At 47.2% G+C, this 144,179-nt stretch overlaps 4 protein-coding genes across 9 annotated transcripts; 1 reads left to right on the top strand and 3 right to left on the bottom strand.

The window, feature by feature from the left end:
• Positions 1-20,971: 20,971 nt before the first annotated feature.
• LOC140106135 (neuropeptide Y receptor type 4-2-like) lies at positions 20,972-39,531 on the bottom strand. 2 transcript variants are annotated; one of them, XM_072130391.1, is made up of 2 exons: positions 39,265-39,531; positions 20,972-23,771 (listed from the first exon to the last, which is right to left on the bottom strand). In XM_072130391.1, exon 2 carries the CDS (start codon positions 23,761-23,763, stop codon positions 22,684-22,686), a length of 1,080 nt encoding a protein of 359 aa, XP_071986492.1. In that variant the 5' UTR covers positions 23,764-23,771; positions 39,265-39,531; the 3' UTR covers positions 20,972-22,683. The 2 variants fall into 2 exon arrangements, with proteins under 2 accessions (XP_071986492.1, XP_071986491.1); XM_072130390.1 differs by lacking the exon at positions 39,265-39,531 and adding an exon at positions 37,079-37,163.
• A 19,053-nt stretch (positions 39,532-58,584) lies between these two features.
• CARNS1 (carnosine synthase 1) lies at positions 58,585-88,362 on the bottom strand. 3 transcript variants are annotated; one of them, XM_072130198.1, is made up of 11 exons: positions 88,233-88,356; positions 87,793-88,060; positions 86,341-86,356; positions 85,846-86,107; positions 84,527-84,616; positions 83,974-84,440; positions 83,661-83,865; positions 82,936-83,021; positions 82,479-82,710; positions 62,525-62,808; positions 58,585-61,655 (listed from the first exon to the last, which is right to left on the bottom strand). In XM_072130198.1, the coding sequence occupies exons 3-11, from the start codon at positions 86,341-86,343 to the stop codon at positions 60,273-60,275; spliced, it is 3,012 nt and encodes a 1,003-aa protein (XP_071986299.1). In that variant the 5' UTR covers positions 86,344-86,356; positions 87,793-88,060; positions 88,233-88,356; the 3' UTR covers positions 58,585-60,272. The 3 variants fall into 3 exon arrangements, with proteins under 3 accessions (XP_071986299.1, XP_071986297.1, XP_071986298.1); XM_072130196.1 differs by lacking the exon at positions 87,793-88,060 and having other exon boundaries at positions 88,233-88,362; XM_072130197.1 differs by lacking the exon at positions 88,233-88,356 and having other exon boundaries at positions 87,793-88,095.
• Positions 88,363-120,127: 31,765 nt separating this feature from the next.
• RAD9A (RAD9 checkpoint clamp component A) lies at positions 120,128-132,986 on the bottom strand. Of its 3 annotated transcripts, none has more exons than XM_072130366.1 (12): positions 132,880-132,986; positions 127,306-127,376; positions 127,018-127,137; positions 126,786-126,900; positions 125,991-126,090; positions 125,727-125,836; positions 123,880-123,986; positions 123,135-123,199; positions 122,461-122,559; positions 121,087-121,288; positions 120,728-120,840; positions 120,128-120,428 (listed from the first exon to the last, which is right to left on the bottom strand). In XM_072130366.1, the coding sequence occupies exons 1-11, from the start codon at positions 132,935-132,937 to the stop codon at positions 120,757-120,759; spliced, it is 1,131 nt and encodes a 376-aa protein (XP_071986467.1). In that variant the 5' UTR covers positions 132,938-132,986; the 3' UTR covers positions 120,128-120,428; positions 120,728-120,756. The 3 variants fall into 3 exon arrangements, with proteins under 3 accessions (XP_071986467.1, XP_071986466.1, XP_071986468.1); XM_072130365.1 differs by having other exon boundaries at positions 120,128-120,595; XM_072130367.1 differs by having other exon boundaries at positions 120,128-120,840; positions 132,746-132,885.
• Positions 132,987-134,213: 1,227 nt separating this feature from the next.
• Positions 134,214-140,593, top strand: RPS6KB2 (ribosomal protein S6 kinase B2). Its single transcript, XM_072130898.1, has 13 exons — positions 134,214-134,444; positions 136,774-136,842; positions 137,325-137,472; positions 137,546-137,603; positions 137,689-137,789; positions 137,880-137,970; positions 138,137-138,227; positions 138,699-138,806; positions 138,899-138,961; positions 139,057-139,134; positions 140,136-140,240; positions 140,322-140,416; positions 140,506-140,593. The coding sequence occupies exons 1-13, from the start codon at positions 134,214-134,216 to the stop codon at positions 140,591-140,593; spliced, it is 1,326 nt and encodes a 441-aa protein (XP_071986999.1).
• The last annotated feature ends 3,586 nt before the right edge of the window (positions 140,594-144,179 follow it).

Here is a 144,179-nt window from a genome sequence, read left to right on the forward strand (position 1 = left end):
TGCCCTCCACCATTAATTATTTGATATGCTGATTATTTAATTATTTAATATGCTGATTTCTGTTTCCTAGTCTTGATTGGCAATCGAACTCTGGAAAGTTGTATAAAAAGCGCCAGTCGTGTCCATTTCCCGTACGTAGGCTGAGGCCGTTAGATATTTGTAAGAGACTACTAGATACAGTGTTAGCCGCGGCAAAGTTTTAGTTCAGGAATGTGCGTTCAGGACATTAACAAATTGGACAAGGTTATCAGAAGGGTCGGGGGTGTAGTTCATGTGTACCGGAGAGAAGGGTTTTGATGAAATTCAAGGCAATTATTACATCAGGATTCAGGGTTTGTGAACCACCGCGTGAGATGGAACTAGCCGCCACCTGGGACCGGAGTCTAAGTGGCACCTGGTTCACCAGAGCCCGCTGCAAAGCGGGTTGGACTTGCTGCGGCAGGATACGACCAGCATGCGGTTCCGAGGCCGAGGTACCTTAACGGAAGACAGTCTCGTGGTCGGGTCCAGGCAGAGGGTCAGGGCAGGCGGCAGAGATGCAGGGTCAAGTCCAATCCGGGGTCAGCAACAGGAGGTCCAGGCAGAGGGTCAGGGCAGGCGGCAGAGATGCAGGGTCAAGTCCAATCCGGGGTCAGCAACAGGAGGTCCAGGCAGGTGGGAACGGGAACACAGGCACACAGGACACAGGAACACAGTAACCCGGAGGAACACTGGTAACACAGCAACACAGGAACGCAGGAATACACAGGAACGCAGGAATACACAGGAACGCAGGAATACACAGGAACGCAGGAATACACAGGAACGCAGGAATACACAGGAACGCAGGAACACACAGGAACGCAGGAACACACAGGAATGCAGGAATACACAGGAACGCAGGAATACACAGGAACGCAGGAATACACAGGAATGCAGGAATACACAGGAACGCAGGAATACACAGGAACGCAGGAATACACAGGAACGCAGGAATACACAGGAACGCAGGAATACACAGGAACGCAGGAATACACAGGAACGCAGGAACACACAGGAATGCAGGAATACACAGGAACGCAGGAATACACAGGAACGCAGGAATACACAGGAACGCAGGAATACACAGGAACGCAGGAATACACAGGAACGCAGGAATACACGCTAGGAAGATTTCTCTCGGGCTGTGAGGCACAAAGATCCGGCAGAGCAGGAAGGGAGGTGCCGGATTATATGGTGGAGGTTTTCAGCCAGCGCACCAATCAGCGGTGCACTGGCCCTTTAAATTTTCGGCAGCCGGCGCGCGCGCCCTAGGAGGCGGGCATGCGCGCGCACAGCACTCCGGAGGATAGCAGGAGCCGAAAGAGGCACAGGGGCTGCAGCAGGGGCACACGGAGGACCACATATTAATGAGACCTTCAATGGTAGGAGAAGCGCCTATAGTGGTCGATATCTTCAGAAGAAAAGTGATATTGTAGCTAGAGATGAGCGAGCACTAAAATGCTCGGGTACTCATTATTCGAGACGAACTTTTCCGGATGCTCGAGTGCTCGTCTCGAATAACGAGCCCCATTGAAGTCAATGGGAGACTCGAGCATTTTTCAAGGGGACCAAGGCTCTGCACAGGGAAGCTTGGCCAAACACCTGGGAACCTCAGAAAAGGATGGAAACACCACGGAAATGGACAGGAAGCAGCAGGGGCAGCATGCATGGATGCCTCTGAGGCTGCTTAATCGCACCATTATGCCAAGACTATGGGTAACAGCATGGCCATGACAGAGTGACAGAATGAGGCTAGATAGCATCTAAAACATCCAATAATTGACCCTGACACTATAGGGGACGGCATGCAGAGGCAGCGGCAGCAGCGGCAGGCTAGAGAGTGGCATGGCGACATACCCTAAATGGACTCAGGCTTCAAACCAATGGGTGGCAGAGAGGAACCAAAGGAGGTGAGCAAGAAGCGCTGAAATAATATCGGTACATGATAAAAGTTTGCCAGTATATTTTGTGGATTACACAGCAGGGTGGCGACAAAGTTAACATGGAAGCCATGAAAACAACCCAAAATTCTGCCTGACACAGCTCGTTTGATAAGGGGACCATGTATGGAGGCAGTGAACTAGTAGTAGATTAAAGGTGCTGCAGTTAAAACTATGTTAGTTGGATCTTGGCATGGAGCTGGCGCTCCGCTGCCAGGCGAGCTTTCGCCAATCCAAGCCCCTGTCTCTAGGCTACTCCCCAAACAGCACTTCTAAGAACCTTTTGTATAAGATCAAGTGTAGTAGCGTTCTTATAAGTTTAGGATATGGCGGGTGAGGGGAATGTAAACAGATGCGCAAGAAGCGCTGAAATAATATCGGTAAATGATAAAAGTTTGCCAGTATATTTTGTGGATAACACAGCAGGGTGGCGACAAAGTTAACAAGTTTGATGTGGAATGCCCTGTAATAGCTCTTGGGCGGTGTGCCTTTTATCGCCTAGGCTCAGCAGTTTGAGCACCGCCTGCTGTCGCTAAGCGACGGCACTGCTGCTGTGCCTAGAGCTAGCGACTGATGGAGCCATGCCCACGGATGGTAGTTCGGAGGAGGAGGTGGAGGAGGGGTGGGAGGAGGAGGAGGTATAGTAGGCCTTTGAGACCTGGACCGAGGTAGGCCCCGCAATCCTCGGCGTCGGCAGTATATGACCAGCCCCAGGGTCAGACTCGGTCCCAGCCTCCACCAAGTTAACCCAATGTGCCGTCAGCGATATATAGTGGCCCTGCCCGGCAGCACTCGTCCACGTGTCCGTGGTCAGGTGGACCTTGTCAGAAACGGCGTTGGTCAGGGCACGGATGATGTTGTCTGACACGTGCTGGTGCAGGGCTGGGACGGCACATCGGGAAAAGTAGTGGCGGCTGGGGACCGAATACCGAGGGGCGGCCGCCGCCATGAGGTTGCGAAAGGCCTCGGTCTCTACTAGCCTATAGGGCAGCATCTCCAGGCTAAGCAATCTGGAGATGTGGACATTAAGGGCTTGGGCGTGCGGGTGGGTTGCACTATATTTTCTTTTCCGCTCCAGCGTCTGGGGTATGGAGAGCTGAACGCTGGTGGATGCTGTGGAGGATCGTGGAGGCGACGATGGGGTTTTTGTGCCAGGGTCCTGGGCAGGGGGCTGACTATCAGCTGACACAGGGGAAGGAGCAGTGGTGTGCACGGCCGGAGGTGAACGGGCTTGGTGCCACTGATTCGGGTGTTTAGCATTCATATGCCTGCGCATACTGGTGGTAGTTAAGCTAGTAGTGGTGGAACCCCTGCTGAGCCTGGTTTGGCAAAGGTTGCACACCACAGTCGGTCATCCGGTGTTTCCTTAAAGAACCTCCAGACTTCTGAAAATCTAGCCCTCGCCGCAGGAGCCCTCGCCACGGGAGCTTCACTAGTTGACACATTTGGCGCTGATGCACCTGCTCTGGCCCTGCCTCTCCGTCTGGCCCCACCACTGCCTCTTCCAACCTGTTCAGGTCGAGGACTCTCCTCCGTCTCAGAAGCACTGTGTTCACCCGGCCTCTCAACCCAGCTTGGGTCTGTCACCTCATCATCCTCCGATCCCTCATTCTGCTCCCCCCCTCGGACTTCCTGCCCTGACAACAACTTCACCACTGTCTGACAACCGAGTCTCCTCATCGTCCGACACCTCTTTACACACTTCTTCCACTACGTCAAGAAGGTCATCATCACCCACAGACTGCGACTGGTGGAAAACCTGGGCATCGGAAAATTGCTCAGCAGCAACCGGACAAGTGGTTTGTGACTGTGGGAAGGGTCCAGAAAACAGTTCCTCAGAGTATGCCGGTTCAAATGGCAAATTTTGCTGGGAGGGGGCAGACTGGGGGGGAGGAGGCTGAGGTGCAGGAGCTGGAGGAGTGGCGATTTCGGTGACATGGGTGGACTGCGTGGACAAATTGCTCGAAGCATTGTCAGCAATCCACGACATCACCTGTTCACACTGTTCTGGCCTCAACAGTGCTCTACCACGAGTCCCAGTAACTTCAGACATGAACCTAGGGAGTGTAGCTCTGCGGCGTTCCCCTGCTCCCTCATCAGCAGGTGGTGTCTCACCCCGCCCAGGACCACGGCCTCTGACCCCTGCAGTAGATGGACGCCCACGTCCCCGCCCTCGTCCTAGTCCTCTACCCCTAGCCCTCGGGTTAAACATTTTGAAAATGAAAGTTATATAACTTTAATTTTTTTTTTTACTTTTTTTTGTGTTTTTTTGTGTTTTTTAGGTTTTTTTTGTGTTTTTTAGTTTTTAAAACCAAACAATGCTATCCTATTGCTATGGCTATTTTCTAGCCAAGTATGAAAGCACACTACTATGCCAGATGAGATGACGCTGAGTTATGAAAAAATAAAAGGAAAATAAAAAGGAAATGGCAGACTGTGCCTAATTGAAATCCAACCCCTAATAAATTATCCCACTTCGGTCTTTGCGATGGATATGTGCCTCACTAAGCGCTAAACACAGCGGTCGCAAGTCTCACTCCAAATTGCTCACAATTGGCTAGTATATGCACTGCAGCAAGGACAGCCACCAGCAGATCAACCAGAAATAAAATATATATAACGCTACTGTAGGCGTAAGTAAGCCGTTTGGATTCTCCTTTGGGGTGGATATGTGTGTCACTAAGAGCTAAACACAACGGTAGCAAGTCCCCCTGCAAATTCCTCACAATATGGTACTAGCTGCACTACTAGTGCCAGCAAGCCCAGCCACAAGCAAACAAAAAAAAAAAAGTATAACGTTATTGTAGCCCTAAGAAGGGCTGTTGGGTTCTTGGAGAATCACTCCTGCCTAACAGTAATCTACCTGCACCCTAACGCTGTCCCTGACCAGCAGCAGCTCTCTCCCTAGCGGCATCCAGACACAGAATGATCCGAGCAGCGCAGGCAGGGGCTAGTCTATCCCAGGGTCACCTGATCTGGCCAGCCAACCACTGCTATCGACGTGTAAGGGTACCACGTCATGCTGGGTGGAGTGCAGAGTCTCCTGGCTTGTGATTGGCTCTGTTTCTGGCCGCCAAAAAGCAAAACGGCGGGAGCTGCCATTTTCTCGAGCTGGCGAAGTATTCGTCCGAGCAACGAGCAGTTTCGAGTACCCTAATGCTCGACCGAGCATCAAGCTCGGACGAGTATGTTCGCTCATCTCTAATTGTAGCTCATTCATCCCGTTCGCTCTTTCACCTTATAACAAGGAACCTCCCGGCTGGTGAACATCACAGAATACCATCTCGAGATTGATATGTTTTTTATGTTGTGTTGTTGTTTTTTTTTTTGTTCTTTTTGTATGTCTTATGTTTTATCTGGTGCATATAACTGAAGCAAAATAATCTCCCCTTGGGGATTAATAGAGTTTTATCTAATCTCATGTCATCTATATTTATATTTCCTGTACATTCTGCCCTTTGCAATCGATCCAAAACGATTTTGCTGACACAAGCATGGAATCTGCAGCAGTGATACCTGGATCTCTGTACAGGGGTCGAAGGGTAAATACTTGTGGTCTTTGGGTCTCAGGGTGCGGTCACACGTGGCAGTTAAAACTGCATCGCAATTAGTTTTGGGCTGGTTTTAGGTGAAATTACTTATTTTAACAAGTGAAAGACGTCAAATCAACAGGTGAAAGACATTTGTGGAACAGCTTTCTCCTTCAAAATCTCAGGGTGCGTTCACACGTTGCAGTTAAAACTGCATCGCAATCAGCTTTGAGGTGGTTTTAGGTGCAGTTTTGTCAATTGAACAGGTGAATTTGATTTTGAAGGGGAAACCTGCTCCACAAATGTCATTCACTCATTCAGTTCAAGTCTTTCACCTGTTCAATTGACAAAACTGCACCTAAAACCACCTCAAAGCTGATTGCGATGCAGTTTTTACTGCAACGTGTGAACGCACTCTAATTCACAGATTCAGTTCATGTCTTTCACCTGTGAAATTGACAAAAATGCACCTAAATCCACCTCAAAGCTGATTGCGATGCAACGTGTGACCAGACACTGAGGGCGCGGTCCCACGTTGCGTTTGCAAACGCAGACGCAGACCAAACCGCGCCCACCGGGCGGTCCGCGGTCCAATCGCATCGGCGTTTCTCTATGTTTCTATTGAAAACGCCGATGCGATTGGACCGCGGACCGCCCGGTGGGCGCGGTTTGGTCTGCGTCTGCGTTTGCAAACGCAACGTGGGACCGCGCCCTTAGGGTGCGGTCACACGTCGCGTTTACTGCATGCGTTTAAAAACGCATTGCTACAGCGGAAGGGAGATTTGCCTAATTAAACAGCTGTTAACATCTGCGTTTACAAAACGCATGCGTTAACCGCGATGTCAACGCATGTGTTAACAATGCGTTAACAACAGCATGTGTTAACCGCGATGTTAACGCATGCGTTAACACCTGCGTTTTGTAAACGCAAGCGTTAACAGCTGTTTAATTAGGCAAACATCCCTTCAGCTGTAGCAATGCGTTTTTAAACGCATGCGGTAAACGTGACGTGTGACCGCACCCTTAGGCTTCACCGAGGGAACCCTATGAGAGGCGAGGGCTCAGGTAGCCGTTATGATACACGAGGGGCCCCTTGTATATAGAAATTCATCATATCTTCTTGTAACATCATTGCACATTTTCCGGATATTATTTAGAGGAACTTTTCCTGTTGTCCACTCAACAGAACTGCAATCTTGCGACTCCAATGAGTCTTCCTCAGGAAGGAGTCTCCAGGATTGGGACGGGATTATCCGGTTGCGTGCACCTATATTATTACAGTAGCAGCATGCTAGTCTTAGGCTACATTCACACTGCCGTATTGAGGACGTATATACGGCCGATGTACGTCCTTCATATACGCACGGCGCCCTACGGGAACGGTACGGTGCCGCACACGTGCGGCACCGTACCGCTCCGTACCCGGAAAAAGATAGGACATGTCCTATCTTTCACCGTAATACGGCGCCGTGCGCCATTACTTCCTATGGAGAGGGGCGGGGGTGAGCTGCGCTCACCTCCTCCTCCTCCTCTCCCCGTGCACTGCCATTGCCCGCTACGGTACGGTACGGGCGGGCAACGGCAGTGTGAATATAGCCTTATATAGAGTACGATCCGGCCTAAGATGGGAGAAATCTCAGGAGAAGTCGTCATAGTCTGGATGGATGGAGAGGAAAAGGAAAAAAAGAATGACTACAGTTACAGAACACATTGGGCCACATTTATTGACCCCTTCAGAACTGGGCCAGTTTATAGCTTAAAGGGGGATAACAAGCCCCAAAGCAAATAGCGAAGGGGCTGAGGACTGTAGGGGGTGGTTTCAAGCCTTCTGGTAGGCTGGTGGGGCTTGCCCCTTTACTCCTCCCGTGTGAGGTCACAGGAGGTGGTGTTTGGGGGCGGGTAAGGACCCGCCCGGTGGTTTTATAAAGTCCGAGAGCACGTGGGGGGGGGCCTCTTTCCTTCTGCCCCCTGGACCGAAGAGGCGAGAAGTCAGAGACACCTCTGCAAATACCCAGCATGGCTTCCCTAGAAGAACAGGTACTCCAGCAAGTGGCCCTGGATGGTTCAGCCTGGCTGGATACCCTCCTGCAGCGCCTTGCTGCGGGGTCGGTTCAAGAAGCGGACGTCCCTGAAGAGGACACCCATCTCCTAGGACCGAATCCTCCTGCAGTGGCTTCCACCCTGGAGGGTACAGCCACCATCCCCTGCCCGGCGGCCCGCCACCCTGTCACCACCACCCACCCAGTGCTCCTCACCTCCTCCACGTGTGCAGCGTCTCCAGTGCAGTGCCCGAGGAGCAGCTGGCAGAAGATAGAGGAAGGCCCATCCGGAAGATCAGGCCTCCCGTCAGTTTGAGCCCTGGATCGCCTGCACCAACCAGGTAGCGCGGCCCGGGCCAGAAAAAGATGGCGTCGCCCAGACCACGTGGGACCCATGCTGCAGCCAGTGCAGCGGATCGTCGGGGGACTGATCGGAAGGAGGTCTCAAAGGGTAAGTGTTGCCTCCTGCGCGCTCCCCCACCCGGCATCCAAGCGCTGTGCCCCGCACCCCCCTTGTGTTCACCCAGCAGGCCGCGTCCCCCTGCCTGTCACCGCCTCCACTCTCCACCGCTCCTGCGAAGCACCCAGCCGGTGCCAGCGCTGCGGCCTGTGCCTCCCTGCGCTCCCCAAGCAGGCCGCGCTCCTCTGCCAGCCAGCCCGCACCCCCCCGTTCACCCGCCCCCCGCGCTCACCTCCGCTCCGGCGTGTCCCCCAGCCGGTGCCCGCTTCCAGCCCTGCGGCCATGCCTCCCAGCGCCATCTATGCAGGCCGCGATCCCCAGCCACCCCGCGCCCCCCCCCCCCCCGCGCTCACCTCCGCTCCGGCGTGGTTTTCAGCCGGGAGCAGCATCCAGCGCTGCGGCCCGGCCCACCCGGCAGCCAGCAGGGGACACAAGGCCTTCCCCCTCTGCGGCATGGCTCCCCCTCATCCCGTCGTGCGGTGCCTCCGCATCCCACCGGCAGCCACAGGCTCTCCTCCTCTCTACGTCACCCCCTCCCCCAGCACTCTCCTCGGCGTGGCAGGCTTCAGGCCTATGCCGCTTACAGCACCGGGCCTTAATCTAGGCTTGAGGCCTATTCCCCCACATGCAGCCCCAGGCTCAACAATAGGCCTCTGGCCTACCCCCCATGCAGCCCCAGGCCCCATACAAGGCCTCAGGCCTGCTTCTCACCCAAGCCCTACATCAGGACTCGGGCCTACTCCCCAGCCAGCCCCGGGCCCTCCCTGTCACATACCCCCCCCCACCACCAACACAGCCGCCAGCAGTGCTATCACCAGCCTGCGTCCCGGCCCTCTCCCCCCCCCCCCAACCATGCCCCCCCCGGCCCAGCCAACACCACAGCCCTGGATCCCTGGGCAGCTACCCTTCCCTTCTCCTATTCCCCTGAGTCCTCTCTGCATACCCTTGATGCGGTAGAGACCTCTATGCCCACGGTGCACCACAGACACAGGAGCTACAGATCCCCGTCCAACGAGCAGCAACGGCACAGCAGAATGGTCTCCCAGACATCACGGAGGACGTCGCAGACACTACAGCAGCCCATCGTCACCGGGTTCCAGTGGCCGCGAGGCGGCGCACTCACACACCCGCACCCGTCACCAAGACTCCCCTCACCGCCTGACCATGCGCTCCAAGCGGACATCAGAGCATCCTACAACTCGCCAGGAATCCGAAAACAGATCCTCAGCTCATCTACAGCCACCGCAGTCCGAGAGGTCATCCCGTCATGGCAGCCAAGGTTCTCAAGCTCCACCTCGCAGCTCTGACATCATCAAGGAACCACCTCAACGCATCACTTCAGCTTCCGAACATCACCAACCATCTGAACAGGACAAAGCACAGTCTTCACATCAGGACACGTCAGCTCCACCAGCGAAGACTTCATCCGGTGAGTTCAGTGGCCTCCCCTCGTGGTCGGCCATTACCTCATCACACAAGGACAGAGAGGTCATCACGTCCATTACATCATCACACAAGGACAGAGAGGTCATCACGTCCATTACATCATCACACAAGAACACAGAGGTCATCACATCCATTACATCATCACACAAGAACACAGAGGTCATCACATCCATTAGATCGCTATTCACACAATTACAAGCCAGTCAGGATACACCTGTGGGCTTAGGGAATTTAGCTAACGCAGGACAGGGTAACACATTTAGGGATCGCAGCCCAGGGACTGCCAGTGCCCGGGGCTGCGCGATCCTCCTTCCGGGAGTTGGGTCCGTGCCTTCTGGCAGGACCCGACTGTAACACTGAGCATGCGTAGCACACTGAGCATTACACAGTATAATACATCTGTATTACACTGTGTAAGGTGTAGAATATCTTGAACAGGCAATAACTTAGAAACATTATTGGACCCGCTTGCTGATCGCTGTAAAAACAAACCCGGAAAACTCAAAAAAAAAAAAAAAAAAAATGAGCGCCAAAATGGTATCAATTGGAAAGACAACTCAACATGTAAAAAATAAGCCCTAAACTAGCTCTGTCCCTCCAAAAAAAAAAAAAAAAAAAAAACACAAAGAAAGGAACCAAAATTGACAATTTTCCTTTCACCCAAAGATTCAAGAGTTAATAAAATCCCATCAATAAGCCAATGACCCACTAAAATGAAGCACGGAAGTTATAGCTCAGTTGGTTGAGGCGCTGTGTCATTATTGTTCATGGACACTGCGGGTTCTAGGTTCAAATACCAGTCAGAATAATTTTTTATTTGTAAAGTGCATCGCATGTCGCAATAAATAAGCCCTTATATGTCCAAATGTCCAAAAAATAAATAAATGAAAATAAAGATTGTACAGCCAATAAAAAGTGACAATGCATAATCTGCTGTGAATGGCGCAGCTCCCCCCCCATGCCCTGGCGTGTGCCCGTACAGCAGTCACCACCACATATCGGGGATCGCTATACGCGGGAGGGATTGGGGATCAAACTTTGTGGAGCGTTTTGGTATTTTATCCACTGAGAATTTGTACAATTTTGAAAGACACATTAATTTAGCCAAAAATATGTACTTTCATAATTGCATCCGATTTGGTTTTAACCCCCGTAAAACAATTAAAGGGTTAACAAACTTCATAAAGTTGTTTCACATACACTGTGGGGTGTAGTTTCTATAATGGGGTAATTTATGGGGTTTTCCTTTATTTAGTGATTTGAAACCAGAGCAGGTCCCTCAGGATTTTGCGGTTTTTATGAAAATGTGAAAAATCGCACCTAACTTTCTAAGGCCCATAACATCCTACAAAAATCAGAGTATGCATAAAAAACCACGGAGTCATAAAGTATACATTCGGTTATGTTAGTTACTAAGTTTGTTTTGCGGTTATGACTAGGTATGGAAAAAGTAGAACATTTTGAAGTTCGAAAATCGAGAATTTTTCCAAATTTCACCAAATATCTGATTTTCTCATAAATAAATGCAAAGCATACCACCAAAATTATTCAACTAACATGAAGTACAAAGTGTCACGAGAAAACAATTTTAAAATCCCTTGGATATGTTAAAGCGTTCCGGAGTTATAACCACTTATAGTGACACAGGGCAGATTTGAAAATCTGGCCCGTGTCAGTAAGGGGAAAAAGTGGCTTCGGCGTTAAGGGGTTAATGTCGGTGAAGGATAATCCTGGGCAGCACAAATGGCACTTCTCACCCCATCCGCTGCATCAGGATAGCCTCCAGCCCACCGCAATGTTGGTTAAATGCGGCAGTTTAATTTCATTCAATCCAGTATTGGCACTGGAGAAGGTCGGGAAGAGGTTTCCCCAGGTAGGATGGCCGGTCCCTTATAGAACCGCCAGGCTTAGGTTTCCCCGGGTAGGACGGCCGGTCCCTTATAGAACCGCCAGGCTTAGGTTTCCCCGGGTAGGACGGCCGGTCCCTTATAGAACCGCCAGGCTTAGGTTTCCCCGGGTAGGACGGCCGGTCCCTTATAGAACCGCCAGGCTTAGTTCCCAATAGGAGCCCGGAAAGTTCAGATTAATTGACCACCTGTCTTTTCCCAAGGGTCCCTCGGTCAATGACGCTATATAGGAGGCTGTGGCGGTTACGTACGTCTCCTTCGATTGGGCGGATGTCTTAGTGCAGAGAAAGATGGAAGTGTCAAACTCTCCATAACTAGTTGCGAGCTTTTGCGGTTTCGGTCCCTGGTTTTGGGTAAATGCAGTAACTTAAAGTCGGTAAAGGATAATCCTGGGTTGCATAAAAAGACACATCTCACCCCGGATAACTAGTCCCTTGAATGAAGTCTTGTGGGTTTTGCAGGCATGTCTTCGAGCAGTTAATGGGTCAGGCATCCTATTCACAGCTGCTACAAAGAGAGCAAGGAAAGTCCTGATTATCAAAAATACATGGTGTCCCTGGGAGGATAGGCGTATAGGATAACCGCCATCTCTTATTATGCGACGGGGTCCATCTCAGTTCCATTGAGGTGAATATTTTCGAATATTTTCCTTCTCGGCCTGCAGGAGCTGGCTGAGAAGGCCATGGCCTTGGTCCGTGTGGGGGGTCGCAGCCGGTGGTAGGAGGGAGGAGGCTGCTCCGTGGCGGAAGTTACACAGGCCCTAAGGCGCTGGAAGATGCCCACATGCCGGCTGCAGGGCCGCAGCCGCCATTTCGGGCGAAGTTGGTTCTCAAGATTTTGAAGATGCCAAGCGGGCCTAGCAAGTTGGGAAATGTTTTTTAATTTATAACGTTATTTAATAATTTATCTTAGTTGTTAATAAACGCTGTGGCCTTCCCACATTACCCAAACATTTAGTTTCCCGGTCTGTTGAGGGGTGGTTAGTCTATGTACACGGTCAAGTACCAGACGGTTGGGTGGTTAGTCTAGGTACACGGTCAAGTACCAGACGGTTGGGTGGTTAGTCTAGGTACACGGTCAAGTACCAGACGGTTGGGTGGTTAGTCTAGGTACACGGTCAAGTACCAGACGGTTGGGTGGTTAGTCTAGGTACACGGTCAAGTACCAGACGGATGGATGATTTATCAAAGTACAAGGTCAAGTACCAGACGGATGGATGATTTATCAAAGTACAAGTTCAAGTACCAGATGGTTGGATGGTTTATCAAGGTACACGGTCAAGTACCAAACGGTTGGATGGTTTATCAAAGTACAAGGCCAAGTACCAAACGGTTGGATGGTTTATCAAAGTACAAGGTCAAGTTCCAAACGGTTGGATGGTTTATCAAGGTACAGGGGCAAGTACCAAATTTAAGGTTTGGGTTTGTTAATCCCTGCAGTCTAACAAGCCCCAAAGCAAATAGCGAAGGGGCTGAGGACTGTAGGGGGTGGTTTCAAGCCTTCTGGTAGGCTGGTGGGGCTTGCCCCTTTACTCCTCCCGTGTGAGGTCACAGGAGGTGGTGTTTGGGGGCGGGTAAGGACCCGCCCGGTGGTTTTATAAAGTCCAAGAGCACGTGGGGGGGGCCTCTTTCCTTCTGCCCCCTGGACCGAAGAGGCGAGAAGTCTCCCTCCCACCCTGCCCTCTGAATTATTTCTTTTCAGCTCTTCTTTCCTCGGTTCTGGCTGTTTCCTTCTGTTTTCCTACAGTTGTCACAGCGAAGGCGGAAGTTACACAGGCCCTAAGGCGCTGGAAGATGCCCACATGCCGGCTGCAGGGCCGCAGCCGCCATTTCGGGCGAAGTTGGTTCTCAAGATTTTGAAGATGCCAAGCGGGCCTAGCAAGTTGGGAAATGTTTTTTAATTTATAACGTTATTTAATAATTTATCTTAGTTGTTAATAAACGCTGTGGCCTTCCCACATTACCCAAACATTTAGTTTCCCGGTCTGTTGAGGGGTGGTTAGTCCAGGTACACGGTCAAGTACCAGACGGTTGGGTGGTTAGTCTAGGTACACGGTCAAGTACCAGACGGTTGGGTGGTTAGTCTAGGTACACGGTCAAGTACCAGACGGTTGGGTGGTTAGTCTAGGTACACGGTCAAGTACCAGACGGTTGGGTGGTTAGTCTAGGTACACGGTCAAGTACCAGACGGTTGGGTGGTTAGTCTAGGTACACGGTCAAGTACCAGACGGATGGATGATTTATCAAAGTACAAGTTCAAGTACCAGATGGTTGGATGGTTTATCAAGGTACACGGTCAAGTACCAAACGGTTGGATGGTTTATCAAAGTACAAGGCCAAGTACCAAACGGTTGGATGGTTTTTCAAAGTACAAGGTCAAGTTCCAAACGGTTGGATGGTTTATCAAGGTACAGGGGCAAGTACCAAATTTAAGGTTTGGGTTTGTTAATCCCTGCAGTCTTCCCATTTCAGCTAATAAATGTTTATTGTTTGAAAAAAGAAAAGTTACACAATTTTCCCATTTTCTTTCTGTATCAATTCCTCACAGTTTTCTAGATCTCTGCTTGCTGTCCTTCTATAGAAAGCTTCAATGACTACCTTTAGAGTGATGCTATACGTGGATTTTTCTGTCCGTTTTAAACACATCAGTTTTTGATAGTTTACCGTGCGTTTTGCTGCTTAGAACCTGTTTATCTATTAAGATAATCAGGGAAAACGGTCAAAAATGGACCAAAAACGCCACGTGTGGCATCACCCTTAGTGGATAGAAATCTGACCACAGTCACACAGGTGCACGGCTCGTTATATCACACGGCTCTGATTACTGTCTTTGATATAACGAGCCGTGCACCTGTGTGACCAGCGTCAGATTTCTATCCACTAAGGGTGATGCCACACGTGGCGTTTTTGGTCCGTTTTTAAGCATGCATTATCAGTCCGTTTACAAAAACGCATCCGTTTCTGTCCACTGGAAGTAAATAATGAAGCTTTCTATAGAAGGACAGCAAGCAGAGATCTAGAAAACCAGGAGGAATTGATACAGGAAGTATATTGGAAAGTTGTAGAACTTTTCATCATACAAACAATAACATAAACTCGCCAAAATGGAAACACCCCTTTAAGGCTCAGCTGCATTTTTTGTATTATTACTTGCGACGCTTCATACGGTTATAACTTTTGAACACTTTTACTTATCAAGCGATTTTTTTCGTCACGTGTTGTACTTTTAAGTGGTAAATTTTGGCTAAGTTTTGTTTTTTCTATGTCTAAAAAAAAAATAATAAAAATGGATTTTTTCTAAATTCTCTTGTTGTCAGGCAGATAGATTTACCACCTAAATAAGTTGCGGAATAACGTTTCCCATATGTCTACTTCACGTTATTATAATTTTTGCAAATGTCTGGATAATTTATTTTGATTTCGAGCGGCTACAAATCCAACATCGGTTTTCCAAGAGATTTCAGAATTGACTTTTTTGGGGATGATTATTTTTTTTAAATTGAATTTGAAATACAGGCGGTCCCCTACTTAAGGACACCCGACTTACAGACGACCCATAGTTACAGACGGACCCCTCTGACCTCTGGTGACCTCTCTGGATGTTACTATAGTCCCAGGCTGCACTGATCAGCTGTAAGGTGTCTGTAATGAAGCTTTATTGATAATCCTTGGTCCCATTACAGCAAAAAATGTTTAAACTCCAATTGTCACTGAGGCCAAAAAATTTTACTTCTGGATCTACAATTATAAAATATACAGTTTCGACTTACATACAAATTCAACTTAAGAACAAAAGTACGGACCCTATCTTGTACCCCTTGAGATCTTCATAATAATTAAATCCAATGGAGATGAAATTTAGAATGGTCAAATTTTGTCGGTCATAAATTTATTTAGCCCTTAAATTTACAAACGATAAAAAAAAAATCTTAAAATTTGTTATGCAATTTCTCCCGAGTACTAAGACCCCCCCCCCCCCCCACATGTGGCCGTTATTTGTTTTATGGCCGCACGGCGAGGTGCAGAAGGGAAGGAGGGACCTGCAGCTCCCAGTTTTGTTCTATAGACACTGCTGCCCTTATGTAGGCTAAAAATTTTAGTTTTTCCGTTATTGGGGCCATGTGTGGGCAGTATTTTTGCGGGATGAGATGTATTTTCCAGTGTTACCATTTTGGGGTTGGTCTCGCCTATTGTTGTAAAACTTTTTAGGGGGGGTGGAAGAGTAGAAAAGCATCAATTATGTAATTATGTAATTTGGTACTTAATTTTTTTTGGTGTTCACCGTATAGCCTAATAAACACCTTATTTTTATTCTATGGGTCCATATGATGACGTGGATACCAGACTTTACAACATTTCTCAAAATGAAACCTAATATGGGGGAAAAAATCTATCAATTATGCATTTTTCCAAATGGCATAACACTTTTATTTTTTTGGCTACAGAGCTGGTTGATGGCTTGTTTTTTGCGGGACATGTTGTACTTTGCACCAGTATCATTCTAAGGTAGATTTTTTTTTTTGTTCACTTTTTATTGCATTTTTTGTGGGATGAAATAGGTAAAAATCCTAATTTTTGGTGGGTATTTAACAGTTTTTTTTTACGGCGTTCATTGTGCGGGCTCAATAATGATTCATTTTTATTCTACAGGTTGTTACGGACGCGATGATACTATATGAGTGGGGATTGTGTATTGGTTTTAAACTTTATTTCAAATTATATGTCATTTTATGTACTAACTGGGATTTTGGTCATTATTATTAATTTATTCATTAATTTTTTTTATTTAATAACATTTAAAAAAAAAAATTATTAGTTCCATCATGGCAATCCTCTGACAGGATCTTACAGGCACTGCCTTCAGACAGCCCTAGGGTCCTGACTGGATGCAGAGCACCAAGAAGTTAAAGCCTTTGCACCAGTTTTCTAATGGACTTTGTACTAGAAAGAACTTTCAAACTGCGTGAACATATACACTCACCGGCCACTTTATTAGGTACACCTGTCCAACTGCTCGTTAACACTTAATTTCTAATCAGCCAATCACATGGCGGCAACTCAGTGCATTTAGGCATGTAGACATGGTCAAGACAATCTCCTGCAGTTCTCCCGAGCATCAGTATGGGGAAGAAAGGTGATTTGTGGCCTGTGAACGTGGCATGGTTGTTGGTGCCAGAAGGGCTGGTCTGAGTATTTCAGAAACTGCTGATCTACTGGGATTTTCACGCACAACCAGCTCTAGGGTTTACAGAGAATGGTCCGAAAAAGAAAAAACATCCAGTGAGCGGCAGTTCTGTGGGCGGAAATGCCTTGTTGATGCCTGAGGTCAGAGGAGAATGGGCAGACTGGTTCGAGCTGATAGAAAGGCAACAGTGACTCAAATCGCCACCCGTTACAACCAAGGTAGGCAGAAGAGCATCTCTGAACGCACAGTACGTCCAACTTTGAGGCAGATGGGCTACAGCAGCAGAAGACCACACCGGGTGCCACTCCTTTCAGCTAAGAACAGGAAACTGAGGCTACAATTTGCACAAGCTCATCGAAATTGGACAGTAGAAGATTGGAAAAACGTTGCCTGGTCTGATGAGTCTCGATTTCTGCTGCGACATTCGGATGGTAGGGTCAGAATTTGGCGTCAACAACATGAAACCAATGATCCATCCTGCCTTGTATCAACGGTTCAGGCTGGTGGTGGTGTCATGGTGTGGGGAATATTTTCTTGGCACTCTTTGGGCCCCTTGGTACAACGCCACAGCCTACCTGAGTATTGTTGCTGACCATGTCCATCCCTTTATGAGCACAATGTACCCTGTAACATCTGATGGCTACTTTCAGCAGGATAATGCGCCATGTCATAAAGCTGGAAGCATCTCAGACTGGTTTCTTGAACATGACAATGAGGTCACTGGACACAAATGGCCTCCACAGTCACCAGATCTCAATCCAATAGCGCATCTTTGGGATGTGGTGGAACGGGAGATTCGCATCATGGATGTGCAGCCGACAAATCTGCGGCAACTGTGTGATGCCATCATGTCAATATGGACCAAAATCTCTGAGGAGCTTCCAGCACCTTGTTGTATTTATGCCACGAAGAATTGAGGCAGTTCTGAAGGGAAAAGGGGGTCCAACCCGTTACTAGCATGGTGTACCTAATAAAGTGGCCGGTGAGTGTATATAAGTGTCATGGCTGCACTATACCCACATATTTCTGCACATAAAGGGGGGTTCCAGTGCAGGGTCTGACCATGCACCACGTTTATTATACAGAGTCTGACGGAACTGTGTCACATGCTCTATGTTAAAGGTGCACCAAAAAAGTTGGTGCACTCCGTTGGAGCAGTGCCCTTTATCCAATATGGTCTCTTTCAAGACATAGCCTAAAAGATAGACCTCCTCTTCCGTTACTTGCTGGGGTATCAGATATGTAATTTCCCTTTTGTTTCTCACATATAAGAGTCTGACATATAAGAGTCTGACATATAAGCGCCTATCTTCAGTGCTATAGAATCTTTTGGTGTCATATTAAAGGTAAGAATCTCATCTTTTAGATGACATCAGGCTTATGGTTCTGTGAGCTACTCATCCAGGCGCAATTCTATGCCGGACCTGGCGCTGAAGCCCCCGCTGGTGCAGTACATGACAGATGCCCTCCAGGATACACGAGGCAGCTGGAGCTTCCAGATAGATTTGCCACGTTCCAGGGGCACTAGTGTAACATAAATTTGCCCCTATTTCTTTACCACCTGTATGTTCAGTTCTGTAGCTCACAGAACCACAAGACTGATGTGATCTGAAAGGTGACATTCTTATCTTTAGTATAACACCAAAAGCCAATTGTTACAGTAAAAGTGAAGATGGGGGGCATCTAAAGTGACGCTACCCCTGCAGCCTCTATAAGTGACTGTTCTGAGCTTGTTTTCACGAGACTTTGGAGAAGATTTTTCTCATCTGTAAGTTTGTGAGATTTCACATAAATAAGGGAATTTTAGACAGGACATTCAATCCCTGACCTGATGGACATAATAGTTTACGCCCCCCGATTTCCGTCGCATGCAACCCGGCGCCGATGCGCCACAATCCGATCGCGTGCACCAAAATCCCGGCGGAATTCGGTCCAAATCGGAAATCATCGGCATACCCGGCAGAATCGCGTGATTCGGGCCCCTAGTAACTGACCGCTAATGTCTATATAGCTCGGGGTCCATGGTAGCCTTAGTCTACCACAGGGCATAAACTAAGGCAACAAATATGATGACTACAGTTGGACTGGACAGTATAAAATTGTCATTTAAAATGAGCCACAAATCCGGTGAAAACACACAATAATAAATAGGAGTAAAATACATGCCTGCTATATAAAAAACAAGCCCCCGTGACAAATAGGTTCCTTGTGGGCACTGCATTAAGTGTTCCCCTCACCCAGAAAATCACATTAATGGTTCTCCATAAGGTCTTGTTCGTTATCAGACATTTGCGCACTACCCGCATAGCCATGGGCTCGGGCTGTCACCCCAGGTGATTTATGGCATCCAATGGCTATAACCGCAGTGATAAATTACAATATGTCTGAACATTTACCCTCCCCTCCATGTTCAGACTAAACGCCTCTTTAATCATTGACCAGGAGTTCACACGTAAAGAAACTTTAGTTTAGGATGTTTGGAGAGGACGGAATTCTGAGAATACGGATGTTACAACAATAGATATCGCCTGCAGGAACCGCTGCCACTCCAATAAAAAACCTAGAGTGGACATCTCACACATTGCTGGTTTCATGGCATCTGCTGCTAAACTTTGAGATGTGCCGGATCTGCCATAGCATTTCCATGTGAGTTACTTACAAGCTCCAGGCTCTCAGATATATATATCCATGGCTTGGTAAACAAGAGCCTTCTACAACGTGACAATCTGCAGAGCTTTATTCAGATATTGGACATCAAAGATTTCCCATTCAGAGAGGCTTCTCTGACATAGAGACCACGGCCATGGAATATGGACCCAGTGCTCCACAAGTTGAGGCACGATTGGACTTCTCTGGTCTAAACGTCTCATAGGCATTAAAAATTATCTGAATCTGTCGATAACGTTGGGTATGACCAACTATCTCACTCTTATAGGGTCTCCAACTCTCCCTCAACAGATGAAGGTCCAACTTCAACGTTCATCCTTTTGTTCTGAGCGGAGATAGGCTTCCTACAAAGTCTGGCAATTACTTACTCTGCATTCACACCTAGTTTGGTTGAGGGTGGACCGGGGGAGGTAGATGGCCACCTCTATATTAAAAGGGTTTTCTGACTCTTTTGAAAATCCTGCAGACTGGGGAGGTAAGTTTTAAAAAAAGAAAGCTGTACTCACCTCCTCCATCACTCCCGTGCTGCCGTCTCACTGGTTCATGCCCCTGTTTGTTCAGCTTCCGGTTGGCCAAGGTGGTCGGCCATGCCCACCAGTCCCCATATCACAGCGCTTGATACATCACTAAGCAGTGGGCATACCTGGGCAAGTGCTAAGGCCCACATAAGGCTGTACATAAGGTGAGGGGGCCTGTATCTAATGAATCCATAGGTGGTGAGGGGGATTTATATAAAATAACCATAAGGGGGCTGCATAAAAAATAACCATGAGGGGACTGTTTGGGACGATAAACTAGGGAATATTTTAGGGAACAAAAATGCCGTCTCGTTAGTTCACTGTAAAGAGGCCACTGAGGTTCTGTCACCCAGAGGCCTACTGAAACCAGGAGCCGACCCTGGCTGGGAATAGGGACGGGTGGGCGTGGCCGTCCAGAAGCCGAACTCAGTGGAGCTTCTGTGCAGGTTACACTACGTGCAGTTTGCCTGTGTAATATGTAGGGGGCACCAGGAATTGTGGAACATGTTCTTCATAATTTTGCCGCTCCCTGCATTGCCTCAGTAGAGTGCGCTACTTTTTTTTTCGGTGCACCTTTAACATGGTGGTATTTTGCATGATAAATATGTCGCATGGACCAACTAAGCCCCGGAACGCACCGTTAAGTGAAGAAAGAAATGAATAGCGCAGCTGCGATGCCGAAAGGGTCGCGTGCGTTACATATGTGGTGCGGAAACTTTTTAAATGCATATAAAAGCAGTTTATACATAAAAGAACATGAAAAGTCCGACAGAAAACTGGCGCATGTACAACCACAACCTTGGTCTTTCCAGGTTTTTTTCTTCTCAAAAACATGAGTCATCCGGTCAGTTGAAAAACTAATCCTAAACCCTAAAATAACTTTGTGATATCTTCGTTTCAGAGATCACTAGTCATGAATGAAAAGTGTTGTAGACTCATTGATATTACGGGGGCCGACTCAAAGTCGGTGAAAAAAAAGATCCATCCTCCAGTGTGAATAAATCAGATAATTGCCAGGTCTTCAACCATCATAATCCATTGACCATCCAAGGGATAGCTCTTCCTATGGCAGCAGACATGCATGGTTGGCCACCAGAATACTTCAGTCCTTTGAGGGAACTGGATGGACAACTGTCCTTTTTGCCCGTCCTAGAAGCCATCAGCTGGCATTAGTGCAGTAAGCCTTTATCTATAGCGTTGTTATTTCTGACTAGTATAGATTGCCTTTTTATGAAAGGCACTAAAAATATTATTCCATGTTTACTTATCTTGAACTTCCTCTTTATACTCCAAACATGACCGTCATGCGATCCGGCAGCCTGACCTCTTCAGTGTATACAGTTATGTGCGTGTGAACCTCGTCTGGAAGCAATTTATAAAATGACTCGAACGCCTAATTACATGGCATCTGTGCCTCTTCCCATGGATTCGAAAGGCCGGAGGCAAACTATCCCTAAATTTAGACAAAAAACTAAACTCAAGTGTCACAAGAGCAGTTTATTGTCCCAGACAGAACTACAGAGACGAGCAATGAATGGACCACACGGATTGACGTCTGTAACAGAATGAAGAAGATCTATTGCCATTGTTCCTCTCACACATCTTCTGAATCATTTATTCTCCCTCTTATCATTACTTCAATAGCCACCACTTTGGGACTAAATGGAAAATGTGGTTTAGGTAGTAAATTGTCACGAAATCAAGTTAAGAACATGACCATGGATGGAGGAGCCACAACTAATCTTCACATTTCCCACTTCTATGAAGATCTTCAAGGTATTTGGGGTCACCGAAAGCCAACCATCATTGTACATCTCTTTGGGAACACTCAAGATCTCAACTCCATGTAGAGCTATTACATTATGTATGTGAAAGATGGGAGACAGGAAAATGAAGGGAAACCGACACCTACTGCCAACATGTGGCCACATACTGAGTGCCTCCTAATCCTTCTACCCAGAAATGATGTATATAGTGAAACTTCTATCTACTCTCACATAATGCAACACATCAGGAACTGAACATCCCATAAATATCAATTATATACATACAATCCATTGTCCATTTTGATTAAAATTGAAATTTTACATATTAAGAGTGTACATTGTGTAGTGACATATACAACATCTTCATCGTCCTAAGTGCTCTAGAGTTCAGGCGATGTTACTGACTTCCAGCGCCACATACTTCTTTACGTTCCCATAGCTCAATGGAAAAACGTCAATTGTTTGTCTTCACGCATGATGAGGAAACAAGATTCAAGTTCTTTCCACTCGTCGCTGGGACAACATGAGGGTTTTCTAGATGTTTCAGTTTACTGCACCAGGTCCTACCAGTTTTATGACCCAGTGTCCTCTACAGGATGTCAACAACAAGTCTACTGTAACCGCAGAGTCCGTGGCCTCCATAAATTGTCTTGAGGAGAAGGCTTTTTCTTCTCTCCTTCGTAGATTGGGTTCACACTTGTATTTTCCTCGCCATTTTACTAGGTGCAATTAAAAGTTAGGGGGGACACGTTGTCATAGAGCGCTCTCAGCCTCCCCAATCTTCTGTTTCTAACCTTTGTTTAAACTGGCCTCCATAAATTGTCTTATGGAGAAGGTTCTCAAGGAATCCACTTTGGTTTTTGGATTTTGCAAGAGAAAGCCTCGAGCTTACCTAGGGGTTATGTTTTGGAGCTGTGTTGTAACCTCTGAGGCTTGTTATCTCCTCTATGTCCACTGCCTCACGTCATTGTATGGAAACGAGAAGCTTCCTTAAAAAATTATCTGACCTATGCAAGATCTCACAACTTAGCAAAAGGGACACAACAAGGTCTCCATGCCAACTGAGTCGTCTTCCCTCAAGTCATGAACAATCTTGATTTACAACTAGATTTTACATGACAACAAAGCACGAGTCTTGTATCCACTGTGCTATGCCGGAAAGGTTTAAAAAATGATGGATGTGCATATCACTGGACTTTTATGTTTCAACATGTGCCCTGTTCAGGTTCTGTACATGGTGACCCTGGCAAAATGGTCTCAGCTGAAAAGTGCTTGATGGATAATGGATGTTTTTCAAACTCATCCAATGTATCTGGCGCTTTCTGTCTCTGGCCTTTGCATCTCCGGACCAAGATCTTTACCTCCTGTTTGACATTGCTGTTCAGTAGACCATATATGATGGGATTGATGCAGGTGGAGATCATGCCAAGCAAGTGACACATTGAGAAGATCAGATTATGGTAGCAAACAGAAACCAATTGATGGTTCCATTCTACAATGATGTTAAAAATTTGGAGTGGCAAGTAGCAGACTGCAAATGCTCCGAGCATTGATGCCAACATGAGGTTCACTCTTCTCATATGATTGTAACTTCTTCCAAAGAGACCCTCCCTACGACGAAGGTGAACAGATATACGAAGGTAGCAACAGAATATGAAACAGAGGGGAATAACATATTGCAATAGTAGCAGGGTCACAGTGTAAGCTCTCCTCTGTTGTCCTGATGTCCAGTTCTCGACACATACAGACTTGTCAGCAAGAAAGTCTAAGACCTTCAGGTCTACGGCATAGACCAACGGCAGAGCGAGAAGAGAGGCAAGTCCCCAGACAAGAAGGACTGCAGTGTAAGCTTGGGGGGCGTTGGGCTTCCAACCAGTAGGGTGTAGAATAAGTTGGTGTCTCTCTAAGGCAATGAGTACCAAGATCATGACCGAGACACTAACTGACGCGCAGCCAATAAAATTGGTAATCTTACACAGGCACCGACCGAACACCCAATAATCCATAATGGTGTAGACCACTGAGAAGGGCAAGCAGAATATTCCGACCAGTATGTCCGAGAAGGCCAAGTTGGCAATAAGAATGTGGGTGACGTTCCCCTTCTCCTTCCTCCGGCAGATGACACATATCAGAGAACTGTTCCCAAGCAGACAGAAAAGTATCAGCAGACTGTAAGACGTCCCGAGGAACGGCGTCACGTCTGGCACGTTCCTGCAGTTGTTCATCATGGAGGTCTGGTAGAACAGAGCGTTAGATGATGTGTTGAGTAAACCGCTGCTGTTCATCTTTAGGGCTGTCCAAAAGAAAGAAAAAGGTGTTAGTTTTGAGGCCATAAACCAGTTTTTAACATTTTCTTACTGACAATGGGGCTCATTTACTAAGGGTCCGTGGTCCGTACTATGGTCGGAAAACCTGATGAATTCTGATGTGCGCCGCATTTAGAAAGGGTTTTTGGCGCACGCGCACGCAAACTCACATACACCGGGAAGAAGAAGGTGAACTCTGGCGGACCTCAGCGGGGGAAGCGACACATGCAGGAACTCAGGCGCACGATCTTCATGAATTCCGGCAGATGTGGATTCCGGCAGACAACGCACCTCGGGGATCGCGCAGGGACCAGGTAAGTAAATGGAGCAGATTTACTTACCCGGTCCATTCTCAATCCAGCGGCGTGTTCTGTGTGAAGGATTCGGGTCTTCCGGCGTATCATTAAAGTAGTTCCTCCGACGTCCACCAGGTGTCGCTGCTGCGCTGAAGTTCCTCGGAATGCACTGAAGTCCACCAAGCCTGGCCGAGTGCAGATAAGCGCTTGTCCAGCGACACTTTTTTTTAAAAAAATGCGGTGGTTTTTCCGAATCCGTCGGGTTTTCGTACGACCACGCCCCCCAATTTCTGTTGGGGCAATACAGGGAAAATCGGCGCAAAACGGAAAAATTTGCTCAACCCGCCAGAAAAACGCGAATCGGGCCCTTAGTAAATGACCCCCATTGTGTTACAATTAACCAACCCACCAGGTCGTTTGCCTTGTTAAAGGGATGTGTTCCCGCAATGTCTTATACTGTTAGCGCTCAGTAGACAGTATGATAAGACCAACTTCAAGTTACACATTTCTTAAAGGTGGTCCCAAAGTGATATTTCATAGGGGGTGACACAAGAGAAGTTTTAGGAAGCCACGAAATCTTACTGTGAGGTCAAAGGTCACATCTAGCAGTGGATAATACTAGCATTCGGAAAATTGGACAGAATCTAGTAAGTAGTGGTGAAGGGTCCAGTGAGTTCCGCTAAGTAGCTATAAAATGGTCCTGGTTTTTCCGAGGGAGGTTTCCCTATGGAGACACTTTCAGGGCCCTCAGATCAAGAGCATGAAGAAGACAGCACAAGTCTCTCCCTCATGTGGAGGGATATGGGGGTTATGATACATGGACAAAGTGACCATGATGAATATTTTGGATGTGCTCCAGCACACACAAGGTCTGTAATATGAAATCATGTTCCACTAGTGGTGAGCCATGGTGTGGAGGATTGTCTACTTCGGTCGTGACCTTCTCTGTCTAGGACTTACTTTAGCTGTGATTGACCAGATCCGTTCATACTGGGCTATCACTATGGGACTAAGAGACATTTATAGTATCTGTGCCCCGGTGAGGAATAAAGGGATAGTTGGTGTATAAATTGGAGAAGCTCCGGTAACGGTGCGGTCACAACCGGGACATACATGTGCACAGTACAGGGATAACACACACAGTGATGTCACAGTACAGGGATAACACACACAGTGATGTCACAGTACATGGGATAATACACACAGTGATGTCACAGTACAGGGATAATACGCACAGTGATGTCTCAGTACAGGGATAACACACACAGTGATGTCACAGTACAGGGATAATACACACAGTGATGTCACAGTACAGGGATAATACACACAGTGATGTCACAGTACAGGGATAATGCACACTGCGATGTCACAGTACAGGGGATAATACACACAGTGATGTCACAGTACAGGGATAATACACACAGTTATGTCACAGTACAGGGATAATACACACAGTGATGTCACAGTACAGGGATAATACACACAGTGATGTCACAGTACAGGGATAATACACACAGTGATGTCACAGTACAGGGATAATACACACAGTGATGTCACAGTACAGGGATAATACACACAGTGATGTCACAGTACAGGGATAATACACACAGTGATGTCACAGTACAGAGATAATACACACAGTGATGTCACAGTACAGATATAATTCCCCTGTGTTCTCCTGTAGCCCTGGTGTTTGGATGTGTCCTTCTGCCAGGGTTTCCTTCCAATAAAGCAGCGATAGCTCCACTATCAGCCATTGTGTAATTGATTGTTGACCCTGTAATCTGCTCCTATTAATTGTGTTGTGCTGTTATCATCCTGCAGGATGTGTTCCCATGCGTTCAGAACATTACATCGCAGCAGCCGCATGTGACAGCGTCCTCCATGTGACTCATCTCATCCTCCAATGTCCCCGCATTATTCATCATCTCCTCGTGGAACATTCAGAACTCGCAACTGATATCACGAAGAGCAACATATTATATAATTACATGTCATCTCCACTATGAACCCCCGAGGCATCACTCATACTATAATACATAGCCGCATAATACTGCTACACACATCCCATGTAACACCATTATACAGATTACATAATACTACAATACATAGCCACATAATACTGCTACACACATCCCATGTAACACCGTTATACAGATTACATAATACTACAATACATAGCCACATAATACTGCTACACACATCCCATGTAACACCGTTATACAGATGACATAATACTGCAATACACAGCCACATAATACTGCTACACACATCCCATGTAACACCGTTATACAGATGACATAATACTGCAATACATAGCCACATAATACTGCTACACACATCCCATGTAACACCGTTATACAGATGACATAATACTGCAATACATAACCACATAATACTGCTACACACATCCCATGTAACACCATTATACAGATTACATAATACTACAATACATAGCCACATAATACTGCTACACACATCCCATGTAACACCGTTATACAGATAACATAATACTGCAATACATAGCCACATAATACTGCTACACACATCCCATGTAACACCGTTATACAGATTACATAATACTACAATACATAGCCACATAATACTGCTACACACATCCCATGTAACACCGTTATACAGATAACACAATACTATAATACATAGCCACATAATACTGCTACACACATCCCATGTAACACCGTTATACAGATAACACAATACTATAATACATAGCCACATAATACTGATACACACATCCCATGTAACACCGTTATACAGATAACATAATACTGCAATACATAGCCACATAATACTGCTACACACATCCCATGTAACACCGTTATACAGATAACATAATACTGCAATACATAGCCACATAATACTGCTACACACATCCCATGTAACACCGTTATACAGATAACATAATACTGCCATACATAGCCACATAATACTGCTACACACATCCCATGTAACACCGTTATGCAGATTACATAATACTATAATACATAGCCACATAATACTGCTACACACATCCCATGTAACACCGTTATACAGATAACATAATACTGCAATACACAGCCACATAATACTGCTACACACATCCCATGTAACACCGTTATACAGATAACATAATACTGCAATACATAGCCACATAATACTGCTACACACATCCCATGTAACACCGTTATACAGATAACATAATACTGCAATACATAGCCACATAATACTGCTACACACATCCCATGTAACACCGTTATACAGATTACATAATACTATAATACATAGCCACATAATACTGCTACACACATCCCATGTAACACCCTTATGCAGATTACATAATACTATAATACATAGCCACATAATACTGCTACACACATCCCATGTAACACCGTTATACAGATAACATAATACTGCAATACATAACCACATAATACTGCTACACACATCCCATGTAACAACATCATACAGATAACATAATACTGCAATACATAGCCACATAATACTGCTACACACATCCCATGTAACACCGTTATACAGATAACATAATACTGCAATACACAGCCACATAATACTGCTACACACATCCCATGTAACACCGTTATGCAGATTACATAATACTATAATACATAGCCACATAATACTGCTACACACATCCCATGTAACACCGTTATACAGATAACATAATACTGCAATACATAGCCGCATAATACTGCTACACACATCCCATGTAACACCGTTATACAGATAACATAATACTGCAATACATAGCCGCATAATACTGCTACACACATCCCATGTAACACCGTTATACAGATAACATAATACTATAATACATAACCACATAATACTGCTACACACATCCCATGTAACAACATTATACAGATGACATAATACTGCAATACATAGCCGCATAATACTGCTACACACATCCCATGTATCATCTCAGACTGGTTTCTTGAACATGACAATGAGGTCACTGGACACAAATGGCCTCCACCGTCACCAGATCTCAATCCAATAGAGCATCTTTGGGATGTGGTGGAACGGGAGATTCGCATCATGGATGTGCAGCCGACAAATCTGCGGCAACTGTGTGATGCCATCATGTCACTATGGAGCAAAATCTCTGAGGAGCTTCCAGCACCTTGTTGTATCTATGCCACGAAGAATTGAGGCAGTTCTGAAGGCAAAAGGGGGTCCAACCCGTTACTAGCATGGTGTACCTAATAAAGTGGCCGCTGAGTGTACATCTAACAGAGGGGGCACAGTACATTTTGCACAGTATATAGCTAAGACAGGGTACACAGTATATAGCTAATGAAGGGGTCACAGTATCCATCTATATTTATTACAGGGGCACAGTATAAATCTAATGCTGCAGGAACAGTATATAGCTAATGTAGGGAGCACATTATGTCTATTTATTACAGGGGCACAGTATGAATGAAAAGCGGGGCCTGCATGTATTCATTATAGGGTAGTGTATACATGTAAATTGGAGGGCTCGGTACATATGTAAAATCATTTGGGATACTGTATATATGTATATAGGGACCAGGAATTGGTCCTGGTGCTGTGTTTCTGTATGAGCTTAGTTCTAGTCCTGTATTTATGTACTAAGCTTTGTTCTGGAGAAGTTTATATGTAAATAACAATTATAATAATTCATGAGAGGCACAATATTATAATTTGGGAGACACTGTACATTTTAATTAGAGGGGGGGCACTGAATATGTTAGAATTAATTTGAGGGGCAGGAATGTGTGAGCTAATTTAGTGAGATAGTATATGTATAGTGCAGTGATGGCAAACCTTTTAGAGACCGAGTGCCCAAACTACAACAGAGACCCGCTTATTTATCGCAAAGTGCCAACAGAAATTTAATTTGTGATTTATACTCCCTTCTCTGTCGGTTTTCATTGATACCAGCCCCTGAGGACACCAATAAAGCAGAAAATAGTCCCAGGTACAGCTGTCACTTTAAAATAGCTCTGTGCACAGCAAGTCCTGGGCTGTCTGGGACTGCAGGAAGATACCTGGAGTCCTCTCTGGTGATGGCCTGAGTGCCCACAGAAAGGGCTCTGAGTGCCACCTCTGGCACCCGTGCCATAGGTTAGCCATCACTGGTATAGTGTATACTGCACTAAGTTACGTTATGTATATATACATAGATCCATCCATGTCCATACAAAACAAAATAGGATTGGCGCATTGACTGGGAGATCTATGAGGAAAATAGTTAGTGCCACTGGTTAAAAGTTTGTGACCTGCACCCAAACTATACATCAATGGATACCTATAGACCTATACCTATATAGTCTATACTTCCATCTGCGCTCCAATCCAGAGACTAAAAAGTTAACTTCTATATTGTTTGCCCAGATGTAAATCTGTGTGTTCACCTATAGGCGTGCATATGTATCCCCTGTATAATAGCTGTGTGTTCACCTATAGGCGTGCATATGTACCCCTGTATAATAGCTGTGTGTTCACCTATAGGCGTGCATATGTACCCTTGTATAATAGCTGTGTATTCACCTATAGGCGTGCATATGTACCCCTGTATAATAGCTGTGTGTTCGCCTATAGGCGTGCATATGAACCCCTGTATAATAGCTGTGTGTTCACCTATAGGCGTACATATGTATCCCTGTATAATAGCTGTGTGTTCACCTACAGGCGTGCATATGTACCCCTGTATAATAGCTTTGTGTTCACCTATATGCATGCACATGTATCCCTGTATAATAACTGTGTTCACCTATAGGCGTGCATATGTACCCCTGTATAATAGCTGTGTGTTCGCCTATAGGCATGCATATGTACCCCTGTATAATAGCTGTCTGTTCACCTATAGGCGTGCATATGTACCCCTGTATAATAGCTGTGTGTTCACCTATAGGCGAGCATATGTACCCCTGTATAACAGCTGCGTGTTCGCCTATAGGCGTGCATATGTATCCCCTGTATAATAGCTGTGTGTTCACCTATAGGCGTGCATATGTAACCCTGTATAATAGCTGTGTGTTCACCTATAGGCATGCATATGTACCCCTGTATGAGAGTTGTGTGTTCGCCTATAGGCATGCATATGTACCCTTGTATAGAAGCTGTGTATTCACCTATAGGCGTGCATATGTACCCTGTATAATAGCTGTGTGTTCGCCTATAGGCGTGCATATGTACCCCTGTATAATAGCTGTGTGTTCACCTATAGGCGTGCATATGTACCCCTGTATAATAGCTGTGTGTTCGCCTATAGGCATACATATGTACCCCTGTATAATAGCTGTGTGTTCACCTTTAGGCGTGCATATGTATCCCCTGTATAATAGCTGTGTGTTCACCTTTAGGCGTGCATATGTATCCCCTGTATAATAGCTGTGTGTTCACCTATAGGCGTGCATATGTAACCCTGTATAATAGCTGTGTGTTCGCCTATAGGCATGCATATGTACCCCTGTATGAGAGTTGTGTGTTCGCCTATAGGCATGCATATGTACCCTTGTATAATAGCTGTGTATTCACCTATAGGCGTGCATATGTACCCTGTATAATAGCTGTGTGTTCGCCTATAGGCGTGCATATGTACCCCTGTATAATAGCTGTGTGTTCACCTATAGGCGTGCATATGAACCCCTGTATAATAGCTGTGTGTTCGCCTATAGGCCTGCATATGTACCCCTGTATAATAGCTGTGTGTTCACCTTTAGGCGTGCATATGTACCCCTGTATAATAGCTGTGTGTTCACCTTTAGGCGTGCATATGTATCCCCTGTATAATAGCTGTGTGTTCACCTATAGGCATGCATATGTACCCCTGTATGAGAGTTGTGTGTTCGCCTATAGGCATGCATATGTATCCTTGTATAATAGCTGTGTATTCACCTATAGGTGTGCATATGTACCCTGTATAATAGCTGTGTGTTCGCCTATAGGCGTGCATATGTACCCCTGTATAATAGCTGTGTGTTCACCTATAGGCATGCATATGAACCCCTGTATAATAGCTGTGTGTTCACCTTTAGGCGTGCATATGTATCCCCTGTATAATAGCTGTGTGTTCACCTATAGGCATGCATATGTACCCCTGTATGAGAGTTGTGTGTTCGCCTATAGGCATGCATATGTACCCTTGTATAATAGCTGTGTATTCACCTATAGGCGTGCATATGTACCCTGTATAATAGCTGTGTGTTCGCCTATAGGCGTGCATATGTACCCCTGTATAATCGCTGTGTGTTCACCTATAGGCGTGCATATGTACCCCTGTATAATAGCTGTCTGTTCACCTATAGGCGTGCATATGTACCCCTGTATAATAGCTGTGTGTTCACCTATAGGCGTGCATATGTACCCCTGTATAACAGCTGTGTGTTCGCCTATAGGCGTACATATGTACCCCTGTATAATAGCTGTGTGTTCACCTTTAGGCGTGCATATGTATCCCCTGTATAATACCTGTGTGTTCACCTTTAGGCGTGCATATGTATCCCCTGTACAATAGCTGTGTGTTCACCTATAGGCGTGCATATGTAACCCTGTATAATAGCTGTGTGTTCACCTATAGGCATGCATATGTACCCCTGTATGAGAGTTGTGTGTTCGCCTATAGGCATGCATATGTACCCTTGTATAATAGCTGTGTATTCACCTATAGGCGTGCATATGTACCCTGTATAATAGCTGTGTGTTCGCCTATAGGCGTGCATATGTACCCCTGTATAATAGCTGTGTGTTCACCTATAGGCGTGCATATGTACCCCTGTATAATAGCTGTGTGTTCGCCTATAGGCGTACATATGTACCCCTGTATAATAGCTGTGTGTTCACCTTTAGGCGTGCATATGTATCCCCTGTATAATAGCTGTGTGTTCACCTTTAGGCGTGCATATGTATCCCCTGTATAATAGCTGTGTGTTCACCTATAGGCGTGCATATGTAACCCTGTATAATAGCTGTGTGTTCGCCTATAGGCATGCATATGTACCCCTGTATGAGAGTTGTGTGTTCGCCTATAGGCATGCATATGTACCCTTGTATAATAGCTGTGTATTCACCTATAGGCGTGCATATGTACCCTGTATAATAGCTGTGTGTTCGCCTATAGGCGTGCATATGTACCCCTGTATAATAGCTGTGTGTTCGCCTATAGGCGTGCATATGAACCCCTGTATAATAGCTGTGTGTTCACCTATAGGCGTACATATGTATCCCTGTATAATAGCTGTGTGTTCACCTACAGGCGTGCATATGTACCCCTGTATAATAGCTTTGTGTTCACCTATATGCATGCACATGTATCCCTGTATAATAACTGTGTTCGCCTATAGGCGTGCATATGTACCCCTGTATAATAGCTGTGTGTTCACCTATAGGCGTACATATGTACCCCTGTATAATAGCTGTGTGTTCGCCTATAGGCGTACATATGTACCCCTGTATAATAGCTGTGTGTTCACCTTTAGGCGTGCATATGTATCCCCTGTATAATAGCTGTGTGTTCACCTTTAGGCGTGCATATGTATCCCCTGTATAATAGCTGTGTGTTCACCTATAGGCGTGCATATGTAACCCTGTATAATAGCTGTGTGTTCGCCTATAGGCATGCATATGTACCCCTGTATGAGAGTTGTGTGTTCGCCTATAGGCATGCATATGTACCCTTGTATAATAGCTGTGTATTCACCTATAGGCGTGCATATGTACCCTGTATAATAGCTGTGTGTTCGCCTATAGGCGTGCATATGTACCCCTGTATAATAGCTGTGTGTTCGCCTATAGGCGTGCATATGTACCCCTGTATAATAGCTGTGTGTTCACCTATAGGCGTACATATGAACCCCTGTATAATAGCTGTGTGTTCACCTATAGGCGTGCATATGTACCCCTGTATAATAGCTGTGTATTCACCTATAGGCGTGCATATGAACCCCTGTATAATAGCTGTGTGTTCACCTATAGGCGTACATATGTATCCCTGTATAATAGCTGTGTGTTCACCTACAGGCGTGCATATGTACCCCTGTATAATAGCTTTGTGTTCACCTATATGCATGCACATGTATCCCTGTATAATAACTGTGTTCACCTATAGGCGTGCATATGTACCCCTGTATGATAGCTGTGTGTTCGCCTATAGGCATGCATATGTACCCTTGTATAATAGCTGTGTATTCACCTATAGGCGTGCATATGTATCCTGTATAATAGCTGTGTGTTCGCCTATAGGCGTGCATATGTATCCCCTGTATAATAGCTGTGTGTTCACCTATAGGCGTGCATGTGAACCCCTGTATAATAGCTGTGTGTTCGCCTATAGGCGTGCATATGAACCCCTGTATAATAGCTGTGTGTTCACCTATAGGCGTACATATGTATCCCTGTATAATAGCTGTGTGTTCACCTATATGCATGCACATGTATCCCTGTATAATAACTGTGTTCACCTATAGGCGTGCATATGTACCCCTGTATAATAGCTGTGTGTTCGCCTATATGCATGCATATGTACCCTTGTATAATAGCTGTGTATTCACCTATAGGCGTGCATATGTATCCTGTATAATAGCTGTGTGTTCGCCTATAGGCGTGCATATGAACCCCTGTATAATAGCTGTGTGTTCACCTATAGGCGTGCATATGAACCCCTGTATAATAGCTGTGTGTTCACCTATAGGTGTGCATATGTACCCCTGTATAATAGCTGTGTGTTCACCTACAGGTGTGCATATGTACCCCTGTATAATAGCTGTGTGTTCACCTATATGCATGCACATGTATCCCTGTATAATAACTGTGTGCATCTATAGGAGTGCATATGTATCCCTGTATAATAGCTGTGTGTTCACCTATAGGCGTGCATATGTACCCCTGTATAATAGCTGTGTGTTCACCTATAGGCGTGCATATGTACCCCTGTATAATAGCTGTGTGTTCACCTATAGGCGTGCATATGTACCCCTGTATAATAGCTGTAGTAAACTCCTCATCCGATGCAGACCTGAGTGCCCAGAATCCCAGTATTTATATTTCTCTGTAGATCCACAATAAAGTCCTTTAAAATTCCAGCATAAAATGATCCTCTCGGGATGTATAGACAAGCTCCAGGACGTTCTTGTACGTGGAGCGAAGCCCCGGCCGGCGGCCATCACTCCCTACACTCTGGACTTACGTCACCGTATGGATCTTACAGGATTGTGTAAGTTGCTGTATATTTCATTGTTTATCTCACAATATACTGGTTGGTGCAGAGACTGCCCTGCCTGCCGGTAACTGCTGCACATAGCATAAAAAACATTTTAAAAAACGTAAAAACAAACACAAAAAAACAGGAACAATTCTAATCTCCCCACTTTTTCCCAGAATGCGTATCAAAATAAATGAGAAATGAAAATCATAAACATATCAGATATCCCAATGTCCCAAAATATCCGATCAAAATGTAACAATGATTATTCACAACCACTATTTTTGGGCATTTTGCCACCCGTAATAAAAAAGTTTTGGAAATAGTCATCAGAAGGAAGTGCAGCTATCCAAATGGTATAACTGGAAACATCATCCCATCCCACAAGCAACGAATAAAGGGGCACATTTACTAAGGGTCCGCAGAACGCATTTCCTTCGGGTTTCCTGAATGTTTCCGTTTTGCGCTGTATTTAACTGGGGTTTTTTGCGCACGCGATCAGATTTTGGCGCATCAGCGCCGATTTTCACGCAACACAAATCGGGGGGGGGGGGAGGGGGTGGCCATCGGACGATCCGATGGATTCGGACAACGCGCGGGATTTAACATCGGACCGTCCGGATCGCGGCATGACCGGGTAAGTAAATGTGCCCCAAAGTTTTTAAATTTTTGTAGTAACTAAGACATTCAAAAGACGATATAAATCGGGTATCTCTGTGATAGGACTCATCCATCAAATAGATGGGAGGCGTCGTCTGGACCGCACAGCGACAACTGTAAGAACATCAGAATATGGCGCTTTATTTGCCAATTCCACCACATATGGACTTATTTTCCAGCTTCCCAGTACATGGCACAGAATATCACATGGAGACAGTAGAAAGTACAATGTATCCGGCACATAACAAGCCCTCGCACGGCTCTGCACATAGAAACATCAAACACTTAGGACGTGTGGAAAGACCCGAGTGAAAAGCCATAATAAAAAAACATGAAAAACCCTGAGCCTCAAGGGGTTAAGGAGAAGACTACAAGACTGGAGTAATGTCCAGCGGCTGCAGGGAAGGGTTCAGGTAATGGCACGGAGATACATGGACAGAAATGGATCCTCATGAACCCAACTATGCAGAATGAAAACGTTGTCATCCATGACAGAATCCGTGTGAAAATGTGAACATATGAAATGGAAAAATATCAGAGGTGATAGATATGACATCAGTGGATAGATACATAGATGTGAATGAGATGCATAGATAATTATATGGATAAATAGATAGAAAATGAATTATACCCAGGATTTTATCATCAACAGAAAGAAGTAAAGGGGAACAAGCCAGAAAGAAAGACAGAATGACAGGTGCGGAAAATGATATATAGAAAGATAGATAGATAGGAGATAGATAGATAGATAGATAGATAGATAGATAGATAGATAGATAGATAGATAGATAGATATGAGATAGATAGATAGATAGATAGGAGATAGATAGATAGGAGATAGATAGATAGATAGATAGATAGGAGATAGATAGATAGGAGATAGATATGGGATCGATAGATAGATAGATAGATAGATATATAGATAGATAGATAGATAGATAGATAGGAGATAGATAGATAGATAGATAGGAGATAGATAGATAGATATTAGATAGATAGGAGATAGATAGATGATAGATAGATAGATAGATAGATAGATAGATAGGAGATAGATAGATAGATAGATAGATAGATATATAGATAGATAGATAGATAGGAGATAGATAGATAGATAGATAGGAGATAGATAGATAGATATTAGATAGATAGATAGATAGATAGATAGGAGATAGATAGATAGATAGATAGATAGGAGATAGATAGATAGATAGATAGATAGATAGATAGATAGATAGGAGATAGATATGGGATCGATAGATAGATAGATAGATAGATAGATAGATAGATAGATAGGAGATAGATAGATAGATAGATATGAGATAGATAGATAGATATGAGATAGATAGATAGATATGAGATAGATAGATAGATAGATAGATATGAGATAGATAGATAGATAGATAGATATGAGATAGATAGATAGATAGATATGAGATAGATAGATAGATATGAGATAGATAGATAGGAGATAGATAGGAGATAGATATGAGATAGATAGATAGATAGATAGATAGATATGAGATGGATAGATAGATAGATAGATAGATAGATAGATATGAGATAGATAGATATGAGATGGATAGATAAACAATGGAAAGTCCTGAGATGATTTCTTGGCGAAGAATCACAAATATCTAAGTGAAGAGGCAGCACTCCAAAGTGTGTTGAAAGGGGGTGAACCTTTATTCCATAAACCGCATAAGCAATCCATAAGCGGTTTATGGAATAAAGGTTCACCCCCTTTCAACACACTTTGGAGTGCTGCCTCTTCACTTAGATATTTATGAGATAGATAGATGATAGATATGAGATAGATAGATGATAGATATGAGAAAGATAGATATATAGATAGATAGATAGGAGATAGATAGATAGATAGATACATAGATAGAAATATTGATTGATTGCTAGATATATTTATCTATCTAAGACAGAAAGAAGATAAACAAATAAATATAAGATAGATATAAAAATGAAAATGTTATAGATAAATATGAGCTGATAGATAATAGATGAAGATGAATTATACACAGAATTATAGATAGAAATACTGAGAGCGATTAAGGATACAGGATAAATATTGTATATAGATATTTAACCCTTTGGTATACTACATAGCAGCAGGTGAGTGGTGTCCCGGTGTACTTACCTTCCTGTAGAGTCCAGCAGTAGCTCTCCCCCAGGCGAGTGCAGTGTGAGTGCTGCCTCTGTGCTTGTGCGATTGTTTATAGGGTGGATGTGGGCGTAGAGTCGTGCGCCCTGCGTCCTGGTCTTCTCCTGTGCGGTCTCACAGCTCTCTCTATTGGTGGAGACTGATAGTACATACAGTGCAGGTAGGTGAAGCAGCATCCCGGCTGCTGTGTGTGGGTGGCTGGCACTACCTCTCCCGGGAGCATCCACAATATTGATCCACAGGATGAAGGTATAGAATATTCTATACTAGGGACAAGTTAAACAATAGCAACCCATTGTTAACCCATTAAGTCCCTGATAAAAATGTGTCGGTTTTTATAGAATTCTGTAGCTCTGCCACATTCCCCCTCTAGAGCCCCACGTTTACAAAGCGCTAGAAACACTTTACCAAAATTCCCAGGATAGTGAGAGGATAGCCCTTAACGCCGAGGCTCTTTTTCATTTTTGTGTTTCCATTTTTCACTCCCCGCCTTCAAAAATCCATAACTTTTTTTGATTTTTCCATGTTTACTGCGTAACAAATTGCACTTCATAGTGACGGTATTTATTATTCCATGTCATGTACTGGGAAGCCGGAGAAAAATTCGGAATGCAGTAAATTTGACAAAAAGATGCATTTGTGCCGTTTTCTTGTGGGCTTGGATTTTACGGCATTGACTGCCATATATACGTGCTGTATACTGAAACAGTGGGAGGGGCATTCTGTCAGCCAGCCAATAGTCAGCCATCATCATCAGCCAATCCCCCGTATTTTATACGGATACAGTCCAAAACAATACCATAGTGTTGCAATATGTCCCGCATTTACGGCCAGAATACAGCCATATATACAGAGCAGAAAAGACCACAGGGTGCACGAGGACATTATGAAAGTGATCACAATCTTTAAAGGGGTTATCCGAGGGGTGATCCCTGCCCCTGCGCTCCGGAGCTTTCAGCGGCCGGTCATCTGCCACCATATCCCAGCGCTTACAATGCGGAGAGATGGGGACACATGGGATGCCGGACAAAAGTTCCCTGAGAGCAGCTTCCATGCCTCTGTTTGTTTTCAGACGGACCGCGGCGCAGGACATGAACATTGACGCAGGAGGTGAGTACACATTTTCTTTTAAAAAAAAAAGCGCGCCCCCAGCCTGTCACTAATTTATTACTAATCTCGGATAACCCCCTAAATGGTTATGGGGGGCCATTGATCATAATTTGTTAGACAGTTTTTGGCGTTTTTTTTGGCGCAAAAAACATGGCGCAGTTTTTTAATTTGGCACATTTTTGCGCCATTTTTTAGGCGCACGTCAAAGTTCGGCACTTAGTGGTTTTCAGTCCCTGCGCCTTATCTGACATAGTGAGCGGCTGCTATACAGATGTTTGCACGGGATCTATCACTAATTTGCGCCTAAAAAGGCACAAAAATGCTCCTACTCAGCAGCTGCACTTCAAAAAACTTCACTTTTCATTACTAAAAACAAAGATTTTTGTTTGCCAAAATGAAGAATCACCTCTATGCAACATGGAAAATACTTCTGCTCAGTTTTAAAATGTAAAATTTCCCCAGTAACGACTTCATCACTGTCTATAGGATCATCTCTGGGAGTGATTATTGTCTTATTGTACAGATCTGAGAATATTATCCGTCTCCATTTACTGTAAATTATAATAAAAAAGGAAAAGACTCATTTCAGCCAGAATTTTTTTTTTTCCATCTCTGTAACTTTTAGTCCCTGCAGTTACATCACAATGTGGTCTGGACATTGTAGAGATGACGCCCTGTATGTTCTGTCACCTTTTTAAAATCTCGTTACATTATTAGTCTCAATTGAGATTTACTTTGTAGGGTAAAAAATAGAGACAAATTTGGCGCAAATGAATGGGACATGCGACAATTCCAAAGTGCATTTACTAAGGCAGAACCAGATCCATCATAGATCAGGAGCCAAAAAATAGAACAAACAAGGCGCAAAAATAGGCGAACCTGAGACCCCCTATGATTAATGTCCCCCATGGAGTTTGTTACAGTGTACGTTGAGGTTTCCTCTAGGTGGCGCCATATGAATGTTCTACGAAATAGCCTGAACAGTGTTTAATGTAGTCCAATCCTCTAGTATAGGGCTAGTGGTGTAGTAAAATAAAACCAAAGATACTTACCGCTGCTCCACTAATGTTGAGATGTCCTCGACCACTGGGTGCTGCCGCAGGGTGATGGAGAAGGTGTTAGGTGATTTGGTGCCTTAGGAATGTCTTGATGACATCATTGTGTTTGAGAAGACCTTGGAAGAACATGACAAGTGACTCACGAGAGTATTTCAATGTTAAAAAGAGGGGCTGAAGCTTATAAATGCTAATTTTGCAGATCATCGGTCACTTATGTCGGTCACATTGTTTCTGCTGAAGGAGTTGCCCCTGACCCTAATAAGATTGAAGCTGTGGTGAATTGGCTCAGACCACAAAATATTACAGAGCTACAAGGGACTCTATCACTATAGACAGGGGGCATCCTCTACACCTAGAGGAGAGGAGGTTCTACCATCACCATAGACAGGGGGCATCCTCTACAGCTAGAGGAGAGGAGGTTCTACCATCACCATAGACAGGAGGCATCCTCTACACCTAGAGGAGAGGAGGTTCTACCATCACCATAGGCAGGGGGCATCCTCTACACCTAGAGGAGAGGAGGTTCTACCATCACCATAGACAGGAGGCATCCTCTACACCTTGAGGAGAGGAGGTTCTACCATCACCATAGACAGGGGACATCCTCTACACCTAGAGGAGAGGAAGTTCTACCATCACCATAGGCAGGGGGCATCCTCTACACCTAGAGGAGAGGAGGTTCTACCATCACCATAGACAGGGGACATCCTCTACACCTAGAGGAGAGGAGGTTCTACCATCACCATAGACAGGGGGCATCCTCTACACCTAGAGGAGGTTCTACCATCACCATAGACAGGGGGCATCCTCTACACCTAGAGGAGAGGAGGTTCTACCATCACCATAGACAGGGGGCATCCTCTACACCTAGAGGAGAGGAGGTTCTACCATCACCATAGACAGGGGGCATCCTCTACACCTAGAGGAGAGGAGGTTCTACCATCACCATAGACAGGGGGCATCCTCTACACCTAGAGGAGAGGAGGTTCTACCATCACCATAGACAGGAGGCATCCTCTACACCTAGAGGAGAGGAGGCTCTACCATCACCATAGACAGGGGACATCCTCTACACCTAGAGGAGAGGAGGTTCTACCATCACCATAGACAGGAGGCATCCTCTACGCCTAGAGGAGAGGAGGTTCTACCATCACCATAGACAGGGGACATCCTCTACACCTAGAGGAGAGGAGGTTCTACCATCACTATAGACAGGGGACATCCTCTACACCTAGAGGAGAGGAGGTTCTACCATCACCATAGACAGGGGGCATCCTCTACACCTAGAGGAGAGGAGGTTCTACCATCACCATAGACAGGGGGCATCCTCTACACCTAGAGGAGAGGAGGTTCTACCATCACCATAGACAGGAGGCATCCTCTACACCTAGAGGAGAGGAGGTTCTACCATCACCATAGACAGGGGGCATCCTCTACACCTAGAGGAGAGGAGGTTCTACCATCACCATAGACAGGGGGCATCCTCTACACCTAGAGGAGAGGAGGTTCTACCATCACCATAGACAGGGGGCATCCTCTACACCTAGAGGAGAGGAGGCTCTACCATCACCATAGACAGGAGGCATCCTCTACACCAGGGGTCCCCAAACTACGGCCCGCGGGCCACATGCGGCCCGCAGGCCGTTTCTATGCGGCCCCCGGCAGCCCTCCAGCAGTCAGGCAGGGGCTTCCGTCCGTCCGGACAGGAAGCTCCTGCCCGTCACATTATAGTGCTCGATGCGGCCTGAAACGGCCGCTCGAGCACTATTATTGCAGGTGGAGCGATGTGGCCGGAAAACCACCCCGGCGCACATCGCTCTTTGAACCTGCATGCGCGGCCGCGTGATGACGTCATCACGCGGCCGCGCACCTTTTCCTGTCCGGCAGCCGCAAGAAGAAAGAAGACGCGGGAGCCAGAGGTGAGTATAGGATTTTAAATTTTTTTTTAAACAGCAGTAAAAACATTGTACCAGCGGGGGGCCCTAATATATTAAATAATTCATTATGGGAGCATCATATAAAATAACTAATGGTGGGGGGACATATAAAATAACTAATGGTGGGGGGACATATAAAATAACTAATGGTGGGGGGACATATAAAATAACTTATGGTGGGGGGGGACATATAAAATAACTAATGGTGGGGGCAAATAAAAAAAATAACTAATGGTTGGGGCAAATAAAATAACTAATGGTGGGGGCAAATAAAAAAAATAATAACTAATGGTGGGGGCAAATAAAAAAAATAATAACTAATGGTGGGGGGCATATAAAATAACTAATGGTGCGGGGGGCATATAAAATAACTAATGGTGCAGTGGGGGGACATATAAAATAACTAATGGTGGGGGGCATATAAAATAACTAATGGTGGGGGGGGGAACATATAAAATAACTAATGGTGGGGGGCATATAAAATAACTAATGGTGGGGGGGGGACATATAAAATAACTAATGGTGGGGGGCATATAAAATAACTAATGGTGGGGGGGTATATAAAATAACTAATGGTGCAGTGGGGGGGACATATAAAATAACTAATGGTGGGGGGCATATAAAATAACTAATGGTGGAGGGGCAGCATAGGAAATAATTAATGGTGGGGGTATAGATAATAATTAATTATGAGGGACAGTCTAGTAATTAATAGGGGGGCAGCATATTCAATAATTAATGGAGAGGGGTCCCAGTATATGAATAATTAATTGACTTAATTAATTAATTCATTGGGCCAGTATATAAAATAGTTCACAAGGGGGTGCAGTATATGAAATAATTAATTGGGAGGGGGGGGCAGTGTATTACAGAAGCGGTCATATGTACTGCTATTTATCCGGCCCTCCAACGGTCTGAGAGGGACAATGAACGGCCCCCTATGTAAAAAGTTTGGGGACCCCTGCTCTACACCTAGAGGAGAGGAGGATCTACCATCACCATAGACAGGGGGCATCCTCTACACCTAGAGGAGAGGAGATTCTACCATCACCATAGACAGGGGGCATCCTCTACACCTAGAGGAGAGGAGGTTCTACCATCACCATAGACAGGAGGCATCCTCTACACCTAGAGGAGAGGAGGTTCTACCATCACCATAGACAGGGGGCATCCTCTACATCTAGAGGAGAGGAGGTTCTACCATCACCATAGACAGGGGGCATCCTCTACACCTAGAGGAGAGGGGGTTCTACCATCACCATAGACAGGGGGCATCCTCTACACCTAGAGGAGAGGGGGTTCTACCATCACCATAGCCAGGAGGCATCCTCTACACCTAGAGGAGAGGAGGTTCTACCATCACCATAGACAGGGGGCATCCTCTACACCTAGAGGAGAGGAGATTCTACCATCACCATAGACAGGGGGCATCCTCTACACCTAGAGGAGAGGAGGTTCTACCATCACCATAGACAGGAGGCATCCTCTACACCTAGAGGAGAGGAGGTTCTACCATCACCATAGACAGGGGGCATCCTCTACATCTAGAGGAGAGGAGGTTCTACCATCACCATAGACAGGGGGCATCCTCTACACCTAGAGGAGAGGGGGTTCTACCATCACCATAGACAGGGGGCATCCTCTACACCTAGAGGAGAGGGGGTTCTACCATCACCATAGCCAGGAGGCATCCTCTACACCTAGAGGAGAGGGGGTTCTACCATCACCATAGACAGGGGCATCCTCTACACCTAGAGGAGAGGAGGTTCTACCATCACCATAGACAGGGGCATCCTCTACACCTAGAGGAGAGGGGGTTCTACCATCACCATAGACAGGGGGCATCCTCTACACCTAGAGGAGAGGTGAACCTACCATCACCATAGACAGGGGGCATCCTCTACACCTAGAGGAGAGGGGGTTCTACCATCACCATAGCCAGGAGGCATCCTCTACACCTAGAGGAGAGGTGAACCTACCATCACCATAGACAGGGGGCATCCTCTACACCTAGAGGAGAGGGGGTTCTACCATCACCATAGCCAGGAGGCATCCTCTACACCTAGAGGAGAGGGGGTTCTACCATCACCATAGACAGGGGCATCCTCTACACCTAGAGGAGAGGAGGTTCTACCATCACCATAGACAGGGGCATCCTCTACACCTAGAGGAGAGGAGGTTCTACCATCACCATAGACAGGGGCATCCTCTACACCTAGAGGAGAGGGGGTTCTACCATCACCATAGACAGGGGGCATCCTCTACACCTAGAGGAGAGGTGATCCTACCATCACCATAGACAGGGGACATCCTCTACACCTAGAGGAGAGGTGATCCTACCATCACCATAGACAGGGGACATCCTCTACACCTAGAGGAGAGGCGGTTCTACCATCACCATAGACAGGGGGCATCCTCTACACCTAGAGGAGAGGAGGTTCTATCATCACCATAGACAGGGGGCATCCTCTACACCTAGAGGAGAGGAGGCTCCACCATCACCATAGACAGGGGGCATCCTCTACACCTACAGGAGAGGAGGTTCTTCCATCACCATAGAGAGGGGGCATCCTCTACACCTAGAGGAGAGGAGGCTCTACCATCACCATAGATAGGGGGCATCCTCTACACGTAGAGGAGAGGAGGCTCTACCATCACCATAGCCAGGGGGCATCCTCTACACCTAGAGGAGAGGAGGTTCTATCATCACCATAGACAGGGGGCATCCTCTACACCTAGAGGAAAGGTGGTTCTATCATCACCATAGACAGGGGGCATCCTCTACACCTAGAGGAGAGGTGGTTCTACCATCACCATAGACAGGGGGCATCCTCTACAGCTAGAGGAGAGGTGGTTCTACCATCACCATAGACAGGGGGCATCCTCTACACCTAGAGGAGAGGAGGTTCTACCATCACCATAGACAGGAGGCATCCTCTACACCTAGAGGAGAGGAGGTTCTACCATCACCATAGACAGGGGGCATCCTCTACACCTAGAGGAGAGGAGGTTCTACCATCACTATAGACAGGGGGCATCCTCTACACCTAGAGGAGAGGTGGTTCTACCATCACCATAGACAGGGGGCATCCTCTACACCTAGAGGAGAGGAGGTTCTACCATCACCATAGACAGGAGGCATCCTCTACACCTAGAGGAGAGGAGGTTCTACCATCACCATAGACAGGGGGCATCCTCTACACCTAGAGGAGAGGAGGTTCTACCATCACCATAGACAGGGGGCATCCTCTACACCTAGAGGAGAGGAGGTTCTACCATCACCATAGACTGGGGGCACCTCTACACCTAGAGGAGAGGAGGTTCTACCATCACCATAGACAGGGGCATCCTCTACACCTAGAGGAGAGGAGGTTCTACCATCACCATAGAGAGGGGACATCCTCTACACCTAGAGGAGAGGAGGTTCTACCATCACCATAGACAGGGGGCATCCTCTACACCTAGAGGAACAGAGGTTCTACCATCACCATAGACAGGGAACATCCTCTACACCTAGAGGAGAGGAGGTTCTACCATTACGATAGACAGGGGGCATCCTCTACACCTAGAGTAGAGGGCGGTTCTACCATCACCATAGGCAGGGGGCATCCTCTACACCTAGAGGAGAGGCGGTTCTACCATCACCATAGACAGGGGGCATCCTCTACACCTAGAGGAGAGGAGGTTCTACCATCACCATAGACAGGGGCATCCTTTACACCTAGAGGAGAGGAGGTTCTACATCACCATAGACAGGGGCATCCTCTACACCTAGAGGAGAGGAGGTTCTACCATCACCATAGACAGGGGCATCCTCTACACCTAGAGGAGAGGAGGTTCTACCATCACCATAGACAGGGGGCATCCTCTACACCTAGAGGAGAGGAGATTCTACCATCACCATAGACAGGGGGCATCCTCTACACCTAGAGGAGAGGAGGTTCTACCATCACCATAGACAGGAGGCATCCTCTACACCTAGAGGAGAGGAGGTTCTACCATCACCATAGACAGGGGGCATCCTCTACATCTAGAGGAGAGGAGGTTCTACCATCACCATAGACAGGGGGCATCCTCTACACCTAGAGGAGAGGGGGTTCTACCATCACCATAGACAGGGGGCATCCTCTACACCTAGAGGAGAGGGGGTTCTACCATCACCATAGCCAGGAGGCATCCTCTACACCTAGAGGAGAGGGGGTTCTACCATCACCATAGACAGGGGCAATCTCTACACCTAGAGGAGAGGAGGTTCTACCATCACCATAGACAGGGGGCATCCTCTACACCTAGAGGAGAGGGGGTTCTACCATCACCATAGCCAGGAGGCATCCTCTACACCTAGAGGAGAGGGGGTTCTACCATCACCATAGACAGGGGCATCCTCTACACCTAGAGAAGAGGAGGTTCTACCATCACCATAGACAGGGGCATCCTCTACACCTAGAGGAGAGGGGGTTCTACCATCACCATAGACAGGGGGCATCCTCTACACCTAGAGGAGAGGTGAACCTACCATCACCATAGACAGGGGGCATCCTCTACACCTAGAGGAGAGGGGGTTCTACCATCACCATAGCCAGGAGGCATCCTCTACACCTAGAGGAGAGGGGGTTCTACCATCACCATAGACAGGGGCATCCTCTACACCTAGAGGAGAGGAGGTTCTACCATCACCATAGACAGGGGCATCCTCTACACCTAGAGGAGAGGAGGTTCTACCATCACCATAGACAGGGGCATCCTCTACACCTAGAGGAGAGGGGGTTCTACCATCACCATAGACAGGGGGCATCCTCTACACCTAGAGGAGAGGTGATCCTACCATCACCATAGACAGCGGGCATCCTCTACACCTAGAGGAGAGGCAGTTCTACCATCACCATAGACAGGAGACATCCTCTACACCTAGAGGAGAGGAGGTTCTATCATCACCATAGACGGGGGGCATCCTCTACACCTAGAGGAGAGGAGGTTCTACCATCACCATAGACAGGGGCATCCTCTACACCTAGAGGAGAGGGGGTTCTACCATCACCATAGACAGGGGGCATCCTCTACACCTAGAGGAGAGGTGATCCTACCATCACCATAGACAGGGGACATCCTCTACACCTAGAGGAGAGGTGATCCTACCATCACCATAGACAGGGGACATCCTCTACACCTAGAGGAGAGGCGGTTCCACCATCACCATAGACAGGGGGCATCCTCTACACCTAGAGGAGAGGAGGTTCTACCATCACCATAGACAGGGGCATCCTCTACACCTAGAGGAGAGGAGGTTCTACCATCACCATAGACAGGGGACATCCTCTACACCTAGAGGAGAGGAGGTTCTACCATCACCATAGACAGGGGGCATCCTCTACACCAAGAGGAGAGGAGGTTCTACCATCACCATAGACAGGGGACATCCTCTACACCTAGAGGAGAGGAGGTCCAACCATCACCATAGACAGGGGGCATCCTCTACACCTAGAGGAGAGGCGGTTCTACCATCACCATAGACAGGGGACATCCTCTACACCTAGAGGAGAGGAGGTTCTATCATCACCATAGACAGGGGGCATCCTCTACACCTAGAGGAGAGGAGGCTCCACCATCACCATAGACAGGGGGCATCCTCTACACCTACAGGAGAGGAGGTTCTTCCATCACCATAGACAGGGGGCATCCTCTACACCTAGAGGAGAGGAGGCTCTACCATCACCATAGATAGGGGGCATCCTCTACACGTAGAGGAGAGGAGGCTCTACCATCACCATAGCCAGGGGGCATCCTCTACACCTAGAGGAGAGGAGGTTCTATCATCACCATAGACAGGGGGCATCCTCTACACCTAGAGGAAAGGTGGTTCTATCATCACCATAGACAGGGGGCATCCTCTACACCTAGAGGAGAGGTGGTTCTACCATCACCATAGACAGGGGGCATCCTCTACACCTAGAGGAGAGGTGGTTCTACCATCACCATAGACAGGGGGCATCCTCTACACCTAGAGGAGAGGAGGTTCTACCATCACCATAGACAGGAGGCATCCTCTACACCTAGAGGAGAGGCCGCTCTACCATCACCATAGACAGGGGACATCCTCTACACCTAGAGGAGAGGAGGTTCTACCATCACCATAGACAGGGGACATCCTCTACACCTAGAGGAGAGGAGGTTCTACCATCACCATAGACAGGGGGCATACTCTACACCAAGAGGAGAGGAGGTTCTACCATCACCATAGACAGGGGACATCCTCTACACCTAGAGGAGAGGAGGTTCTACCATCACCATAGACAGGAGGCATCCTCTACACCTAGAGGAGAGGAGGTTCTACCATCACCATAGACAGGGGGCATCCTCTACACCTAGAGGAGAGGAGGTTCTATCATCACCATAGACAGGGGGCATCCTCTACACCTAGAGGAGAGGAGGCTCCACCATCACCATAGACAGGGGGCATCCTCTACACCTACAGGAGAGGAGGTTCTTCCATCACCATAGACAGGGGGCATCCTCTACACCTAGAGGAGAGGAGGCTCTACCATCACCATAGATAGGGGGCATCCTCTACACGTAGAGGAGAGGAGGCTCTACCATCACCATAGCCAGGGGGCATCCTCTACACCTAGAGGAGAGGAGGTTCTATCATCACCATAGACAGGGGGCATCCTCTACACCTAGAGGAAAGGTGGTTCTATCATCACCATAGACAGGGGGCATCCTCTACACCTAGAGCAGAGGTGGTTCTACCATCACCATAGACAGGGGGCATCCTCTACACCTAGAGGAGAGGTGGTTCTACCATCACCATAGACAGGGGGCATCCTCTACACCTAGAGGAGAGGAGGTTCTACCATCACCATAGACAGGAGGCATCCTCTACACCTAGAGAGGAGGTTCTACCATCACCATAGACAGGGGGCATCCTCTACACCTAGAGGAGAGGAGGTTCTACCATCACTATAGACAGGGGGCATCCTCTACACCTAGAGGAGAGGTGGTTCTACCATCACCATAGACAGGGGGCATCCTCTACACCTAGAGGAGAGGAGGTTCTACCATCACCATAGACAGGAGGCATCCTCTACACCTAGAGGAGAGGAGGTTCTACCATCACCATAGACAGGGGGCATCCTCTACACCTAGAGGAGAGGAGGTTCTACCATCACCATAGACAGAGGGCATCCTCTACACCTAAAGGAGAGGAGGTTCTACCATCACCATAGACAGGGGGCATCCTCTACACCTAGAGGAGAGGAGGTTCTACCATCACTATAGACAGGGGGCATCCTCTACACCTAGAGGAGAGGAGGTTCTACCATCACCATAGACTGGGGGCACCTCTACACCTAGAGGAGAGGAGGTTCTACCATCACCATAGACAGGGGCATCCTCTACACCTAGAGGAGAGGAGGTTCTACCATCACCATAGAGAGGGGACATCCTCTACACCTAGAGGAGAGGAGGTTCTACCATCACCATAGACAGGGGGCATCCTCTACACCTAGAGGAACAGAGGTTCTACCATCACCATAGACAGGGAACATCCTCTACACCTAGAGGAGAGGAGGTTCTACCATTACGATAGACAGGGGGCATCCTCTACACCTAGAGTAGAGGGCGGTTCTACCATCACCATAGGCAGGGGGCATCCTCTACACCTAGAGGAGAGGCGGTTCTACCATCACCATAGACAGGGGGCATCCTCTACACCTAGATGAGAGGAGGTTCTACCATCACCATAGACAGGGGCATCCTTTACACCTAGAGGAGAGGAGGTTCTACATCACCATAGACAGGGGCATCCTCTACACCTAGAGGAGAGGAGGTTCTACCATCACCATAGACAGGGGCATCCTCTACACCTAGAGGAGAGGAGGTTCTACCATCACCATAGACAGGGGGCATCCTCTACACCTAGAGCAGAGGAGGTTCTACATCACCATAGACAGGGGGCATCCTCTACACCTAGAGGAGAGGGCGGTTCTACCATCACCATAGGCAGGGGGCATCCTCTACACCTAGAGGAGAGGCGGTTCTACCATCACCATAGACAGGGGGCATCCTCTACACCTAGAGGAGAGGAGGTTCTACCATCACCATAGACAGGGTCATCGTCTACACCTAGAGGAGAGGAGGTTCTACCATTACCATAGACAGGGGGCACCCTCTACACCTACAGGAGAGGGGGTTCCACCATCACCATAGACAGGGGGCATCCTCTACACCTAGAGGAGAGGAGGTTCTACCATCACCATAGACAGGGGGAATCCTCTACACCTAGAGGAGAGGAGGTTCTACCATCACCATAGACAGGGGGCATCCTCTACACCTAGAGGAGAGGAGGTTCTACCATCACCATAGACAGGGGGCATCCTCTACACCTAGAGGAGAGGAGGGTCTACCATCACCATAGACAGGGACATCCTCTACACCTAGAGGAGAGGAGGTTCTACCATCACCATAGACAGGGGGCATCCTCTACACCTAGAGGAGAGGAGCTTCTACCATCACCATAGACAGGGGGCATCCTCTACACCTAGAGGACAGGAGGTTCTACTATCACCATAGGCAGGGGGCATCCTCTACACCTAGAGGAGAGGAGGTTCTACCATCACCATAGACAGGGGGCATCCTCTCCACCTAGAGGAGAGGAGGTTCTACCATCACCATAGACAGGGGGCATCCTCTACACCTAGAGGAGAGGAGGTTCTATCATCACCATAGACAGGGTGCATCCTCTACACCAAGAGGAGAGGCGGTTCTACCATCACTATAGACAGGGGGCATCCTCTACACAGTGAGGAGAGGAGGTTCTACCATCACCATAGACAGGAGGCATCCTCTACACCTAGAGGAGAGGGGGTTCTACCATCACCATAGACAGGGGACATCCTCTACACCTAGAGGAGAGGAGGATCTACCATCACCATAGACAGGGGGCATCCTCTACACCTAGAGGAGAGGAGGTTCTACCATCACCATAGACAGGGGGCATCCTCTACACCTAGAGGAGAGGAGGTTCTACCATCACCATAAACAGGGGGCATCCTCTACACCTAGAGGAGAGGAGGTTCTACCATCACCATAGACAGGGGGCATCCTCTACACCTAGAGGAGAGGAGGTTCTACCATCACCATAGGCGGGGGGCATCCTCTACACCTAAAGGAGAAGAGGTTCTATCATCACCATAGACGGGGGGCATCCTCTACACCTAGAGGAGAGGAGGTTCTATCATCACCATTGACGGGGGGCATCCTCTACACCTAGAGGAGAGGAGGTTCTACCATCGCCATAGACGGGGGGCATCCTCTACACCTAGAGGAGAGAATGTTCTACCATCAACATAGACAGGGGGTATCCTCTACACCTAGAGGAGAGGAGGTTCTACAATCACCATAGACAGGGGGCATCCTCTACACCTAGAGGAGAGGAGGTTCTACCATCACCATAGACAGGGGGCATCCTCTACACCTAGAGGAGAGGAGGTTCTACCATCACCATAGACAGGGGGCATCCTCTACACCTAGAGGAGAGGAGGTTCTACCATCACCATAGACAGCGGGCATCCTCTACACCTAGAGGAGAGGCAGTTCTACCATCACCATAGACAGGAGACATCCTCTACACCTAGAGGAGAGGAGGTTCTATCATCACCATAGACGGGGGGCATCCTCTACACCTAGAGGAGAGGAGGTTCTACTATCACCATAGACAGGGGGCATCCTCTACACCTAGAGGAGAGGAGGTTCTACCATCACCATAGACAGGGGGCATTCTCTACACCTAGAGGAGAGGAGGTTCTACCATCACCATAGACAGGGGGCATCCTCTACACCTAGAGGAGAGGAGGTTCTACCATCACCATAGACGGGGGGCATCCTCTACACCTAGAGGAGAGGAGGTTTTACCATCACCATAGACAGGGGGCATCCTCTACACCTAGAGGAGAGGAGGTTCTACCATCACCATAGACAGGGGGCATCCTCTACACCTAGAGGAGAGGCAGTTCAACCATCACCATAGACAGGGGACATCCTCTACACCTAGAGGAGAGGAGGTTATATCATCACCATAGACAGGGGGCATCCTCTCCACCTAGAGGAGAGGAGGTTCTACCATCACCATAGACGGGGGACATCCTCTACACCTAGAGGAGAGGAGGTTCTACCATCACCATAGACAGGGGGCATCCTCTACACCTAGAGGAGAGGAGGTTCTACCATCACCATAGACAGGGGGCATTCTCTACACCTAGAGGAGAGGAGGTTTTACCATCACCATAGACAGGGGGCATCCTCTACACCTAGAGGAGAGGAGGTTCTACCATCACCATAGACAGGAGGCATCCTCTACACCTAGAGGAGAGGATGTTCTACCATCGCCATAGACGGGGGGCATCCTCTACACCTAGAGGAGAGAAGGTTCTACCATCACCATAGACAGGGGGCATCCTCTACACCTAGAGGAGAGGAGATTCTACCATGGCCATAGACTGGGGGCATCCTCTACACCTAGAGGAGAGAAGGTTCTACCATCACCATAGACAGGAGGCATCCTCTACACCTAGAGGAGAGGATGTTCTACCATCACCATAGACAGGGGGCATACTCTACACCTAGAGGAGAGGAGGTTCTACCATCACCATAGACAGGGGGCATCCTCTACACCTAGAGGAGAGGAGGTTCTACCATCGCCATAGACAGGAGGCATCCTCAACACCTAGAGGAGAGGAGGTTACACCATCACCATAGACAGGGGGCATCCTCTACACCTAGAGGAGAGGAGGTTCTACCATCACCATAGACAGGGGCATTCTCTACACCTAGAGGAGAGGAGGTCCTACCATCACCATAGACAGGGGGACATCCTCTACACCTAGAGGAGAGGAGGTTCTACCATCACCATAGACAGGGGGCATACTCTACACCTAGAGGAGAGGAGGTTCTACCATCACCATAGACAGGGGACATCCTCTACACCTAGAGGAGAGGAGGTTCTACCATCGCCATAGACGGGGGGCATCCTCTACACCTAGAGGAGAGAAGGTTCTACCATCACCATAGACAGGAGGCATCCTCTACACCTAGAGCAGAGGAGGTTTTACCATCACCATAGACAGGGGGCATCCTCTACACCTAGAGGAGAGGAGGTTCTACCATCACCATAGACAGGGGCATCCTCTACACCTAGAAGAGAGGAGGTTCTACCTTCACCATAGACAGGGGGACATCCTCTACACCTAGAGGAGAGGAGGTTCTACCATGACCATAGACAGGGGACATCCTCTACACCTAGAGGAGAGAAGGTTCTACCATCACCATAGACAGGGGGCATCCTCTACACCTAGAGGAGAGGAGGTTCTACCATCACCATAGACAGGGGGCATCCTCTACACCTAGAGGAGATAAGGTTCTTAGACAGGGGACATCCTCTACACCTAGAGGAGAGGCGGTTCTACCATCACCATAGACAGGGGACATCCTCTACACCTAGAGGAGAGGAGGTTCTACCATCACCATAGACAGGGGACATTCTCTACACCTAGAGGAGAGAAGGTTCTACCATCACCATAGACAGGGGGCATCCTCTACACCTAGAGGAGAGAAGGTTCTACCATCACCATACACAGGGGGCATCCTCTACACCTAGAGGAGAGAAGGTTCTACCATCACCATAGACAGGGGACATCCTCTACACCTAGAGGAGAGAAGGTTCTACCATCACCGTAGCCAGGGGGCATCTTCTACACCTAGAGGAGAGGAGGTTCTACCATCACCATAGACAGGGGGCATCCTCTACACCTAGAGGAGAGAAGGTTCTACCATCACCGTAGCCAGGGGGCATCTTCTACACCTAGAGGAGAGGAGGTTCTACCATCACCATAGACAGGGGGCATTCTCTACACCTAGAGGAGAGGAGGTACTACCATCACCATAGACAGGGGACATCCTCTACACCTAGAGGAGAGGAGGTTCTACCATCACCATAGACAGGGGGCATCCTCTACACCTAGAGGAGAGGAGGTTCTACCATCACCATAGACAGGGGGCATCCTCTACACCTAGAGGAGAGGAGGTTCTACCATCACCATAGACAGGGGGCATCCTCTACACCTAGAGGAGAGGAGGTTCTACCATCACCATAGACAGGGGTCATCCTCTACACCTAGAGGAGAGGAGGTTCTACCATCACCATAGACAGGGGGCATCCTCTACTCCTAGAGGAGAGGAGGTTCTACCATCACCATAGACAGGGGACATCCTCTACTCCTAGAGGAGAGGAGGTTCTACCATCACCATAGACAGGGGGCATCCTCTACACCTAGAGGAGAGGAGGTTCTACCATCACCATAGACAGGGGACATCCTCTACACCTAGAGGAGAGGAGGTTCTACCATCGCCATAGACGGGGGGCATCCTCTACACCTAGAGGAGAGAAGGTTCTACCATCACCATAGACAGGAGGCATCCTCTACACCTAGAGCAGAGGAGGTTTTACCATCACCATAGACAGGGGGCATCCTCTACACCTAGAGGAGAGGAGGTTCTACCATCACCATAGACAGGGGCATCCTCTACACCTAGAAGAGAGGAGGTTCTACCTTCACCATAGACAGGGGGACATCCTCTACACCTAGAGGAGAGGAGGTTCTACCATGACCATAGACAGGGGACATCCTCTACACCTAGAGGAGAGAAGGTTCTACCATCACCATAGACAGGGGGCATCCTCTACACCTAGAGGAGAGGAGGTTCTACCATCACCATAGACAGGGGGCATCCTCTACACCTAGAGGAGATAAGGTTCTTAGACAGGGGACATCCTCTACACCTAGAGGAGAGGCGGTTCTACCATCACCATAGACAGGGGACATCCTCTACACCTAGAGGAGAGGAGGTTCTACCATCACCATAGACAGGGGACATCCTCTACACCTAGAGGAGAGGAGGTTCTATCATCACCATAGACAGGGTACATCCTCTACACCTAGAGGAGAGGAGGTTCTACCATCACCATAGACAGGGGACATTCTCTACACCTAGAGGAGAGAACGTTCTACCATCACCATAGACAGGGGGCATCCTCTACACCTAGAGGAGAGAAGGTTCTACCATCACCATACACAGGGGGCATCCTCTACACCTAGAGGAGAGAAGGTTCTACCATCACCATAGACAGGGGACATCCTCTACACCTAGAGGAGAGAAGGTTCTACCATCACCGTAGCCAGGGGGCATCTTCTACACCTAGAGGAGAGGAGGTTCTACCATCACCATAGACAGGGGGCATCCTCTACACCTAGAGGAGAGAAGGTTCTACCATCACCGTAGCCAGGGGGCATCTTCTACACCTAGAGGAGAGGAGGTTCTACCATCACCATAGACAGGGGGCATCCTCTACACCTAGAGGAGAGGAGGTACTACCATCACCATAGACAGGGGACATCCTCTACACCTAGAGGAGAGAAGGTTCTACCATCACCATACACAGGGGGCATCCTCTACACCTAGAGGAGAGAAGGTTCTACCATCACCATAGACAGGGGACATCCTCTACACCTAGAGGAGAGAAGGTTCTACCATCACCGTAGCCAGGGGGCATCTTCTACACCTAGAGGAGAGGAGGTTCTACCATCACCATAGACAGGGGGCATCCTCTACACCTAGAGGAGAGAAGGTTCTACCATCACCGTAGCCAGGGGGCATCTTCTACACCTAGAGGAGAGGAGGTTCTACCATCACCATAGACAGGGGGCATCCTCTACACCTAGAGGAGAGGAGGTACTACCATCACCATAGACAGGGGACATCCTCTACACCTAGAGGAGAGGAGGTTCTACCATCACCATAGACAGGGGGCATCCTCTACACCTAGAGGAGAGGAGGTTCTACCATCACCATAGACAGGGGGCATCCTCTACACCTAGAGGAGAGGAGGTTCTACCATCACCATAGACAGGGGGCATCCTCTACACCTAGAGGAGAGGAGGTTCTACCATCACCATAGACAGGGGTCATCCTCTACACCTAGAGGAGAGGAGGTTCTACCATCACCATAGACAGGGGGCATCCTCTACTCCTAGAGGAGAGGAGGTTCTACCATCACCATAGACAGGGGACATCCTCTACTCCTAGAGGAGAGGAGGTTCTACCATCACCATAGACAGGGGGCATCCTCTACACCTAGAGGAGAGGAGGTTCTACCATCACCATAGACAGGGGGCATCCTCTACACCTAGAGGAGAGGAGGTTCTACTATCACCATAGGCAGGGGGCATCCTCTACACCTAGAGGAGAGGAGGTTCTACCATCACCATAGACAGGGGGCATCCTCTACACCTAGAGGAGAGGAGGTTCTATCATCACCATAGACAGGGGGGATCCTCTACACCTAGAGGAGAGGAGGTTCTACCATCACCATAGACAGGGGACATCCTCTACACCTAGAGGAGAGGAGGTTCTACCATCACCATAGACAGGGGCATCCTCTACACCTAGAGGAGAGGAGGTTCTACCATCACCATAGACAGGGGCATCCTCTACACCTAGAGGAGAGGAGGTTCTACCATCACCATAGACAGGGGGCATCCTCTACACCTAGAGGAGAGGAGGTTCTATCATCACCATAGACAGGGGGGATCCTCTACACCTAGAGGAGAGGAGGTTCTACCATCACCATAGACAGGGGACATCCTCTACACCTAGAGGAGAGGAGGTTCTACCATCACCATAGACAGGGGGTATCCTCTACACCTAGAGCAGAGGAGGTTCTATCATCACCATAGACAGGGGGTATCCTCTACACCTAGAGCAGAGGAGGTTCTATCATCACCATAGACAGGGGGCATCCTCTACATCTACAGTAGATAAGATATTACATACAACTCAGTAAATATCTCGGCTCCATCACGCCATTTCAGAGATATACATAAAAAAAATTGTACACATTTATCATGGAGGGGCATAGAAAAGGTGTTTCGACCTGTGAGAGGGGGTGACATGAAAAGAAAATTATTTAACAGGGAGACATTTTGGATTTTTACTTTGGGGAGTAAAGCTCCACAAGGTCTGAACAAACACCTAGATTTGATACTTATCTTAAAAAAAAATCTTTTGTTCATTGTGGGCGGGTGTAACTTCATCATCATGGGTATGTTGTCACATTATTAAAATCTGAATAGTAATGTTACTTTGTGCATTGAAGGCAGCAAGATTACTATTAGATTTGCACTTTAATGCAGCTTCTTGCACATAAAAACTTCCTTGTATCTTGAATACGTGACCTCCTTTTAAAATCACTCACATTTCATATCCCCGTGAATTTTATGTATTTAATGTGATATCCTCATCTACCCATTTGTGAAAACTATTTCATTGCATACTGTTTTGTATAAACTGAGTGTTTAATAAAAGAAAGATATTGGGGGTCATTTACTAAGGGCCCGATTCGCGTTTTCCCGATGTGTTACCCGAATATTTCCGATTTGCGCCGATTTCCCCTGTATTGCCCCAGGATTTTGGCGCACGCGATCGGATTGTGGCGCATTGGCACCGGCATGCACGCGACGGAAATCGGGGGGCGTGGCCGAACGAAAACCCGACGGATTCGGAAAAACCGCCGCATTTAAAAAAAGAAATGTGTCGCTTCGGACGCGCTCACCTTCACTTGGTCCAGCCCGGTGAATTCCGGCGCGTTCAGATGCTTTTCAGCGCAGCAGCGCCACCTGGTGGACGGCGGAGGAACTACCTTGATGAATCCCGGCCGGACCCGAATCCAACGCAGAGAACGCGCCGCTGGATCGCGAACGGACCGGGTAAGTAAATCTGCCCCAGTTTGTTCAAAATTGGCTTAATGTTCTGTTTCTAGGTGTTTACATTCTCAGAAAACAGAAAACATTTCTAAGAAATCTTTCTGAGAAAGTACCCTAGGTGGTCTTTCAAAAATGCACTTTTTTGCCATTGTGCAACATATAATTTTTTTCTTAAAAGGTGATCAAAAGGCCGCACAGTCCTTAAAATGGTAGCAGCGACAACATCATCTCATCCCGCAAAAAATGACACCACTCACAGCTCTGTACGTCAAAGTATGAATGAGTTATTAGCGCCGAAATACGGCAAAATGACACATTTTTTTTGTAAAAGAGGTTTCAGATTTTGTAAATGTATGAAAACACTAAACCTATACAAATGTGTGATCCCTGTGATCGCACCGACCCGAAGAATAAAGTGGACATGTCATTGGGGGCGCACAGTGAAAGCCGTAAAATCCAAGCCCACAAGAAAATGGTGGAAATGCATTTTTTCACCAATTTAACTGCAATTGGAATTTTTTTTCCCGCTTCCCAGTACATGGCATGGAATATTAAATACCATGAAGTGCAGAAAAGCCATCGCACAGCACTTTAGATTTTTGAAAGTGGGGAGTAAAAAATGGAAAGGCAAAAAACGAAAAAGGGGCCCGGACATTAAGGGGTTACGGAGTCTGAATCCTTTCTGTACCCGTGATTTTGATGTTATTTTCTATGATTATGAGCAGTTAGCGTGAAACGTGTCAGTCTGTTATGTGACTGGTGGATTTTATGCTCCAATTTGAACTGAATTTTCTTGGATGAGACCCGATGCTGGAGGATTTTTCCTGTTCTCCGGCTCTCCATCCGTGCACGTGTCTAGGGTTTGCTGACGAGCTGGAGCCGGTTCTGGAGGTTTTTCTCTGTGCTGGTTTCTCGTGTCTTGTGGAATCATGCTTATTGAAGGCTCCTGAGTTCATCATTGGTTATTACCATGTGTCAATTAGATGTCTTTATTAATGAGGGGGGGCTCTAATGGTAATAATATTCACCCCCTTGTGATATCACTAATGTGGGGAATTCTACGCTACTTCTAATATATTTAAGGTGTTGTCTCTATGATTTCCAATATGATATGTTAAAAGGGTTTTCCCAGTGCTGAGACCCCCATAGATCGCGAGAACGAGGGGTCCGATGGGGTCCCTGTTACCTCCGTCGGACCCCTCATTGCTCCATCAGACTAATGGAGCAGACGGCCGCGCACATGACCGTTCTGCTCCATGAAGGTGTTTTATGGGTCCGGTGTGCTTGACACTTTCCCCTGTATGAATGTATCTATAGAGATGCTGTTTATCATTGATAAGACCGCCCACTGGACTCCTAAGACCTGAATAAGCAGAAGTTTAGATAATGACACAGAAACATTATATCATTCCCGGACACCTGATAAGACTATTTTTTCAATGTGTTGGGTTCCTTTATCCCATTATGAGATAATATAATGAAATCATAATAACACCTTTCACATTGGGACATAATAAGACAATCTTCACTCAGTCTTTTATTGTTGTAGAATATTCTGTACAAGATTTTACGTTTTATCAATTTTATTTCTTTCTTTTTTTTTTTTTACAGAATTTGTCCTTAAAATGACTTTCCAGGAAAAACCATGGAGGACCTTTCCTTGGGGTTGGTGACCTATCAGTAGAGGTCCTGTGCCTAGGACCCCACAATCAGAGCTATAGAGGATCACAGAGTACCCCCCTTTTTAGACGGACGCTGGTTTTTACGACTTGTAAATTTTATCCTCAATGGGACACTGGATGAAGGGTGCACGTTGAGTCAGAAATGTGGAAAAATCTAATTTTTTTTTAGATCAGATGTGAGCCCATGTATCTTCCATGGACACACACTGTACAGGCTGAAATACGCATCTCTATGGGAGGGAGGAGCTTGAGGAGTTATGAAAGTAAAGGGGTTAATCTTCCCATCTCAGAGCTGTGTAACCAAACACAGTAAGATTAGATGTGAGCTTATGCATCCTCTATAGACACACACTGTACAGGGTGCAATACACATCTCTATGGGAGGGAGGAGCATGAGGATTTATGAAAGTAAAGGGGTTTATCCTCCCTTCTAGGAGCTGTGTAAACAAACACAGGAAGATAAGATGAGAGATCATGCAGCCTCCATAGTCACACACTGTACAGGCTGGAATACACATCTCTATGGGGAGGAGGAGCTTTATTTTTTTACAAACTAAGCAGAATTTGTTAATGAAGTATATCATTTTATCTGGGATTAAGGTATAGATTAACTACAGGGTAGACCCATGATGGGTTATCAGTAGTCATAGGGGACCAAAACCCAACATTCTCATTAAAAAGCTCAGTGTAAGGAAGTACAAACACATAGCTCAATATACTGCATAGTGGACGTTTTGGGGTACTGCGGATCAGTTATTCTTCTGCTGCTCGAGATGGGTGCCAATGGACAGAGTTAAGGACAGGTCGTCAATGTTTCCTGGAAAACACCTTCTAGTTTGTTCTTCCGGTCAGTAAGGACAACATCCTAAATTTTCTATATCAAATTAAAGATAATTTATTACAGTAAGAACTTACAGACTTGACTTGATCCTTAATTAGATGTCCCCGATCATCTGGATCATATTGAAAAGATTTCTTCAAAAGTTACAAAGACATTTAATACATGTGAGATAACACCTGGAAAGAGACAACTAGACTAGTGGGAAGAAGGATTCATTTCTGTTCTGTACATTAAGTTCTGTACTCTACCTCTAAGAAGTGAGACTTGCTATCCTTAGAGGGGTTTTCCCATCCATCCATTATGCAATATTCCACTTACAGAGAGTAAGAGGGTTTCCCTGACTGGCAATGGCCGATGGTGATGGCAATGGCCGATGGTGATGGCAATGGCCGATGGTGATGGCAATGGCCGATGCTCCTCTCACAACTCCCATAGTCTCATTGGTTTGTGGACTTAATGGAGTCAGGGCATCAAGAATTGGCAGACCGTGGTCAGGGACCCCGTTACTCCCGTAGGTCCCAGAAGCCGTCATGTCTTCATGTCCATGGAATGAGGTGGGAAAACCCCTTCACTGCATTAGGTATCCAGAGTGTTGTTCACATGGTCATAAGAATATGTGCAAAATATGTTAGAATAAGGAAAGATAAACCCGTATACTTTGTTCTTTTTTGCTCTCCATTGTTGATCCCACTGTTCCTGGCCCCTTCTACATCACAGACTAGCATATCGCTCACTGGAACTCTCCAGTCAGATAACTCAATGGATATCCTGGAGAGTCCAGCCCAAGCGCGGAGCACACCCCTAGAAGTCTTTCCCTGGCCTCCTTTTGGCTTTGTCCCTGACATGCCACATTGCCATATGGCTCCTGATCCGGACGGTAGACTGGACTACCCTCCAGACGGTTGAATCGGATGTACATAGCATTATGCAGCTCGGACAATCTCTGTGGATTGGCTGTGCCGGCCAGAGCCTTCTCGTGAGATTCTCCGGTGCACATTACACCCACCAGAACGGCGCTGTCTTGTGCCCCCCTCTCTGGCAATGCTGGCTCCATCCCACAAGACAGTGCCAGGGCAACAAGCACAAGGTCAGTGCCATAGATATGACGAATCCAATCCCGCAGATAAAATCCACCCATCCGAGGGTTGATTTCTAGCAAGCGTGGCCCACAGTCCGTCATTTTGAGTTCTACATTGAAAACCCCGGGGTACAGGCCCAGCGCTTTACAACTGCGCATAGCGGCTTGCACCAGCTGACAGCGGCGTTCTGGACTAAGACGTGATGGAAGTGCTGCTGCGGTTTCAGTGAAACCAGGAAGTAGAGTGGGCCCATTGTCTGATACATATGCAGCCAAGAGGCGCCCATTAAAACCCAGGACCAAGTCCACATCGTGCTCAGAGCCTGTGATGTACTCGGCCAGCAATGGGGGAGGCGTCTGAACTGGTACGTTTTTCGGCTCAGAACGTTCCGCACTAGTCACTCCATTAGATAACCCATCTCCAGGGACACTTAGGTTGCACACACCCCCAATTTTTGGCTTCAAACTTTGTTCTTTAAGATAGACTTCACCTGTATCTATGGTGGAATCATTTCTCACCAACTTACAGGTATCAGGTTCTACCCCCATTTGTTTAACTAACTTTCTACACTCTATTGCATCCTGGACCAGTCGCACACCAACAGCTCCTGCTCCAGATTCTGGCTTCAATACCAATGGGTAGGAGAGGACCGACTCTGCTGCCTCTACACCCCCTGTACCGGGACCTAAAGGAAAGCAGGGTACAGCAAACGCCCCAGCATAAGGGAATGGTGGAGACGGAGACGTCATGTGGAGGAGACGCAAATGGGTTTGAGTTTTGCGCTTGGCGAGCCTCACTGCACTTGGAGGTGTTCCAGGAAGACCTAACATACGACATAAGATGGCAGCCAAGATAGTGCACTCATCCCAAAAAGCCATGCAACCAGAGAGATGGAGGCCTTTCTCCCTGACCATAGACAAGATGTTCTGTGCATGTTCCTCATCGCCACAAGAGTTATCGTCATAATCGTAATGGATGAAGGAGGTGACAAGCGATGAGGCAAAATGCCCTGGATCCGACTCCACCAAATGGATCTGTTGAGAGAAATCAAAAAATGGGAACGTTACATATATGTGGTGTTATCCCTCTACTAAAATCAGTAAAGAGGCCCAAAATATCATGCATCAGTTATAGCAGTTATGGGGTCCTCATAGCTAGACTCTCCATTACTATGGGCAAGAACTTAGTATCGACGTACCCAAGATCCTGGAATTTTTTGTTGCCCTTTCCTGGAACCAGAACTGCTGGACTATTTACTACCCAACCCTAGTCCCTACATACCCGAGGGCAAACACAAGACACATGGGGCGAATCCAGCCAACAACTTTATTTTATGTGGCCTCTTGTGGGTCCTCTGCCAAGGTCTGGGTTTGGCTTCAGAAAGCATATTACCACCCTGGATGGAGAGGTTGGTGTTTGAGAGTAGAATGTCTCACTGTAAGGCTAGAAAGATGGACACTGAACTCTAAACCATCTTACTATATTAGTTATATTGTATACAGTATTGTTGGTGACAATCTGGCATCAGGGCATGGGCCATGCTTCACCCAGCTCACTGACTGGCCTTGTATCTATGTACCCGAGGCCAATGCATTTGATGCACCTTTTGGCAACTTACGCCAAGGCCATAGGCTTCCAGCACCTAGTTATACCTCACTCAGGGCAAATATTGTATAAACTACCCGAACCCGCTATACAACTACCCCAGGCCCTGGCTATTGCTGTCCCCTCTTTCATCATCCATTCCCCAGACCTATTATCTGGTTTGTCGGCCTCCCCCAACCATAAAGCCCAGAATCCAAGTACCGTGCACCACATGTTCCCTCCTACATCCTATACAGTAGGATTTTAAGGATCTGTATCCAGCCTTCGAGTCAATGGTTTAAATGAGACCACATGTTACCTTGATCCCATAACTCTGAGCAGCCAGCCAGATGAATTTTTTGCTAATGCCACCAGCGCCGATAACCAGAACCTCTTTTCCCTCCATTACATAAGTCATAGAGCGCCGCAGCATCGTCTCGATAAGAGGTCCTGATGCTGAGTCCACAATGGTGGATCTTCCCGCTGCCAGACTTCCCAGTACACACTCATGTACCCCACAGCTCTCCAGACACAGGTCAGTGGTGACACCCAGAATAACCGGGGATACCATGTAGTCAACACAGGTAAGCAGCATGTCCACACCTTGAATTTAAGAGAGAAAAACAGAAATAAAATTCATATGTAAAGTTTGTCATCCACCACTAGAAAATAGAGAACTACATGCAGATAATACACCACCACTAGGGGGAGCTCCTCACATACAGATTATACACCACCACTAGGGGGAGCTCCTCACATACAGATTATACACCACCACTAGGGGGAGCTCCTCACATACAGATTATGCACCCACTATTAGGGGGAGATCTCTACATACAGATTGTACAGCCACCACTAGGGGGAGCTCACTACATACAGATTATACACCACCACTAGGGGGAGCTCACTACATACAGATTATACACCACCACTAGGAGGAGCTCACTACATACAGATTATACATCACCACTAGGGGGAGCTCACTACATACAGATTATACCCCACCACTAGGGGGAGCTCATTACAAACAGATTATACCCCACCACTAGGGGGAGCTCACTACATACAGATTATACACCATCACTAGGGGGAGATCACTACATACAGATTATACACCCCCACTAGGGGGAGATCACTACATACAGATTACACACCACCACTAGGGGGAGCTCACTACATACAGATTATAGACCACCACTAGGGGGAGCTCACTACATACAGTTTATACACCACCACTAGGGGGAGCTCACTACATACAGATTATACACCACCACTAGGGGGAGATCACTACATACAGATTATACACCACCACTAGGGGGCGATCACTACATACAGATTATACACCACCACTAGGGGGAGATCACTACATACAGATTATACACCACCACTAGGGGGAGCTCACTACATACAGATTATACACCACCACTAGGAGGAGCTCACTACATACAGATTATACACCACCACTAGGGGGAGATCACTACATACAGATTATACACCACCACTAGGGGGAGCTCGCTACATACAGATAATACACCACCACTAGGGGGAGCTCACTACATACAGATTATACACCACCACTAGGGGGAGCTCACTACATACAGATTATACACCACCACTAGGGGGAGATCACTACATACAGGTTATACACCACCACTAGGGGGAGATCACTACATACAGATTATACACCATCACTAGGGGGAGCTCATTACATACAGATTATATACCACCACTAGGGGGAGCTCACTACATACAGATTATACACCACCACTCGGAGGAGATCACTACATACAGATTATACACCACCACTAGGGGGAGATCACTACATACAGATTATACACCATCACTAGGGGGAGCTCATTACATACAGATTATATACCACCACTAGGGGGAGCTCACTACATACAGATTATACACCACCACTAGGGGGGGATTACTGCATACAGATTATACACCACCACTAGGAGGAGATCACTACATACAGATTATACACCACCACTAGGAGGAGATCACTACATACAGATTATACAGCCAACACTAGGGGGAGGTCACTACATACATATTATACATCACCACTAGGGGGAGCTCACTACATACAGATTATACGCCACCACTAGGGGGAGATCACTACATACAGATTATACACCACCACTAGGGGGAGATCACTACATACAGATTATACATCACCACTAGGGGGAGCTCACTACATACAGATTATACACCACCACTAGGAGGAGATCACTACATACAGATTATACACCACCACTAGGGGGAGATCACTACATACAGATTATACACCACCACTAGGAGGAGATCACTACATACAGATTATACACCACCACTAGGGGGAGCTCACTACATACAGATTATAGACCACCACTAGGAAGAGCTCACTACATACAGATTATACATCACCACTAGGGGGAGCTCACTACATACAGATTATACACCACCACTAGGAGGAGATCACTACATACAGATTATACACCACCACTAGGGGGAGCTCACTACATACACATTATACACCACCACTAGGGGGAGATCACTACATACAGATTATACACCACCACTAGGAGGAGATCACTACATACACATTATACACCACCACTAGGGGGAGATCACTACATACAGATTATACACCACCACTAGGAGGAGATCACTACATACAGATTACACACCACCACTAGGGGGAGCTCACTACATACAGATTATAGACCACCACTAGGGGGAGCTCACTACATACAGTTTATACACCACCACTAGGGGGAGCTCACTACATACAGATTATACACCACCACTAGGAGGAGATCACTACATACAGATTATACACCACCACTAGGGGGAGATCACTACATACAGATTATACACCACCACTAGGGGGAGGTCACTACATACAGATTATACACCACCACTAGGGGGAGGTCACTACATACACATTATACACCACCACTAGGGGGAGCTCACTACATACAGATTATACACCACCAATAGGAGGAGCTGACAATATAAATATTATCCATGTGAGATATTTATGTGTGATTGAAGCCCCTGACAAGGAGGAGGAAGTATTTATAGAGAGTACCAGCTCATGTCCCAAAAGAACAGCAGCCGTTAGGACAGCCTCGCTGTCTCTAGACATTCAGTACATCTTTTGGGGATAATCCTCGGTGGGTGCTGTGATGGTGTAATCTTGTAGATGTGCTAAGGAGTAAGAAACTGAGGTAGGTAGCTCGCCCCCTCTGGAGGTCCTGTTCCCTCATAAAAATGTATGAACTTCCTGCACAACTTTTAGTGGACCTTTTTATTGCTTCTGTTATTTACTCGGGTTTACTCATAGGGGTTTATTCAGTAAAGAAATATTGTTTAGTTGGAAAGCACAATGGGTTTCATCCTTGGTGTGGTATTAGTGGGAAGAAGGTACCGAGTGTGCTGCTTCCTTTGGAGACCCCAAGATTGTCTCATCAGATGGTACCTCATCAGGAATCTGCACGACTTCATTAGAGAGCTGATGTAAAGGACTGGGTCAGGCTGGTTTTATCTAGTCTTATCTAGGAGAGGCTATATGGTGCTAGTCTTATCTAGGAGAGGCTATATGATGCTAGACTTATCTAGGAGAGGCTATATGGTGCTAGTCTTATCTAGGAGAGACTATATGGTGCTAGACTTATCTAGGAGAGGCTATATGGTGCTAGTCTTATCTAGGAGAGGCTATATGATGCTAGACTTATCTAGGAGAGGCTATATGGTGCTAGACTTATCTAGGAGAGACTATATGGTGCTAGACTTATCTAGGAGAGGCTATATGGTGCTAGACTTATCTAGAAGAGGCTATATGGTGCTAGACTTATCTAGGAGAGGCTATATGGTGCTAGTCTTATCTAGAAGAGGCTATATGGTGCTAGTCTTATCTAGAAGAGGCTATATGGTGCTAGACTTATCTAGGAGAGACTATATGGTGCTAGACTTATCTAGGAGAGGCTATATGGTGCTAGACTTATCTAGGAGAGACTATATGGTGCTAGTCTTATCTAGGAGAGGCTATATGGTGCTAGTCTTATCTAGGAGAGACTATATGGTGCTAGACTTATCTAGGAGAGACTATATGGTGCTAGACTTATCTAGGAGAGGCTATATGGTGCTAGACTTATCTAGGAGAGGCTATATGGTGCTAGTCTTATCTAGGAGAGGCTGTACGGTGCTAGACTTATCTAGGAGAGGCTATATGGTGCTAGACTTATCTAGGAGAGGCTATATGGTGATAGTCTTATCTAGGAGAGGCTATATGATGCTAGACTTATCTAGGAGAGACTATATGGTGCTAGTCTTATCTAGGAGAGGCTATATGATGCTAGTCTTATCTAGGAGAGACTATATGGTGCTAGACTTATCTAGGAGAGACTATATGGTGCTAGTCTTATCTAGGAGAGGCTATATGATGCTAGACTTATCTAGGAGAGACTATATGGTGCTAGTCTTATCTAGGAGAGGCTATATGATGCTAGACTTATCTAGAAGAGGCTATATGGTGTTAGACTTATCTAGGAGAGGCTATATGGTGCTAGACTTATCTAGAAGAGGCTATATGGTGCTAGACTTATCTAGGAGAGGCTATATGGTGCTAGTCTTATCTAGAAGAGGCTATATGGTGCTAGACTTATCTAGGAGAGACTATATGGTGCTAGACTTATCTAGGAGAGGCTATATGGTGCTAGACTTATCTAGGAGAGGCTATATGGTGCTAGACTTATCGAGGAGAGGCTATATGGTGCTAGTCTTATCTAGGAGAGGCTATATGATGCTAGACTTATCTAGGAGAGGCTATATGGTGCTAGACTTATCTAGGAGAGGCTATATGGTGCTAGTCTTATCTAGGAGAGGCTATATGGTGCTAGTCTTATCTAGAAGAGGCTATATGGTGTTAGACTTATCTAGGAGAGGCTATATGGTGCTAGACTTATCTAGGAGAGGCTATATGGTGCTAGACTTATCTAGGAGAGGCTATATGGTGCTAGTCTTATCTAGGAGAGGCTATATGGTGCTAGTCTTATCTAGGAGAGGCTATATGGTGCTAGACTTATCTAGGAGAGGCTATATGGTGCTAGTCTTATCTAGGAGAGGCTATATGGTGCTAGACTTATCTAGGAGAGGCTATATGGTGCTAGACTTATCTAGGAGAGGCTATATGGTGCTAGACTTATCTAGGAGAGGCTATATGGTGCTAGACTTATCTAGGAGAGGCTATTTGGTGCTAGTCTTATCTAGGAGAGGCTATATGGTGCTAGTCTTATCTAGAAGAGGCTATATGGTGTTAGACTTATCTAGGAGAGGCTATATGGTGCTAGTCTTATCTAGAAGAGGCTATATGGTGTTAGACTTATCTAGGAGAGGCTATATGGTGCTAGACTTATCTAGGAGAGGCTATATGGTGCTAGACTTATCTAGGAGAGGCTATATGGTGCTAGTCTTATCTAGAAGAGGCTATATGGTGTTAGACTTATCTAGGAGAGACTATATAGTGCTAGACTTATCTAGGAGAGGCTATATGGTGCTAGACTTATCTAGGAGAGGCTATATGGTGCTAGACTTATCTAGGAGAGACTATATGGTGCTAGACTTATCTAGGAGAGGCTATATGGTGCTAGACTTATCTAGGAGAGGCTATATGGTGCTAGACTTATCGAGGAGAGGCTATATGGTGCTAGTCTTATCTAGGAGAGGCTATATGATGCTAGACTTATCTAGGAGAGGCTATATGGTGCTAGACTTATCTAGGAGAGGCTATATGGTGCTAGTCTTATCTAGGAGAGGCTATATGGTGCTAGTCTTATCTAGAAGAGGCTATATGGTGTTAGACTTATCTAGGAGAGGCTATATGGTGCTAGACTTATCTAGGAGAGGCTATATGGTGCTAGACTTATCTAGGAGAGGCTATATGGTGCTAGTCTTATCTAGGAGAGGCTATATGGTGCTAGTCTTATCTAGGAGAGGCTATATGGTGCTAGACTTATCTAGGAGAGGCTATATGGTGCTAGTCTTATCTAGGAGAGGCTATATGGTGCTAGACTTATCTAGGAGAGGCTATATGGTGCTAGACTTATCTAGGAGAGGCTATATGGTGCTAGACTTATCTAGGAGAGGCTATATGGTGCTAGACTTATCTAGGAGAGGCTATTTGGTGCTAGTCTTATCTAGGAGAGGCTATATGGTGCTAGTCTTATCTAGAAGAGGCTATATGGTGTTAGACTTATCTAGGAGAGGCTATATGGTGCTAGTCTTATCTAGAAGAGGCTATATGGTGTTAGACTTATCTAGGAGAGGCTATATGGTGCTAGACTTATCTAGGAGAGGCTATATGGTGCTAGACTTATCTAGGAGAGGCTATATGGTGCTAGTCTTATCTAGAAGAGGCTATATGGTGTTAGACTTATCTAGGAGAGACTATATAGTGCTAGACTTATCTAGGAGAGGCTATATGGTGCTAGACTTATCTAGGAGAGGCTATATGGTGCTAGACTTATCTAGGAGAGGCTATATGGTGCTAGACTTATCTAGGAGAGGCTATATGGTGCTAGTCTTATCTAGGAGAGGCTTTATGGTGTTAGACTTATCTAGGAGAGGCTATATGGTGCTAGACTTATCTAGGAGAGGCTATATGGTGCTAGACTTATCTAGGAGAGACTATATGGTGCTAGACTTATCTAGGAGAGGCTATATGGTGCTAGTCTTATCTAGGAGAGGTAATATGGTGCTCAGGGGCGGACTGGCCATTGTACTCACCGGGAATTCTCCCGGTGGGCCGGTCGGTTTCTGGCTGGACAGGGCCGATCTCCTCTGTCTGGGGCCGGTCTCCTCTCCCCCTCCTCGGACTTCCTACAACTTTAATCAATAGTACCCACATCCTATAACTGATGCGGGTACTAGTAACAAGCAGAGGCAGTGAAGCGCCGTTACCTGTGAGCTGAGGGTCCGGAGCGCACAGGTATATGCAGTACAGCGCGCAGGCCGGCACCGCTCAGCTCACACCACATCTTACTGGAGCTGCTCCGTGCAGCAGTGATGTCACGGGAGGGGGCGGAGCCTCCGGGAAAGGGGCGTGGCTTTATACACAGTCTCCTCACAGTGCAGGAAGTGGAGCTGTAATGGCTGCCTGCAAGAAGAACTGGTAGGGGGACTGTGTGCAAATATGTGTATGGAGATGAGGGGGCTTCACAGGAGGAGATAGGATGGCTGTAGTAAGGTCAGGGAACACCTGTATCTGACATGGGACTGCATGTCTGGTGGGTGCTCAGGTGGCATTAGGTGTGTGTTACGTGGGGCTGCATGTCTGGCAGGTGCTCAGGTGGCATGAGGTGTGTGTTACGTGGGGCTGCATGTCTGGCAGGTGCTCAGGTGGCATGAGGTGTGTGTTACGTAGGGCTGCATGTCTGGCAGTTGCTGAGTTGGCATGAGGTGTGTGTTACGTGGGGCTGCATGTCTGGCAGGGGCTGAGTTGGCATGAGGTGTGTGTTACGTGGGGCTGCATGTCTGGCAGTTGCTGAGGTGGCATTAGGTGTGTGTTACGTGGGGCTGCATGTCTGGCAGGGGCTGAGTTGGCATGAGGTGTGTGTTACGTGGGGCTGCATGTCTGGCGGGTGCTCAGGTGGCATTAGGTGTGTGTTACGTGGGGCTGCATGTCTGGCGGGTGCTGAGGTGGCATGAGGTGTGTGTTACGTGGGGCTGCATGTCTGGCAGGGGCTGAGTTGGCATGAGGTGTGTGTTACGTGGGGCTGCATGTCTGGCGGGTGCTCAGGTGGCATGAGGTGCGTGTTACGTAGGGCTGCATGTCTGGCAGTTGCTGAGGTGGCATTAGGTGTGTGTTACGTGGGGCTGCATGTCTGGCAGGGGCTGAGTTGGCATGAGGTGTGTGTTACGTGGGGCTGCATGTCTGGCGGGTGCTGAGGTGGCATGAGGTGTGTGTTACGTGGGGTTGCATGTCTGGCGGGTGCTCAGGTGGCATGAGGTGTGTGTTACGTGGGGCTGCATGTCTGGCGGGTGCTGAGGTGGCATGAGGTGTGTGTTACGTGGGGCTGCATGTCTGGCGGGTGCTCAGGTGGCATGAGGTGTGTGTTACGTAGGGCTGCATGTCTGGCGGGTGCTCAGGTGGCATGAGGTGTGTGTTACGTGGGCTGCATGTCTGGCAGGGGCTGAGGTGGCATTAGGTGTGTGTTACGTGGGGCTGCATGTCTGGCAGGTGCTGAGGTGGCATGAGGTGTGTGTTACGTACGGCTGCATGTCTGGCGGGTGCTGAGGTGGCATTAGGTGTGTGTTATGTGGGGCTGCATGTCTGGCGGGTGCTGAGGTGGCATGAGGTGTGTGTTACGTGGGGCTGCATGTCTGGCGGTTGCTCAGGTGGCATGAGGTGTGTGTTACGTGGGCTGCATGTCTGGCAGGGGCTGAGGTGGCATGAGGTGTGTGTTACGTAGGGCTGCATGTCTGGCGGGTGCTCAGGTGGCATGAGGTGTGTGTTACGTGGGCTGCATGTCTGGCAGGGGCTGAGGTGGCATTAGGTGTGTGTTACGTGGGGCTGCATGTCTGGCGGGTGCTGAGGTGGCATGAGGTGTGTGTTACGTGGGGCTGCATGTCTGGCGGGTGCTGAGGTGGCATTAGGTGTGTGTTACGTGGGGCTGCATGTCTGGCGGGTGCTGAGGTGGCATGAGGTGTGTGTTACGTGGGGCTGCATGTCTGGCGGGTGATGAGGTGGCATGAGGTGTGTGTTACGTACGGCTGCATGTCTGGCGGGTGCTGAGGTGGCATTAGGTGTGTGTTACGTGGGGCTGCATGTCTGGCGGGTGCTGAGGTGGCATGAGGTGTGTGTTACGTGGGGCTGCATGTCTGGCGGGTGCTCAGGTGGCATGAGGTGTGTGTTACGTAGGGCTGCATGTCTGGCGGGTGCTCAGGTGGCATGAGGTGTGTGTTACGTGGGCTGCATGTCTGGCAGGGGCTGAGGTGGCATTAGGTGTGTGTTACGTGGGGCTGCATGTCTGGCGGGTGCTGAGGTGGCATGAGGTGTGTGTTACGTGGGGCTGCATGTCTGGCGGGTGCTGAGGTGGCATTAGGTGTGTGTTACGTGGGGCTGCATGTCTGGCGGGTGCTGAGGTGGCATGAGGTGTGTGTTACGTGGGGCTGCATGTCTGGCGGGTGATGAGGTGGCATGAGGTGTGTGTTACGTACGGCTGCATGTCTGGCGGGTGCTGAGGTGGCATTAGGTGTGTGTTACGTGGGGCTGCATGTCTGGCGGGTGCTGAGGTGGCATGAGGTGTGTGTTACGTGGGGCTGCATGTCTGGCGGGTGCTCAGGTGGCATGAGGTGTGTGTTACGTAGGGCTGCATGTCTGGCGGGTGCTCAGGTGGCATGAGGTGTGTGTTACGTGGGCTGCATGTCTGGCAGGGGCTGAGGTGGCATTAGGTGTGTGTTACGTGGGGCTGCATGTCTGGCGGGTGCTGAGGTGGCATGAGGTGTGTGTTACGTGGGGCTGCATGTCTGGCGGGTGATGAGGTGGCATGAGGTGTGTGTTACGTGGGGCTGCATGTCTGGCGGGTGCTGAGGTGGCATTAGGTGTGTGTTACGTGGGGCTGCATGTCTGGCGGGTGCTGAGGTGGCATGAGGTGTGTGTTACGTGGGGCTGCATGTCTGGCGGGTGATGAGGTGGCATGAGGTGTGTGTTACGTGGGGCTGCATGTCTGGCGGGTGCTGAGGTGGCATTAGGTGTGTGTTACGTGGGGCTGCATGTCTGGCGGGTGCACAGGTGGCAAAAAATGACAATAATGAAAAAACGCCCCCCCCACACACAAAAAAAAATGAAATAAAATTTCTTTAAAAAAAAAAAAAAAAGCTTTTACAAGGCAAGCATCATGGATGTGCAGTATCAGCTGCAGTCTGGCCACTGGGGTTCGGCGGCGTCGGCTGCAGTCTTGGTGTTTGGTGTCAGTGGCGTTAGCCACAGTTTGGTGGTGGGAGGTTTTGGTGGCTGCAGCCACAGGTTGGTGGTGGGAGGTTTCGGTGGCTGCAGTCGCAGTCTGGTTGGGGGGTTGGTGGTGTCAGCTCCAGTCTGGGCAATGCATAATGTAACATCACTACAACTGCCTCAATTTAATCACAGAAGACACTGACACATGATTATATAAATAGCGTCTATCACCATTCTATACCGCCATGAGTTATATATATATGTATTACTGAAAATTTCATACTCCTCCCCGGCCAAATATACTCCTCAAAAGTAGTAAGATGAGTAATATTACCCTTCTAGAAATATCTTAGTGCGACCTCTGGGTGTACGGGACTGTTTAAAGATGTGAATTTGTGCGGGATGAGCTGATGTTTTCTTTGCTACCTTTTTGAAATCTGTACGGCCTTTGATCACTTGCATTACTGGGTTCATAATTTATCCTAGGGCACAGTGTGGTCAGTTGTGGTGTGAGGGGTATATATGATATATGTGGGGGCACAGTGTGGTCAGTTGTTGTGTGAGGGGTATATATGATATATGTGGGGGCACAGTGTGGTCAGTTGTGGTGTGAGGGGTACATATGATATATGTGGGGGCACAGTGTGGTCAGTTGTGATGTGAGGGGTACATATGATATATATTTGGGCACAGTGTGGTCAGTTGTGGTGTGAGGGGTATTTATGATATATGTGGGGGCACAGTGTGGTCAGTTGTGGTGTGAGGGGTATATATGATATATGTGGGGACACAGTGTGGTCAGTTTTGGTGTGAGGAGTGTATATGATATATGTGGGGCACAGTGTGGTCAGTTGTTGTGTGAGGGGTATATATGATATATGTGGGGCACAGTGTGGTCAGTTGTGGTGTGAGGGGTACATATGATATATGTGGGGGCACAGTGTGGTCAGTTGTGGTGTGAGGGGTACATATGATATATATTTGGGCACAGTGTGGTCAGTTGTGGTGTGAGGGGTATTTATGATATATGTGGGGGCACAGTGTGGTCAGTTGTGGTGTGAGGGGTATATATGATATATGTGGGGACACAGTGTGGTCAGTTTTGGTGTGAGGAGTGTATATGATATATGTGGGGCACAGTGTGGTCAGTTGTTGTGTGAGGGGTATATATGATATATGTGGGGCACAGTGTGGTCAGTTGTGGTGTGAGGGGTACATATGATATATGTGGGGGCACAGTGTGGTCAGTTGTGGTGTGAGGGGTACATATGATATATATTTGGGCACAGTGTGGTCAGTTGTGGTGTGAGGGGTATTTATGATATATGTGGGGGCACAGTGTGGTCAGTTGTGGTGTGAGGGGTATTTATGATATATGTGGGGGCACAGTGTGGTCAGTTGTGGTGTGAGGGGTATATATGATATATGTGGGGACACAGTGTGGGCAGTTGTGGTGCGAGGAGTCTATATGATATATGTGGGGCACAGTGTGTTCAGTTGTTGTGTGAGGGGTATATATGATATATGTGGGGACACAGTGTGGTCAGTTTTGGTGTGAGGAGTGTATATGATATATGTGGGGCACAGTGTGGTCAGTTGTGGTGTGAGGGGTATATATGATATATGTGGGGCACAGTGTGGGCAGTTGTGGTGTGAGGAGTGTATATGATATATGTGGGGCACAGTGTGGGCAGTTGTGGTGTGAGGGGTATATATGATATATGTGGTGGCACAGTGTGGTCAGTTGTGGTGTGAGGGGTATATATGATATATGTGGAGGCACAGTGTGGTCAGTTGTGGTGTGAGGGGTATATATGATATATGTGGGGACACAGTGTGTACAGTTGTGGTGTGAGGGGTATATATGATATATGTGGGGACACAGTGTGCACAGTTGTGGTGTGAGGGGTATATATGATATATGTGGGGCACAGTGTGGTCAGTTGTGGTGTGAGGGGTATATATCATATATGTGGGGACACAGTGTGTACAGTTGTGGTGTGAGGGGTATATATGATATATGTGGGGACACAGTGTGTACAGTTGTGGTGTGAGGGGTATATATGATATATGTGGGGCACAGTGTGGTCAGTTGTGGTGTGAGGGGTATATATGATATATGTGGGGCACAGTGTGGGCAGTTGTGGTGTGAGGAGTGTATATGATATATGTGGGGCACAGTGTGGGCAGTTGTGGTGTGAGGAGTGTATATGATATATGTGGGGCACAGTGTGGTCAGTTGTGGTGTGAGGGGTATATATGATATATGTGGTGGCACAGTGTGGTCAGTTGTGGTGTGAGGGGTATATATGATATATGTGGGGGCACAGTGTGGTCAGTTGTGGTGTGAGGGGTACATATGATATATATTTGGGCACAGTGTGGTCAGTTGTGGTGTGAGGGGTATATATGATATATGTGGGGACACAGTGTGGGCAGTTGTGGTGTGAGGAGTCTATATGATATATGTGGGGCACAGTGTGGTCAGTTGTTGTGTGAGGGGTATATATCATATATGTGGGGACACAGTGTGGTCAGTTTTGGCGTGAGGAGTGTATATGATATATGTGGGGCACAGTGTGGTCAGTTGTGGTGTGAGGGGTATATATGATATATGTGGGGACACAGTGTGGGCAGTTGTGGTGTGAGGAGTGTATATGATATATGTGGGGCACAGTGTGGGCAGTTGTGGTGTGAGGAGTGTATATGATATATGTGGGGGTACAGTGTGGTCAGTTGTGGTGTGGGGGGTATATATGATATATGTGGGGGCACAGTGTGGTCAGTTGTGGTGTGAGGGGTATATATGATATATGTGGGGGTACAGTGTGGTCAGTTGTGGTGTGAGGGGTATATATGATATATGTGGGGCACAGTGTGGTCAGTTGTGGTGTGAGGGGTATATATCATATATGTGGGGACACAGTGTGTACAGTTGTGGTGTGAGGGGTATATATGATATATGTGGGGACACAGTGTGTACAGTTGTGGTGTGAGGGGTATATATGATATATGTGGGGCACAGTGTGGTCAGTTGTGGTGTGAGGGGTATATATGATATATGTGGGGCACAGTGTGGGCAGTTGTGGTGTGAGGAGTGTATATGATATATGTGGGGCACAGTGTGGGCAGTTGTGGTGTGAGGAGTGTATATGATATATGTGGGGCACAGTGTGGTCAGTTGTGGTGTGAGGGGTATATATGATATATGTGGTGGCACAGTGTGGTCAGTTGTGGTGTGAGGGGTATATATGATATATGTGGGGGCACAGTGTGGTCAGTTGTGGTGTGAGGGGTACATATGATATATATTTGGGCACAGTGTGGTCAGTTGTGGTGTGAGGGGTATATATGATATATGTGGGGACACAGTGTGGGCAGTTGTGGTGTGAGGAGTCTATATGATATATGTGGGGCACAGTGTGGTCAGTTGTTGTGTGAGGGGTATATATCATATATGTGGGGACACAGTGTGGTCAGTTTTGGCGTGAGGAGTGTATATGATATATGTGGGGCACAGTGTGGTCAGTTGTGGTGTGAGGGGTATATATGATATATGTGGGGACACAGTGTGGGCAGTTGTGGTGTGAGGAGTGTATATGATATATGTGGGGCACAGTGTGGGCAGTTGTGGTGTGAGGAGTGTATATGATATATGTGGGGGTACAGTGTGGTCAGTTGTGGTGTGGGGGGTATATATGATATATGTGGGGGCACAGTGTGGTCAGTTGTGGTGTGAGGGGTATATATGATATATGTGGGGGTACAGTGTGGTCAGTTGTGGTGTGAGGGGTATATATGATATATGTGGGGGCACAGTGTGGTCAGTTGTGGTGTGAGGGTGGTCAGATGTGGTGTGAGGGATATATATGATATATGTGGGGGCACAGTGTGGTCAGTTGTGGTGTGAGGGGTACATATGATATATGTGGGGACACAGTGTGTACAGTTGTGGTGTGAGGGGTATATATGATATATGTGGGGGCACAGTGTGTACAGTTGTGGTGTGAGGGGTAAATATGATATATGTGGGGGCACAGTGTGGTCAGTTGTGGTGTGAGGGGTATATATATATTACTTAGGAGCACAGTGTTATTCAGGTGACACTATAGTGTAAGTGACTGTAGTGTCTTTAGGCTCACAGAGGAGCTGCAAGGAAGCAACTAAACGTGAGCGTGAATTCTTTATCGACAAGTGATGGCCTGGAGAATCAGTGCACTTTTATACCTGATGGAGATGATCATCACCTGTGAGTAGCTAAATGTCACTTCTGACAATCCTGTACAAAGTGTGACACTTTGTTTTACACGAGGTAGAAACAGAAGTCCTGTGGAAGGAAAGATATGGAGGCCTGGCGCAGCATTCCTGCATATAATATGCTGCCATGGGGTGCAGCAGCCATGTGGATAAATTACACAGGTCTGCTGCACCCCATAGGTCCATATTTTACGATGGCCTGCTGCAGCCTGACCACCTTTGTTTTCTTACACAGGACTGCTGCCATCCCCTCTCTGTAAAGTGCTCATGTACATAGGAGGCAGTTATATTCCTGTACATAGGGGGCAGTATTATAGTAGTTCTATTCTTGTACATAGGGGGCAGTATTATAGTAGTTCTATTCTTGTACATAGGGGGCAGTATTATAGTAGTTATATTCCTGTACATAGGGGGCAGTATTATAGTAGTTCTATTCTTGTACATAGGGGGCAGTATTATAGTAGCTATATTCCTGTACATAGAGGGCAGTATTATAGTAGTTATATTCCTGTACATAGGGGGAAGTATTATAGTAGTTATATCCCTGTACATAGGGGGCAGTATTATAGTAGTTATATCCCTGTACATAGAGGGCAGTATTATAGTAGTTATATTCTTGTACATAGGGGGCAGTATTATAGTAGTTATATTCCTGTACATAGGGGGAAGTATTATAGTAGTTATATTCCTGTACATAGGGGGCAGTATTATAGTAGTTATATTCTTATACATAGGGGGCAGTATTATAGTAGTTATATTCCTGTACATAGGGGCAGTATTATAGTAGTTCTATTCTTGTACATAGGGGGCAGTATTATAGTATGTATATTCCTGTACATAGGGGCAGTATTATAGTAGTTATATTCTTGTACATAGGGGGCAGTATTATAGTAGTTATATTCTTGTACATAGGGGGCAGTATTATAGTAGTTATATTCCTGTACATAGTGGGCAGTATTATAGTAGTTATATACTTGTACATAGGGGGCAGTATTATAGTAGTTATATTCTTATACATAGGGGGCAGTATTATAGTAGTTCTATTCTTGTACATAGGGGGCAGTATTATAGTAGTTATATTCCTGTACATAGGGGGCAGTATTATAGTAGTTCTATTCTTGTACATAGGGGGCAGTATTATAGTAGTTATATTCCTGTACATAGGGGGCAGTATTATAGTAGTTCTATTCTTGTACATAGGGGGCAGTATTATAGTACGTATATTCCTGTACATAGGGGGCAGTATTATAGTAGTTATATTCTTGTACATAGGGGCAGTATTATAGTATGTATATTCCTGTACATAGTGGGCAGTATTATAGTAGTTATATACTTGTACACAGGGGGCAGTATTATAGTATGTATATTCCTGTACATAGTGGGCAGTATTATAGTAGTTATATACTTGTACACAGGGGGCAGTATTATAGTAGTTCTATTCTTGTACATAGGGGGCAGTATTATAGTAGTTCTATTCTTGTACATAGGGGGCAGTATTATAGTAGTTATATTCTTGTACATAGGGGGCAGTATTATAGTAGTTATATTCTTGTACATAGGGGGCAGTATTATAGTAGTTATATTCTTGTACATAGGGGGCAGTATTATAGTAGTTATATTCTTGTACATAGGGGGCAGTATTATAGTAGTTATATTCTTGTACATAGGGGGCAGTATTATAGTATGTATATTCCTGTACATAGGGGCAGTATTATAGTAGTTATATTCTTGTACATAGTGGGCAGTATTATAGTAGTTATATTCTTGTACATAGGGGCAGTATTATAGTAGTTATATTCCTGTACATAGGGGGCAGTATTATAGTAGTTATATTCCTGTACATAGGGGGCAGTATTATAGTAGTTATATTCTTGTACATAGGGGGCAGTATTATAGTAGTTATATTCTTGTACATAGGGGGCAGTATTATAGTAGTTATATTCTTGTACATAGGGGGCAGAATTATAGTAGTTATATTCTTGTACATAGGGGCAGTATTATAGTAGTTCTATTCCTGTACATATTTGGCAGTATTATAGTACGGTAGTTCTTTTTTTGTACATAGGGGGCAGTATTATAGTACGGTAGTTCTATTTTTGTACATAGGGGGCAGGATTATAGATAGTTAGCTTGTATATGGGAAAACGTATTTTAGTAGTTTTATTTTGTATAAAGAAGGCAGGATTAAATGTGTTATTATATATATACCAACAATTTGTCGGTTATGACCCCACCCATATTGTCTGACCACACCCACTTGTCTTTGACTCCGCCCATAAAATGGGTCCGCTTTTACAGTTTTTTCCAGGGCCATTTTAAATTCCCAGTCCGCCCCTGATGGTGCTAGACTTATCTAGGAGAGACTATATGGTGCTAGACTTATCTAGGAGAGGCTATATGGTGTTAGACTTATCTAGGAGAGGCTATATGGTGCTAGTCTTATCTAGGAGTGGCTATATGGTGCTACTCTTATCTAGGAGAGACTATATGGTGCTAGACTTATCTAGAAGAGGCTATATGGTGCTAGACTTATCTAGGAGAGGCTATATGGTGCTAGACTTATCTAGGAGAGGCTATATGGTGCTAGACTTATCTAGGAGAGGCTATATGGTGCTAGTCTTATCTAGAAGAGGCTATATGGTGCTAGACTTATCTAGAAGAGGCTATATGGTGCTAGACTTATCTAGAAGAGGCTATATGGTGCTAGTCTTATCTAGAAGAGGCTATATGGTGCTAGTTTTATCTAGGAGAGACTATATGGTGCTAGTCTTATCTAGGAGAGGCTATATGGTGTTAGACTTATCTAGGAGAGGCTATATGGTGCTAGAGTTATCTAGGAGAGACTATATGATGCTAGAGTTATCTAGGAGAGGCTATATGGTGTTAGACTTATCTAGGAGAGGCTATATGGTGCTAGTCTTATCTAGGAGAGGCTATATGGTGCTAGTCTTATCTAGAAGAGGCTATATGGTGCTAGACTTATCTAGGAGAGCCCATACAGTCCTAAACTTATGTAGGAGAGACTATATGGTGCTAGTCTTATCTAGGAGAGGCTATATGGTGCTAGTCTTATCTAGGAGAGCCCATACAGTCCTAAACTTATCTAGGAGAGGCTATATGGTGCTAGTCTTATCTAGGAGAGGCTATATGCTGCTTTAATTATAAAGGAGAGACTATATGATGCTAGACTTATCTAGGAGAGGCTATATGGTGCTAGACTTATCTAGGAGAGGTTATATGGTGCTAGACTTATCTCGGAGAGGCTATATGGTGCCAGATTTATCTAGGAGAGGCTATATGGTGCTAGACTTATCTAGAAGAGGCTATATGGTGTTAGACTTATCTAGGAGAGGCTATGTGGTGTTAGACTTATCTAGGAGAGGCTATATGGTGTTAGACTTATCTAGGAGAGGCTATATGGTGCTAGTCTTATCTAGGAGTGGCTATATGGTGCTAGTCTTATCTAGGAGAGACTATATGGTGCTAGACTTATCTAGAAGAGGCTATATGGTGCTAGACTTATCTAGGAGAGGCTATATGGTGCTAGACTTATCTAGGAGAGGCTATATGGTGCTAGACTTATCTAGGAGAGGCTATATGGTGCTAGTCTTATCTAGAAGAGGCTATATGGTGCTAGACTTATCTAGAAGAGGCTATATGGTGCTAGACTTATCTAGAAGAGGCTATATGGTGCTAGTCTTATCTAGAAGAGGCTATATGGTGCTAGTTTTATCTAGGAGAGACTATATGATGCTAGAGTTATCTAGGAGAGGCTATATGGTGCTAGTCTTATCTAGGAGAGGCTATATGGTGCTAGTCTTATCTAGAAGAGGCTATATGGTGCTAGACTTATCTAGGAGAGCCCATACAGTCCTAAACTTATCTAGGAGAGACTATATGGTGCTAGTCTTATCTAGGAGAGGCTATATGGTGCTAGTCTTATCTAGGAGAGCCCATACAGTCCTAAACTTATCTAGGAGAGGCTATATGGTGCTAGTCTTATCTAGGAGAGGCTATATGCTGCTTTAATTATAAAGGAGAGACTATATGATGCTAGACTTATCTAGGAGAGGCTATATGGTGCTAGACTTATCTAGGAGAGGTTATATGGTGCTAGACTTATCTCGGAGAGGCTATATGGTGCCAGATTTATCTAGGAGAGGCTATATGGTGCTAGACTTATCTAGAAGAGGCTATATGGTGTTAGACTTATCTAGGAGAGGCTATGTGGTGTTAGACTTATCTAGGAGAGGCTATATGGTGCTAGACTTATCTAGGAGAGGCTATATGGTGCTAGTCTAATCTAGAAGAGGCTATATAATGTTAGACTTATCTAGGAGAGACTATATGGTGCTAGACTTATGTAGGAGAGGCTGTACGGTGCTAGACTTATCTAGGAGAGGCTATATGGTGCTAGACTTATCTAGGAGAGGCTATATGGTGTTAGACTTATCTAGGAGAGGCTATATGGTGCTAGACTTATCTAGGAGAGGCTATATGGTGTTAGACTTATCTAGGAGAGGCTATATGGTGTTAGACTTATCTAGGAGAGGCTATATGGTGCTAGACTTATCTAGGAGAGGCTATATGGTGCTAGACTTATCTAGGAGAGGCTGTACGGTGCTAGACTTATCTAGGAGAGGCTATATGGTGCTAGACTTATCTAGGAGAGACTATATGCTACAAGTCTTATCTAGAAGAGGCTATATGGTGCTAGTCTTATCTAGTAGAGGCTATTTGGTGCTAGTCTTATCTAGAAGAGGCTATATGGTGCTAGTCTAATCTAGAAGAGGCTATATAATGTTAGACTTATCTAGGAGAGACTATATGGTGCTAGTCTTATCTAGAAGAGGCTATGTGGTGCTAGTCTTATCTAGGAGAGGCTATATAATGTTAGACTTATCTAGGAGAGACTATATGGTGCTAGTCTTATCTAGAAGAGGCTATATGGTGCTAGTCTTATCTAGGAGAGGCTATATGCTGCTTTCATTATAAAGGAGAGACTATATGATGCTAGTCTTATCTAGGAGAGGTAATATGGTGCTAGACTTATCTAGGAGAGACTATATGGTGCTAGACTTATCTAGGAGAGGATATATGGTGCTAGACTTATCTAGGAGAGGCTATATGGTGCTAGACTTATCTAGGAGAGACTATATGGTGCTAGACTTATCTAGGAGAGGATATATGGTGCCAGACTTATCTAGGAGAGACTATATGGTGCTAGACTTATCTAGGAGAGGCTATATGATGCTAGACTTATCTAGGAGAGGCTATATGGTGCTAGTCTTATCTAGGAGAGGCTATGTGGTGCTAGACTTATCTATGAGAGGCTATATGGTGCTAGACTTATCTAGAAGAGGTTATATGGTGCTAGACTTATCTAGAAGAGGCTATATGGTGCTAGTCTTATCTAGGAGAGGCTATATGGTGCCAGACTTATCTAGGAGAGACTATATGGTGCTAGACTTATCTAGGAGAGGCTATATGGTGCTAGTCTTATCTAGGAGAGGCTATGTGGTGCTAGACTTATCTATGAGAGGCTATATGGTGCTAGACTTATCTAGGAGAGACTATATGGTGCTAGACTTATCTAGGAGAGGCTTTATGGTGCTAGTCTTATCTAGGAGAGGCTATAAGGTCCTAAACCTATCTAGGAGAGACTATATACTGCTATTCTTATCTAGGAGAGGCTATATACTGCTATTCTTATCTAGGAGAGGCTATATGGTGCTAGACTTGTCTAAGAGAGTCTATATGGCTCTAAACTTATCTAGGAGAGGATATATGGTGCTAGAGTAACCTAAAATTGCCAGATCTCCTACTTATGGAGGACCCGGCCAAGAATTTATTGAAAGCAATTATTTATGGGAATCTCATGTTTCTGATTGGATAAAGAAGGTGTAATGGTGGCTAAAATGTGAAAATTTGATTACAGAGACTGTGATCGTATAGATGGAGGTGCAGAAGATAAGATATCCTCATATTACATTTTGAATTAACATTATGAGATTAAAGTACCCCTACAAACCTAACCTTAAACGTATTAACTTAAAACAATTGAAATTCCTACCGAGGACATCTGTTTGCACCTTGATCCCTCCCCTTTCTTGAGGGGTCATTTTTTTTTCCTCCTCCATGATGGCTTTCATGGCCTTTTCGGAGGTTTCCTTAATTTGGGCCAATATGTTTCTTTTCTGCGTCTCATCCCAGACACCCCATAACTCCAGTGTGTTATCCAAGGACTGAGGAAGCGAGAATCGATGACAGAGAGGCTTCTCTGCCCGCCCGACCATACATACCACCTGCAAAAGAGGCATCATAGACTGTATGAATGACATAACATACCATAAAATCCACTCAAAATGATAAAACAATCACTGGTGAACTATATGTTCATAAAACATCTGGGATAATCATGTCTTATTTAAAAAAAATCTAAAGAACTCTTCTCTTCAGGGGCTCAGGATATGGGGATTGAAGATTGGGGGGTGTACAAGCCCCTGGAGAATGGGGGGCAGCCCCGTTACCTTGCTTAGGATTGGTTGGTCTCCGCGAGATCGGCAGACAACGGCACAGAGACGGATCGTCAGCTCTGGGGGGCGCACGGAGCAGCCTGGGGGGTGGGGCAGAGACAGTAATACAGGAAGAGAGAGAGGGGGAAGGAGGAAGGCAGAAGTCGAAGAAAGTGGAGAATGAAAGAAGCTTAGATGGTAGAAAGGAAGAGAGAAAGATAGATAGAAAGAACTGACCCTCCTTCAATACAGATACAATCAAACCTGACACTTCCGTAAATCAGGGATACGAAGAGAAAATCCTCTTCTCCGAATTTTATGAAGCTGCTGTCCAACACTGGAGAAAATCGAACCAAAATTGTGAAGAATTCCACCAAATCTTCTCCAGCGAGGGAGGCAGGTGGAGATATTGAGTTAGGGCCCAGCGTAATATAGAGGAGGTACAAGGGAAAGTTTGACAAGGTATGCAATAAGAGAGGAACATGTTTAATAAAGAACATGAAAAAAAAATACGGACTGAATATGAAGCAAGAACTTGCGGGACGATGTGAAATGTGTGTAGAGATGAAAGATTGCACGGGAAAATAAGAAAATTACGAAAAAGTAAGTGGACAGAAAAATAAGAAGATGGGACGGAAGAGACAGAAGGAAGGTGGTGTCGGGAGAGGATTCTGCAGAGTATCACTCTCTCCTTGCCCCTCCCGTGCAGAGCTTTCTCCCCACTAAATCCCCATGCTTACGTGGTATACAGGCTGGGGGCGATGATGGTGTGATCCTACGAGGGGGCACGGTCACCACAAAGCCCTCGAGCAGCACTGCATGGCCTTGTGGGAGCTCAGAAAGAAGCCCCACCACCGCATCGGACACTTGAACAGTGTCTTCAGATGAATAGAAGGTTGGGGCTGGAGAACGTCCAGGAAAAGGCCAGTAGGTCTTCAGAACGACCTGTGGGAATTGAAAAAAAACACAAAAAAAAAACAAAACTTAGTTGAGAAGAAACAATACAAAGAGGAAATGAAAAAATAAAGGAATGGAAGAGAACATTTCCAATACCTTCTGAAGGCCCTTAATTCTTACAGAGGTGAGAAATGCAGAGATCTCGTCTCGAATGGTCTCTTCTCGTCCCTCTTTTTGGTAAAGCTCTACCAGCCTTGTCGTTTTAGCCTTTGGGATATACTTTCCCCAGGGGCCTAACTTGTAAGAATTACTTAGGAGCAGGGCAGGAGAAAGAGGTAGTTCCTTAGTATCCAGCAACATTCTCACACCCAAGGTATTGGCAAGGAATTGAGAAAGTTGCGGAGATCCTCCTACGGGGCAGTCCCACTGCTCTTCCATTGGAAACTGGGGTCCCCCCAACCAGGAGAGGTACGTAACACGTCGAGGGGGGGAGAATGTATCCAAATAAGTGCGACCCCCAAGATCAAAGGTCACAGCCTGTTTGATGAGAAGAGGAACTACATTGGCTGAAGTAGGTGGAGCAGAACAGAACCATGAGGTGGAAAGGCAGAGTAGTATTTTCCCTAAAAACAGTAAAAAAAAAAAGTTAATTATCCTCCGGAACATAAGTTTTTACTTTGTCCCTGTTGTTTTTCTTCTTCCGACTTACCGGGACATTGTCTCGCACCCTCCAGGAGGATGGACATAGCAAAGCTGGGAGTCCCCAGGACACAGATTGTTGTGGTATCCAAGGTATGACCTGACAAAAATCCAAAGAAAGTTATTCTCACCTATTTCCAAATCTCTGTATTTGACTCATCTCATAAGTTTTACAGAGTGCTATTAGGCTTACTGGAACACATCCTTTAAGTGATATTGTACTGTAATTCCTTACACATTAATCAATATATAACTTGTCCTCAATAAAACATGGCGGATGAACTTGTCTATCGCTCTGTAGCTACGGTATGTAATGACATGGCTACTCAACGCAAAAATCCTTATGGGAAAATTAGACTTGATGTCTGAGCTTCACCTCTCAAAGAGAACATTAAGGAAATAATGTTTTGTACCGTAGCAATTTGTAGATAGCAAAATGTTCTTTGATGGGAGACTTAGAAATCAAAGCAGAAGTTAAATAGTTACCTGTCCCTGCGCGATCCCCGAGTTGCGATTCCCGACGAGAACGCACAGCTGCCGCGATTCACTTACAGCGTGCGCCTGATATCCTGCATGTGTCGCTTCCCCGTTCAGGTCCCCGGAGTTCACCTTCTTCTTCCCGGCGCATGTAAGTGCATTGTATGCGACACTATTCTAAAGTTAAATCCCGCGGTTTGTCCGAATCCGTCAGATCGTCCGACGGCCCACCCCCATGATTTGTGTCGCGTGAAAGCGAGCGCAGTTGCAGAACAATCCGATCACGTGCGAAAACCCCTGTTGAATGTTGAAACACGACGGAAATGAGGCCCGTGGACCCTTATTAAATGTGCCCCACTGTGTTGTTTTGCCCCCGTAGCTCTCTAATCTCTTGCTGCAGACTGGTACATAGCATTGTATGGGTGGTTTATACTATGGGGCAGATTTACTTACCAGTCCCTGTGCGATTCCCCAAGGTGCGGTCCTCGACGAGAATGCACAGCTGCCGCGATTCACTATGAGCGTGCGCCCGATGTCCTGCATGTGTCGGTTGCCCAATCAGGTCCGCCGGAGTTCACCTTCTTCTTTCTGGTGCATGTAAGTGCTTGGCTTGTGACACAATTTAAATGTTGAATCCTGCGCTCAGTCCGAATCCGTAGGACCATCCGCCGCCCCACCCCTACGATTTGTGTTGCATGAAAGTCGGCGCGTTTGCAACACAATCCGATCGCGTGCGACACAATCCCATTTTAAATCCCTGTCCCGGCGTCGCGATCCCCGAAAAGTCGGAAAACCCGACAGGAATGCGTCCGCGGGACCCTTAGTAAATAAGCCCCTATGAGTTCTTCATACCTGTACGAGGTAGCTTGCTCCTGTCTTCTGTCTCAGGTAGTCCTGCATTGATCAGAATCTTCTGCAGATCCTCATAACTCTCGATGACATTTTGGTGCTGCTGAAGTTCATTTTCCCCATTATTCCTTCCTTGTGGTGTTTCTGTGGAAGGTTTCATTACCCAAGGGGGGCCATCAGGGGCAACCCCTGGTACCCACACCTCACTCAAGTCTCCATCTTTGGAGTACATGGGATGATCCAAAATGAGATGGTCAAGAGAAAGCTGAGGAACAAATACACATAAAACAAAATATTGGATAGGAAAATGAGACAAGGGCAATTAGAAAAGTAACAAGACAAATATTGGAGACGGGTCACTTGTTAGATCCTTCTGAGAAGCACTTAACTGTAGTAAGACGACATAGTAACACTAACAGCTAATCAGCTTAAGGTGGTGAAGACACAAAGTGACACGTGTGACAAGGATGGGGGCTGAGGCCCTCGGAGTCTACTTACCATCACAACTCTTCTCCTGAAACCAAAGAAACATCACATGTTAGTAGAAGTGGGAAAAAAAGGATGACGTATAGTATGACACGACAAAACATTTCACTCTAAACTTTCTCTGTAATGCCCAGCAAATCTCTCCGTGAAAATAACTCCTCTGGCCAATCACTAGACATGACAGGGGAGATGGTTACTGCTCGGGTTCTTCTTTTTTAGGGACCCCCTAAAAATGGGGAACATGGATCAGTTTCCACTCTTTTAAAGCAGAGTTATAGATTCTTTACTGTCTACAGCCGCTTGCTCTGCAGGGACATTGAGCTGGAGGACATCTTGGCCAAATAGGAAGTTATATTTAGGGGGTCTCAATTATTTACAGTCCACAGCACCATCTATAGCGGCAAACAGAGGTTAAATCAATTGTGATAAAATTAAAAAATCTCAGATGCCTCAACAAAGACATGATGGGGCACATTTACGGACCACATTTCCGTTGGGTTTCCCGACTATTTCCATTTTGTGCTGCATTTAACAAGGGTTTTAGGCGCACGCGATCGGATTTTGGCACAATCGGGCCGACTTTCATGTAACACAGAAAGTCAGTTGGACAACCCGACTGATTCGGACTGAGCGTGGAATTTAAAATCCAAATTGTGTCGCAAGACAATGCACTCACATACACCGGGAAGAAGAAGGTGAACTCTGGGGACCTGAGCGGGGAAGCGACACATGCAGGATATCGGGCGCACGATCTTCGACTTCATCCTCGTCGGACAACGCACCTCGGGGATCGTGCAGGGACCGGGTAAGTAAATGTGCCCCAATGGGGCAACCAGAAGATGGATCTCACATACGATTATATGGTTTTGAGGCTTATGGGAACATCGTCTTAGTTGTGCCATCACCATGAAGGACACTTGACATTCTTAAGGCAAAAAAACTATTTCTTCTGATACAGCACCACAACGTAATCCAAACTAAACCTCAGTAGGGAAAGAAGATAACACGAACTCCATGTCTCAGAGAACACGGAGGATTGTGCTATGTGCTACTCTCTAGCGAGATGTCTACAACTACAGATAATGGATAAGGCAGAGAAACTCCATAAGTTTAAGGTTTACGAAACTTTCCAATAAAGAGAGAAAGTCCAAAATCCATTCCATCTACACCACAAAAGAATACGAGTGCATTGATCCGCAGACACAACACCCTATAGTAATACTATGCTGCACCTTTCAGAGTCTCTACAATCCTTCACACATCATACAAGGGTCACCCTCAACTTATACATAAAAACACTGACACCCGACAATACACCCCACCATAACCAACCCTGCAAACATCCTGCTATAAGGTTTCTGGAATTCATCTAGAATTTATTATCAAATCCAGAAACAAAATAGATAATCTTCTGATAATATTCCTCAAAAGAAAAAGAAAAAGTAGAAAAATACAAGTTCTCACCTCTAAGTGTCCTCGCAGGAATAACCACAGGTAAAACGGAGAGCTCACGAGATAGGCAGCCACAAAGAGAGCTCCAGGGGATTAGGACGTCTCTTTAAATCCTGCTCCCCCGCCTGCTCCCTCCCTGCTATAGGCTTTACTTGAGCTGCTCCCACAGCTGTCACTCAGCCAGGGCCATATCGAGGGTTAACAGCACAGCAGTGGCCATCAATCATATACGGATGTGATATTGGGAACTTATTCCATTACACCCAGTGCTCTGCTATTCCTGTACAAAAACACACAAACTCAGCTGTTTGGGTAGAGGCCCCATTCATGCCCCCCCCCCCTGTGCCCTCCTCGGCTCCTGTAATATTACATAATATTATATGGACATAATGGCATCAGCGAATCCCCAGGCGTTTCACATCCCTACAACATTTAAAAAAATATATACATACATATATATTAAACCAGTTCCAGGGTGGACGTCCTTTATTCACACAGAGCAGGATGAATGACGTTCTTATCTCGCCCTTCGTGGCGCGGTGTCCCCGTACCATGCTGCTCCGGCCGTGAGCTCATGGGCGTTTGTATCGTCTTGTGATTTGCGCAGCCGACGTCTTGTCCTTTGTGCACAAAGAATTGAGAATTCTTTGTTTTCAGCATCTGGGTTTGTGTCACCATCACGTTCCCGGCTATTATATGCAGATAGGACATGATATAAAGGAGATGTTGTGTGCCCTGGCCCCTCCAGTAATGGGCCCTATCATGCGACCGCTTTTGTTTATGTGGTTTTTTTTTTCTTTATGGCAATCGGAGCTCAATGATAAAAATACAAAACTTTCTAAAACTATTACTGTTCCGTTGTTGGTAATATTATATGTTCTGAAGCCGCATACAAAAAAATAATAAAATAATAATAATTCCTTTATTTATATAGCGCACACAGATTACGCAGCGCTGCACAGAGATTTGCCTAATCGGTGTCTGTCCCCAACAGGGCTCACAATCCAATCACCTACCAGTATGTTTTGGAGTGTGGGAGGAAACCGGAGGACCTGGAGGAAACCCACGCAAACACGGAGAGAACATACAAACTCTTTGCAGATGTTGCCCCTGGGACTTAAACCCAGGTCCCCAGCGCTGCAAGGCTGTAATGCTGACCACTGAGCCACCGTGCTTAGTCTAGGTCCCCTGGTCCACCACCTTCCCATGCCATCTTTGAATCTTTAGGATAAGACTATTAAAACCTGGTCACATATGGGCAGATTCACTAATTAAAATGTGGGAAACTTTTTTTATTTGTCCTTCCTGGAAGGATTAGGTAGGTCATGATGGGACGTAACCCTGGTTACGTACAAGATAGGGTCTGGAGGTTTGTTCTTAAGTTGAATTTGTATGTAAGTCGAAAGTGTATATTTTATAATTGCAGATCCAGACAAAAAACATTTTGGCCCCAGTGACTATTGGCATTTAAACATTTTTTTCTGTAATGGGACCAAGGATTATCAATAAATCTTCATTACAGACACCTTACAGCTGATTATTGTAGTCTGGGACTATAGTAACATCCAGAGAGGTCACCAGAGGTCAGAGGGGTCTGTCTGTAACTATGGGTTGTCTGTAAGTCGGGTGTCCTTAAGTAGGGGACCGCCTGTATAGGTTTTCTTAAATTTGAATAATAGTTTGGCCTGATACTTCTGCAATATCTTGGAGTTGGTTGGAAATGATAACGGCTCATTTGTTTCTCCGCTTCAATAGAGCAGGAAAGTGCGCATTTGTTACTTCAGATTCTCGGAGGATCTGGAATACAATGTTGTTCTCATCACTTCCAGGGAGATGCCATCTTTTTGCTACTTCAGTCAAACCCAACGGGGCAGATTTACTTACCCGCGGTGCACTGTCCGACGAGGAGTCGGGTCCGGCGCAATTCATGTGCCCGAGTTCCTGCATCAGTCGCTTCTGCCCTGAAGTCCGCCGGAGTTCACCTGCTTCTTCCCAGTGCATGTAAGTGCGAGTCTTGCGACACAATTTTAAATGTTAAATCTTGTGCGTTGTCCGAATCCGTCAGGTTGTCCGCGCCCTCCCATTTCTGTCACGTGAAAGCCGGCGCCGATGCGCCACAATCCTGGGACAATTCGGTGCAAAACGGAAATCGTCAGGAAACCCGACGAAAATGCGGCGTTCGGACCCTTAGTAAATGAGCCCCAATGTGTGTAGTCTCCGAGCAGGAGCATCTTCTTTGTTCCAAGTTGACATCGGACATTACATCATTCCATTCCCTAGGTGGTGCCATCTTTTTGGTTCCGTTCATCCTGCCCATGACCCAGTTTGTAGCTTTCATGGGATGGTATTTAGGTATATACTATATACATGTTTTATTATGTTTGTGCTTTTACTGGCTGTTTGTAGTAAAGGTTAGGAGAAGTCAACGCACACAACTTTTACAGGAGGATACTCTGACCCTCGTGTTCCTCAGAATATAACCAGGGGTGAGGGAGGTTCCTCAGTAGATCATAGATTCTGTTGAATGTTTGCAGACAGAGATCACTGGGTCATGGTGTTGGATGGCATGGTTATAAAGGTTAAAGAGTAGAGGGGCAGAGGTCTGGGATGGTCCATCTAAAGCCGATAGCAGGTGCCATTCCGGATGAATGCACCATTGTCCTAGTGAGGGTGGTGAAGTCATCTATAAATTACCACAGGCTGAAAACACTAAAACACTGGCCAAATTAGGGTTTGTTTGACACCTACGTCTACTCCTTCATGCCCTTACACAATCGGCTTTATGTTTACTGTGTTATGGTCCACAGACAACAGGAGGCACTTGGGAGTGCCAGGGAGGAAAGTCTTTGTGGAAAGAGTCTGGGAGGAGGAGTCCGTGTACCAGTGGACCCTCTGGACCACCGCGGGAGATAATGATGGAGCTGGCCGCAACCCAGGACCGGAGTCTAAGTGGTCTTCACCAGAGCCCGCTGCAAAGCGGATGGTCTTGTTGTGGCGGGGTGGCACCAGGTCGTTCCATGGGTGCGACTAGGCCCGTAGTGGCAGCCAGGGAAACAGAGGATGTAGGACACAATCCGAGCCTGGGATGACAGCAGGAATGCGGCTTGGAAGGATGATCTGGAACTCACGGCAGGCAAGCAGGCAGGAGATGGCACAGGACCCAGGCAGACAGATGAGGTCCTTGGAGGAGAGCTGGTGGCTTGGAGGTGTCTTGGAACGCTGGAACACGGCAGCCAGGAGCATCTGGGAAAGCTGGAGACAGGAAACACGGAGGCGTCTGGAAACGCTGGAGGAACACAGGGAACATGGAGGCGTCAGGAAACGCTGGGAGACAGGAAAGCATCTGGAAACGCTACTGTACTTTCACTTCAACAGGAACCACCGTGGGAAGCGAGGTGTGGAAACCTTGGAAGTTCCTTGTAGAATGCTGAAGATCTGGCCAGGAAGGATGGGAGGTGCCGATTATAAGGGCGAGGCCGGATAAGCCAGCGCCAATCAGGAGGACGCTGGCCCTTTAAATCTTGAAGAGCCGGCGCTCGTGCCCTAGTGAGTGGGGACGCGCGCGTGGCCTATTCAGGCAGCAGGAGTGCGGCCTAGACGGGACCGGAGCAGAGCCAGGAGCCAGAAGAGGTGAGTATGGGCCTGGGAGACACTGCGCCACATGGAAGGGCACCGAGGATCGTGGGTACGGCCGTGACATACTGAATAGAGAAGTCCACTGTCTGATTCCTTATCTCCTCAACCAAGATGATCAGGAAGTTGGATTCCCACCGGCCTCATATCTCTGTGTATCAGCCATATAAAGGATTGGGGGAAATCCAGGAGCCACATTCACGTCAGATGTTCTGCTACACCAACCAAAATCATAGTTTTTTTTATGTTTTTCATCGAATCAGTAAGGAGGCCTTGTGTTCTTTCATGTGAAAGCCGACGTATACAGTACATAGTCATATCTTACAGAACTCGAAACGCTTTTCTTTAGTCTATGTTTTCCTGTGTGTTTATGTAGATATGGGGCATAACTACAGGGGCAGTAGCCATAGCAGTCACTAAGGGGCCCACAGTAACAGGAGACTCCGGAATCTGGGTTATTGGGTGTGTATATGGTGTATGTGTGTATATGCTGTATGTGTGTATATGTTGTATATTTTTTTATGTGATGTGTCTATGCTGTATCGGTGCATATGGTAGTATATGTGTGTGTGTGTGTGTGTATATGCTGTTTGTATGTTCATTTGGTGTGTATAATATATTTTATGTATGTTTATGCTGTATGTGTGTATATGGTGTGTATCTGTATAGGGTATTGTATGTATGTGTGTATTTCTTGTATATGTTTATATGTGATGTGTCTATGCTGCATCGGTGCATATGGTAGTATCTGTATGTGTGTGTATATGCTGTATGTATGTTTATTTGGTGTGTGTATACTTTATGTATGTTTATGCTGTATGTGTATGATCCTAAGGAGCACAACTGAAATAGGCTGCAAACTTTCCCCTGTTTGTGGCCCCTTGCGCCACACAGCCACGTGCATGAGGCCTTAATGGGTTTCATCCAAGTTTTTCCATGTTCTTAAACCTCGAAAACAATTACAGGACTGTAACAGAACCAAAAGAAAAGATTCACACTGGAAACTATCCTAACAGCTCAACTATTTATAGAAGAAGGAAGACCTGGAGGATGTATATTCACTTATCATGTAGACCCTAAGAGCCTTCTACACATCACATGAGACGCGTTTCTTCTGCAGATCAGCATAATGTCTATATATGTCCGGTCTATACAATGGATACACTGGGAGGAATAGTTCCTGGGATTTATAGTAAACATTTCTTCTTCCTTCTCCCTCTCTTGGAGATGTTACAGATGTGAGACAATCCAGATCCATTTCACTTCATCAGATGAAGGTGTTACGTCTATCAATGGGCTGAACGAAGCATGTGGCTATTATTAAAGTCTACAGAGATAGAGAAAACAAGGAATCCCTGAGGTGGAGGTTGTGCGTTAGGAATTGCAGAAGATTCGCTCCCCTTATATGGTCAAAGATAACAATTGAGGCACCCATAATAACATGGGGCGTCCACATAACAGGGCAGAAGTGTTGTGCTCTCCAACTGAGAGGTTCTTGTACTTGATGCTGGGCACCGGTCCAAAAATAGGAGGTACTGGAGCTGGAGAGGGTTCAACGTAGAGCCACAAACATGATAAGGGGTATGGAGGGTCTTAGATATGAGGAGAGATTAAAACAACGAGATTTATTTAGTCTGGAAAAGAGACGACTACGAGGGGACATGATTAATTTATTTAAATATATGAATTGGTCCATACAAAATATATGGTGGTAAGTTGTTTCAGATTAAATCAAATCAAAAGATGAGGGGGCACTGTCTCCATCTGGAGAAAACAAGGTTTAATCACCGGAGGCGACAGGGCTTCTTTACTATGAGAACTGTCAATCTGTGGAATAGCCGAGCTCAGGCGCTGGTCACAGCAGGGACAGCAGAGAGCTCAGGCGCTGGTCACAGCAGGGACAGCAGAGAGCTCAGGCGCTGGTCACAGCAGGGACAGCAGAGAGCTCAGGCGCTGGTCACAGCAGGGACAGCAGAGAGCTCAGGCGCTGGTCACAGCAGGGACAGCAGAGAGCTCAGGCGCTGGTCACAGCAGGGACAGCAGAGAGCTCAGGCGCTGGTCACAGGAGGGACAGCAGAGAGCTCAGGCACTGGCCACAGCAGGGACAGCAGAGAGCTCAGGCGCTGGTCACAGCAGGGACAGCAGAGAGCTCAGGCGCTGGTCACAGCAGGGACAGCAGAGAGCTCAGGCGCTGGTCACAGCAGGGACAGCAGAGAGCTCAGGCGCTGGTCACAGCAGGGACAGCAGAGAGCTCAGGCACTGGTCACAGCAGGGACAGCAGAGAGCTTCAAGAAGGGTCTAGATGCCTTTTTACACCTAAATAACATTGATGGTTATGTTATATAGAATTGTTTCCCCTAAATCTCTTCCTCATGCAATCCCTTCCCTTCCTCATCCAATCCCTTCCCTTCCCTTCCTTGGTTGAACTTGATGGACGAGTGTCTTTTTTCAACCGTATAAACTATAATCCACAGTAGCTAAAGGGCAATCACATGAATGTGAATATGTTCTTGGGCCCAGGATGTCCTCTCCGTCCCATGGTCATCCCAGCAAGCTGACATACCTGTGCCCACTACAATGATTCCAAAGGTTGCATAAGAAGAGCAAGTTTCAGAACTGACATCTACTCCTACTGACCCATAGACCCATGTTACTTATTGATGCTCCTCGATAAAGGAATATACATATTAGGGTATTAAAGTTTTAAAAAGATAGCGGGGACGTGAGGATTAGCTCTAAAAACAACTATCCTTACGTCCCATACATCCACCTACCACCCGATCTACCTTTATAGGTAGAATCGTGGTGGTAGGTTTAATATAAAAGACATCTACCGTCTAACGGCAAGTTCTTTAATGGCAATAACATCATATACATCATTAGCGAAATCCGGGGCTTGGCCGCCATTGACCCCTATTCTTCTGAATGATCATGTATTTGGGAGACCCCTTCCATCCTTTGCCCCCATTTTGGAGTGCCGCCTCTCTGAATGTATTCATCAACTGCTCAGAATCAGATAAGTATATATTGTGAGGGATAAGGTCTGGGATCTCCATCTCCTGGGCTAGACGGCACAATTCACCAGCACATTACTAACTTCACTGTCCATCCCAAGCAATTTTGGTGCAAAAAACCTCAGACAGTTTTTCCTCTCTTTCTAGCTCAAATTTTCCATTTTTTCATGGACGTGAACATGTTAGATGATTTTAATGTGGACTTTATTGGCGACTGAACTTCAGCCCGTGTTTCCACTTTACTCTTTACTTTCCACCTGAAGGGCCTAGCAATCCTCTGTGATCCATTTTGGCCTCTCTTGCTATCACACTTTCTATGGACATCTTTTGGTCATTTGGATGAAGCTCACTCCCACAAGAATTAGCATCAGGTACCTGCAGGATCGGGAGTTCCTCCATATTTGGAACTTGCAGGGTTCTCTTCAGTGCATCACCCGCTTCACAATTACCTTCTTGGTGAACAACACGTTCCATGAGCACAGTTTATAAACCACTAGATAGTTCCTTTATAGTGGTCTTTAAATCATCATCTTGGCACCTGTCAGTCTATGCATAAGAAAACCATCTTCTCGCCATCTCCTTGTACCTGATTGACCTTTGGGGCTTGCTTTTGCCCCTGTCCCGGGATCATACACAGGGTTAACAGTTTGGAGAAATGGATTTCCTCTGGGTTTATTAGAAGGAACATAGTGAAGAGGAGTCAGTGGTTGTTCAGGTTCCCTCACATCACTGTTGTCTCCACGTAAGCCATGTGCATCCCTGTTCCAATCGGTTGTCCTCGGCAATGGCACACACCATGTCTTTCGCTGGCTTTACAGACACATCACAGGCACCTTGGACAATGGAGCGGCATCTGCTTGGCCTGACAGAGACCCCTTAATAGAGTCTGGCAATGTAGGGCATGAGGCACCCGGCATTGTAGCACCTCCATGTAGAGGTCTGTTTGTCCAGGGACCTCTGTAGTTGCTCCCTTGCAGTCTCGCAAACTCTGCCAGATCACTTTGGGAATAACTTTGGGAATAACTTTGGGAATAACCTGCATTGCAAGGTCTTACTCCTGCTTTATCTACCACAAATTACTCACAAATTCTCCGATAAGATCCATGGTAAGACCTCAAGTTGAGGTATATCTCTCTCCTCAGAGACAAACTTTTTATTCAGTCTTTGTAAAGCCCACAGTGTTTCAAGCAGCAAACACCAGTCCCTGGATCCATGTCTCTCACCTCAGACACCATCTTGCATAACACAAGTTCTTAGGACAGTCTCTGACTGCAGAAACACAGTTCATACTTTCTGCCCGCATCCTCCACCATATATAAGGGATTAGGTCTGGAATCGTCGTCTCCTGGGGTAGTCGGCACAATTCACCAGCACACCAGTAAATTCACTGTCCACACCGCCCAATGACCTCAGCCAGTTTTATTTATCAGGAATAACCAAAATAAAGTCTAAACCTCTCTGGCGTAAAAAGTAACCATGGTGGTTCTGACCTTTACCATGAGCTGACCTACTGCTCGACACTAACAAAACACAAAGTTCTGCCGTTCACAACTGCCCCAGCTCCTCAGGCCTTTGGCATGACCTCCAAGTCTCAATGTAGGAAGTCTGCACCAAGTTTTTGGCAGGACTTCCAGCTGGCTACTAAGTAAACCCAATTAGAGAGACCCAACTTTCCCAGGTCAGCCTTCTACTCATGCTTGCATGCAAAGAAGGAATCACACAGACACCCACGGTCTCTAAGTAGATTCTTATTGTTGAGTATTTATCTAGGTTAAGAGGGAGTGGCCCTCCTCGGTTGTGATAGGCTTATCTTAATTTGCTCATACTTCCTCGTGAGGAGGCCAGGCAGTGTGTTCGCACATTACTCTCAGGTATATGTTCCTAATTTGGGATCTTGTATGTCTTATATGTCCTGACTTGGATTTGAAGTGTAAAGTGGGCAAAGAATATAGATGTATAGGGGACACTAAATACATGTATTGGGGCAGAGTATATAATATACTGTTCCCCAATACATTTATCTACTGTGGCCCCAATACATGTACTGTATACAGCGTGCTACCAATGCATGTATATAACGTGCCCCCTATATATTTTAAATCTATAGACGGCACAGAATACACATTCATATAATATAAAATGTCCCAAATATATGTATATACTATGCCCCAATACACTGTTCACCCTATAAATGGATCTACATGTATTTACTGTACCACTATGCATTCAAAATGTAAATGGGGCGCAGTATGTAAATAAGGAAAGGTAATATTTTACTATCCCAAAGGGAAATTGATTTTGTTATCTCACTGTACAAGCGATAATACACATTACGACAGACAAAATAAATTACACACATTTAAGATTAGGTTATACATTAGATTAAAATGCCATACATAAAAAATCTGAATAATAAAAAAGACAAGCATGCAATACATATACAACTATAACAAATCCCCCTCATAATACAAAGTCTACTGTAGTTAAGCAAATGCAGATGCAGTAAATAACAATTTAGAAATCATCGCTCACCATGTAACACCCAGTGTTTGATTGGCTACATGGTTATTGGGCCTCTATTTTGGACTTGATAGAGACACTTTTCCCCATTTTGGAGTCTGATTCTCCAAACCTGGGGAAGTCCAGCCTGTTCTGTCTATCCGAGAAGAACTTCAAGAAGCAGTTCTGCATACATAAAAATTACCTGTATAACAAGGTTAAAAGCAATGCCCAATTGTTGTCCAACAAATATATAGGTGGCCTGAAGCTGGAAAAACATATATATACTTACCTTTTCCAGAAGTCCTGTTGTCCCACACCGCTGCTCATTGGTTCTATGCCTATGTTTGTTTAAAGAGGCAGACATACTCCATCTCCGTCTGGCTCGCCCGCCCATCCCCTCTCCCTGCCCCTGACACTGCATTAGTTTTTGTATCAGGGCTCTATCCCTGGCTGTAGTATGCTATGTGCACTATATTTAAACATTAATCTAAACCTGAAGCGGTTGATCCTCCCTTCTCAGAGCTGTGTAACCAAATAGAGGGAGATTAGATGTTATTTCATGCAGCCTCCATAGACACACATTGCACAGGCTAAAATACACAGATCACAAAGGAGTCTAGAAAGTCTAGAAAAGAGGAGTCCGGAGGAAGACTGAGAGATCAGAGTTTGGAGGAGGTCTGAGGAATGAGGAAGGAAACAGATGAGTCTAGAGGAGTCTTGAGGAGTGTGGAAGACGATTGAGGAGTCTGAAGAACAGAGGAGTCTAGAAGAAGACAGTGGGGTGGTCTATAAGAGTACTGAGGGGTCCAGTAGATGAAAGATGAGTATGGGGAAGGTTTGATGAGTCTAGAAAATGAATAGAAGCCTGGAGGATGACTGAGGTATCAGGAGGGAAACATAAGTCTAGAGGAGTCTTGAGTAGGACTAAGGGGTATGGAAGAGGGTTGGGGAGTCTGAAGGAGAGAGTAGTCTATAAGAGTAAAGAGGGGTCTAGTAGATGAAGGAGGAGCATGGAGGAGAACTGGGGAATCAGGAGGGAAACAGAAGAGTCTAGAGGAGTCTTGAGTAGGACCAAGGAGTATGGAAGAGAGTCAAGGAGTCTGAAGGACAGAGGGGTCTAGCAGAGTAAAGAGGGGTCTAGTAGATGAAAGAGGAGCCTGGAAGAGGACTGAGGAGGGAAACAGAAGAGTCTGGAGGAGTCTTGAGTAGGACCAAGGAGTATGAGAGAGGGTCAAGGAGTTTGAAGGACAGAGGAGTCTAGTAGAGTAAAGAAGGGTCTAGTACAGTGATGGCGAACCTTTTAGAGATCGAGTGCCCAAAATGAGACCCATAAAACATGAGCTTTTCCCAAAGTGCCAACACGGCAATTTAGTCAGTAACAAACTTATTGCTACCAGAATTTTGGAGCTCCAATCCGACCCTGTCCACACCTTTTCACTTTTTGGACAGGATCAAGCAGCACAGGATGGCTCACTTTAAAATAGCAGAGCACTACTTGGACTGCCTGAGACTGCCGGAAGATAACATGTCTGGCAAACTCTGTGTTGGAGTGAAGGCCAGGGTGCCCTCAGAAAGGGCTCTGAGTGCCACCTCTGGCACCCGTGCCATAGGTTCGCCACCACTGGTCTAGTAGATGAAAGAGGAGCCTGGAAGAGCACTGAGGAATAAGGAGGGAAACAGAAGAGTCTAAAGGAGTCTTGAGTAGGACCAAGGAGTGTGGAAGAGGGTCAAAGAGTCTGAAGGACAGAGGAGTCTAGAAGAAGACTACAGAGGGGTGCAGAAGAAGGGGAGAATAATAAAAAGATGCAGAAGGCTGGGGAGGCGCAGCATATATAGACTGGTGGAGGCAGTACTGAAAGTTGCTGAGAACCAATAAAACTAAATAAAAATGTGTTTATAGTACTCATCTATATGTATAGGATAGAGATTGTATAGATCCTCTCAGGCTCCCGGAGAAGGCCCGACACCCTCTACACCCCACAAGTCAAGAGGAATAGCTGCCAACAGCAATTAAAGGGGTCTAGGTATCTTTCTTGGTTACTAACAGCCAATGAAGGAACCAACAGGTTCAAACATCAAATATATCAGTAGAAGTAGGAAAAATGTCTTAGGAGTTAAGACGTGAAGAATACCTCAACCTGCAGCTAGTGTTCATTTTGCATTTTAGTTCAGTGCTCATGGCATTCGGTGGATGGGCTCACAGTTTTTGGGCGATATTTCATTTTACAGCATATACATTGGGCCGATCGCTGCTGTACAGGGTGGATCTGGTGAGGCTGTACAGGGTGGATCTGGTGAGGCTGTACAAGGCTGCCCGGTTTAAAATATAACCCTGCAGGGTGTGTGCTATTTACTATATGATACCGCTATCGATCTCTTCCTGTCGTATCAGGCTGAGCATTCTTTCTGTGGGTGGAAGGTGGAAAACAATCACAGACGTAAATGTAAGGAATGTATTGCACACAGAAACAGATCGAAATATAGAGCCTCGATCTCTAGGCTCCACCGTAGCTTAAAGGGGTTGTACAGAATTCATTTGCTACCCACCATCCACAGGCATCTAGTAACTTGCCTTCGGGGAGTCTCCTGGCAACTGGCATACGACTTCTGGCATACGGATATGCAAAATCTCATTTTATTTTAAACTTAGTATAAAACCACTTGTAACACTGTCATATAGAGTACAATGTACCCAGCATACCCTTCATGTAGCCAGCATACCCTTCATGTAGCCAGCATACCCTTCATGTAGCCAGCATACCCTTCATGTAGCCAGCATACCCTTCTTGTACACAGCATACCCTTCATGTAGCCAGCATACCCTTCATGTAGCCAGCATACCCTTCATGTAGCCAGCATACCCTTCATGTAGCCAGCATACCCTTCATGTAACCACCATACCCTTCATGTAGCCAGCATACCCTTCATGTAGCCAGCATACCCTTCTTGTACACAGCATACCCTTCATGTAGCCAGCATACCCTTCATGTAGCCAGCATACCCTTCTTGTACACAGCATACCCTTCATGTAGCCAGCATACCCTTCATGTAGCCAGCATACCCTTCTTGTACACAGCATATCCTTCATGTAGCCAGCATACCTTTCAGGTAGCCAGCAAACCCTTCATGTAGCCAGCATACCCTTCTTGTACACAGCATATCCTTCATGTACACATCATATCCTTCATGTACACAGCATACCCTTCATGTACACAGCATACCCTTCATGCACACAGCATACCCTTCATGTAGTCAGCATACCCTTCATGTAGCCTGCATACCCTTCATGTACACAGCATACCCTTCATGTAACCAGCATACCCTTCTTGTACACAGCATACCTTTCATGTACACAGCATACCCTTCATGTAGTCAGCATACCCTTCATGTAAACAGCATACCCTTCATGTACACAGCATATCCTTCATGTAGTCAGCATACCCTTCATGTAGCCAGCATACCCTTCATGTACACAGCATACCCTTCATGTAGCCAGCATACCCTTCATGAAGCCAGCATACCCTTCATGTACACAGCATACCCTTCATGTAGCCTACATACCCTTCATGTAGCCAGCATACCCTTCATGTAGTCAGCCTACCCTTCATGTAACCAGCATACCCTTCATGTAGCCTGCATACCCTTCATGTAGCCTGCATACCCTTCATGTAACCAGCATACCCTTCATGTAGCCTGCATACCCTTCATGTAACCAGCATACCCTTCAAGTAGCCAGCATACCCTTCATGTAGCCAGCATACCCTTCATGTAGTCAGCCTACCCTTCATGTAGTCAGCCTACCCTTCATGTAACCAGCATACCCTTCATGTACACAGCATACCCTTCATGTACACACCATACCCTTCATGTACACAGCATACCCTCCATGTACACAGCATATCCTTCATGTTACCAGCATACCCTTCATGTAGCCAGCATACCCTTCATGTAACCACCATACCCTTCATGTAGCCAGCATACCCTTCATGTAACCAGCATACCCTTCAAGTAGCCTGCATACCCTTCATGTACACAGCATACCCTTCATGTAGCTAGCATACCCTTCATGTAACCAGCATACCCTTCAAGCAGCCAGCATACCCTTCATGTAGCCAGCATACCCTTCATGTATTCAGCCTACCCTTCATGTAACCAGCATACCCTTCAAGTAGCCAGCATACCTTTCATGAAGTCTGCATACCCTTCATGTAACCAGCATACCCTACATGTAACCAGCATATCCTTCATGTAACCAGCATACCCTTCATGTACACAGCATATCCTTCATGTAACCAGCATACCCTTCATGTACACAGCATATCCCTCATGTAACCAGCATACCCTTCATGTACACAGCATACCCTTCATGTAGTCAGCATACCCTTCATGTAGCCTGCATACCCTTCATGTACACAGCATACCCTTCATGTAACCAGCATACCCTTCATGTACACACCATAACCTTCATGTAACCAGCATACCCTTCTTGTACACAGCATACCTTTCATGTACACAGCATACCCTTCATGTAGTCAGCATACCCTTCATGTAAACAGCATACCCTTCATGTACACAGCATATCCTTCATGTAGTCAGCATACCCTTCATGTAGCCAGCATACCCTTCATGTACACAGCATACCCTTCATGTAACCAGCATACCCTTCATGTAACCAGCATACCCTTCATGTACACACCATACCCTTCATGTACACAGCATACCCTCCATGTACACAGCATATCCTTCATGTTACCAGCATACCCTTCATGTAGCCAGCATACCCTTCATGTAACCACCATACCCTTCATGTAGCCAGCATACCCTTCATGTAACCAGCATACCCTTCAAGTAGCCTGCATACCCTTCATGTACACAGCATACCCTTCATGTAGCTAGCATACCCTTCATGTAACCAGCATACCCTTCAAGTAGCCAGCATACCCTTCATGTAGCCAGCATACCCTTCATGTATTCAGCCTACCCTTCATGTAACCAGCATACCCTTCAAGTAGCCAGCATACCTTTCATGAAGTCTGCATACCCTTCATGTAACCAGCATACCCTACATGTAACCAGCATATCCTTCATGTAACCAGCATACCCTTCATGTACACAGCATATCCTTCATGTAACCAGCATACCCTTCATGTACACAGCATATCCCTCATGTAACCAGCATACCCTTCATGTACACAGCATACCCTTCATGTAGTCAGCATACCCTTCATGTAGCCTGCATACCCTTCATGTACACAGCATACCCTTCATGTAACCAGCATACCCTTCATGTACACACCATAACCTTCATGTAACCAGCATACCCTTCTTGTACACAGCATACCCTTCATGTAGTCAGCATACCCTTCATGTAGTCAGCATACCCTTCATGTAAACAGCATACCCTTCATGTACACAGCATATCCTTCATGTAGTCAGCATACCCTTCATGTAGCCAGCATACCCTTCATGTACACAGCATACCCTTCATGTAGCCAGCATACCCTTCATGTAGCCAGCATACCCTTCATGTACACAGCATACCCTTCATGTACACAGCATACCCTTCATGTAGCCTGCATACGCTTCATGTAGCCAGCATACCCTTCATGTAGTCAGCCTACCCTTCATGTAACCAGCATACCCTTCATGTAGCCTGCATACCCTTCATGTAGCCTGCATACCCTTCATGTAACCAGCATACCCTTCATGTAGCCAGCATACCCTTCATGTAACCAGCATACCCTTCAAGAAGCCAGCATACCCTTCATGTAGTCAGCCTACCCTTCATGTAGCCAGTATACCCTTCATGTAGTCTGCATACCTTTCATGTAACCAGCATACCCTTCATGTAGCCAGTATACCCTTCATGTAGTCTGCATACCTTTCATGTAACCAGCATACCCTTCAAGTAGCCAGCATACCCTTCATGTAACCAGAATACCCTTCAAGTAGCCTGCATACCCTTCATGTACACACCATACCCTTCATGTACACAGCATACCCTCCATGTACACAGCATATCCTTCATATTAACAGCATACCCTTCATGTAGCCAGCATACCCTTCATGTAACCAGCATACCCTTCATGTAGCCAGCATACCCTTCATGTAACCAGCATACCCTTCAAGTAGCCAGCATACCCTTCATGTAACCAGCATACCCTTCATGTAGCCAGCATACCCTTCATGTAACCAGCATACCCTTCAAGTAGCCAGCATACCCTTCATGTAGCCAGCATACCCTTCATGTAGTCAGCCTACCCTTCATGTAACCAGCATACCCTTCATGTAGCCAGCATACCTTTCATGTAGTCTGCATACCCTTCATGTACACAGCATACCCTTCATGTAACCAGCATATCCTTCATGAAACCAGCATACCCTTCATGTACACAGCATATCCTTCATGTAACCAGCATACCCTTCATGTACACAGCATATCCCTCATGTAACCAGCATACCCTTCATGTACACAGCATATCCTTCATGTAACCAGCATACCTTTCATGTACACAGCATATCCTTCATGTAACCAGCATACCCTTCATGTACACAGCATATCCCTCATGTAACCAGCATACCCTTCATGTACACAGCATACCCTTCATGTAGCCAGCATACCCTTCATGTAACCAGCATACCCTTCAAGTAGCCAGCATACCCTTCATGTAGCCAGCATACCCTTCATGTATTCAGCCTACCCTTCATGTAACCAGCATACCCTTCATGTAGCCAGCATACCTTTCATGTAGTCTGCATACCCTTCATGTAACCAGCATACCCTTCATGTAACCAGCATATCCTTCATGTAACCAGCATACCCTTCATGTACACAGCATATCCTTCATGTAACCAGCATACCCTTCATGTACACAGCATATCCCTCATGTAACCAGCATACCCTTCATGTACACAGCATACCCTTCATGTAGTCAGCATACCCTTCATGTAGCCTGCATACCCTTCATGTACACAGCATACCCTTCATGTAACCAGCATACCCTTCATGTACACACCATAACCTTCATGTAACCAGCATACCCTTCTTGTACACAGCATACCTTTCATGTACACAGCATACCCTTCATGTAGTCAGCATACCCTTCATGTAAACAGCATACCCTTCATGTACACAGCATATCCTTCATGTAGTCAGCATACCCTTCATGTAGCCAGCATACCCTTCATATACACAGCATACCCTTCATGTAGCCAGCATACCCTTCATGTAGCCAGCATACCCTTCATGTACACAGCATACCCTTCATGTACACAGCATACCCTTCATGTAGCCTGCATACCCTTCATGTAGCCAGCATACCCTTCATGTAGTCAGCCTACCCTTCATGTAACCAGCATACCCTTCATGTAGCCTGCATACCCTTCATGTAGCCTGCATACCCTTCATGTAACCAGCATACCCTTCATGTAGCCAGCATACCCTTCATGTAACCAGCATACCCTTCAAGAAGCCAGCATACCCTTCATGTAGCCAGTATACCCTTCATGTAGTCAGCCTAGCCTTCATGTAGCCAGTATACCCTTCATGTAGTCTGCATACCCTTCATGTAACCAGCATACCCTTCAAGTAGCCAGCATACCCTTCATGTAACCAGAATACCCTTCAAGTAGCCTGCATACCCTTCATGTACACACCATACCCTTCATGTACAAAGCATACCCTCCATGTACACAGCATATCCTTCATGTTACCAGCATACCCTTCATGTAGCCAGCATACCCTTCATGTAACCAGCATACCCTTCATGTAGCCAGCATACCCTACATGTAACCAGCATACCCTTCAAGTAGCCAGCATACCCTTCATGTAACCAGCATACCCTTCATGTAGCCAGCATACCCTTCATGTAACCAGCATACCCTTCAAGTAGCCAGCATACCCTTCATGTAGCCAGCATACCCTTCATGTAGTCAGCCTACCCTTCATGTAACCAGCATACCCTTCATGTAGCCAGCATACCTTTCATGTAGTCTGCATACCCTTCATGTAACCAGCATACCCTTCATGTAACCAGCATATCCTTCATGTAACCAGCATACCCTTCATGTACACAGCATATCCTTCATGTAACCAGCATACCCTTCATGTACACAGCATATCCCTCATGTAACCAGCATACCCTTCATGTACACAGCATATCCTTCATGTAACCAGCATACCTTTCATGTACACAGCATATCCTTCATGTAACCAGCATACCCTTCATGTACACAGCATATCCCTCATGTAACCAGCATACCCTTCATGTACACAGCATACCCTTCATGTAACCAGCATACCCTTCATGTAGCCAGCATACCCTTTATGTAACCAGCATACCCTTCATGCACACAGCATACCCTTCATGTAGCCAGCATACCCTTCATGTACACAGCATATCCTTCATGTAAAAAGCATATCCTTCATGTACACACCATACCCTCCATGTACACAGCATACCCTCCATGTACACAGCATACCCTTCATGTAACCAGCATACCCTTCATGTAACCAGCATATCCTTCATGTAACCAGCATACCCTTTATGTAACCAGCATACCTTCCATGTACACAGCATACCCTTCATGTACACAGCATACCCTTCATGTACACAGCATATCCTTAATGTACACACCATACCCTTCATGTACACAGCATACCCTTCATGTACACAGCATACCCTTTATGTAACCAGCATACCCTCCATGTACACAGCATACCTTTCATGTAACCAGCATACCCTTCATGTACACAGCATACCTTCCATGTACACAGCATATCCTTCATGTAACCAGCATACCCTTCATGTAACCAGCATACCTTCCATGTACACAGCATACCCTCCATGTACACAGCATATCCTTCATGTAACCAGCATACCCTTCATGTAACCAGCATACCCTTCATGTAGCCAGAATACCCTTCATGTAGCCAGAATACCCTTCATGTAGCCAGCATACCCTTCATGTAGCCAGTATACCCTTCATGTAGCCAGAATACCCTTCATGTAACCAGCATACCCTTCATGTACACAGCTTACCCTTCATGTAGCCAGAATACCCTTCATGTAACCAGCATACCCTTCATGTAGCCAGTATACCCTTCATGTAGCCAGAATACCCTTCATGTAGCCAGCATACACTTCATGTAACCAGCATACCCTTCATGTAACCAGCATACCCTTCATGTACACAGCATACCCATCATGTAGACAGCATATCCTTCATGTACACAGCATATCCTTCATGTAGCCTGCATACCCTTCATGTAGCCTGCATACCCTTCATGTAGCCTGCATACCCTTCATGTACACAGCATACCCATCGGAGTTATATCAGATAAGAGGGTGCCTGCTGCTCGATGTCCTTGGTGATGGTATGGATGTAATCCAGTAACTAGTAAAAAGAATAAAGCACAAGATGAAGTGAAACTCCACAGAACGTTGTAAAACCCTCCATGTTCTGTTCTGTTCACCCGGTGCTGCAGTCCTCCTACTGGGTATTGAGTAATTGGACACGTCCCCCCATGCATCCCCTAATGGAACTTATTTGGGCATTTTCAATGTTTAACCTCTTAAATACTGGGCTCATTTTCACTTTTGGGACACAGCCAAAATTTTTCAAATCCCCTGTGTGTCATTATAGGTCACTTTATGCAGTAAGAACTTCAGAACGCCTTAACTTCCCCCAGTGGTTTTCCTCTTGGACCTTAGTGTCTGTGTCAGGTGTGATTTGTGTGATGGCCGGGCGACCCAATCCATTTAGAAATCCATTTATACTGGCTCCACTCTTTTCTCATGTGCTGGTTATACTATTATTTTGCTTCTTACAGTGTTACTGTCTCTATTTTGTTTGCTGTGTTTTCTGACCCTCGCTTTTACAACATCCCCCACTGGGGCCTAGCCTTTTCTTTGGCCCTGGAGACAGCCGGGGCCCGGAATACCGGAGTGGCTGGCGGTTGCGGCCTAGGCATGCTGATGTCACGGTGCTTGGTATGGGGGAACCGGAGGGCTGTCCTACAGCCTGGCAGCTCTCCAGCAGGTGGTGTGTGCAAGAAATATAGAGGTGCAGGCTGATGTACTGGTTCTCCCTGGGGCAACCCCTTTGGGGTCTGTAGTATGAGTCCCTGGGTAGTGGATGGGGAAGCCCTTGGTGTTACAGCCGTATCTAGGGAACAGATGGAGGCAACGTTGTGTAAAATAACTCACGGTTCTTTATTCGAACAACTGCAGGCAACGGCCAAATGATCTGGTTACAGATGCCTGGACTGTTGTAGATTCCGGATTACTGGAGTGGTCATGGAGAGTGGTCCTCAGGAGAATATTCACCAGCCTGGTAGTAGGTGCAGGCTGGGATGTAATTGTGTCCAGATATGGAAGCTGCAGCTTGGTCCTGGGTGTTCTGTGTGTAGCACTGAAGGTGTGCGTCACACTATCTCTCTGGTCACTGACAATCTGCAAGGTGTGCTCTGCAAGAGAGCTGATGGTAAAGAGGTGACCTCTCTGGTAAGAGGTGGCTGGAAAGAGGATTGCCCCTTCCTGTCCTGGGGTTTTGTTAGACCCTGGTCAGGTGGTGGCACACTCTCCAATTACACACCAGTGCACATGGAAGAATATCATTGGATAACAATCACTACATATCTTAAAGGGGTATTCTCATTTGGGCATTCACATTCAGTTTCATTAATCTTCCATAAACATTTCTTCAATTGGATGTTATTAAAAAAAAATGTTTCCATGTGAACATAATTTCCCATAAACATACCATGTTGTCCCTTAGAAACGAGATAGCTTCCTCGGTTACGACCACACTACATTTTGGCAGCAGTGGCCAGACATGCACTATTGAGTCCTGTCTGACTTCCTGGATTCAGCATTCCTTACCATAGGATGGCTGTGGGACCTGCAGAAACTCCCGGATATTTCATATACAAAAACTTTTTGTTTATTTGTGCTATACCTCCAGCAGAGGTGGTCGTATCCGAGGAAGCAATCTCATTTCTAAGGGACCATATCACTACATTTATGGGAAATTATCTTCACACAGGAACATTTTTTTTAATGACATCTAATTGAAGAAATGTTTTATATGGCAGATTTATCAAACTGAATGTCAATGCCCAGACGAGAATACCCCTTTAACCCTTGATGTACAGGCAGGGTCTTCCACTGCTAATTACCTCTATATGACTGTATAATCCCTGAGGTGAGTTGTGCAGGCTCACCTGCTCGGAGAGACACAGACTGAGGGGCTTCTTCACAACACTCCTCTGCCTGCACATTGGCAGGGGTGTTGCACTTTGTTATCTGACTTCCTGTTTGTGCTGCCAGCTTGAATAACTTGGTTATTCTGACTTTGTTTAGGTCTGTCTGCTTATTTGTCTCTCTCGATATCTTTTCTCTCAAAAATGTAAACCCTTCTGTCCCATCGATTGCTCTTCCGAGTATTTTGTAGTTTAGCCTTTCAATGCTTGGGCTAAATATTGGTATCAGAAGGGGGGGCCACATATATGACATTTTTATACCGATCCTGCTCTTGACCGAGCTCCCCGACTAGAAAGCAGATCCATTTCCATCAGGTTGGAAGATGAGCTCCTTTTTTACTAATAGTTCTTAGGGACATAACCACCATTGGTTCCTAATATTTTGGGCACATGGAGAAAGTATTGTTCATATAGAGACCATGGCACCAGACCAGAGACCATGAATATTTCACATAATATAGCCTTCACCGTAGTGTATAGAGAAATATATATTATACAGATCACAATTATTTATGACATTTCGGTCATCTCCATCTGGGTTTCTGAGTAGAGATGCGGAGGGATGGTGACGCAGTGGGTGATGCGGGGTGGAGTAACTATTGTTTTCAGGGGCGTAACTACAGTGGGAGCAGCCATAGCAGCTTCTATGGGGCCCACAGTGTCAAGGGGCCCGACATCCAACCTGACACTAAAGAATGGAGGATTTGCACCATAATATACAGGCGGTCCCCTACTTAAAGGGAACCTGTCACCAGGGACCTCATTTTTCACTAAAGACAGATTGTAAAAGCCCTACCTCCCTGCCTTTTTTAAGCATTTGCATTACAATATACAGTATGTAATGTATATATGCTGTATACGTGTCAGTACCTGTCCAGCAACCACAACCAGGCTTGGCGCTAGCTGTCAGACTAGGTAGGTGGTGGCAAACTCACCCTGCAATGTCCCTGCGGGCTAAGGCCCTGCCTAAAGCAGATAAATCGCCCTGACAAGGGCGAACCCACTATCTGTAACCTAACTAAGGGTCACTGAGTGACCCTACAAGATGACAGGGAAGACTCACTTTGTCTGGCAGCTGCTGGATGGTGGAGCGGACAGGTAACCGGATACAGATATAGGTCAGTGTTCACACTCGTGAACAGAAACCGACACAAGACAGACAGGAAGGTGGGGTCACACTAGGAGACAAATGATATTGAGGGACAAACGAGATACAGACAGACAAGCAGAGTCAAACAAACCGGGTCAAAACCAAGATGGCGGCAAAGGTACAGAATCGTATAGCAAATAGAATAGTCAGGAGGCAAAGCAGAAGTCAGTACACAGAATAGCAAGAAACGCTATTTGAACACACAAGCCAAAATCTAAAATAGTGATAATCCATACGTGTCCCACAGTGGCAGCATAGACAGATATCACTCATGCGGTCCTCTGGACTGCACACCCAGTGTTTGAAAAAGCATATGTCTTACCATTCCTGTAGACCACATCTCCAATGGGATGGGTCGTCAAGGGTTAACTCAGGGGTATCCCGTGCTCATTCCCAGGAATTAATGTTCCAAGTCAGGGTACTGTTGAGCCACTGTCCCTAACACCCTTATGCTTGACTGCCGCCCTTACAAGGGTAGTACCACATACTGTTCCCTAAGTTTCACCCCTTCCTGACGCGTTTACTCCTTCGATAGGATTCTTCAGAGGGTCTTATGGAGCATGATGCAAATAAATAGTCAGATCTCGATTACACAGATCAACATGGGGGATAAGCTGCAGTGACAGCTCACCCTCTGGTTCGACCGCGGTCAGATCGCCCGATAGCCAGTAGATAATAAGGTTTCTACCCTGAGTGCATGTCAGTGTGCATGTTGAGCGCATGTCAGTGTGCATGTTGAGCGCATGTCAGTGTGCATGTCAGTGTGCATGTTGTGTGCATGTCAGTGTGCATGTTGTGTGCATGTCAGTGTGCATGTCAGTGTGCATGTCAGTGTGCATGTTGTGTGCATGTTGAGCGCATGTCAGTGTGCATGTCAGTGTGCATGTCAGTGTGCATGTTGTGTGCATGTTGTGTGCATGTCAGTGTGCATGTCAGTGTGCATGTCAGTGTGCATGTTGTGTGCATGTTGAGCGCATGTCAGTGTGCATGTCAGTGTGCATGTCAGTGTGCATGTTGTGTGCATGTTGTGTGCATGTCAGTGTGCATGTCAGTGTGCATGTCAGTGTACATGTTGAGCGCATATCAGTGTGCATGTCAGTGTGCATGTCAGTGTGCATGTCAGTGTGCATGTCAGTGTGCATGTCAGTGTACATGTTGAGCGCATATCAGTGTGCATGTCAGTGTGCATGTCAGTGTGCATGTCAGTGTACATGTTGAGTGCATATCAGTGTGCATGTCAGTGTGCATGTCAGTGTGCATGTCAGTGTGCATGTTGAGCGCATGTCAGTGTGCATGTTGAGCGCATGTCAGTGTGCATGTCAGTGTGCATGTCAGTGTACATGTTGAGCGCATGTCAGTGTGCATGTCAGTGTGCATGTTGAGCGCATATCAGTGTGCATGTCAGTGTACATGTTGAGCGCATGTCAGTGTGCATGTCAGTGTGCTAAACTTTTAACCTATGTAATCCCTCCCACTAATTCCCAGGTTATCCTTGACGCCAATCGTGTGGCTGCCGCCCACCTCCTGATGCAATATGCTGATGACATGGGCTGGACACTAGTGATGACGTCTATGTTACTTGCGGTTGCCAAAACAACCAAGCCGTGCAACGTGCTATTGCTGCTGCTGATCGCGGGTACAGCGCGTCTATGGACTGGTGCGCACAGCAAGCCCTCTGTTTGGCACACTGACATGCGCTCAGGATAGTACTACCCTTGTAAGGGCGGGAGTCAAGCTTAAGGGTGTTAGGGAGAGTGGCTCAACAGTACCCTGACTTGGAACATTAATTCTGAGGAATGAGCACAGGATACCCCTGAGTTAACCATTGGTCTACAGGAATGGTAAGACGCATATGCAACATCCCCCACTGGGGCCTAGGCTTTTCCTAGGGCCTGGAGGCAGCCGGGGCCCAGAATACCGGAGTGGCTGGCGGTTGCGGCCTAGCACACTGTGTCACGGTGCTTGGTATGGGGACCGGAGGGCTGTTCCACAGCCTGGCAGGTCTCCAGCAGGTGGTGTGTGCAAGAAATATGGAGAAAGAGGCTGATGTACTGGTTCTCCCTGGGGCAGCCCCTGACTGTCTGTAAAATATGTCCCTGGGTAATGGATGGGGAGCCCGTGGTGATAACAGCCATATCCAGGGATCAGACAAAAGCATGTTGTGCAAATCAACTCCCGGTTCTATATTGAACAACAGGTAGCAGGCAACAGGCCTAAACGGTCTAACAGCACATATGGATTCTGGTACTGCAGTGGTCATGGAGAGGGGTCCACAGGAATAGTGCCCCAGCCTGATAGTAGATGCAGGCTGGGAGAACTGAGATGGAACTATATCCAAACTGTGGAAGCTGCAGCTCTGGATTAGAGTCTCCTGACTCAGTTCCTGGGATTGGTTCCTGTGGTAGCACTGAAGGTGTACTGAACACTGACTCTCTCTTCACTTAGACCATGTGATCTGGACTGCTGACAAAGATGAACAGACTCCCAAGAAGCAGCATGAGGTCTGGACCATGTGCTCCCCCTGCACAGGGGTTTTATACCCCCCCCTGGTCAGGTGGTAGCAGTGGTGGCCAGTTTACAATACAGCCAAGTGATTGGATCACATCTTACACCCATTTAACTATTGCCTTTCCAGGCAGAGGCTACAGCTGCTATTACCTGGGATCTCCCTGCATTATCCCTTGGGTGAGTTGATCAGGCTCACCAGATGGATCCTGACAGGTCGAGGCCCTTATTCGTAACTACCCCCTTGCCTACACGTTGGCAGGGGTGTTGCACATACTTTTCCAAACAATGTGTATTGAGGCGTGATATCCGTCTGTGCTCCCACTGTTATCGGACACGTATGGGTTATCATGGTTTTAGATTTTGGCCTATGTGCCCAAATATTTTAATGCATATCTATTAAGCACATGTTTTATATGATATTGCTACAAGAAAGGATCCCCGTTATCTTGCTTGGTTAATGATTAGCTGTTAAGTGAGGACCAGATCACCATCAGTGACTAATTTGGGACACATGTGAGATTAATGTTTTGGCTTATTGTACTTTATTGATTCTCCGGTGTTATGGCTGTAGTTTCCTGACTACAGGGATAAATAGGAAACAGTCGCTATCTCAAGTGAATGATGTATTTTCCGACAAAGTGTTTGTACAAAAACGGTACACTCCCACTTACCAAACAGCATTTAAGGAACTGCCGAAAATTTTCAAAGATCAGTGGTGGGAGGTGCAAAGTCTTGACAACAATATAAAAATACAAAATTGCACCGAGGGGACTAAGGATCACCCTCACACCTCGGAGCAGATTTAAGTTTCACTGCGAAGGGGGAAAAAGAGGCAACAGCGAGTTCTCTGCACTTAATACAACTGCTCCTTGATGAGGAGAGAGTGAACAGGGGCGCACCTACCATGAGGCTAGAAACTCGCCTCAGGCGGCAGCACCTCCTGCTGGACGAGGGGAGTGGCATCATGCAAGTCACTCACTGACTCGCTCGGCCTCTTCATTTGTGACCGCCCGGATGGCTCTGTCCCTGGCCGCTCAGCCCGCCCCTCCTGTCCACGGCCGCCTCCCGACCCGCCTCTCACGGACCCCGGGCCCGCCTCTCCTGGCCTCCCAGCCCTCCTCACCCGTTCGCGGCTCGCCTCTCCCAGCCCACCTCTTCCAGGCGCAGCCTGCCTCTCCCGGCCACAGCCCGCCTCACCCGTCTATGCCCCCCCCAGGCCACCTCTCCCGGCCGTGGTCCACCTCTCTGGTTCCTCCTCACCTGTCCGTGGCCCGGCCTCAACTGTTCGCGGCCCGGGTGAGGCCTGGTGTAGGATAAACGCTGCGCAACACCCTGCCCGATACACCCTGCCCAATATTGTGGTGCGAAAATGCAGCTGCAGAGTTGTCAGCAAGAGCACCGGCGTATGATAAATATCCCCTATAGTGGCACATTACTCATATGCTGGCGCATAAATCACAGCTTGTACGGGTCATACGGCACGCTGTATGTATTATATACTATATGGTGGCATGCTTTGTGTATTATATACTATATGGCGGCACGCTGTATGTATTATATACTATATGGTGGCATGCTTTGTGTATTATACACAATATGGCGGCACGCTGTATGTATTATATACTATATGGCGGCATGCTTTGTGTATTATATACTATATGGCGGCACGCTGTATGTATTATATACTATATGGCGGCATGCTTTGTGTATTATACACAATATGGCGGCACACTGTATGTATTATATACTATATGGCGGCATGCTTTGTGTATTATATACTATATGGTGGCATGCTTTGTGTATTATATACAATATGGTGGCACGCTGTATGTATTATATACTATATGGTGGCATGCTTTGTGTATTATACACAATATGGCGGCACGCTGTATGTATTATATACTATATGGCAGCATGCTTTGTGTATTATATACAATATGGCGGCATGCTGTATGTATTATATACTATATGGTGGCATGCTTTGTGTATTATATACTATATGGTGGCACGCTGTATGTATTATATACTATATGGCGACATGCTTTGTGTATTATACACAATATGGCGGCACACTGTATGTATTATATACTATATGGCGGCATGCTTTGTGTATTATATACTATATGGTGGCATGCTTTGTGTATTATATACAATATGGTGGTACGCTGTATGTATTATATACTATATGGCGGCATGCTTTGTGTATTATATACAATATGGCGGCACACTGTATGTATTATATACTATATGGCGGCATGCTTTGTGTATTATATACTATATGTCGGCATGCTTTGTGTATTATATACTATATGGCGGCACGCTGTATGTATTATATACTATATGGCGGCACGCTGTATGTATTATATACTATATGGTGGCACGCTGTATGTATTATATACTATATGGCGGCACGCTGTATGTATTATATACTATATGGTGGCACGCTGTATGTATTATATACTATATGGCGGCATGCTTTGTGTATTATATACAATATGGTGGTACGCTGTATGTATTATATACTATATGGCGGCATGCTTTGTGTATTATACACAATATGGCGGCACACTGTATGTATTATATACTATATGGCGGCACGCTGTATGTATTGTATACTATATGGCGGCACGCTGTATGTATTATATACAATATGGTGGCACGCTGTGTGTATTATATACTATATGGCGGCACGCTGTATGTATTATATACTATATGGCGGCACGCTGTATGTATTATATACTATATGGCGGCATGCTTTGTGTATTATATACTATATGGTGGCAGCTTTGTGTATTATATACTATATGGGGGTTGTATGTATTTTGTGCTTTGTGGTAGCTCGCTTTGTTTATTATATAGTACATGGAGGGATGCTCTATGTTGCTCCTATAGGAGCGCAGAGCGCTGGCTGTGCGCAGCAGTCCATAGACGCGCTGTACCCGCGATCAGCAGCAGCAATAGCATGCCCTTTAGACTTGGAACATTAATTCTGGGAAATGAGCACGGGATACCCCCGAGTTAATCCTTGACGACCCACCCCATTGGAGATATGGGGGGATATTTATCAGGACCTCTGCACACCGCCAGTGGCGCAGAGGCCCTGAAATAATCGCAAATGCTAGCTTATTGCTAGCTTTTGCGATTATTTTTCACAATCCGCCACCTTCACGCCAGTGGGGCGTGAAGGGGGGGGGCGGCCGGCCGAGCGGGGGGCGCGGCCGGACTGGAGTGGGCCGGCGCGGGGCGCCAGGCCCTGACTGGCGTAGGAAAAACGCTGCGCTACTGGAAGCCCGATACATGAAGAGGCAGAAGCCTCTTCATGTATCGGGCTGCGAATTTACAGCGGCGGGGCTATCATACGCTGGTGCACGAGCACCAGCGTATGATAAATATCCCCCTATGTCTGCAGGAATGGTAAGAGGCATACTTTTCCAAACACTGTGTATTGAGGCGTGTGCAGTCCTGAGGATCGCATGATGGGTTATCACTGTTGTAGATTTTGGCCTGCATACCCAAATATTTTAATGCATATCTAATAAACACATGTTTTATATAATATTGTTACCAGAAAGGATCCCCATTATCTCGCTTGATTTATAATTAGCTGTTAAGTGAGGACCACATCACCATCAGTGACTTATTTGGGACACGTGTGTCTTTAAATGAGATAAGGGTTTTGGCTTATTGTACATGGTTTATCTCTGCTGAATTCATAGTCAAATGTCTTCATCTCCAAGCAGCACAACTCCACACTGCGCCCCTAAAAATACCTGTCACTTACTTATGGATTCTGTTCCTAGTATATATTATGCCCACAACACGACTGAACACGCTTTTTTTTTTTTATAGAGTTTTTTTTTATGTCTTAATTTTTAACTGACAATTTTCTTATTGGCATCATGTTAGGGTAAATGTGACTTTTGGATCAGTTTTTATTGAGTTTCTGGTTGGTTGTGTTTCTAATGTCTTGACCGATCGTGACCTCCGAAAGTGTGTACCAGCCAGCATCGCAACACATGCACATACATAAAGGCGGTCCCCAACTTACACACGACCCCTAGTTACAAACGGGCCTCTGGATGTTGGTAATTTACTGTACTTTAGCCCTAGATTACTATAGCCAGTTAAAACAGTCATCAAAGGCGATTTATTGGTAATCCCGGTTCTGATGACAACCCAACATTTTTAAAATCCAATTGTCACAGCGACCAAAAAAATTTTGGCTGGGGTTACAATTATAAAATATATAGTTCCGACTTGCATACAAATTCAACTTAAGAACAAACCTACAGAACCCATCCTGTATGTAACCCGGGGACTGTCTGTACACACAAATATTTACCAAATGATCACATCTTCAATGTTACAGAGAAGAACGGGTCTTTGTTTCATCGGGATTTGGTTCTTATGTCTCTTATGTCTGCTAAAGAAAAGAAACAAATCCCAAGAGCGAGAGTTCAAGGTCTGATATGTAATAACTTTATTGATTATTTGGATTGATCACTTTAAAAGTGTAGAAAAATAACAAAGGGAGAGCAATATCTCCAGCGAGTGGATTAGCTATTGTTGGCGTAGTGTTTTTGGTGTGATATGCCGCCCCTTTTGGTCTCCAAACACGATGGGGCTTATTCACTAAGGGTCGAGCATCGCACTTTCGTCGGACTGTTTGCCGTTTTTGGGATTGGCGCAGCTTTGACAGGTATTTAACAGGTGTCTGCGCTGGGATTCTGTCACACGAGATCGGATTTTGGTGCTGCTGCCTCCCCCCCCGCCCCAAATTGGGCGGGCTATCCAACTGATTCGGACCGAGCGCGGGATTTAACTTTCAAATTGTGTCGCAAGACAATGCACTTACATGCGCCAGGAAGAAGAAGGTGAACTCCGGTGGACCTGAGCGGGGAAGCGACACATGCAAGAACTCGGGCGCACGATCTTAGTGAATCGCAGCAGATGTGCATTCCGATTGGACAATGCACTTTCGGGGATCGTGCAGGACGGGTAAGTAAATGTGCCCCATTATCTTCCACCATGTCACACTCTGCCTCCTGCTACTACGTGCCTCATCCGATGGGGATGTAGTTTGAGTAACATGGCGATCTTTCTCCTCTTCGTTGAGCTCTCAATGTTGGATGGTGTGGTAAATATGGCCAGGAGGAGGGGGGCCTTATACTCATCAGTGTTGGTACAAATCCCCACTTTCTCCAGCCCTATCTCGTATAATTAATGAGATTGAGAGCCCTACTACAACGTATACATTTTATACAATATTTGATTTCTCCCAGTTGTTTAGAAGCCAGAGACATTGCTGGACTCCTCCCCAGTTGTGCCAGAAAGCACCCAACTCCGCAGAAAGCAGATGCAACTACCTCTCCTACTAAGAAATTTGCCCTAATCAGAGGAGATTCTTTGCCCTTATCAAGGACTATACCCCAGAGTATGGACTCTAATGCAATTAAGTCTTCTGTGAGACTCAAAGTCACTAAATGCATTTCTTCAAGGAAAAAGAACTCAGCTTTGTGATTGCTACGCATATTATACCTTCTTTCAGGAAATGGGCATTATAACATTATGCAACGTCTTCAAGCCGTTGAGCTCATTTAGCCAATGTGATGTTTACAAATATAATCCTAGAATGCTTAAAGGGGTTTACCCATCTGGGCATTTACATTTAATTTGATTAATTTGCCATATGTAAACATTTCTTTAATTGGATGGTATACATTACTGCAGGACGGCTGTGGATCATGCAGTAACTCCCAGACATTTCATATACAAAATCCTTTTATTTCTTCGTGCAATCACTCCAGCAGAGGTGGTCATATCCAAGGACGCAGTCTTGTTTCTAAGGGACCATTTGACTACATTTATGAGAAATTATCTTCACAAAGGTACACATTTTTTAATAACATGTAATTGAAGAAATGTTTATATTTGGCAGATTAATGAAACTGAATGTGAATGCCCAGATGAGAATACCCCTTTAACCCTTCTATCAGACTGTCTCTTCAGCTATAATGCGTCTATTATTATGCTACATAGGTGATGTGTCCTCTGGCAAATTTCAGGCCTTGGTGTGGAGTGGATTACAGGACATGATGCCACGTCTTACCTAAGAAAACATTTGGTTTACGGGCCATACTACCAACTGTATTGCACTCTATGTACGTAGCCTGGACCGCTGACGGTTTCTCTCCCCCTACACTGCACTTTACCCCAAGCGCACTTTATTTTTTGCACCTCCAGACTGTTGTGTGCGTGGACCTTCTGGAGGCGGTGTACTACTAGCCATCCCCAGCCTATAATCCCCTTTATAGTCAAGTCATGGGCAGCTCATTAAATTACCAAGGGGGTATGCAACAGCCCTGCCAACGCATAGGCTAGGTGGTAAATAGCGCCCTCTCCTTATCAGGAACCATCTGGTGAGCCTGCACAAATCACTCAAAAGTTACTGCCCTGGTAAACATGTGAAATTTTATTAAACAATAATAGCCGTTGTAGCATTGTAAAGCAAGTTGATTGGAGAGTGCTGCCACCTGACCAGGGGAGTACTAAAACCCCTGGTGGGGGTGAGCACAGATTCTGCAGTTTCAGACAGAGTCAGGGACTGCATCTTGTGCAGCCAGTGTCATAATACCAGGTAGCAGAGGTGTCTCGGGCCACAACCTGACACCAAGGGCAAGTCAGGAGACTAAGCCCCAGAGCAGAGGTCCACTGTCTGGACTCGGCTCCACTTACCAGCCAAGCCTAAAGCTACTACCAGGCTGTGAGCAGACCTGCTATCTCCTACCAGCTTTCCAGCTTGCTGAATACTGCTGCTGATGTTCGGCTGTTGCCTGCAAGTAGATTTGCACAACTTCACCATCACAGGCTCCGCATCCTCCATTATCCAGGGATTCCTATATACACCTCAGAGGTTGCCCAAGGGGAGAAACCTCTTCCATCAGCTTCTCCCTATACTTTTCTTGCACACACCACCTGCTGGAGAGTCACCAGGCTGTAGACCTGTCCTCCAGTCCTAATACCAAGCACCCTGACCATAGTGTCCCCAAGGCCGCACTAGCCAGCCGCTCCGGTATTCTGAGCCCTGGCTGTCTACAACCACAGAAGGCAGGCCAGGTCCCGGCGGCGGATGTTTCACATGCAGGAGGCATGTCACCGTGCCATAAACACTAATACTAGTCTGAATACCTGCCTGGGTATAAAGTAGGTGGGTGCCAGACATGACATCGCAGGAACCTCCTGACTCTTTCTCCATATCCCAGTATGAGATTGTAAAACCAGAGCCAGAAATGAATAAAGAGGGATATAGGTCACTGACCCCCTCTCCCCCCCCCAAACATGAGTTATCATGCAAGTGACCTTGGAGGATGGTAAAAGCCTCGGGAAGCAGCTGTCCACCAAGCACCTGCCGGGAGAGGGGAAAGGCCAACACACAGCCCTGTGACAAGCAGAAGGATGAACACGTGTTCTCTGCCCCAGGTCCATGTTATGGGCTCACACTGGTTTGGTTATATTACTGCCGTCACATAACCCACGTGTTTGGCGAGGATCAGAAGGAACTATGGTGGGATTTCTGCGCCAGGGTGAATTTCATGTTAATAGCAGCTTTACAAATCAATGAATTTAGGTGGCGATTTATTTAATACTTATTTCACCCGCTTTATTTGTTGTATCCAGAGATTAATAAACTGAACTTGCCGCACAAATTCGGCATCAGTCTGCATTTTCTTAAAATTTCCGGTAAATAATACAGTACGCAGTATGCGGCGTGTAGATACCTCCCAACCGTCCTGGATCCAGTGGGAAAGTCCCAATTTTCAGGCTCTGTCCCACCCGGTGGGAGGTATGTACTGGGATATCAATTCTGACAGACCCAGATCTGATTACAGAGAGCCGGCAGCTCCCAGCACTATCACTGTTCCTCTGGTCCTGCTGTAAGTAGCAGAGTCTGCAGGTGATGATATCATGTGCCTGCCGGCTTCACTGCTACATACAGCAGGATACAGGAGCCACTGTGGGGAAACAAGGAGAGGTGAGTATCTGTCCACAATATAAGAGGATGCTACTGGGGGGGGGGGGGATCAGCTGGGGGGACAGAATAGCACCAGGGGGGAAAAGCACCAGGTTGGTCACAATGCAAGGGGAAAAATTATACTGTGCAGGGGTGGAGAATTTAACCTGCTGACAGGTTCCCTTTAAATACTCCTAGTTGTGATGACTTGATCAATATTATCAGATGTGTATCAGCTATTTGTAAGACATCAACTCAAGCAGCAGCAGCATCACCGCAGAGGCTATTTATTCCAAAAATAAAATGAAATACAAAATGTATATTATTCTCATCTCTTCCTTCTGATCCCATAATGGCCCACTGACTATTAATCACAAATTTCCTTACCAAGGTACTGAAGTCTCCAAGAATCCTGTGAGAGTACATTGACATGTGCAAAATTCATGTACCTGGGCCGGCAATAGGTCATAGTCCTTGGTGGAGCGGGCCGGCAATAGGTCATAGTCCTTGGTGGAGCGGGCGCCGGCAATAGGTCATAGTCCTTGGTGGAGCGGGCGCCGGCAATAGGTCATAGTCCTTGGTGGAGCGGGCCGGCAATAGGTCATAGTCCTTGGTGGAGCGGGCCGGCAATAGGTCATAGTCCTTGGTGGAGCGGGCCGGCAATAGGTCATAGTCCTTGGTGGAGCGGGCCGGCAATAGGTCATAGCCCTTGGTGGAGCGGGCGCCGGCAATAGGTCATAGTCCTTGGTGGAGCGGGCCGGCAATAGGTCATAGTCCTTGGTGGAGCGGGCCGGCAATAGGTCATAGTCCTTGGTGGAGCGGGCCGGCAATAGGTCATAGTCCTTGGTGGAGCGGGCCGGCAATAGGTCATAGTCCTGGAACACCATTGTTAGCACTACCCATCACTGTCTTCTGCGAGAACCTCTTGGGTCGACCGCCCAGAGTTTTGGATGACCGAATCAAAGAATAAGGACCGGAACTGAAAGGTATAAGGAATAAGCAAGTGAGTTTGGGCACTTAGTACCTGTACTTATGTTTGTATTCTGAAACCTTGTGCTTTATGTAATTACTGTTATGTGACTTATTAATAATTTGTCTTCATAATTTACAGATTGTGCAGTTTGTGGTCATGTATATTAGGTGAATGAAGAGAACACATGTCAGTGGGCGGCAGCCATGGAGCCGGTAGTGGTCACGGATGTGAGCGCCAAGGCCACGTCCTTACCTTTTTGTTGGGGGGTGTCCCAGGGATCTCTGGCTCATCCTCACCTCCCGAAGTTGAGGCTTGTTCTTCCTGTACAGGAACGGGACGACTGAACGTTGGACTCCGTGGTGGCGAGGAAGCTCCGGCCAGGGTGGTTTCCATTGCGATCATGTAGTCAAGGTCATCGCCCAGGAAGTCGTCCTCGTCATTTGGCAAGCGAGGTCTGAGAATGCATTCAGAGAGATTATGCTGGAAGCTAAAAACTATTAAAAACACAAGTGGGATGAGAGGTTTCTATGATCCCTGCCATTACAGCGAGATGCTTGGCTAAAGTCTGAGGAGCTCCATGTGTTTAGCTATAAATGGTTTTCTCATGGGCTTCGTACTGGGACCTGTGGTGCTGTAAAATAACACAATGCAAAGATCCAAGAGCACAGTGTGAGGACACGCCCCCCGATACACTCCAGAGGTCGCATTAACGCTGGGACAAGAGTCATTGATGCATGCAAAGGAAATGTTACACCTTGAAAAAGGTCTAATGTGTAAAATACACATAAGACTTTTCTCTCCCCGTGTTGGAATCACAAGCTGAAGCTAGTTTATATCCTTTCACTGCTGCAGCCGGCGACCACGATAGAGAGTCATGTGACCGGAGCTCAGTTATTCAGTACCGGCTGTCGATGCTCCGTTCAGATGACCTGTAGTTGCCATGAGCTGCAACAGTGAGGAGGAGATGGACCGCAGAGTGATGGTATATGGGCCAACAAGTGCTGTGGAAAGAACGCTTCAGGTGACTACCTCTTGCATCTCATCAAGAGAAGCTAAGAGTGTGCGTAGTAGTACAAGGAACCTGGAATATAAGACAGATTTTCAGTGGTTTCGCACTTTTCTGATAAGTTTATAATTCCACAAGTATTTATTCATAGTTTTGATGTCTTCGGTGTGAATCTACAAATTTTATAATCACTAAATACAGAAAACTCTTTGAATGAGAAGGTGCGTGCAGACTTTTGGTCTGTACTGTATACACTGTATATGTCAGGGAGCTTGTACACTGTGCACGTAGAAGGTGATGCGAAAATTTTATTACGTAGAAATCCTTCACGGCTCAGGCGGTTACCATGTTCAGCTGGATCCCACCGCTGTAATCGAGGCTCGGGACCAGACCGCCCGGACCGCAGCCAGAAAACTTGTTTCGCAAGTTAAAAGGCGTTAGGTCCCGGCTCCGCGGTAAAAATAGAAACTTCCTTTATCAACACGTTAAAATACAGCTGGGCAAAAAAAAAATATATATATATCACATGCCCTTAAACATCCGCATCTCCCCAATATAACTCAGACGTGGGCTGACCGCGTTCTGGTTCTTCTGGTACATACATTACACAGAGGTCTTACCTGTGGTTCTGGGACTGTGAGGAATAATCAGCATCGGAAAGAGTGGCAAGAACAAAATGGGCCTCGAGCGTGGTATCATCCACACCAAACACGACTGGACTGGAGGGACAAGACAAGAAGAAGTCAGCGGTGCCAAGAGCAGGGGCACAGGTCATTAACACATTAAGGCTATACTCACACTGACGTATGGGGGACATATATACGGCTGATATACATCCCCCATGGAAAGCAATGGGCGCGCGGTGCCCTACGGGTGCGGTACGGTGCGGCACACGTGCGGCACCGTACCCCTCCGTCGCCCGTGAAAAGATAAGACATGTCCTATCTTATCCCGGAATACGGCGCCGTGCACCATATTCCTATATGGAGGGGGCCAGGGTGAGCAGCGCCGCCGTGTGCCCACCATGCTACGGTACGGCGGCCAACGGCAGTGTGAATGCGCCCTAACAGGGTATAAAATCTAGAAATCTCAGAATAACATTCGCCCTGCGGATGGCGGGACCATACAAATAACATGACGACAGATCTTCCTGCTCAACCCTCACGCAGGCTCGTTAACCTTTACAAGTCAAACAAATGGCGCACAATGTATTTAACTCCTTCCTGACCTCTAAACAAAGAATAAGCCATAGGTCATGTGACATTCAGGAACACACATGGCACATTGTACTTACCAGCCGCCGCTGTCAAAATGTATGGAAACTGGAAGGCTGGAGGACTCGGCAAACGCCAGGAGACCCTGGAGGAGCAGAAAAGAAAAACCCCTCAGTGACCACCAAGACTGTATAGGAGGAAACGCCTACAGAACATTGTGCAATCTCAGGGTCCATAAAGGGAACCAGTCACTAATATTTACCCAAAAAAAATTACTAGCCCCCTCAGGTAGGTTAGAAAATATATTTTCTAGAATTCCCTTATATGTGAAATCTCAACAGATTACATATAAAAAAAAAAAAAACAAACAAACATTCTCCCCCAAACTCAGGCAAATATGACTTATTTTTACATGAGATGAGTCAAGTTTAAAAGCTGCAGTAGTAGTGTGACTTTAGAAAACCCTACATTATGTTCTATAGCACCTAGAAACATGCTTCTGCTGTCTTACTAAAGAAATGGATATCATCTTTCAGATGACATCAGACTTATGGCTTTGTGAGCAGAATTTAGGGGCTTCTGAAGTCATACTACTGCCGCAGCCTCTAAACTTGACTCATCTCATGTAAAAATGGGGGGAGAATAGGTAAACAGTTGAGAGGTCACATTAAAGAGGGGATTCTAGAAAGGACATTTCATGCCCTGTCTGATGGCAGCTTAACTTCCCGTAGCCTCAGGCGTCAGTTCTGACCACCGTACGTACAAATATTGGAGCAGCTGCTCTGCAGCAGAACCCCGCAGCAGTACAACAAGGACTCAACTCACCCTGAATTCACGCAGACAGAAAGTGATCTCTCTCTGCTCCTGCAGCTGGTAGTCCAGAAACTCCTCTCGGCTCAGGGACAGCTCCGTCAGCATCGCTTTACTGGGATCTGGGGGGGAAAAAAATGGAATTACAACAAGTAAAACTAGTCCGAGGACTGAGCCCCACAGACATACGATTAGCTGGGCGATAACCTTAACACTTTCATGACTGGACAACCAAATTACAGACTGAGCCCTATCCCTACAGGGTGGATGTTTAAAGGAAACCTACCACTTAAAAATGGTAGTTCTAACCCTCAAATACATCGCACCAGCTCAGTCACCGACGATTCCTTTATTAAACTGTTTTATACTTTATATTGCAAGTACGCTTCGGCGCACCATGCGCGCGACCGTGCGTGCGCCTGATTCTGGAGAGCCGGTAATGTCAACGAGCTCTCGGACACACTCGCGCCTGCGCAACTTTGCACGCCCGGCTTCGCATGGAAAGTTGCGCAGGCTTGAGCGCGCCCGAGAGCTCGGTGACGTCACCGGCTCTCCGGCACTTCCGAATCAGGCGCACGCACGGTCGCGCACATGGTGCGCCGAAGCGTGCTTGCAATATAAAGTGTAAAACAGTTTAATAAAGCAATCGGCGGTTTCTGGAATTAACGAAAATATGCTCCGGGACCGGCACACCTTGAGCTGGTGCAATGTATTTTAGGGTTAGAACTACCATTTTTAAGTGGTAGGTTTCCTTTAAACGTCAGTCGGCACCTCCTGCGGCAGCACTGATCGGTGTAATGACAGCTGGGAGCCTATAGGAGGCGCCATAGTGTCATTAGGCTTTCTATATATACACATTACAGTCTGCAGGAGGCAGAATATAATAAAGAAGCAGAGCATATACAATATACCGCAATACAGCTGTGCTGCAGTTTACTGCATTAGTAACCCTCTTGGCGTATAAGGGGACTAAAAATTCAAAGCACCTCCTTTCCCTAGAGAACACATGAAGATGAAGTAAAATCATAGACATATTTGGCATCTGCACGTCCCAAAATGTCCAACCCATCAAAATTAAAAGAATTATTTCTGCAACAGAAAATAGAATGAAAAACACCCGAATCGAAACTTTTTAAAGTGATCAAAAGCTCGTACAGTCCCCAGGATGACACCAACAAAAACCTCGGCCACAAATAGACACTTCAATGTACAGAGCTGTGTAAGGGATGAAAGCGTTACATATACATAAATCCTGGAATGTGACCAAACTTGTTACAAACTTTAAGTTAGTTATATGTAAATTAACTGCAGAGGCTACTGGGGCGTGTCCTAGCCTGGCCGGGCACTGGGAGCTAAGGTTAGGACACACCCCCGTAGCCTCTGCAGTTAATTTGCATATTACTAAATTAAAGTTTTTAAAAAGTTAGGTTCTAGGATTATTAAATTACACATTAAGGCAGAGGCAGGCAGGTAGATTCCTCATGGTAGGTTTAAAGGGAAACGAAACACATGGAGTGAGTGATTCTAACCCGAGCATTTGCACGCTGGTGTGAGCCTCCCGCTGCAGGATCTGTTATTCATTTAGCTGTTCATGGCTTATTTTTAATGAAAAAAAAAGATTTTTAAAAATATGTTAATGTGCCTCAGGGGCTCCTGTGTACGTCACATCTCTCCGCTGTTACCAACTCTTTGGTGGGAAGGGGTCTTTGTGAAGCGCGGCCGCACGCAATCACAAAAAGATAGCGCATGCTCTATCTCTTCCTGGTGTGCGTCACAGAAGCGTACCGCCATTGTCATCCATAGGGACGTATATGCGCCCCCATAGACAGGTATCTGAATGTACCCCTTAGGTCTCCTCTTACCGATCTCCTCTTCCACATAATTCCTCAGTGAAACCTTTCCACAGGGACTCGCCCTCAGCGTCACCTCCGCAAGCGTCAGGGGGAAGTGCACGACCGCGTCAGACAGGACCCTGAGACAGAGAAGAACCGGTCATCACAAGCAACCTCCGACCGCCATTGTAACAGCACCGCCCCGAGGACAGAACCGCAGCCCCAGTCTCTCACTGTACTACAGCTGAAATATACTGCGAATCCTTCCTCCTCTCCAGCAGGGGGCGCTCTCACCTGGCATGTGCCCGCAGGACATTGGGGCAGCTGTCGGGATTATACACGGCCTGGAGGGACTCACAGTCCTGATACGACAAGTTGTGGGTTTTTGTGACACCTGAAAAAAGGATAAAAAAGACAATTCAGCGATGGTCCAGGAGATGTATATACAGATATACACACAGCCCCGATAATCAGGACAGCATACATTACTACACATTCTATACTCCAGAGGTCGCATTACCGCCTGCACAAGCCTCATTGATTTTACTCCATGGAAAAAAGTCCAAGGCTACAATCACACTGCCGTTGCCCGCGTACCGTAGCATGGCGGGCACACGGCAGCGCAGGGAGAGGAGGAGGAGGGGGGGGAGTGCCACTCACCCCCACCCCTCTCCATAGGAACATATGGCGCACGGCGCCGTATTCCGGAGAAAGACCGGACATGTCCTATCTTTCTACGGGGTACGGAGTCGCCCACCTTACCGCTTAGCGCGCCGTGAGTCCATTGCGATGCATGGGGGACGTATATCGGCAAAGTGCAGAGGATTCATGTCCCTTCCCTGCTGATAGCGGTCATGTGACCGGAGCTCAGTATTCAGTACAGACTGCTGATGCTCCGGTCACATGACCTCTAGAGGCCGCCAGCTCTAGCACTGGGAGGGCTATGTTTATACTAAACCCTACGCAGCCCTACCCATACCCACCCGGCAACCCCACACCACAAGCCCAAGTACCCACACCCAGCCCCCCACACTGCAGCACCAGCCCACCCACCACAACCCCTGCCCACCCACACAAGCCCCTACTGACCATACTTGCAGAAGAGTTGGATGACCAGGCGACTGGCGGCCGTGTTGAGCTTGATGACACATTTCTCTACGGTTTTCTCCAGGGACGGCAGAGAGCGGAAGACGCTGAGCACCGACTGGGGACACGGGAAAGGGACGAACATGTGAGGTATGAGAAGCAGCGCCAATCCTCTAGTGTAGGAGCAGAGGAACCACCGGAAGCGGAGGTAAGTACCAGTGGGGTCACTACCTACCTTCATAAAGATCTTGCAGTGACAGCCGTCTCCGGAGGCCTCATAGGTGTAGAAGAAAAGTGGCGTCAGGGTAAAGCAGGCGTAGGCCGACCGCGAGGAGTTCACCGAGCGCAGACAGAGCTGGAGAGACACAACAACAACAAGGCTGAGACAGCGCCCCCCCTAGGACACAGGCTGCATGTGGTACTGCAGCCCGGCCTCATTCAGCCCGACCTATGGGGGAGATCCCCAAATAACAGCTGCGCCCAAGGGGACAGGCCTGACCACAGACAATCCCCATTATCTTACCCCATCATGTAAAGGTTCAAAGTAAAGCTCTTCTCCGATCCGGGACAAGGAGTGAACTGCACGGCCCAGGGCTGAGAGACAAGAAGGAGGGATTATAAGTAGTGCACACAGCTGCCCTCACATAGGAAAAACCCAAACACGGGCAGTGCGGGCCCCCCCATATACCCGCCATGGGTCACCCCCCTTACACCCGGAGTACAATACTGTCCCCCCAAACACTGAATATATAATACCACCCTCATACACTCCGTGTCCAGGATTCCTAGAATTGGGGAAGATGCAGAGAGGGCGGTGTTGTGCAGAGACATATTTACACCCATATTATACAGTATATACAGTATACATCATAGAATGATCACCCTGTAAGAGTAGGACAGCGCCCCCCAGTGGTCTAATCCCTATATCATTAAAACAAGGATGTGGAAATCACTGCTGCCCCGGTACAAGGTCCATCGCAACCTCGTCATCAGTCACAGCAACTCTACAGCACCATGACCTATGGAACACAACCACATGTCAAAGCCAGCTCTGCTACATCCACAGCATCTGTACAGTGACCCCCCCAGCTCTGCTATATCCACAGCATCTGTACAGTGACCCCCACAGCTCTGCTACATCCACAGCATCTGTACAGAGTGACCCCCCCAGCTCTGCTACATCCACAGCATCTGTACAGAGTGACCCCCCCAGCTCTGCTACATCCACAGCATCTGTACAGAGTGACCCCCCCAGCTCTGCTACATCCACAGCATCTGTACAGAGTGACCCCCCCAGCTCTGCTACATCCACAGCATCTGTACAGAGTGACCCCCCGAGCTCTGCTACATCCACAGCACCTGCACAGAGTGACCCCCCAGCTCTGCTACATCCACAGCATCTGCACAGAGTGACCCCCCCAGCTCTGCTACATCCACAGCATCTGTACAGAGTGACCCCCCCAGCTCTGCTACATCCACAGCATCTGTACAGAGTGACCCCCCCCCAGCTCTGCTACATCCACAGCATCTGTACAGAGTGACCCCCCCAGCTCTGCTACATCCACAGCATCTGTACAGAGTGACCCCCCCCCCAGCTCTGCTACATCCACAGCATCTGCACAGAGTGACCCCCCCCAGCTCTGCTACATCCACAGCATCTGTACAGAGTGACCCCCCCAGCTCTGCTACATCCACAGCATCTGTACAGAGTGACCCCCCCAGCTCTGCTACATCCACAGCATCTGTACAGAGTGACCCCCCCAGCTCTGCTACATCCACAGCATCTGCACAGAGTGACCCCCCCCCAGCTCTGCTACACCCACAGCATCTGCACAGAGTGACCCCCCAGCTCTGCTACATCCACAGCATCTGTACAGAGTGACCCCCCCCAGCTCTGCTACATCCACAGCATCTGTACAGAGTGACCCCCCCAGCTCTGCTACATCCACAGCATCTGTACAGAGTGACCCCCCCCAGCTCTGCTACATCCACAGCATCTGCACAGAGTGACCCCCCCCAGCTCTGCTACATCCACAGCATCTGTACAGAGTGACCCCCCCCAGCTCTGCTACATCCACAGCATCTGCACAGAGTGACCCCCCCCCCCCCGCCCAGCTCTGCTACATCCACAGCATCTGTACAGAGTGACCCCCCCAGCTCTGCTACATCCACAGCATCTGTACAGAGTGACCCCCCCCAGCTCTGCTACATCCACAGCATCTGCACAGAGTGACCCCCCCAGCACTGCTACATCCACAGCATCTGTACAGAGTGACCCCCCCAGCACTGCTACATCCACAGCATCTGTACAGAGTGACCCCCCCCCCAGCTCTGCTACATCCACAGCATCTGCACAGAGTGACCCCCCCAGCTCTGCTACATCCACAGCATCTGCACAGAGTGACCCCCCAGCTCTGCTACATCCACAGCATCTGTACAGAGTGACCCCCCCAGCTCTGCTACATCCACAGCATCTGCACAGAGTGACCCCCCCAGCTCTGCTACATCCACAGCATCTGTACAGAGTGACCCCCCCCCCCAGCTCTGCTACATCCACAGCATCTGCACAGAGTGACCCCCCCAGCACTGCTACATCCACAGCATCTGCACAGAGTGACCCCCCCCCCAGCTCTGCTACATCCACAGCATCTGTACAGAGTGACCCCCCCCAGCTCTGCTACATCCACAGCATCTGTACAGAGTGACCCCCAGCTCTGCTACATCCACAGCATCTGTACAGAATGTCCCCCTCCCAGCTCTGCTACATCCACAGCATCTGTACAGAGTGACCCCCCCAGCTCTGCTACATCCACAGCATCTGTACAGAGTGACCCCCCCCGCCCAGCTCTGCTACATCCACAGCATCTGTGCAGAGTGACCCCCCAGCTCTGCTACATCCACAGCATCTGCACAGAGTGACCCCCCCAGCTCTGCTACATCCACAGCATCTGTACAGAGTGACCCCCCCCGCCAGCTCTGCTACATCCACAGCATCTGTTCAGAGTGACCCCCCAGCTCTGCTACATCCACAGCATCTGTACAGAGTGACCCCCCCCCCCAGCTCTGCTACATCCACAGCATCTGCACAGAGTGACCCCCCAGCTCTGCTACATCCACAGCATCTGCACAGAGTGACCCCCCCCAGCTCTGCTACATCCACAGCATCTGCACAGAGTGACCCCCCCCAGCTCTGCTACATCCACAGCATCTGCACAGAGTGACCCCCCCAGCTCTGCTACATCCACAGCATCTGCCCAGAGTGACCCCCCAGCTCTGCTACATCCACAGCATCTGTACAGAGTGACCCCCAGCTCTGCTACATCCACAGCATCTGTACAGAGTGACCCCCCAGCTCTGCTACATCCACAGCATCTGTACAGAGTGACCCCCCAGCTCTGCTACATCCACAGCATCTGTACAGAGTGACCCCCCAGCTCTGCTACATCCACAGCATCTGCACAGAGTGACCCCCCCAGCCCCTGCTACATCCACAGCATCTGTACAGAGTGACCCCCCCCCCCAGCTCTGCTACATCCACAGCATCTGCACAGAGTGACCCCCCCCCCCAGCTCTGCTACATCCACAGCATCTGCACAGAGTGACCCCCCCAGCTCTGCTACATCCACAGCATCTGCACAGAGTGACCCCCCCAGCACTGCTACATCCACAGCATCTGTACAGAGTGACCCCCCCCAGCTCTGCTACATCCACAGCATCTGTACAGAGTGACCCCCCCCCAGCTCTGCTACATCCACAGCATCTGTACAGAGTGACCCCCCCCCCAGCTCTGCTACATCCACAGCATCTGCACAGAGTGACCCCCCAGCTCTGCTACATCCACAGCATCTGTACAGAGTGACCCCCCCCCCCAGCTCTGCTACATCCACAGCTCTGTACAGAGTGACCCCCCCCAGCTCTGCTACAACCCCTGTACAAGTGGACCCCCAGCCCTGCTACATCCACAGCATCTGTACAGAGTGACCCCCCCCCCAGGCCAGCTCTGCTACATCCACAGCATCTGTACAGAGTGACCCCCCCCCAGCTCTGCTACATCCACAGCATCTGTACAGAGTGACCCCCCAGCTCTGCTACATCCACAGCATCTGTACAGTGACCCCCCCAGCTCTGCTACATCCACAGCATCTGCACAGAGTGACCCCCCCCCCCAGCTCTGCTACATCCACAGCATCTGTACAGAGTGACCCCCCCCCCAGCTCTGCTACATCCACAGCATCTGCACAGAGTGACCCCCCCCCCCAGCTCTGCTACATCCACAGCATCTGCACAGAGTGACCCCCCCCAGCTCTGCTACATCCACAGCATCTGTACAGAGTGACCCCCCCAGCTCTGCTACATCCACAGCATCTGTACAGAGTGACCCCCCCCAGCTCTGCTACACCCACAGCATCTGTACAGAGTGACCAACCCCCCAGCTCTGCTACATCCACAGCATCTGTACAGAGTGACCAACCCCCCAGCTCTGCTACATCCACAAGCATCTGCACAGTGACCCCCCCCAGCTCTGCTACATCCACAGCATCTGTACAGAGTGACCCCCCCCCAGCTCTGCTACATCCACAGCATCTGCACAGAGTGACCCCCCCCAGGTCTGCTACATCCACAGCATCTGTACAGAGTGACCCCCCCCCCAGCTCTGCTACATCCACAGCATCTGTACAGTGACCCCCCCAGCTCTGCTACATCCACAGCATCTGTACAGAGTGACCCCCCCCAGCTCTGCTACATCCACAGCATCTGCACAGAGTGACCCCCCCCAGCTCTGCTACATCCACAGCATCTGTACAGAGTGACCCCCCCAGCTCTGCTACATCCACAGCATCTGTACAGAGTGACCCCCCCAGCTCTGCTACATCCACAGCATCTGTACAGAGTGACCCCCCAGCTCTGCTACATCCACAGCATCTGTACAGAGTGACCCCCCCCCAGCTCTGCTACATCCACAGCATCTGCACAGAGTGACCCCCCAGCTCTGCTACATCCACAGCATCTGTACAGTGACCCCCCCCAGCTCTGCTACATCCACAGCATCTGTACAGAGTGACCCCCCAGCTCTGCTACATCCACAGCATCTGTACAGAGTGACCCCCCCCCAGCTCTGCTACATCCACAGCATCTGCACAGAGTGACCCCCCCAGCTCTGCTACATCCACAGCATCTGCACAGAGTGACCCCCAGCTCTGCTACATCCACAGCATCTGTACAGAGTGACCCTCCAAGCACTGCTACATCCACAGCATCTGTACAGAGTGACCCCCCAGCTCTGCTACATCCACAGCATCTGTACAGAGTGACCAACCCCCCAGCTCTGCTACATCCACAGCATCTGTACAGAGTGACCAACCCCCCAGCTCTGCTACATCCACAGCATCTGCACAGTGACCCCCCCAGCTCTGCTACATCCACAGCATCTGTACAGAGTGACCCCCCCCAGCTCTGCTACATCCACAGCATCTGCACAGAGTGACCCCCCCAGCTCTGCTACATCCACAGCATCTGTACAGAGTGACCAACCCCCAGCTCTGCTACATCCACAGCATCTGTACAGTGACCCCCCCCAGCTCTGCTACATCCACAGCATCTGTACAGAGTGACCCCCCCCTCCAGCACTGCTACATCCACAGCATCTGTACAGAGTGACCCCCCCCCAGCTCTGCTACATCCACAGCATCTGTACAGAGTGACCCCCCCCAGCTCTGCTACATCCACAGCATCTGTACAGAGTGACCCCCCAGCTCTGCTACATCCACAGCATCTGTACAGAGTGACCCCCCCAGCTCTGCTACATCCACAGCATCTGTACAGAGTGACCCCCCAGCTCTGCTACATCCACAGCATCTGTACAGAGTGACCCCCCCCCCAGCTCTGCTACATCCACAGCATCTGTACAGAGTGACCCCCCAGCTCTGCTACATCCACGGTCCTGTACATGATCTGTCCCTCACCCTTTATGCTGGCGCCGGTGAGGACGCACTTGACTCCCGCCGTCATGTGTGACACAGGATGGGAGAGCATTCAGTGACGTCACTCATAAACCGCTTTCATTACCGGCAAGGCACGCGCCTGCGCAGTTACGGACCACCGCCTCTACTGCCGCCACACGCACGGCGCCATGTTGTGAGAGCCCTTTCCGCCATATTGTCGTAGCCCGGCAGCCGTGCTACAGAAAAGTGCCCAGGCGCGCTCCGTTTATTTACAGCTCCCCGGAAGTGGCTGGCTCTTTTTGTTCCGGGAGCCGCTGTCATGGCAGCCGTTTTGACTTGGACCTGGAAACGGAGGAGAAGAGTGAGGAGAACGAGGCGGTGAGCGCCCCTGCTGGTGGGGTCTGACACACGGGGCCTGAGGGAGGGACCTAGACACCCTGTCACTCAGCTCATTGGTGGGCTGTGTGTACTGCAGTATACGAAGGGGTTAATGGGCCTGACAGAACTGACAAAATATATAACAACATAATGTAACATAACAATATAGATCAGTGTTGGCGAACATTTTAGACACCGAGTGCCCAAACTACAACCAAAACTCACATATTTTTCGCAAAGTGCCATTGCGACAATTTAAGCAGTAACTTATTACTCCCTGCTCTGTTACGTGTTTAAATTGTATAGGCACCTGAGGACACCAATACAGTAGAAAGAAGGTGTAGATCATTGTAGCTTCCTTCTAGATCAGTGGTGGCGAACCTATGGCACGGGTGCCAGTGGTGGCACTCAGAGCCCTTTCTGTGGGCACCCGGGCCAGCGCACCAGACAGAACTCAAAGAATCTTCCTGCAGTTCCAAGCAACTTTAAAGATGCTTCTTCTAGTCATATTTCGATACTTACTTTGTTACTTGGGACTTTAGGAAAAGGGAGAATGAGTAGACAGGACTCAATTATTTTTGGAGGACCTCCTGCTGCCCCACGATTTTCTCTGTACAGAGGGACACTGGAAAGAAGCTAAAATGATGAAAATTTTCCATCTTTCTACTGTGTTGTTGTCCTCAGGAGGCCAATATGATTGAAAATTGTTGAACAGGGAGCAATAACTTGCTGCTTTAATTTTTGGTTGGCACCTCGCGATATATAAGGGGGGTTTTGTGTTGGAGTTTGGGCACTCGGCCGCTAAAAGGTTCGCCATAACTGTTCTAGGGTCCTCGGCTGGCTGGTAATGCAAGAGGCCTTGAGTCCTGTCTGGCAAACTCTACCCTGGTGTGATGGCAAGGGTGCCCATAAATAGGGCTCTGAGAGCCACCTCTGGCACCCGTGCCATAGGTTCGCCACCACTGATATAGACTCATATAGACCACTAACATAACTATATATCCTGGGGGGTCCGCCCCTGCGATCTTGAGGAGATGACCACCCGTCTCTGTCTTATCACTGTGGGTGCACAGGCCGGGCTGCTCATCATGTCTCTTCTGTTTCTTCCAGGATGAGGACACTGAGATTACGGGACCGTGTGAAGTGTAAGTGTGAGCCTCCCCCCATTACTCCCAGTGCCGCCCTGTACTGGTGCCCAGTCCTAACAGCAGGATTGTCTCTTAGATCTGACTCCTGCACTGAGTATGACCTCGCAGACAGCCGCATGTGCCCGGACCAGGAGACCCTCTCCCCACACTGCTTCCACATACTGCGGGTCCTGGGACGAGGCAGCTATGGAAAGGTACCTACCTTATTGTCTTGTCTCACTCCTGGAGGTTGTCACCACTGTGCGTCATGGTGTCAGTAAATGGGGCAGTATGATAGGAGGGGGTCAGTTTCAGTAGATGGGGCAGTATGATAGAACTGGGGGTCAGTGTCAGTAGATGGGGCAGTATGATAGGAGGGGGTCAGTAGATGGGGCAGTATGATAGGAGGGTGTCAGTAGATGGAGGCAGTATGATAGCACTGGTGGTCAGTTTCAGTAGATGGGGCAGTATGATAGCACTGGGGGTCAGTGTCAGTAGATGGAGCAGTATGATAGCACTGGGGGTCAGTGTCAGTAGATGGGGCAGTATGATAGGAGGGGGTCAGTGTCAGTAGATGGGGCGGTATGATAGCACTGGGGGTCAGTGTCAGTAGATGGGGGCAGTATGATAGGAGGGGGTCAGTGTCAGTAGATGGGGCAGTATGATAGGAGGGGGTCAGTGTCAGTAGATGGGGCAGTATGATAGGAGGGGGTCAGTGTCAGTAGATGGGGCAGTATGATAGGAGGGTGTCAGTAGATGGGGCAGTATGATAGAAGGGGGTCAGTGTCAGTAGATGGGGCAGTATGATAGGAGGGTGTCAGTAGATGGGGCAGTATGATAGGAGGGTGTCAGTAGATGGGGCAGTATGATAGAAGGGGGTCAGTGTCAGTAGATGGGGCGGTATGATAGCACTGGGGGTCAGTGTCAGTAGATGGGGCAGTATGATAGCACTGGTGGTCAGTTTCAGTAGATGGGGCAGTATGATAGGAGGGTGTCAGTAGATGGGGGCAGTATGATAGCACTGGGGGTCAGTGTCAGTAGATGGGCAGTATGATAGTACTGGGGGTCAGGGGCAGTATGATAGTACTGGGGGTCAGTGTCAGTAGATGGGGCAGTATGATAGCACTGGGGGTCAGTGTCAGTAGATGGGGCAGTATGATAGGAGGGGGTCAGTGTCAGTAGATGGGGCAGTATGATAGGAGGGGGTCAGTAGATGGAGGCCGTATGATAGCACTGGTGGTCAGTTTCAGTAGATGGGGCAGTATGATAGGAGGGGGGGGGTCAGTGTCAGTAGATGGGGCAGTATGATAGGAGGGGGTCAGTTTCAGTAGATGGGGCAGTATGATAGCACTGGGGGTCAGTGTCAGTAGATGGGGCAGTATGATAGGAGGGGGTCAGTAGATGGAGGCAGTATGATAGCACTGGGGGTCAGTGTCAGTAGATGGGGCAGTATGATAGCACTGGGGGTCAGTGTCAGTAGATGGGGCAGTATGATAGCACTGGTGGTCAGTTTCAGTAGATGGGGCAGTATGATAGGAGGGGGTCAGTGTCAGTAGATGGGGGCAGTATGATAGTACTGGGGGTCAGTGTCAGTAGATGGGGCAGTATGATAGTACTGGGGGTCAGTGTCAGTAGATGGGGCACTATGATAGTACTGGGGGTCAGTGTCAGTAGATGGGGCAGTATGATAGCACTGGGGGTCAGTGTCAGTAGATGGGGCAGTATGATAGCACTGGGGGTCAGTGTCAGTAGATGGGGCATTATGATAGCACTGGAGGTCAGTGTCAGTAGATGGGGCAGTATGATAGCACTGGGGGTCAGTGTCAGTAGATGGGGCAGTATGATAGCACTGGGGGTCAGTGTCAGTAGATGGGGCAGTATGATAGCACTGGGGGTCAGTGTCAGTAGATGGGGCAGTATGATAGCACTGGGGGTCAGTGTCAGTAGATGGGGCAGTATGATAGCACTGGGGGTCAGTGTCAGTAGATGGGGCAGTATGATAGCACTGGGGGTCAGTGTCAGTAGATGGGGCAGTATGATAGCACTGGGGGTCAGTGTCAGTAGATGGGGCAGTATGATAGCACTGGGGGTCAGTGTCAGTAGATGGGGCAGTATGATAGGAGGGTGTCAGTAGATGGGGCAGTATGATAGGGGTCAGTGTCAGTAGATGGGGCGGTATGATAGGGGTCAGTGTCAGTAGATGGGGGCAGTATGATAGGAGGGGGTCAGTGTCAGTAGATGGGGCAGTATGATAGGAGGGGGTCAGTGTCAGTAGATGGGGCGGTATGATAGCACTGGGGGTCAGTGTCAGTAGATGGGGCAGTATGATAGGAGGGGGTCAGTGTCAGTAGATGGGGCAGTATGATAGGAGGGGGTCAGTGTCAGTAGATGGGGCGGTATGATAGGAGGGGGTCAGTGTCAGTAGATGGGGCAGTATGATAGGAGGGGGTCAGTGTCAGTAGATGGGGCAGTATGATAGTACGCTGTGTTGGCTTGTGATAGTAGATTTTAGTATTTCTCTCCATTAATTCTTCCTCCTTTCAGGTTTTTCAGGTGAAGAAGGTGACCGGCTCCAACTCAGGAAGAATTTTTGCCATGAAAGTTCTGCAAAAGGTGAGCCTCCTGGACGGGAGAAAGTAGTCAGGTGTGGACCCAGATTAGGAGCCAGGATTGGGTCCATTACACAACAGAACCCCAAAGCTTGTCGGGGATCTGCTTCTTATGGGGGGGCCTCTAGTCTTGGGTCCTATTATCAATGTGTCCGGTGTGGACCAGAGCACAATGGATCAGCGCCCACACAAATAATACCGCCATGCGCTGCTTCATAATACCATTGCATGTGCAGACAAATCATTAATATATTGTGCACCATTAATATATGTGGCACCAGCGCGCGGTTATATCGCAGTCGTTGTATGTCGGAATCATATGTCTATCCACACAATAAATAGATCATTGTAGATCGGACAGTAATGGGGTTGCTATGAGTCATGGGTGGTCCTGTGTCTTCTCAGTCTTCACCTGTAGCGGTCCTCCTTCTGTTGTATGGTTGTCCTCCTCTTCTATAAATCGTATGTGTTTGCTTCTTTCGTCAGGCCCGGCTCGTCTGTCACGCTAAGGACACAGAGCACGCCACAGCGGAGCGGAACGTCCTGGAAGCCGTGCGCCATCCTTTCATTGTAGACCTGGTTTACGCTTTTCAGACGCATGGGAAGCTGTACCTGATCCTGGAGTGTCTGAGCGGTGAGTACATGCACGGCGATGTGACGCACATGTCACAAGCTGCAGCGCTAAGCTCCATCACTTTCTGCTGCAGGCGGGGAGCTGTTCCTGCACCTGGAGCGGGAGGGGATCTTCATGGAGGACACGGCCTGGTAAGTGGTGCTGTCCGCCTGGTATATGTTGCCTTCCTGACACCATTCCCATTGTCTGAGACCCGCTGATGCTTTGGTCACATAGTTTCTACTTGGCGGAGATCGCCCTGGCTCTTGGGCACCTGCACTCCCTGGGGATCATCTACAGGGATCTGAAACCAGAAAACGTCATGCTCAGCGCCCACGGTGAGTCTGAGGGGGTTACACATCTGTGTGATGCGCCACGTTGTGCGGAAACCATCTGGGACTCACTCGGTTATCATCCTCACTCACTAGGTCACATCAAGCTGACGGACTTCGGCATTTGTAAGGAGTCTATTTACGGAGACAGCGTGACGCACACCTTCTGCGGGACGGTGGAGTATATGTACGCCCTGCCCCGTTACAATCTACCGATAATTGGCATAAAGCTTTTTTTGTTGTTGCCAGGCAAACCTGTAGATGTGTGACGTTGTGTAGAGTAAGAGGATGGGGAGGGGGAGGCCATTCTCTGCATCGTGTTTCTTATTATCTTCATCTCCATCTTCTTCCAGGGCCCCAGAAGTTGTGGCTCATAAAGGATACAACCGAGTAGTGGACTGGTGGAGCCTGGGAGTCCTGTTATACGACATGCTGACCGGTTCTGTGAGCGTCTTGCATCAGTTATCGCCGCATTTGTTTTTTGCTTTGTGTTTTACCTTAACTACTCAAAGGGGACTTTAAGGAATGGGATAAAATACCCTTGACCCCCTTTCCTGCAAATGGGTCAAACGCAGAGTTTGTTGTGAATGCACGGGCAATCTCCCGTATAGACTCTGCACACCCATAGAACGGAGTGGCCCTGCATACTCAGGAGGGGTCAGTGCACTGTACATTTATGTATTTATCACATATCCTGTGGATATGTCGTAGATGTAAGATATGAGAATAGTCCTTTAAGGACTGCCATACCACGCTTTGCATCTAGAGGGCAGTAGTGTTTCAGTTTGAACCAAACTTTCTGGTAAATTAGATGAAAGGAGGTTATAATGTTATGACAGAGCCCATTCTATAGGTGTCATGTAATTGGGGTGTATAATACATTGCGTTCTCACGTGTACATGTCCTCCGTTTCAGCCACCCTTTAAAGGAAACAACAGGAAGAAGGTCATCGACAAGATTCTCAAAGCAAAGCCATCGTTCCCCCCTTATATTACACCGGACGCTTGTGACCTCCTAAAGAAGGTAATGGATCCAGTTTTTTTTAGCTGTTACTGAGCCGTAGTTTTCCCTCTTTGCTCAATATTTTGTTTCTTGTTTCTTGCTTTGTTTTTCAGCTTCTGAAGAAAAATCCAGCTCAGAGGCTGGGATCTGGCCAGGCCGATGTGGCTGACATACAGGTGCCATGTTGTCACTGTGTAGTTTTCCTCTTGGACATTTGGGGACCGGAGAGGTGACTTCATGTGTTGGATTTTTTCCCTCTTTTAATACACAGAAGCATCCTTTCTTCAGACACATCCACTGGGAGGATCTTCTACAATGTAAAATTGAACCACCCTACAAGCCCAACTTGGTAAGGGTACAAAGTGGGTGCAGGGGATGGAGTGTCAGGAAGGGTGGGGGCGAGCAGTGTGGATGTAGGGTGGAGGGGGTAGGTCTAGGGGAAGGGTAATGGGGGGGGGGGGGGTGATCTGGATGTAGGGTGCAGGTGGTAGATCTAGGGACAGGGTAAAGGGGGGATGATCTGGATGTAGGCGGAGGGGGGTAGATCTAGGGGCAGGTTAAGGGGGGGGAGTCATATGGATGTAGGGTGGAGGGGATAGGTCCAGGGGCAGGGTAAAGGGGGGGAGTGATCTGGATGTAGGGTGGAGGGGGTAGGTGTAGGGGCAGCTTAAGGCGGGGGGGAGTCATATGGATGTAGGGTGGAGGGGATAGGTCTAGGGGCAGGGTAAAGGGGGGATGATCTGGATGTAGGCGAAGGGGGGTAGATCTAGGGGCAGGTTAAGGGGGGGGGGGGGAGTCATATGGATGTAGGGTGGAGGGGATAGGTCCAGGGGCAGGGTAAAGGGGGGGGGAGTGATCTGGATGTAGGGTGGAGGGGGTAGGTCTAGGGGCAGGTTAAGGCGGGGGGGAGTCATATGGATGTAGGGTGGAGGGGATAGGTCTAGGGGCAGGTTAAAAGGGGGGGGGGAGTCATATATATGTTTGGTTGAGGGGGTAGGTCTAGGGGCAGGGTAAAGGGGGGGAGTGATCTGGATGTAGGGTGGAGGGGTAGGTCTAGGGGCAGGTGAAAGGGGGGGGCATATGGATGTAGGGGGGACGGGTGTAGATCTAGGGACAGGGTAAAGAGGGGAGTGATCTGGATGTAGGGTGGAGGGAGGTAGATCTGAGGGCAGGGTAAAGGGGGGGTGATCTGGATTTAGGGTGGAGGGGGTAAGTCTAGGGGCAGGGTAAGGGGGGTTACTTGTATGTAAGTTGGAGGGGGGTATATCTAGGGGTAGATATGAATGTTTTGAAGGGTGTGGAGCTTGCACTTGCTGTGTCATGTCATCCTCTCTCCCCGCTGTCCCGCAGCTCTCTGAGGATGATGTCAGCCATTTTGGTGCTTACTTCACTAGACAGACTCCTCTAGACAGTCCGGATGCCGTCATCAGTGAGAGCGCAAACCAGGCCTTCTTGGTAAGTGCAGCTGCACGGGGGGAGGTTATGGCGCTTATGTATTTGTACACTGCTCCTACTCTGTATCTTCCATTGCTGTAGGGTTTCACATACATTGCCCCTTCTGTTCTGGAAAGTCTTCGAGAGGCCTTCAGCTTCCAGTCGTGGCATCAGTCTCCCCATCCTCAACCACAGAGGCGAGTACATACTACTATTTCGTGTTGGTCGGGACAGTGATTAGACATGGGGATATTGCTTGTATCCATCCTATGATGATCCCTTTAAGATGTGAGAAGCAAGACGTTGAGTGTGACTTCCTTCCTGCACAACTTGGCACCTCAGTGTGTTATCATGTGTTTCCACGTCTCGTGTGAGCGTCTCGCCTTGTGCAGCCGGCGGTGTGGTAGATGCGCTGCTTCCTGCGCTGCTGCTGCTGTTAACCCTTTACGTTGTGTGCATCCTGCTGTGGTTTTTACATTTCTCTGTACAAGTTATGTTCGTTTCTTCTGTAGTTATGTCTTATACACACGCATATATGTATATGCACTGTATGCATATGTATGGACTGTGCTAAAAAGCTTGCACCTATTGCATCCCCATTGACTCCCGCCCTCACAAGGGCAGTACCAGATACTTACTGTCCCTGTAGAGGAGACTGGTATGCCCTAAAAAGTCCTCATAACTTGTATCCCGACGCGTTTCTGTAATCATAAAATCCAAAAAATCATCCTCAGGGGAAGACAAAGTTCTTTGAGATTAATGGAGATTCTGCTTTATTAAGACAAAGTCTTAACACGTTAGTATAGATCATGTCCTGAACTTATGTGGTTATCATGTATTATATGTTACTATGTGCTATAATGTATATAAAACATCTTGTGCCTCTCGTTTCCAGCCCTGGAAGTCTTCCCTCTGCTCCTCAGTCTAAGGTGACGCCCCAGGAGTCCTCTAAGCCGCTTCCAATTTCATCAAAGGGACGAAAAAGTAAAGGACGAAAGGGTGTATGAACCAGAATGACCTCCAGAACGCGTCACTGAGATGAACCGGCAGCTTCTACATGACCCCGATAGACCAGCACAACAGGGAGGTGCACTCAGGGACAAGACACATCAGTACACAAGGCCACCACCTACTGCGGCCTCACACTAATGGTTTGGTAAAGGTTTACAAGTAACAGATTGGAACTTTTTTCCCGTAATTTTCCCTGGAAATGCAGGAATAAGTGAAAGAAAAATCAGTGCAGCTTGCAGTAGTAATAAATAAAACATAAACTTTTACTCAATATTCAGTATTATACTGTGTACACCAATGCACAATAGAGGCCGGTGTATACAATCCTCACTTTAACCACCAAGACCACTCGTTACTCACCAATACAGAAGTCCTTTACTATATCAGTAATAGTTGGATCTTACCCAAGGTGAAGATATGCAGGATGGGAGCGTTGGGTGCCGTATACACCCCTGGAGGGCAGTGAATAGTTGATGGTCTGTGCTAAAAAGCTTGCACCTCTTGCGTCCCCATTGACTCCCGCCCTCACAAGGGCAAGTACCAGATACAGTCCCTGTAGAGGTCCCTGATTATGCGTTTCTGTAATCATACAATCCAACAATTCCTCTTCAGGGGATGACAAAGTTCTTTGAGATTAATGCAGATTCTGCTTGAAGAAGTCAAAGTTATTCCTTCCAAGTAAGCAGCAAATTAAAAGAACAGATAGAGATCACAAGGAAATTTGAATCAGACTAGCCTGAGGGGCTTCAGTCTCCATTAACACCTACAGAGCCTGGAGCCCCTCAGATTCATTTGCATACAGTCCTTCATTCGGGTGGTAGATGCCCTTTAAGAGTAAGGAGGAGTCCTTAAGGGACTTGCAGGACTTTTAGAGAAAATTCTGCATATTCAGCAATTTACCAGAGAAAAGAGGCAGAAACAGAAGCTTCATCAACAGAGACGGATAATTCAGACACAGAGGGAAATAAACAGTCCAAGGTGAATAATAGAGGAATGGAGAGAGGAAAGAATATAGTGACGGGTACTCAGTCCTAACACTTCAGTGAGGTCAGAACCCGCAGCAATCCCAAATCTAGTGACTATAGGTCTGAGGATACTAACAACATCAGACTGAATTGAGAATCTCACACATTTTGAAAAATTAGCTCTAGGGACCTTATGTGACGCTATTACAATAAAACCCACAGATAAAGGGAGAAATGTTGTCATTCGGGATACCGAGACCTGTGAAGGAATGTGCGAGACCCTCCTCTGTAGAAATGATGCCTATTGGGTACTAGAATCAAACCCAGAATCAAATCCAGTAGGTTCCCGATTGCGTTGGATGAAATATTGAAGGAGGCAAGAGAATAGGATTTGATCAGTACGGCTGAATGTAAATTTCTTTGTCCCAAAACTCCCATTACTGCACATTTCTACTCCCTCCCTAAAATACATAAAGGTACAAACCCAGTGAAGGGTGGACAATAGTTTCGGGAGTAGGAAGTCTAAATGAAAATATGGGTATTTACTTGGATCAGGTGATCTCACTACCCTCCTATACTGGGGATAGCCGTGATCTATTACAAGATCTGGTGTTACTTTGGAACCAGGCTGGCTACTGGCCAGTATAGATGTAGAAGCTCTCGACCCGTCAGTACCGCATGAATCAGGGGACGTGGCAGTGGGGATGTCAATATCGGGCTCATAATGACTTCCTCCTTCGTCTTCTCCGGTTCTCCTTGACACATAATTTCTTCAATGGGAGATTCTACCACCAGCTCGGGGGCACTGTGCGTTGGATTGGCTATGGGCACCCACGTACCCTAACTGCTCCTGGGCTGGTGGGAAGAAACTGGGGTACTTTGGAGAACGTAAGAACAATTTGACTGAGGGAGTCATCATGTGGTCCCGATATACAGACAATATTTTCTTCATTTGGAACGGAACTAAGGAGAGGTTTGAGAACTTTTTAGCGGACCTTAACGTTAACAACATGGGCCTTAATTTTGTGGTCAAATTCAGACCAATTGTTTAGCGTTCCTAGATGTTGTAATTAAGAAAGGTGGGGCAGGTACTTTGGATACCAGTGTGTATCGGAAGCCTACAGCTACTAACTCTTTGTTGCAGAGGCAAAGTGCACACCCTGTAGCACTCAAGAGGGGGAATAAGAATAGGGGTAAGGAATCGCTCTCCAGAAAGGGAATGTAAACTGCAAGCTATAGATTCAGACATATACCTGACCCCTGATTATACTCTTCACTCGGCTTATCAGAATGCACGGGGACAGGTTCAGGGAGATGTCCTGGCTCTGAGGGAAGAATCTTGTGGAGCCAGGAAACCCCTGCAGATCATTGGCACCTTCTATAGGGATACACAGCAGGCGCGCGCCATTTTAGAGAATCCCTGGCATTTATTACATATGGATCCGGTTTCCTGCTGGGAAGTATGTGATTGTGGGCTCGAGTAAGACCCGGCTCGAGTTGCGTCGAAGAATAGGTGCCCATCTTGGTGACCTCTAGGCCACCACTATAGAGATACTCCAGTAGCAAGACACATGAATACTTACCATGAGGGACGGAAACTGCTATTAAAATCATGGGAATTGACATGCTGGTCCCAAATGCCAAGAAGAGGCTGGTGGGATGACTATTTCCTAACCAATTGTAAACAAGGAGGATGTAACCCCTCTTTGTGAGGGAGTGACCTAGGATCTGACCTTTACAATGCAGACTAGCGATATGTCACTTCCGGTCATGTGATGACTGACACTTCGGTCTCACGTCCGGAATTACAATCAATGCGTTTCCGTTTGCGTTCCAGCAGGTTGTACGCGGGCATCCAGAAAATCGTGAGTAACCTTATGCATAGCTAATGCTACCATAAATATGAATCTGGAATCTGCGTGCCCACAAGCCTTCTATTGATATTTCACACCCCTCTGAAAGTTGGTAAATGTGGATAGGGGGG

The sequence above is a fragment of the Engystomops pustulosus genome, chromosome 11 (assembly GCF_040894005.1).
Source record: "Engystomops pustulosus chromosome 11, aEngPut4.maternal, whole genome shotgun sequence".
In the NCBI taxonomy this organism is placed as follows: Eukaryota; Metazoa; Chordata; class Amphibia; order Anura; family Leptodactylidae; genus Engystomops; species Engystomops pustulosus.

Excerpts from the sequence above, each read along its gene's own strand:
- LOC140106135 (XM_072130391.1), bottom strand. The coding sequence starts at position 23,763 with ATGAACAGCAGCGGTTTACTCAACACATCATCTAACGCTCTGTTCTAC.
- CARNS1 (XM_072130196.1), bottom strand. Across the intron at positions 83,866-83,973 it reads GAATTAAGGGCCTTCAGAAG|GTCGTTCTGAAGACCTACTG; the intron begins GTATTGGAAATG and ends CAATTCCCACAG. Across the intron at positions 83,022-83,660 it reads GCCCCCAGCCTGTATACCAC|GCTGCTCCGTGCGCCCCCCA; the intron begins GTAAGCATGGGG and ends CCCACCCCCCAG.
- RAD9A (XM_072130367.1), bottom strand. The coding sequence starts at position 132,815 with ATGCTCTCCCATCCTGTGTCACACATGACGGCGGGAGTCAAGTGCGTC. Across the intron at positions 126,091-126,785 it reads CCAACTCTTCTGCAAGTATG|GTGTCACAAAAACCCACAAC; the intron begins GTCAGTAGGGGC and ends TCCTTTTTTCAG. Across the intron at positions 121,289-122,460 it reads TCACAGTCCCAGAACCACAG|ACCTCGCTTGCCAAATGACG; the intron begins GTAAGACCTCTG and ends ATGCATTCTCAG.
- RPS6KB2 (XM_072130898.1), top strand. The coding sequence starts at position 134,214 with ATGAGGACACTGAGATTACGGGACCGTGTGAAGTGTAAGTGTGAGCCT. Across the intron at positions 136,843-137,324 it reads CCATGAAAGTTCTGCAAAAG|GCCCGGCTCGTCTGTCACGC; the intron begins GTGAGCCTCCTG and ends TTCTTTCGTCAG. Across the intron at positions 140,417-140,505 it reads CCCCATCCTCAACCACAGAG|ATGTGAGAAGCAAGACGTTG; the intron begins GCGAGTACATAC and ends GATCCCTTTAAG.